The sequence below is a fragment of the Acinonyx jubatus genome, chromosome E3 (genome assembly GCF_027475565.1).
Source record: "Acinonyx jubatus isolate Ajub_Pintada_27869175 chromosome E3, VMU_Ajub_asm_v1.0, whole genome shotgun sequence".
In the NCBI taxonomy this organism is placed as follows: Eukaryota; Metazoa; Chordata; class Mammalia; order Carnivora; family Felidae; genus Acinonyx; species Acinonyx jubatus.
This window is the reverse complement of record NC_069398.1, coordinates 26289928-26425507: the sequence shown is the minus strand read 5'-3', so window position 1 is coordinate 26425507 and position 135580 is coordinate 26289928. Positions and strand designations below refer to the sequence as shown.

The 135580-nt window shown below is 53.3% G+C and overlaps 8 protein-coding genes, 3 long non-coding RNA genes, 1 other non-coding gene and 1 pseudogene across 29 annotated transcripts in view; 7 read left to right on the top strand and 6 right to left on the bottom strand.

Moving 5' to 3' along the window:
• Positions 1–2162, bottom strand: part of BCL7B (BAF chromatin remodeling complex subunit BCL7B) — a 16941-nt gene extending 14779 nt beyond the window's left edge. Inside the window, exon 1 of one of the 3 annotated variants that reach the window (XM_027041957.2) lies at positions 1929–2162. In XM_027041957.2, coding sequence (XP_026897758.1) covers positions 1929–2020 — 92 coding nt within the window. In that variant the 5' untranslated portion in view covers positions 2021–2162. Of the gene's footprint in view, positions 1–1388; positions 1721–1928 lie in introns of those variants that run through there. The other 2 variants (XM_053213226.1, XM_015075016.3) reach the window with 2 other exon arrangements.
• LOC113594480 (uncharacterized) lies at positions 2019–7740 on the top strand (annotated as a pseudogene).
• Positions 7741–15657: 7917 nt separating this feature from the next.
• On the bottom strand, positions 15658–28930 carry TBL2 (transducin beta like 2). 2 transcript variants are annotated; one of them, XM_027041955.2, is made up of 7 exons: positions 28655–28930; positions 26817–26947; positions 26397–26581; positions 25774–25925; positions 25307–25433; positions 24867–25019; positions 15658–19126 (listed from the first exon to the last, which is right to left on the bottom strand). In XM_027041955.2, exons 1-7 carry the CDS (start codon positions 28785–28787, stop codon positions 18817–18819), a joined length of 1191 nt encoding a protein of 396 aa, XP_026897756.1. In that variant the 5' UTR covers positions 28788–28930; the 3' UTR covers positions 15658–18816. The 2 variants fall into 2 exon arrangements, with proteins under 2 accessions (XP_026897756.1, XP_026897755.1); XM_027041954.2 differs by lacking the exon at positions 15658–19126 and adding an exon at positions 21109–24635 and having other exon boundaries at positions 28655–28908.
• A 170-nt stretch (positions 28931–29100) lies between these two features.
• LOC128313621 (uncharacterized) lies at positions 29101–33371 on the top strand. The gene is made up of 3 exons (XR_008294575.1): positions 29101–29374; positions 29812–30081; positions 30494–33371. It is a non-coding gene; the product is annotated as an uncharacterized LOC128313621 (long non-coding RNA).
• A 1118-nt stretch (positions 33372–34489) lies between these two features.
• On the bottom strand, positions 34490–67156 carry MLXIPL (MLX interacting protein like). Of its 7 annotated transcripts, none has more exons than XM_053213219.1 (19): positions 66454–67156; positions 66107–66201; positions 65888–65958; positions 48905–49011; positions 44756–44838; positions 44512–44601; positions 44186–44230; positions 43536–43737; positions 43331–43411; positions 39625–39794; positions 37827–38373; positions 37532–37599; positions 37307–37454; positions 37030–37145; positions 36818–36937; positions 36526–36653; positions 36299–36422; positions 35595–35724; positions 34490–35266 (listed from the first exon to the last, which is right to left on the bottom strand). In XM_053213219.1, the coding sequence occupies exons 3-19, from the start codon at positions 65911–65913 to the stop codon at positions 35148–35150; spliced, it is 2304 nt and encodes a 767-aa protein (XP_053069194.1). In that variant the 5' UTR covers positions 65914–65958; positions 66107–66201; positions 66454–67156; the 3' UTR covers positions 34490–35147. The 7 variants fall into 7 exon arrangements, with proteins under 7 accessions (XP_053069194.1, XP_026897752.1, XP_053069193.1 ...); XM_027041951.2 differs by having other exon boundaries at positions 65888–66042; positions 66131–66201; XM_053213218.1 differs by lacking the exons at positions 65888–65958; positions 66107–66201; positions 66454–67156 and adding an exon at positions 52707–53456 and having other exon boundaries at positions 34490–34951.
• Positions 36526–47752, top strand: LOC128313622 (uncharacterized). Its single transcript, XR_008294577.1, has 3 exons — positions 36526–39184; positions 43522–44367; positions 47432–47752. It is a non-coding gene; the product is annotated as an uncharacterized LOC128313622 (long non-coding RNA).
• A 10964-nt stretch (positions 67157–78120) lies between the features above and the next one.
• On the top strand, positions 78121–82103 carry VPS37D (VPS37D subunit of ESCRT-I). Of its 2 annotated transcripts, XM_027041945.2 has the most exons (4): positions 78126–78363; positions 79704–79875; positions 80346–80428; positions 81021–82103. In XM_027041945.2, exons 1-4 carry the CDS (start codon positions 78226–78228, stop codon positions 81381–81383), a joined length of 756 nt encoding a protein of 251 aa, XP_026897746.1. In that variant the 5' UTR covers positions 78126–78225; the 3' UTR covers positions 81384–82103. The 2 variants fall into 2 exon arrangements, with proteins under 2 accessions (XP_053069200.1, XP_026897746.1); XM_053213225.1 differs by lacking the exon at positions 80346–80428 and having other exon boundaries at positions 78121–78363.
• A 4718-nt stretch (positions 82104–86821) lies between these two features.
• On the bottom strand, positions 86822–89707 carry DNAJC30 (DnaJ heat shock protein family (Hsp40) member C30). The gene has a single exon (XM_027041946.2). It carries the CDS (start codon positions 89668–89670, stop codon positions 88990–88992), a length of 681 nt encoding a protein of 226 aa, XP_026897747.1. The 5' UTR covers positions 89671–89707; the 3' UTR covers positions 86822–88989.
• An 89-nt stretch (positions 89708–89796) lies between these two features.
• BUD23 (BUD23 rRNA methyltransferase and ribosome maturation factor) lies at positions 89797–101482 on the top strand. Of its 4 annotated transcripts, XR_008294573.1 has the most exons (13): positions 89797–89925; positions 90023–90060; positions 91375–91470; positions 91563–91645; positions 91744–91840; positions 94466–94562; positions 95626–95676; positions 96347–96432; positions 96627–96672; positions 96840–96898; positions 100259–100368; positions 101005–101094; positions 101228–101275. XR_008294573.1 is itself a non-coding variant. In XM_015075017.3 (12 exons), exons 1-12 carry the CDS (start codon positions 89878–89880, stop codon positions 101280–101282), a joined length of 846 nt encoding a protein of 281 aa, XP_014930503.1. In that variant the 5' UTR covers positions 89797–89877; the 3' UTR covers positions 101283–101482. The 4 variants fall into 4 exon arrangements, 3 of the variants coding, with proteins under 3 accessions (XP_014930503.1, XP_014930505.1, XP_026897744.1); XM_015075017.3 differs by lacking the exon at positions 100259–100368 and having other exon boundaries at positions 101228–101482; XM_015075019.3 differs by lacking the exons at positions 101005–101094; positions 101228–101275 and adding an exon at positions 100457–100998.
• On the top strand, positions 100413–100543 carry LOC113594612 (small Cajal body-specific RNA 20). The gene has a single exon (XR_003415015.1). It is a non-coding gene; the product is annotated as a small Cajal body-specific RNA 20 (non-coding RNA).
• A 720-nt stretch (positions 101483–102202) lies between the features above and the next one.
• On the bottom strand, positions 102203–119358 carry STX1A (syntaxin 1A). 5 transcript variants are annotated; one of them, XM_027041941.2, is made up of 10 exons: positions 119243–119340; positions 111025–111102; positions 110557–110656; positions 107781–107855; positions 106986–107059; positions 106778–106886; positions 106603–106676; positions 105698–105835; positions 103895–104005; positions 102203–103642 (listed from the first exon to the last, which is right to left on the bottom strand). In XM_027041941.2, exons 1-10 carry the CDS (start codon positions 119270–119272, stop codon positions 103565–103567), a joined length of 867 nt encoding a protein of 288 aa, XP_026897742.1. In that variant the 5' UTR covers positions 119273–119340; the 3' UTR covers positions 102203–103564. The 5 variants fall into 5 exon arrangements, 4 of the variants coding, with proteins under 4 accessions (XP_026897742.1, XP_053069198.1, XP_026897741.1 ...); XM_027041940.2 differs by lacking the exons at positions 102203–103642; positions 103895–104005 and adding an exon at positions 105091–105543 and having other exon boundaries at positions 119243–119358; XM_053213223.1 differs by lacking the exons at positions 111025–111102; positions 119243–119340 and having other exon boundaries at positions 108243–111016.
• A 10919-nt stretch (positions 119359–130277) lies between these two features.
• LOC128313620 (uncharacterized) lies at positions 130278–131491 on the top strand. The gene is made up of 4 exons (XR_008294574.1): positions 130278–130409; positions 130738–130832; positions 131068–131188; positions 131272–131491. It is a non-coding gene; the product is annotated as an uncharacterized LOC128313620 (long non-coding RNA).
• On the bottom strand, positions 131438–133769 carry ABHD11 (abhydrolase domain containing 11). The gene is made up of 6 exons (XM_015075022.3): positions 133556–133769; positions 133267–133402; positions 132579–132752; positions 132236–132406; positions 131932–132113; positions 131438–131721 (listed from the first exon to the last, which is right to left on the bottom strand). Exons 1-6 carry the CDS (start codon positions 133672–133674, stop codon positions 131589–131591), a joined length of 915 nt encoding a protein of 304 aa, XP_014930508.2. The 5' UTR covers positions 133675–133769; the 3' UTR covers positions 131438–131588.
• Between the last annotated feature and the right edge of the window lie 1811 nt (positions 133770–135580).

Below are 135580 nucleotides of genomic sequence, written 5' to 3'. Positions count from 1 at the left end.
ATATAGGAAATATCTTACAATTCAACCTAATACAATTGAGGAAAGTACTATGAAAGGGACCTGATTTAGACTGGGGATTTTGAAAGGTGTCCCTTGAGAAAGCAATTAAAAAAAATTTTTTTTAATGTTTATTTATTTTTGAAAGAGAGAGACAGAGTGTGAGTTGGGGAGGGGCAGAGAGAGGGGGAGACACAGAATCCAAAGAGGGCTCTAGGCTCTGAGCCGCCAGCACAGAGCCTGACAAGGGGCTTGAACCCATGAGCCATGAGATCATGACCTGAGCCGAAGTCAGATGCTTAACTGACTGAGCCACCCAGGTGCCCCGAGAAAGCAATTTTTGAGCAGATCTAGTAGTTAACTAGGCAAGGAGGAAGAGAGGGTAGAGAAGGATGCCTGGCAGGACATGGCTCCAGCTGAAAGATGGCCATCAACCCCCAGGAAAAGAGGGCAGTTTGAACCAGGTGGGTAAGGTAGGAAGGATCATCTTTGATCTTTGGTCTTTAACCTAAGAGCAAGAAGGGTTCACTGAAGCGTTGTTTCTTAAGCGGGGGAGTGCTATGATAATATTTACACTGGAAAGAAAGTGAAATCACTCTGACTGCAATGTGATGAATGGACTGAGTAATGAGGAAGAGTTGAAGCAAGGAGACCATAGAAGCTAAGAGTTCCAGGTGAGAGGATGGTCATCTGGCCTAAACTGCAGGTAGGAACAGAAACAGCCAGAAGACAAAGATGTGCCGATTCTTAGGTTTCACCAAAAAGCCCTAGGATTAGATTTGGAGGGGAAAAGAAATCATTGTTTAACTAGTATGTATGAGTCCCAACTACAATAAAGACTTTACATATAAAGAGATAAGGAACTTAAACTTGAGTAGAAATGAATAAACACGCAAAAGAAAAAAAAATTCCAAGGTAACAACGCCTCTAAAAGGGGGTGGAGGACGAAGGGCTGGAAGTCTCCCGCTGAGGGAGTTAACCCCTACTTGGGCTTTAAAAGTATTACTAGTCGTCAGCTAGAGAAAAGGGCTCATGAACTTGGTGCAACAGTTGTCTGTTAAAGTTTAATGTGAAAATACATCAAAGTTCCTAATACAAAATAGGCGGTTTGGGGTGCTTGAGTGCTCGGTTGAGCCACCGACTGTTGATTTCGGATCAGATCATGATCCCCCTGTCTGGCTCTGCGCTGAGTGTGTAGACTGCTTGGGATTCTGTCTACCCCTCTGTCCTTCTCCCCCACTGGCTAGCTCTCTCTAAAAAAAACAAAAACAAAAAAACAAAATAGGCGGTCAACCGGCCCTGCAATGAACATTACACCAGCCGTTTCCAAATAAGGGTGGGGTCTCAACTGCTTAACCAACAGCTGGCAGCACCAAGAAAAAAACGCCTACCCAGTTGGCTGCGTGTGGACCGGTATCAGGAGAAAGAGAGGGAGTTTGATTCCGATGACCACGCCTGTTCTCATGACAGGTAGGTTCAGCGTGAGCTCTTACCAAACTTACAGCGAGTTACTACGTAGAGCGCTCGGTCTGGCCGGCGGGGACCCCCCAGGGATTGTTAGAGATATTATTTGGGGCAGTTAAAAACTCAAAAGGCTCCTGAAGCAGGCGGGCGCAGGGACAGAACAGCGGAGCCCGGCGTCCAAAAGCGGTCCCGCGGCCCCAGCGCGGCCGGAAGTCGGCAGACCCTCTGGGAGACGCGCGACCCTTGGGCAGGTGGGCGGGCCCCGCGAGCCGGGCGACCCGCTGATTGGTGGCAGCCGCGCGCCCTCTGACCTCACGCCGACGCGAGCTGCACCCTCCTCCCGCCTTCTCCCGCTCCCCCCTCCCCCCAAGCGCCTGCCGGTCGGCTCCCACCCTGCCAGCTAGTACCGCGCTCCTCTGGGCCAGGGCCGGCGACTACCACCGGCACTCTCTGCCCCAGCCCCTCACCATTTCCGCACTTTCTCGATGGCCGCCATCACCTTCTTGATGTCGTCCTTGGCCCGACTGCGGGTCTCGGCCCGGACCGACCGGCCCGACATGGCGGCAGCGGGAGCGGCGGGGGCTGGGGCACTGCTCCCAAGACACGGGGAATCGCGCGCCTCACGCGCCGCCGCCCGCCCGCCGCAGCAGCGTCACAGCGGCAGTCTCCCCCTCCGTGCGCGCGTGCGCGAGGAAGCGCGCGCACCCACCCGCCTCTTGGGGCTCAAGGCCTCAGCGCGCCTGCGCGCCCCGCCCCGGGCGTCCCTCCCTAGGCGCCCCGGGAGTCCCCTCGGCCCCCACGCAGGCCGGGGTGCGCGGCGGCCAGGCGGCACGTGCTGTTGGCAAGGCGAGGTGCGAGGCGCTACCGGTGGGGTCCCTGGCTCTCAAGTGGTTTGGATGTCGGCACCTTTGCCCTCTGGCCCGGGTTGCTGCCATTACCTATGCTTTATGCACTTGACCCTGACGGGTGCGGGGTCCTGTTACCTCTCCAGTGCCCTCGCTTTCCAGTTATACTGCGGTGCTCTAACCACAGAATTTCACACCTTTCTTCAGGATGCCTTCTGACTTTTGCACACACCTGTTCCCTACTTGGAAGTTTCTCATTGCTTTACCTGATTAACTGACTACTTGTTTAACCTCCAGCTCAAACTCAGGGAAACCTTCCCCGATATTCTCGGGTTTCACCTAGCATGCCACATCACTGCCTTATTTAATTCTGCAATCATTAACTGAATGGTGCCTGCCTTGTACAGGGCTCTGTGCTCAGTGCAGAGAACGAAAATCTGGGGTTTTGCCTTCAAAGAGCTTCCAGTTTAGAAAAACCCGTAGACCGGAAAGCAGTCATTTCAAATGTCATTTTATAAATGAGAGGCTTAAGGAAGTTCAAGATGCTATAACAGCCCTAATCTACAGGAAGGGTGTCCAGAGGCTTCTGGGAAACTATAACCCTGAAGCTGACCTCTGAAAATAGGGTACATGCAATTGCTCGGAGGCCTGTGTCCACAGACATTGTAGAACATGTTCAATAAGTGTTCGGGTGAATGTTTAGTTTTGAGTATAGCTCCCTTGCTCTCCCTACCCCACCCCCCAACAGGCATTTATTGATGCCTGCAGTATTAATGGGAGGGTCCTATAGTAGCTGCCTCAGGAGACATGAAGGAAGCAGGTGACAGTTTGCGTTGATTGGTTGGTAATGGCTACTTCTCTCACCGCTAAAGAAACTTCCTTCTGTGTGCCCCAGAGAAATGCCTCGCTAACTCTGAACTTGACACAGCCTGACTATGTTCAGCCTTTCGTGATCAACTAACGTCATGGCTTGATAAGCATATGCTGTCTTGCTAATGAGAAGCCCACGAATAACGGCTGCCTGACTGAGGAGTGGAAGAGCTAAAGCAGCATGTGAAGGGAAGGGATGATTCTAGAACTAGTGGAATGAAAGGTGGCACATCTGTTTCTCAAGCCCAAATGATCCAAAATAATTCAATGTAAGTGCTGCCTGAGCACCTGTTATATGTCCTATGGCATATAGGACACTGTGATGCCAAGATGAGTAAGACACACGCCCTGCCCTTGAGGTGAGGATGAGGAAAGTGGTAAGAAAATAAAACAAGGCAGAGCGTGGCAAGTGCCGTGAAAGAGGCCAGCTCCCTAGAATTCTCCAATCCCGTTCGGAGGTCCCCCTGGTCTAAACACACAGCGCAACTCCTGACAGTCATGTCTAACTTCTCTTTCAGCCTTGTCCAAGTCCTGGCCAGTCTTCCAGCTGACGTTTCTCACCTATTGCTTCTCTCCACCCCAAGGCTGCTACTCCTTCTAGCAGCTCTAGCCTTCTGTGCCCATCTCTTCTCCAGCCCGCCCTGCCAGTCAGCCACCTTCCTCAGGCCATCCCCTGCTCTGAAGACCCAGTGAGCTCCCTTTTCCTGCCCACATTTGTGCCCCTAGCCCTACATTCCCCCACCTCATCTCCACTGGGACTCTTCCTGCATAAGAGAATGATTAAAGTGAGTACCTACCAACTACTCCCCACAGGCCACACAAATGCCCTCTGTTGACATCCTTTTCTAAAAAAAAAAAAAAAAAAAAAAAAAATCACACATTGACATTTTTTAGGTGCAAGCCCTGTGCCAGCTGCTGAGGAGGATGCAGCGATGAGTCAGCCCAGCCCAGACCTCTGCCTTGGGCAACTTGCATTCAAGACAGTGACTTCCTCTCTCAGAGTAAAAGCCACTATGGTGGCCTGCAATGCCCCATCTGTCCCCAGACCTCCTCTCACTAACTCTCTGACTTCCTCTCCTGTAACTCTACCCTTTGCTGTCTCTGCTCCAACGACACTGGCCTTCTTTGCTCATCTGAAAACATCCAGCAAAGTTCCTGCCTCAGGGCCTTTGCACTGCAGGTCCCTTTACCTGAAACACCCATACCATATATATTTCATGGCTCATTCTCCCACATCCTTCAGTTCTTTACTCAAATGTTATCTTCTCAATGCAGCCTTTCTTAGCCACCTGTGGAAGAATGCAGTATCCATCCCCCGGCACACTCTGTATCCCCCTTCCACGATTGATTTTTCTCCAGAGCATGCATCACCACCTGAAACACTATTTTACTTGTCTATCTTGCTTATTATCTATCCTTCCTTTCAGTAGTTCTGTGAGGGTAGCAACATGGTCTGTTTTGTTATGTTCACTGATTACCCCTAGTAGCATCTAAAACAAGAGACTGAGGGCACTTGGCGGACTCAGTCGGTACGGCATGCGAGTCTTGATCTTGAGGTCATGAGTTCGAGCCCCATGTTGGGTGTAGAGATTACTTAAAAATAAAATCTTTTTTTTTTTAATTTTTTTAACGTTTATTTATTTTTGAGACAGAGAGAAACAGAGCATGAACGGGGGAGGGTCAGAGAGAGGGAGACACAGAATCGGAAACAGGCTCCAGGCTCCGAGCTGTCAGCACAGAGCCCGACGCGGGGCTCGAACTCACGGGCCGTGAGATTGTGACCTGAGCCGAAGTTGGCCGCTCAACCAACTGAGCCACCCAGGCGCCCCTAAAATCTTTTTTTTTTAAATAATAAAATAAAATGAAACAGAGCCTGGGACTCAGTAGGTGCTCATTACATATTTGTTGAATGAATACCCCACCTCAATGCATCCTCTTCATGAAGGCTTCCCCAGGTCACTCTGAGTAGGAGGAAGGATGCTTCCCTTCCCTGAATCCCCACAGGACCCTGAATACAGTCTTCATTACACTCAGCAGCAGGGATTTCCAGGACAGGCAAGAGAAGCCACCCTGAGGACCACAGGACACTGTGTGTACGTCATCCCTCATATGTTCCCAAAGATCCTATGCTTAACCACAATTTGAAGTTCTTGTTCATTTGGCCTTTATTTACTTTTTAAACACTTATTCATTTTTGAGAGACAGGGAGCAAGAGAAAGAGAGAGAGCAGGGGAGGGGCAGAGAGAGAGAGGCAGACACAGAATCCGAAGCAGGCTCCAGGCTCTGAGCTGTCAGCACAGTCTGACACGGGACTCGAACTCATGAACCGTGAGATCATGACCTGAACCGAAGTCAGATGCTTAGCTGACTGAGCCACCCAGGTGCCCCTCATTTGCTCTTCATTATCTGCTATCCCCTGGAGCATCAGCCCTGTGAGGGTGGGGACCCCGTGCTCAAGTCCACCATCACATCCCTACTGCCTAGCACGACACTTACGACAGGAGAGGTACTTACTAAAGAGTGATGGAGAATGAATGAATGAATGAATGAATGAATGAATGAATGAATGCCATTCTTTCCCAGCAGACTCTCTTCAGGGCCCACCATCCACCATGTTCTCCCTCTCTGCCCTGTCCACGTGACCTGTAGAGCACCCCACTTTCCCTGTCAGAGTGACATAGCCCCACCGCAGCACTCCGGCTCCCTCAACCAGCACACGTACCTATGGCCCAGCACACTCGCGACGACTGTGGCTCTTCTAAAATCCTTTATGTGGCTCCCCATTGCCTCAGTGCAAACTTACACTGTGGCATTACTCAGGTCCCCTGATATGACCTTGGTCACAGGGAAACAAGAATGCTAGGAGAGAGAAGCTGGGGTCAGAATCCCAGCTCAGCCACACACTTGTGTCATGGCTTTGCCATAGTCACCTAACCACTCTGAATCCCAGTTTCATCTGGGTTTTTGTTTTACTTTTCTGTGAAGTGAGTTCGCTAACGACGGCTCTGTACCTCACAGGGTTGTACTGAGGATCTGGTGAGGTGGGAGAGTGGATGAACTTGGGAAAGTACAAAGTGCCTTGCAGGCAGAAATGCTTTTCAGTTTCCAGTGCCACTGCTCTGCCTGTACTTAGTTCCAGCTAAACAAGACGGGTTCCCCGTTCCCTGCACAGACATCGCACATTCCCAGCTCTGTGCGATGACTCACACTGCCTCTCCCCTGAGCAAGGCCGTTCTCTCTCTCTCTCTCTCTCTGAACCTGCTTACCGCCCTCTTTTTGAAATGCCCACCTCTCAAGACTCACCTCCTCCACTGCGGTCCGCGAAGCATGTAATCCCACCCTTGCTCGGACCCCCAGGGCACTGGGTTCACATCTGTCGGCCCCCTCCTTTTATTTTACCTTCTGGAAAGCTGAGATCCTCACCAGGCTGCTTCAGTGGAGGACAGGGCCTGAGGAACCTGGTGATGCCCATGGTTCCAGGCTAGAACCCTGAGTGCCCATCTCCCATGCCGGTATCTGCAAGAACCTGTTTGAAGACAGGCCTCGAAGAGGAAGAGCCTGAACTATGCTGGAGTTCTCCCTTCCCCCCATCTTGGGTTGTGTTAAAAGCCCTGTTGAGAGAGAAGACAGAGGACCAGGATCAGGGTGGTCTTTCTGTGAAAGGCACTTTGCAGCTGTACTCCCCTACAAAGCCACAGAGGCCCAAGAACCAGTCCTGAGGCATAAGGGAAACTTACGAGTGCTTGTGAAGGACTCCCCATGCCTTTGTAAGCTGGGACAGTGAACTGGAATTCCTTGAGAGGTTGTATGGGCTAAACATGGAAGGTTCAAGAAGGACTTTGAAATATGCAGAGGCGTTGGGTCCCTCATGCATTGCTAATGAGCAGTGCCAGGAAGTGAGAAACAAGAGTACAGCCAGCAGTGAGGAGCTTCGCACCGTGGGAGCGCTCCCCTTTCTCTCTCCCGGCCATCCTGGTGGTGGCTCTGGGTTGGGGCCGGCCGCACCTAAGGCAGGAAGCCGGTGGCTGCAAAGGAGATGAAAAAGTCGCTGGAGTCAATCAGCTCTAGGCTCCAGCTTGTTATGGAAAGTGGAATGTACTTGCCAGGGTACGAGCTGACTGAAAATGATCAGACGTGGTGAAGTGGAACTGGTCACCCTCGCCAACAACTGCCCAGCCTTGAGGAAACCTGAAAGAGAACACTGTGCCATGTTGGCCAAAACGACGGCGGCAACAATGCTGAGCTGGGCACGGCTTGTGGGAGATACGAGAGTTTGCACGCTGGCTATCACTGATCCAGGTGATTCTGACATCATCAGAAGCATGCCAGAAGAGACTGGTGAAAAGTCAATCACACAAAATTTCTCTTTAATAAAACTGGCCAGGGCGCCTGGGTGGCTCAGTGGTTACGCGCCTGACTCTTGGTTTCGGCTCAGGTCACAATCTGGCGGTTTGTGGGCTTGAGCCCCACGTCGGGCTCTGCGTCAACACTGCAGAGCCTGCTTGGGATTTTCTCTCGCCCTCTCTGCCCCTTCCCTGCTTGTGTGTATGCATGTGAGCTCTCTCTCTCTCTCTCTCTCAAAATAAACAGATATTTAAAAAAAAAAAAAAAAACTGGCCAGAGCCCATTAAAAAAAAAAACAGAAAAGAAAAAAGAATACAGCCAGTGAGGGCTAGACAGAGGCAGAGAGGGTCCAGTGCTGCCCCCAACTGTGATGACTACTCCTCCCCTTCCCCCCCCCCAAGAAACTTGTTAAAATGCAGATCCCTGGACCCTGTCCCCAAGGTTTTAATCTCCGTAGTTCTGTGATACAGCTTGGGCACATGTATTTTATTCTCATTATATTTATCTTAATATATAACACATCCACCTGCTGGAAAATTAAAAGGTTACAATGATGTTAGTAATTTTGAAGCTGGGTGATGGGTACGTGGGGTTCGTGATCCTGTTCTCCCTCTTTTCATTATACTCTGAAACTGTCTATAAAAAAACATTTTTGTAAAGATATGCAGTGAAGTTCAAAGATTAAAACAATAAAGCAGTCCCTCCCTTTCCTACAGTCACCTTGTGGTCACCCTGTTCCTCACTGCCTCACCTTCCAGAGACAGTCTACACCCATGGTCTCAACCTGGATGCACCTGGGAAGTTTCAACGTGTATTGAAGCCTACTCTCCACACACATACACACCCCAGTCCCCACCCCCCCCTGCAGAGATACTGATTTAAGAGTCTGCAGCCTGGACATTGGAGCTTGTTTGGTAAGCTTTCCAGATCCCTCTAAAGTATGGCCAAGATTGAGAGCTACTGGTCCACACAGTTATGAACACACATACAAAAGTACATATTCTTTTGTTTTTCCACACAAATTATAGCACACTCTATGCATTATATTCTACTTTGATTTGATTTTACCTAATATACCATTGTATTTGTTTTCTGTTGCAGTGGTGGCAAATGACAACAAACTTACTGGCTTAAGTAGCGTAAGTGTATCGTCTTTTCTTTTTCCCCCATGATAAGTGTATTTGTTAATCCCCATCATCTACTTCACCCATCCCCTACCAACCTCCCTTCTGGTAACCAGCAGTCTGTCCCCCCATAGTTAAGAATCTGTTTCTTGGTTTGTCTCTCTTTTCCCTTTGTTCATTTGCTTTCTTAAATTCCACATATGAGTAAAATCATTTGGTATTTGTCTTTCTCTGATGGAGTTATTTTGCTTACCATTATACTCTAGCTCCATCCATGTCATTACAAATGGCAAGACTTCTTTCTTTTTTATAGCTGAATAATATTCCATTATATATATGATATATATCATATATATGTATGATATATATATGTGTGTACGTGTATGATATATACATATACATATATAGCATCTTCTTTATCCATTCATCAATCAGTGGACACTTGGGCTTCTTCCATATCTTGGCTATATGTAAATAATGATGCTATAAACATCAAGGTGCATGTGTCCCTTTGAATTAGTGTTTTTGTATTGTTTGGGTAAATACCCAGTTGTGTGATTACTGGATCGTAGGGTAGTTCTATTTTTCATTTTTTGAGGAACATCTGTATTATTTTCCAGAATGGCTGCACCAGTTTCTATTCCCACCAACAATGTGCAAGGGTTCCTTTTTCTCCACATCCTTGCCAACACCTGTTGTTTCTTGTGTTGTTGATTTTAGCCATTCTGACAAGTGTGAGGTGACATCTCATTGTAGTTTTGACTTACATTTCCCTGATGATGAGTGATGTTGGACATCTGTATGTCTTCTTTGGAGAAATGTCTGCTCACGTCTCCTGCCTATTTTAAAATTGGATTACTTGGTTATTTGGTGTTAAGCTGTCAAAGTTCTTTATGCATTTTGGATACTAACCCTTTATCAGATATGTCATTTGCAAATATTTTCTCCCATTCAGTAGGTTGTCTTTTAGTTTTGTTGTTTCCTTTGTTGTGCAGAAGCTTCTTATTTTGATGTAGTCCCAATAGTTTATTTTTGCTTTTATTTCCTTTGCCTAAGGAGACATACCTAGAAAAATGTTGCTGTAGCTTATGTCAGAGAGATCACAGCCTGTGCTCTCTTCAAGGATTTTTTTTTTTTTTGGAAAATTGTTTAAAGTTTATTGATTTGTTGTGTGAGAGACACAGCAGGGGCTGGGGGGCAGAGAGGGAGAGAATCCCAAGCAGGCTCCACCCTGTCAGCACAGAACCTGACATGGGGCTCCAACCCATGAATCGTGAGATCATGACCCAAGCCTAAATCAAGAGTTGGATGCTTAACCAACTGAGCCATCCAGGCATGCCTCTCTTCAAGGATTTTTATAGTTTCAGGTCTCAATCCAGTTTGAGTTTACTTTTGTTTGATTTTTTAAATGTTTATTTATTATTTTGAGAGACAGAGAGAGACAGAGTATGAGCAGGGGAGGGGCAGAGAGAGAGGAAGACACAGAATCTGAAGCAGGCTCCAGGTTCTGAGCTGTCAGCACAGAGCCTAAAGAAGGGCTGGAACTCACAAACTGTGAGATCATGACCTGAGCCAAAGTCAGAGACTTAACTGACTGAGCCACCCAGGTGCCCCAATTCTGAGTTTATTTTTGGTGTAAGAAAGTGGTCCAATTTCATTCTTTTTCGTGTAGCTGTCTAGTTTTTCCAACACTATTTGTTGAAGAGATTGTCTTTTTCCTACTGCATATTCTTGACTCTTTTGTTGAAGATTAATTGACCATATAATTGTGGGTTTGTTTCTGGACTTTCTATCTTGTTCCATTGATCTATGTGTCCATTTCTGTGCCAATACCATACTGTTTTCATTACTGCAGCTTTGTAGTATAACTTGAAATTTGGAATTGTGATACCTCCAGCTTCATTTCTTTTTCAAGATTGTTTGGCTATTTGGAGTCTCTTGTGGTACCATACAAATTGTACGATTATTCTAGTTCTGTGAAAAACGCTGTCGGTATTTTGATAGGAATTACATTAAATCTGTAGATTTCTTTAAAAAAAATTTTAATGTTTATTTATATTTGAGAGAGAGAGAGAGTGTGAGCTGGGGAAGGGCAGAGAGAGAGGGAGACACAGAACCCAAGGCAGGCTCCAGGCTCTGAGCTGTCAGCACAGAGACCAACACAGGGCTCAAATTTGTGAACTGTGAGATCATGATCTGAGCCAAAGTCAGACACTTAAAGGAGTGAGCCATCCAGGCACCCCTAAATCTGTACATTTCTTTAGGTAGATGTACATTTTAACAATATTTGTTCTTCCAATACATGAGTATGGAATATCTTTCCATTTTTTTAATGTTTATTTATTTTTGAGAGAGAGAGAGAGAGCAGGGGAGGGGCAGAGAGAGAAGGAGACAGAATTTGAAGCAGGCTCCTGGCTCTGAGCTGTCAGCACAGCTGACAACGCCTGGTCTGAACCCATGAACAGCAAGATCATGACCTGAGCCAAAGTCGGACGCTTACCTAACTGAGTCACCCAGGTGCCCCTATCTTTCCATTTTTTTGTGTGTGTTATCTTCAATTTCTTTCATCAGTGTTTTATAATTTTCAGAGTACAGGTCTTTAACCTTCTTGGTTAAGTTTATTTCTATGTGTGTGATTATTTTCAGTGCAATTGTAAATGGGATTTCTTTCTTAATTTCCCTTTCTATTGCTTATTAGTGTATAGAAATGCAATGGAATTCTGTACACTGATTTTGTATCCTGTGACCTTACTGAATTCATTTATCAGTTCTAATAGTTGTTGTTTTTTTTTTTCTTGGAGTCAAGTTTTCTACATATAGTATCATATCATCTGCAAACAGTGAAGTTTTGCTTCTTCCTTGCCCATTTGGATGCTTTTTATTTCTTTTTCTTGTCTGATTGCTGTGGCTAGGACTTCCAGTACTATGTTGAATGAAAGTGGTGAGAGTGGACATCCCTGTCTTATTCCTGATCTTAGGGGGATAGCTCTCAGGTTTTCACCATTGAGTATGATGTCCTCTGTGGGTTTTTCATATGTGGCCTTTATTATGTTGAGGTGTTCCCTTTAATTTTTTTTTTAACGTTTATTTATTTTTGAGACAGAGAGAGACAGAGCATGAACGGGGGAGGGTGAGAGAGAGGGAGACACAGAATCTGAAACAGGCTCCAGGCTCTGAGCTGTCAGCACAGAGCCCGACGTGGGGCTCGAACTCATGGACCGCGAGATCATGACCTGAGCTGAAGTCAGCCGCTCAACCAATTGAGCCACCCAGGTGCCCCAAGGTATGTTCCCTTTAGACCTGCTTTGCTGAAGGCTTTTATCATAAATGGATGTTATACTTTGTCAAATGCTTTTTCTGCATATATTTAAATTATCATATGGTGTCTATCCTTTCTCTTGTTGTGATGTATCACATTGGTTGATTTGCAAATATTGAACTACCCTTGCACTCTGGGAATAAATCCCACTTAATCATGGTGAATGATTTTTTTTAATGTATTGTTCAATTTGGTTTGCTAACGTTTTGTTGAGGATTTTTGCATCTATGTCCATCAGAAATATTGGCCTACTGTTTTCTTTTCCTTTTTTGTAGTGTGTTTATCTGGTTTTGGTATGAGGGTAGTGTAGGCATCCCAGAATAACTTTGGAAGCTTTCCTTTTCCATTTTTTGGAATACTTTGAGAAGAATAGGTATTAACTCTTTAAATGTTTGGTAGAATTCATCTGGGAAGCCATCTGGTCTTGGACTTTTACTTGTTGAGAATTTTTTGATTAGCGATTCAATTTCATTGCAGGTAATTGGTCTGTTCAAATTTTCTGTTTCTTCCTCATTCAATTTTGGTAGGTTATATGTTTCTAGAAATTTATCCATTTCTTCCAGGTGGTCCAATTTTCTGGCATATAATTTTTCATAATATTCTCTTATAATCCTTTGTATTTATATGGTCTCAGTTGTTATTTCTCCTCTTTCATTTCTGATTTTGTTTATTTGAGTCCTCTCTCTTGCTTCTCTTTTTGTATTTGTTTTTCTTTTCTTTTTTTTTTTTTTTTTTTGATGAGTCTGGCTACAGGTTTACAATTTTGTTGATCTTTTCAAAGAACCAGCTCCTAGTTTCATTGATCTGTTCTGGTGGTTTTTTTTTTTTTTTATTTGTAATTACTTTATTTCTGCTATAATCTTTATTATAATTTCCTTCCTTCTACTGTTTTTTTTTTTCTTCTTCTTCTTTTTATAGCTCCTTTAAGTGTAATGTTAGGTTGGTATTTTTCTTGCTTCTTGAGGCAGACCTGTATTGCTATAAACTTCCCTCCTAGAATAGCTTTTGTTGCATCCCAAAGATTTTTGGACCATTATGTTTTCATTTTCATTTGTCTCCATGTATTTTTTAAAATCCCCCCCCCTTTTTTTTTGTTTGTTTGTTTGACCCATTCATTGTTTAGCAGCAATTATTTAACCTCTATATATTTATGCTCTTTCCAGATTTTTTTCTTGCAGTTGATTTCTGGTTTCATAGCATTGTGGTCAGGAAAAATTCATGGAATTACTTTGATCTTGAATTTGTTGAGACTTGTTTTGTGGCCTCATATGTTACCTATTCTGGAGAATGTTTCATGTGGATTTGAAAAGAATGTATATTTTGCTGTTTTAGGATGGAATGTTCTGAATATATCCATTAAATCCATCTGGTCCAATGTGTCATTCAAAGCCACTGTTTCTGTTTGGATGATTTGTCTATCGAGATAAGTGGGTTGTGAAAGTCCCACAAGTGTATTGTCTTGTAGAATCAGAAGTCTCACATGGATCTCACTAGCCTATTAAAGTACATTCCTTCCTACAGGCTCTGAAGGAGAATCTGTTTCCTTTCTTTTTCCAGCTTCTAGAAGCTGCCCACTTTCCTTGGTTCATGGCTCTTTCCTCCATCTTCAAAACCCAGCAGTATCAGGTTGAGTCCTTCCCTTGCTGCTGTCTCTCTGATTTTCTCTTCTGCTGATTTTCTCTTCTGTTGTATCCCTGTGTTACATTGAGCCCACCCAGATAATCCAGGATAATCTCCCTATTTTAAAGCCAGTTGATTAGCAATCTGTAATTCCACCTGCTACTTTAATTCCCCTTTGGCATGTGTCCCTACAAAATTCTTATGCTAAAGTCCTCCACCTCCCCACTCTCCTGATGGTGTTGGGAGGTAGGGCCTTTGGGAGGTGATTAGGTCCTAAGAGTAGACCCCTCATGAATGATATTTGTGCCCCTATAAAAGAGAACTCAGGGGCACCTGGGTGGCTCAGTCAGTTAAGTGTCCAACTCATGATTTCATGGTTCATGAGACTGAACCCCACATCGGGCTCCACGCTGACCATGCGGAGCCTGCATGGGATTCTCTCTCTCCCTCTCTTTCTGCCCCTCCCTCTCTCTCTCTCAAAATAAATAAATAAACTTTTTTAAAAAAGGACCTCAGAGAGCTCCTTTGCTCACTTTCTGCCATGTGAGGACACAAGATGATGGTCATTTATAAAACAGCAGGCATGTTCTCACCAGACATCAAATCTGCCAGCACCTTGATCATGCTTAGACATCCCATCCTCCAGAACTATAAGAAAAAATTTCTGTTGTTTAAGCCACCTAGCTTATGGTGCTTTGTTATAGCAGCCCAAACTAAGACAGCATGTAACCTAGCAAATTCACAGGTTCCAGGGATTAGGATGTGGGCATCTTTGAGGAGGCCATTATTCTATCACAGCATAGAGATTCGTCCATATCAGAGGCAAATGTACTTTTTAAAAGGTGATCGTATGTGTAGCCCAGTTTAGAAGTCAAATTGGGGCCCAGTTCAGAAAGAACATGCAAGGTTGAGTAGTAAGCTCTAACCTGTATGTGTATGTATGTATGTATGTATATACTATATACACACAATATAGATATAGATATAGATATATAGATATAGATATATAGGTATAGATTTTGTATAAAATCTATTTATTTATTTATTTATTTATTTTTATTTAAATATTCTCCTTACCTTAAACATAAGCAAACAAAAATACTCTTTGGGATTTTAACCTAGGCATGTACAGCCAGGCCTGCCTTCTCCCCACAGCCACAGGAACGAAACATCTTGTGTACTTCACACACAGCCCGTAGAAGTCTCAGCAACTATGTATGGAAGGAATGAAAGAAGAAAAAAAAAGAGGGAAGGAGCTCTCCTTACCACCCTCCTGATCCTGGGTCTGCCCGGTTTTCCACCTGCCTCTCTGAGTGGGCCTGTTCTGTTTTCTTCTCCAGCCTCTGTTGCGACTTCCACTCACCTGTAGAGATAGGACACACCCTCAGGCAGGGCAGTGGCATAAGGAATAATGGAGGTATTTCTGGAGCCACAAAGAAACCCCAAATATTATAACAAAAGTTGCCCCTATTGCTCTAATCACTTAGAAAATTACAAGGGCATGGGAGCTGTGAGCCACGAGCCATGATCGAAGACCGAAATATGTATCTCTTATTACGAATCGTATCACAGGAGTAACTGAAGAGATATTCTGGTTGCTCTGTCTTTTAATAATAACGTAGTGTGAAAATAAATAAAGGAAACATCATTAAAAATGGAGCCGGGGCAGGGGGTGCCTAGGTGGCTCAGTTCAGTTGGGTGTCCAACTTCGGCTCAAGTCATGATCTCACAGTTCGTGGGTTCGAGCCCCACATCAGGCTCTGTGCTGACAGCTCAGAGCCTGGAGCCTGCTTGAGATTCTGTGTCTCCCTCTCTCTTTCTGCCTCTCTCCCACTTGCTCTATCTCTCTCTCTCAAAAATAAAAACATTAAAAAAAAAAGGGAGGAAGTTTACTTTACATAGCCCAGCAGGAAGGCAGCTCTCTTTGCCCAGCCCAGCCAATGTACTCAGCCAATGAGAAGCTGTCACTCTCAACTTTTTCTTTCCTCCGTAAATGTAAGGCCCTCTTCATTCTGTACTAAGTGTACTAATCAGGACAGGCTAGCTGTTGTAACAAACAACCCCGCACATTCCATGCCTTTAACACAACACAAATTTATTTCTTTTTCATGGTCACAGTACAATGCTGGGGTCAGGGAGAATCTGCTCCACAGAGTCGTTCAGGGGCCCAGTTTCCCTCCATCTACCGACTCATCCATCTACATCCTCGGCAGTCTCCACTGAATCCTCTGCTCCCGTGGAGCAGAAAAGGGAAGCGAGAACACGGAGAACCACAGGAGGGCTTCTAGAGACAGTCCCAGACTCAACAGATCACTCTGCACACATTCTAGGACTCATCACACGGCATCACCTAATTGCAAGAGAGGCTGGGAAGTGCCTAACCTTGTATCCAAGAGAAAGAGAAGAATGTGGCAATCTCTGCCATAGTGGGCAAACTTGGGGTGTGGCACATCAAGAAATTCACCTTTGCCCTGGGCTTCAGATCACAAAAGGCTTATGAGGTATGCAGGGCAGAGGCCACGTTGTTAGGGTGAACTACGCACTCAGGGACCAGAGACCAGTCATCGTCACCTGTCATCAACATCTCTTTCACTTCGGGTTTGTTGTGATGGTCGCTGTTTTCCCTGCCTCTGGGCTCCCAAAACCACTGAAACATGCCTGGACCATCAAATCCACTGGCTACATGGGGACAGTTTGTGTACATGTCTATGTCCCTACCTAAAAATTGTTTTGCAACCTGTAAATGCCAAGGCAGAGGACTTGGCATTCATTTAAGATCTGCTAAATTAGCTGGATCTGAAAGACATGATAGAAGATGAGAAGGGGGACCTTTTAGTGGACAGAGGGAAAAGCGATCATGCTGTCCAGCAAGCAGCAAGGAATGGGTTGCTGAATCCTGCAACATCACGGCGGCCTCTGGATGTTTTGTCACTGATGCGGAATGAGCCCCCCCCAGCCTTGCTCCCATCAGCTGATTCCCCAGAATCAGTAGGAGATGATGGTTCTGGGTTCCAGGGATTCCAGAAAGTCTTAGAGCAGGGGAGCAAGCAGGTATGAGGGGTCTGGTGGATTGCAGCTACCCGCACCCCACCCTTACTGCATGGGGGTGAAGGCTTCTTGGTAGCTAGTAGCTTGTGCCTTGAGTTCAAATTGTCTGCACGTGATGGAGGTGAACTGAAGTCCTGGTAGATGCTTAGGGTGGCTATAGCCTCCAAACCCCAGGGTTTGACCTTCTGGTGCTAGAGCTTTAGTGATCTCCTCACTCAGGAGTCATTAGTCCCTGGAAGAATCACACTCCAGTGTGTGAACTCACAAGATGTCATCCCAGCAAGTAATGGAATGCTTTCCATTGGCAATGCAGTTGCATGGTGGATGGGGTAAGCGGAGGCCATAGTGAGCTCATTAACTGTTGAGCAATAAGTCTATGTGTTCATCGTGTTGGCCAACTAATATGAAGTGCCAACTGTGTGCTCACTTGCATGGGTACGCTAAGAATAGAAAGAGGTGCAAGATAGACTCCTAAAACTATAAAGTCCCCGTCCTCAAGGAACTTGCGTCTGGATGGCAAGATCAGAGACAGTGGGGTAACATTAAGAACAAGCTTGAACCCTACACTCCGTCCCGGGGTTGAATTCTTACTTGCCATTTAACCTCAACAAACCTCAGTTTTTCCATCTGCGACATGGGGATAATTGCTACCTCACAAGAGCTTCTCTGAAATGAATGAGAAAATGTTGTGAGAGTTTACTGTGAATACTTTCAATGTATCACATGATGGCCTTACTGGTTTTGTAAAAGAAATGCACACTCATTGTAGAAAACAGACCACACGGAACCAAAACTTTATGCACCTTTTTCCAAGACCTTACTCTCTGAAACATGACTTTGCTGGAGCAGCTGTAATTATGAAAACACATCCATGCAGAAGACACTACTCAAAGCTTCAAGTATCACAAAAAGTTCAGCAAAGCAGCTGGTTTCCTCGATGCTCCCGAGGCACTGGTTGCAGGCAGTGGGAAGGCCCCACTGCCCCCGGGAAAGTGCTCAGGATGAGGGTGGGGCTGGGGCCAAGGAGAGGGAGCGAGGAGTCCCTGGGATGTGACAGCCAGCCATCCCATGGATGGATGAGAACTCCGCCTTAACCTCTCCCTGTATTATGTGCTGTAAAAACCTACAAGACACGTCTGTTCCTGACCCTCCCAGGTTCTTGGGAGTTTAAAGGATGTGCCCCAAACCACAGGCTGGTTAAAGGCTTCGGGATCCGTGGGTCCTGCTGGAAAGGCCACTTCTGAAGGGAGGTGTCCAGAATGAGCACCCAGGTGGGCACTCAGGGATCTTGAGGCACTGGGGCAATTGGGGAAGGTTCCAGGGAGGTCGAAGATCTTTTATTCAACTGACTGGCTCTCCCTTGGGCTCAGAGCACAGATAAATAACAACACAATGTGGGGCAGGGATGAAGGAATGTGAAGGTTTGTGAAAACAATGAGGAGCCATTCAAGTTAGTCTGAGGTAATGAGAGGAAAGCAGTTTCCAAAGACAAACTCCTGAGCCAGCTAAGGTGATGGCCTGTGTGGTCAGCTGGAGGATTTCTGGTGCCAAGCAGCGAAAGGATAGCCGGAGAGGGCCCCTGGATGACCACTGGGCACAAGCAAGAGAACACTCACCTGTAGGGACAGGACACACCCTGGGCAAGGCAGTCCTGTATGAAGAACATTCTAAATGAAGGCAGGATAGCACAGTGCAGTGCTTCCCAAACTTTAGTATCCGAATCACCTGGGAGCTAATAAAGAACGCAGAGGCCCAGGCCTGGTGAAGCAGGATAGGACACAGGCCTTTGTTGTTATATCCCAGCCTCCGGTGATTCTGACACCTGCCGCAGCTTGAGAACCTTTCAGAACATGAGCTCTGGACCCAGACTCCGTGGGTTTGAATCCCAGCTCGGCCATGTGTCTCCTCAGCGACTCTGGCAATGCTATAGATTCACCGTTTGTGATCTGGAACTTCTAACAGTACCTATCTCAGAACTGCTGGGAGGGAGGAATGAGTTGTTAGCAGCACAGCCACTGGAACGGTGTCTGGACCATAAGATGTACTCTGGGAATGGTAGTCACTATTCTCCAGCCTGTGTCATCTGTGGCAGAAAGCTGCCATTAGAGAGGAAAATTAAAGGAATTGCAGGGTAAGAGAGGATATTCAGTACATTTAACTGAGATTTTTACAAAAACAGAAAACCCTACTCAGCTAGCATATGTGACCAGCCAGTGAGCAGCTTGAGACGTCTGAGTGAGAAGCTGAGCGCCCAGGTTGCCATGACAGCAGCCAACAACAGGAGGAGGAAAAGCTCTCTCGGTTTATTAGAGAAAGCTGGGGTGCTCAGCTCCCCACATGGCTTCCTTCCTGTTGGCTCAACCCTGGGACGTGATGGAGGAAATGATCGAGGTGGAAGAGGCTCCCACACGGGTACCCCGCCTGCAGCTGCTCTCTGGGATACTTGGAAGAACTTAAAGGGGAGACTGGAGAGCCAGTCATCAGGCCACAGGTACCTGTTAAGAAAATGTACAGGGTTGCTTCCACATATCCAGAACTTCTAGAAGTACTCTGAGACATACTCGGCTGAACCCCCTGGGAACACACAATAAACCCATCTCCTTTCTGATGGGTTAAGGAGAGCTTAGGTGGGTGAACTTGAAACCGTAGGCAAAAAACCAAGCGTGGGTAACAGCGTTAGGTGTGGGCGAAGAGGATGCCTTCTGGGGAACCTGTTGTGGCCTCCTCCTGCTGTGCCCCTGCCCACGGGGCACAGGTTTGTGGGGCCAGGGAAACGTAGACACCCAGCGCTTCTGTCCTCACTTCACGCATCAGACAGTTGAGGTTAGACCTTAGACCTTGGAATCCCTGTCCAAAGTGACCCAAGCCCGCTTCTGATGCCTACAGGAGCCTCTCTCCAGGTCCATTTTCACAAAGGCAGTGCTGCCCCATGGTGCACACCCTAGGGCCCAAGTCCTGGGTGGCCAAGGGATGGTGGTGTGCAGCGACAGGGCACTTGGGAGGCGTGGTGCTGGGGTTCCCTCGCAATGTGGCAAAGAACCAGGTGGGAAGAGGAGAGGCCTGGACCACTGGATGGCCAGCTGTGACACCACACTGTGGCAGAGACTGGACTCTGAGAACTCCAAATTCAAACTTGGCCTTCCAGTATGTTATGTCAAGGTAGGAGGGTGGAACTGATTTGGGCTCAGCTTGATTTACAACTTTTAAACATTAAGACCTGGCATGTGGGTCTCCATTTGCATTCTTGCCTCTGACTTCACAAATGTTGGGAGGGGGTGCACCTGATGGCTAAAGACATGTACTTTAGTACCAGATAGGCCAAAACTGAAACATCTGAGTGTGCCATTTATTATGTGCCTCGGGCAATTTACTTCAACACTCTAATAATACTGATGCTAAGGCTCGTTCGGTTCCAAGGAGTATCCCAATTCAAATGGACTTGTAAGTAAGGGATTTGTTGGTTCCTACAACTGACAAGTCCAGTAGTAGAAACCTCAGGTGTGTCTGGATCCGGCAGTCTCACCAGCAACCTCAGCACATGGTCTCCACATCTTTGGCCCTGCTTTCCTGTGCTAGCTTCCTTCTTGGGCAGGACTACGCACATGGTCATAAGCTTACATCCTACTTACGAAGCAATCCCTGCAGAAAATGAAAGGTATCACTTTTCTAAAGATCTGGCAAAATCCAGGGATCTGATGATTGGTTATATGCCCACCATAGAGGGTCTGTGTCTATCCCCTACAAATCATGTGGATTAAGAGTCAGGGAAGTCGTTTTCACCAAATAAAAACTAAGATGCGGTTACCAGGAGAATAACTGAGGCAAAAACGAGTGGTTTGATGGGGGAATAAATGCTTAGCGCTCAACGTGAGCCACTACTGATGTGATGGAGAAAAGGCAAATAGACTCAAACCTAGGTATGCATACAGAATGGAAAGCAAGTGGAAACCGTGTTCGTTTTCCAACTGCCCCGAATTCTGGAATGAGTTGGCAGCTTGAAGAAATGAAGCCTTGGAAATGCACTCACAATCTCAGAAGACACACTACGGTCGTATGTATGAATCACGCTTTCGGCTGCTGTGGCTGATTCTGCAAACACCAACCTGTGCCCATCAGTGCGCCTCAGCCTCAAAACTTGGGTATGACACCAAGCCTTGTTTGCCAAGAAGACTGTTACTGGAATTGTGTAGAGAAGCACATGAATCCCCAAATTATTAAGTTTCTAGATACGCGGCCAATTTGGGGCAACGTTCAGTCTCTCTAACGCTGAGATAACCTACTATCACTGAGGACTCATCACAACAGTGTCTGCTTTCTACTCGCCTCCTGTCATCTCCAGCTACAGAACAATCTTAAATATTGAGGATCCTTCTTACCTTGATAGAAATTGACCAAGACTATTCATAGATCTCTAAATGTGCACTTTTGTGGTTTACACTTTTTTTCTATTTTTGATGATTGATAAAAATAGGCTATATACATTTTAAATATTTCCCCAGTTTTTTATTTTGAAAAATTGCAAACCCACAGAAGTTCAAATAGTACTAAAATATTAACGCCGCCTTCACACACACACACATTTTTGATCAAAAAAAACCACGGCGGCCTCTGCTCTATGTTAATATCCAGATACCTTCTCCATGCTTACGAGAGAAGCAGCCTCATGTTTAGTGAGAGGAGCAGTGTCCTCAGGAAGCCTCAGTGTTCTTTTTTGTAGGGCTTCACTGATCTCATTAGAAACTCACAGCCCTGCAAGGCCCTTTGCACAGGATTTATTCCCATTTTACAGATGAGGAAACAAACTCAGACAGGCCAAGTGATCTATCTGCTCAAGGTTTGTCAGTAAGTGACCCAGACGAACCTGGAACCAAAGACTTCTGACTTCAGTAACTCAACATATTCCGGTCACTTCTCTCCTGGATATACAGTGAGAGTAAAGCCGGAGCCAAACAGATATGCAAAGAAGTGTTTTAGCTTCATTCTTCCGACCGTCTGAGAGCAAATATTCACCAGGACCCATGTGCACAGCATTATCAATCAGAAGTCTTATCAGGAGCATAAAACTGCAATGGAAATTGAGAGCAGAAGGGTGCACACAGAGGGTATAGAAAGATCTGTTAACTGCCCCCAATTCGACTTCAGTATTTACCGAGCGCTTACTCTGTTCCCGGTATTGTGCTTGGGATACCGAGCAAACAAGATAGACAAAGATTCTGCCCTTGTGGAGCTCACATGCCCGTGGGCTAATGAACAATCCAGAAGCTGCCAATGAGAGATTGGTGGGCTGCATCTGGCCCACATTAGTGTTTTGTCTGGTCCACACTGTTTCATTTTTGTCTTTTTATAATAAGTCGCCAACTTCTAGCTTCTCTGAAACAGGCAACTTCTGTGGGATTCCCGAATAAGAAGTAGCAGCCAGGACACGTGTCTTCTGGAGATCACTTCAGTTCCCAGGATCTCCCACTGTCTTACACCCAGGCAACTGTGGCCCAATTCATGCATTTGCGTTTCCTACTCGACATCCTAAAGCATTTCAGCTGAAACCCCTGAAGCAAACAAATATTCAAAGGAGATCATTTCAGATCAGATAGTCATACAAAAGAAATAAAATGAGCTAACGTGACAGGAGTGACAGGATTGGTGGGAAGGGCTACTTCAGACTGGGTGGCCAGGGAGGGGCTCTCCGAAGTGTAAGTGAAACAGAGCACTGCATTACCAACAGGAAAAATGCTTCGAAGCAGAGGGAACAGCACGGGCACAGGTTCCACTTGGGGCAGGAAATAACTTGGCCTGGTCAAGTAACAGCAGCAAGTTTGGGGTGGTTGGGAGAGGGGTTAAGAGGTTCACAGAGGAAGGAAGAAGCCAGATTACACAGGACCTTAAAGGCCATGATGAGAATCTTGGATTTTATTCCAGGTGCGATAGGAAGCCTTTGGAAGGCTTTTGCTTGGGAACAATGTGATCTGGTTTCAAAGATCACTCTGGGATGCAGGGAAGTGATGTAAACGAGGCAAGAGAAGAAGCAGGGAGACCAACGAGAAGGCTGGATTATCGTAGTCCAGCAGGTGACAGTGGCTAGAACCAGGATGGTTAACAGAAAAGATGGAGAAAAGCAGATTCAGGATATAATCTGGAGTAGAACCAAAAGAATTTTCTGATGGAGTGGATGGCAATAGTGCCAGTGGGCCGGAAGGATTAACGAAAAGGGAGTAACGAGAGAGAACTCCAAGGTTGTGCCTTGTTCAGAGGGATGTCTAGGGGAGGCCCCCATCGCAGGGACCGAGGGCAAGACGGGGATTTCGGATGAATAAATTTTGCCAAGACGCAAGTCGTCCTAGAGCCTCGTTTCCCTTCTCCCACACCCCAGCATTCTCAAATCCAAAAAGCTGAACTTGTAAATGCCTCACCTCTTACCAACTCTATCCCTTCAACTTCAGACCCACCGCCTCCGTCTGGATCCAATTCTGTCTCTTGCCGGGACTTTCCCAACAGCCTTCTACAAATATGAATTAACCAGCAAAAAGCACTTACTACCCACGCATACCTCTCTCCCACTAGCCATCCTTGATGGCAGAGATGACACCCTATTCGTATTCATCCCCGGTGCTAGTGCTGTGCTGGGCCCACAGTGGGCACTCAAATATTTGATGAACTGAAAAGAGGTCTCCTCAGATAGAATACAACCTCCTTGCAGAGAGGAGTCCTATCTTGGAATTCTAGCATTCCTCTACACAACTTAAAGAACCAGCGGCCAAATGTATAATCAGGTTCCAGAAACTTCGCCTTCCCAAGGGGACGGGTTTCTTTCTTTTTCATTTAGTTTCAAAGTATCGAGTCCCATATTTACCTGGTAGTTAAGAAACAAGATTGGCCAACAGACAACGTATATTATGACTCTTTTCCAGTTTTCTTCCAAATCTAGGGACTTTATACGTGCATATGTTAACAACATCTTTGTAAGGAGGCCAAGAGAGAGGATTATTCTCCATTTTACAGGAAAAAAAACTGAGGCACCAAATGAAATCCCTAAATTCCTTTTTGATGGAATTCGGAGCTTCGCCTGGATTAAGACTGGTCCTTCCCTGACACGATCCCACAGTTCTGTAATTGGAGGGTATCCCAGGCTCCCACCCCTGCAAAACTGCTGGTTAGTACTCAGGGGTTCCCTAGGTTTTGCCTCCACAACTGCAAACTCCTTTGGGTACCAGGGTGTGTTGCCCCAAGGTCAAAGGCCATGTCCTCTCTCTCCAACTGTCCATTTCCCTCAGCACCTGGTGAAGACAGATTCCATCCCTTGGGCCCAGGAGAAAGAGAAGCACCTTGGTCATTAGACCAGGAAGTCAAGTAAGGCCAGGAGTCACAACCGGCAAGAAGAGAGAGATCAAAATAGGCAAGAAGAGTTTCAATGGGGAAAAGGAGAGAGGAGCCACCACTAAAAATCCAAATACTCCTTTCAAGAGGCTTCCAGCTGAGGAGTACCTGGGAGGAGGAAGTGGCAGCCGTGGCGCAGGCCAGATCCTTCCTGCCACACCCACCCAGAGTCATTTCTTCAAGGCGCCCAGGCTTCTCAGAGCCTCCTGGGCCTGGGTCAGCTGCTGCTGCAGCCTCTGGCGGGTGCTCTCGTTGGAGGCCCGCTTCAGGAGGCCCTGCATTTCTTCTACCACCGCCCGATGGCCAGGGGTGTTATGGAAAAGCCGCACTGCCCGGTCCCCACAGGAGGCCAGAAGCCGGCCAGTGATGTCAAAGGACAAGTCAGTGATACACTCCCCATGGACCTGCTCAAAGCACTCCTCCTTCTCACCCCGCCGGGTGTTGTAGAGATGAATACTGCTGCCACTGGCCAAGGCCAAGACCTGGGCGTCAGGGGAGAGAGCCAGGCGGCACGGCATGGTGCTCGCCTCTTCAAAGCAGCCTGTCCTCAGCAAGTAGGGATCCTGCTGCTTCTTGTACTCCACATCTGTGTCCCACAGTTTCCACGTCCCGTCCTTGGAGACCGAGGCCATCCTGCAGCATGGAAAATCACAGCTCGAGCCCCAATGCACCCTGGAGGGGAGGGCACTGGGACAGCATTAGGGGCTCCAGCTAGGAAGCCAAGTGCACGGCTAGGTCTACTTCCTGCTGAGGGCCGGGCACTCTACCCACTTCAGAGCTGCTGCAGAGATAGGCAAAAAAAAGGCCCTGGTTGCCAACAGGGGCTGGGAGCCGCTGGTAAGACATCAGAGAGGATTCACTCACCTGCGGGAGTCATTGGAGAAAGCGAAGAAGTGGACGGCGGCCGAGTGACCCTTCAGTTCAAAGGCTCGCACAACCTCCTGGAAGTCCCCTTTTTTCCCAAAGCAGACTTCCCAAACTTTGACATCCGGGGTGAAGCCACACGAGGCCACAAACCTGTCACACAACCAGATTCCTTTACAACTTCATCTTGAGGGCATTTCATTTCTGCCAACCTGCTAAACCTCATTCCTGAGAAAGTGCATCATCTTCTACCTCAATAACACTGTGCTTTTAAAAATATGACCTCGGTCCATCCTCATGGCCAGGCTAGAGGATACATGGTACCCCCACTGCGCGTGATTCCATACGGTCTGCTCCTTCCACTATCTGAAGCGGGCTCTCTGCTCTGTTCCTGGCCATGCCTTCTGCCCATCCCAGATGCCAAGTCCCTCCCTCCTCACCTGCTACAAGGGGATATAGCAGCATGGGTGTTGTTCATCTGGTTAGTGTTGATGGTAGACAGCACATGACCTTTCAGATTCCAGATGAGGATAGTTGTGTCACTGGAAGCAGTCATGATGAACTTCCCTGAGAGGGCAGGAGGGTGACATGAGCCAAGGTCAAGGCCCTGACCACGTGTCATCCTCTATGCAGACACTTACGAAGGTCTCCGCTGTCCCAAGTATCCATGCTCCCCTCCTGGACCAAGGGTCACCACAGACTAGGATTTTGCTGAACGCTGTGGGTCTTACCTGCCTCCCCTGGGGACCTGCTGTGGCTCCCAGGACACCAGGGGAACCCAGAGCCAGAGTCCCTTTGTCAAAACTAGGGCTGAGCATAACTCTCGGGCAGCATTAACTCATTCGGCCAATAACTGGGGCTGTTCCCTCTAGTCTTAGGTAAGCTCCATCCTCTGCAAGCCTCTTACCTGTGTCGGCAATGCCGATGTTGACGACGGGTGCCTTGTGCTTTTTGGGAAAGTCCTCTGGGGTGGCCGTGAAGGTATAGCCTCCATCCTCTCGCTTGGTCATCTTGAAGACACGAAGGGTGTCTCCGTTGGCCAGCCAGACGATGAAGGCTCTAGAGACAGGTAGCAGACAAGGCACTCACTTGTTTGGACATGGAGGCCTGTGTGTGCCAGTTCCTATGCTAGGCTCTGAGGAAAATCCTGGGCCTTCCTTCGTACCCCAGTCCGGCCCTGCAACTTAACCCCTTGGCTCAAAACCTCTTACTACTCCTCAGAAGGTAGGCCTCTCCCAGCTTTGGCTCTTTCAGCTTCTCTAGGGTTTGGAAAACCATGACAGCTCCCAAGACGAATCTGGAGCCAGGCTTTGGTACTTCCCAAGTAGGAACACACCTTCCCCTCTCTGCTTCCTTGCTGTGTAAAATGCACAGACCTCCAGGGAGCCCCGGGCGGTGCTCAAGCTGTCCAGTTCTCTTTCTGCCACCCCCAGGGAGACCCAGGGTCCCCCCTCACCATCCCAAGTCACGTATGGGAAGGACAGAAGCCTGGGCTTCTGCAGGCACAGCTGAGGTTCCGTCTTGTCGCACCTGCAGTCAGGGCTGAAGCGCACCAGGGTGGCGTGGTCCAGCTCCACGTTGGCTCTCATGCTGCGGTGCTCCCGCTGCAGGAAGTCCTTGGTGCTCCAGATGCGGACGGTGCGATCATCTGCACAGGTGGCCAGGTACTTGCCATTGCTGCTAAAGTCCATGCAAGATATGTTCCCACTGTGGCTCTAAGGGAAGGGTTGCAGGAAGTATGAACAGGGACCCCTTGGGTAGACGGAGTCTGTTGCCTGGATTAATAGCAAGCTGCTGATGGGGTATGATGAGAGGGGACAGGATGGGGCAGCCCCCACTGATTTTGGTCAGAGGCAGCAGGGTCTGTCGTGTGCACAGAACACTAAAAAGGAGAAGTCTGCGGGGGTGTGAGTCTTTGTATATGTGTGCTGAGCATGGGTACCCATGTACCTTCAGTGCTGCAGCCAGGAGGCGGTGAGTAAAGTTGTGTTGTTGTGGCTTCTCCTTGCGAACTCGCTGATGCTGTTTCTGCTTCTTGGATCTCAAGGACTTGTCAAGTGGAAGTCCATTTGCCTTCTGGCCTGTGAGGAAGGGCCGTGTCATCTATCCATCCGCTCACTAAGCATTTCTGACTGCCTATAATTGGCCAGGAATTGAGGGAGCATCAAGAGATGACCAGATAGGCCCCGGGCTCAAGGAGAGAGAGTGATGGGAGTAAAAACAGGGTTTTGGAATCAGACTGGGTTTGGATTGTAGCTCTACCACGAGGGCTCTTGAGGAGACTGCTTGCTGTCAGTCCACATAGCACCTCAATGCAAGTTAGAAAAGGAGCCCTCTGCAAGAACAGCTCAGTGGGTACACAGCACAGCCAACAAAGGGCAGATCCTTGGCCACACATCCCTAGGTAGGAAATAATGTGCACAACCAAACCTGGTGGTCCTGGGCTTGGGCAAGTTATTTAATTGCTCTGGGCTTCGGTTTCCTTAAAGAGAAGTTGTGAGAAGTGGACAATATATACAAAAAAGAGAAGCAGAGTACCCAAGACGAGTATTAAAGGCTCAGAGGACTCCTAGAAGGAACTCAAGGATGAGAGGTAGTCAGTACCTGTTGAGGGAGTACCTGTCCTGTGCCAGAAATGGTGCCAGTCACTTTTGTATAAAATAGCTAATTTAGGGGCAGCTGGGTGGCTCAGTCGGTTGAGCACTCAACTCTTGAGATGAGCTCAGGTCATATGATCTTGCGGTTTGTGAGTTCGAGCCCCCGCAGAGGCCCCCGCGTCTGGGTCCGAGACGACAGTGGGAAGCCTGCTTAGGATTCTCTCTCTCTGCTCTTCCCCTGCTGGAGCGCTCTCTCTCTCAAAATAAACTTAAAAAAAAAAAAAAAAAAAAAAAAGCTAATCTAATTGAGAATCAGATCAGTTGCAAAGTGGGCATGTGTTAGATTACTGCAGATGCTCCTTAATTCGTACAGAAAAAAAAACTCCCGAGGCTCCTATACAGAGACCACCACGACCCGCCCTCTCCAGCCTTGTCCCGCAAGCGTCCTCCTCCCCCCTGAAGGGCATACCAAATGCCGTTTCAGAACTCCTTATCTTCATGCATGTAACCTTTGCCAGCAGTATTCTTCCTCCCTCCTTGGCCAAACTCTGACCGTGTATCCTTCAAGACCCCACACCACGTGTTTCCTACTCTCAGCGAAGATTTTCTTGACCCCTCCCCACCGAAAAAGCAGGGCTGACCACTCCCACCCTTGGGTTTCCTGGTGCTAGGACTGACCTCTTCTGTGACACCTATTACAGTGTATTTTTCACTTACATTTTCGGATGTTCTTCTCCCTTACGCGGCGAAAGTCCCGACACCTACTGCGATAGTACGTATATACTTCAATAAACGTTGCTCATGTCGGGGAATGAGTCGGAGTACTTACAAATGGTGCCCGTCTACCCTCACCCCTCCCTATTTTCCTAAAATAACGAACAAGCAGCGCGCTCGAGAGAGTTTACAGGGTCTCTCGCGGCAACCCCGGGGAGACGCTGGGGCTCAGCGGGACAGCGCCTCGTCCTCGGCCACCGAGAAAGTGGCAGCGCCGGACCCACGCTGTAACTAATCCTCCCGAAGGGGCGCGACCAGCCCGGCGAACCGGCACCTCGTCTCGAGAAGAGAAACTCATTTAACAAAAGGAGAAACTGAGGCCCACGGGGTCCCCCCCCCCAAACCGCAGGTCGGACCAGTGGGAGGCCAGGAACATGGTCCTCGTGGGTCGCCCCCACCCGCCCCTGCCCCACTAACCGGCGGATCGGCTGCTCGTCTCCTCCTCCGCGCGCAGCCACCACCCCCGCGCTACCGCCGCCGTCGCCATCAAGGCCAGCAGTCCGAGCAACAGCGACAGGCCCATCAGCTCCGGCAACTGCGGCAGCTCCATGACTGCACTGCCGCTGCCACCTCAGCCTCTAACTACGCGGGCGTCTGCACGCCTCCGCGGGACCGCGCACGCACACAGGACGGGGCCTGGTCGTTGGCGCGTCCCGAGGGGCGGGGTCTGGCCGTTGGGCAAATTGCGGGGCGGGGCTTGACCTTCAGAGCGTCCAAAAGGGCGGGACCTGGCTGACGGAGTGTCTTGCGGGCGGGGCTTGACCGTTGGTGAGACTCGCGGGGCGGGGCTGGACCGTTGGCGCGTCCAGAGGGGCGGGGCCTGGCTGCCGATGCGCCTCGCGGGCGGGGCTTAACCGTTGGTGCGTCTCGCGGGGCGGGGCCTGACTGTTGGAGCGACCCGCTGTGCAGGGCCCACCCATGGATCGTGCCGAGGGGCGGGGCGGGGCCTGGCCCTTGTGGGGTCTGGTTTTTGAGGTTGTGCTGTCCCCCAAGCTGGGGGGCGAATTCTGCAGGCTCCGCTGAGTCCTCTCCTTGAGTAATTTACTGATAATTGTTTATTAAAGGCGTTATTCCAGCCATCACCACAGTGGATCCTTTCAAGGAGCCAAGGCAGGAATTATTACTCCCATTTAACAGGTCTTAACATCAGAGGAAATTTAGATGGGCTTTTGGTATTAATGGAGGAGAGAAAGGGTAGCCCTAGAATTGAAGCATGGAATAATAGCCTCAGCAAAGACCCGGGAGGGGATGCTCTGGGAAGGCAAGGGCATGAGCAAAAAAAGTAAGTAGTAGATAAGAATGGAAAGATCTGGAGAGCCTTGAGAGCCAGCTGAATCCAACCAGCAGAAAGGAGCCTCTGCTGGTTATTTCAGGGCGAGTTAGGGCAAAACTGGTGTCTCTTGAAATTCTCTGGGAAGATCAGTTGTGTGCCAAAACCAAAGACAGAAGGAAAATCAGGAGGTGTTTGCAAGGATCCAAGAAGGAGATAATAAGGGCCTGGACTTAGGTGGGCTGGGAAGTGGAAAGGAACTTGAAAAGATTTTTAACAAGATATTTGTATTTTGAGATTATAGATTCACAAGGAGTTGGAAAAAACGGAACAGGAAGTTTCCACGAACGTTCACCCAGTTTCCCCCAATGGTAACATCTTACATAAATAGTGTGATATCAAAACCAGGAAATTGGCCTGGATACAATCTACAGAGTTCATTCAGCTCTAACCAAAAAGGAGATATTCTGAAAGACTAATTGATAGTATTTTAATTAGACCTGCTTGGACAGAAAGGAAATGTCCCCAGAACAGGGAACAGTGCTCCATGGGTCTCCCAGCCCTACAACCCAGAGTAAGTACCAGGGTCAGGGATTCCAGATGCAAAGTTTCCATGCCCAACAGGGAACCTCTCCTGAAGTGCAGGCTCTCAGGCCTTTAGAAGGACCCTCTAAGGAGAGAGGATGCTGCAGAGACTAGAGGACAGACAGATGCACCCATAACCTCGGTTGAGGACATAGATCCAGTCAGAGAACAAACAGAGGGTGGCCTCATTTCCTTCCCTTTTGTCCTTGGAGGTGTGTGGCGGGGGGGGGGGGGGGATTGGCATGGACTCAGCTGTGGGCAGTGGTGGAAGCAGGGGGAGGGAAGGGGTCCAGAACATCCTGGGGCTTTTCCTCTTTAATTTGCTACTGAGAACTGTAGCACCAGCCATGAACCACTTTCTCCATCACCTAGAGACAAAGCTGTACTTTTTTTTCCTTTAGGTTATTTACTTTTTTATTTAAGCAGTCTCTACACCCAACATGGGGCTCAAACTCATGACCCCCGAGATCAAGAATTGCATGCTCCACTGACTTAGCCAGCCAGGTGCTCCGACAAAGCTGTACTTTTAGAAGAACTTCCTTTACTCACCTGGGTGGCTTAGAACTTCGGCTCGGGTCATGACCTCATGGTTCGTGAGTTCAAACCCCACATCGGCATGGCTGCTGTCCACGTGGACCCCGCTTTGGATCCTCTGACCCCTCTCTGCCCCTCTCTGCTTGTGTGTGCTTTCTCTCTCTCTGTCCCTCAAAATTAGTAAACATTTTTAAAAAAAGTTCCTTCACCAAGCATTTTGCATGTGACATTGATTGATCCGGGAGTTTTGGATTTCATTTAATCTCACATTCCCATCCCACAGATTAGGAAATTGATGCTCTAGGAGGTGCTCATTAGGTGACTTTCCAGGGATCACACAGGGGAAGAGTGACATGGGAACCCATGCAGATGTGTGACTCCAATCTGTTGATGTGGGGGAAAAGGAGAAGAAAGAGTAGGATTCTGTGTACAGCTCAGTCAAGGCTACAAGATTCTTTCACATCAAGAATTTGGTTGATTTTTATAGTGGCCTTTAAGGCAAGTGATGCTATGAAATTAAGCAAATGGAAAGAAAAAAACAACTAGGCTCAGATCAAGTGATTTACCCAAGGTCAACAAGGAAGCAAGAGAAAGAGCTCATTGGGGTGGGTAGTAAACTGAGATGGGCTACACGCATACTCCTCCCACCTTGCCACTGGCCTCGCCACTGCCACTCGCCACACCACTCGCCACTCGGTGGGTGGTGATCTGGCCTGGCTCTTACCTCTGGTGTCACAGGGCTCAGCTGGAAGCCAAAGTCAACTTGTGGAAGGACAATGACACAAAGCAGGATTTGGGAAGGCTGGGCAGGTCAGGGAGGGAGCTGTACCGATGAGTTTGGAGGGGCAGTGAGACTTGGCTATACCTTTGGCGGGGTGGGCATTCAGACGGGAGGTGGAAGGGAGTGGCTCTGGCAGCCCATCTGGGTGAGTGTTGCTGATGGCACCAGAGGAATGTGAAGGGAGGGAGGCTGTGGAGAGAAATGAGGCCAGAGAGGTAGCAAGGCCCGTTCACAAAGCACCTTGACCATGGGCCCAGAAACCATAGTGGAAACACAACTTCACAATCTGCAACTGAAGACCCACCTTGTATTGATTGGAGGCCTTCCTACCTGTCCTCTGTGTTAGGCAAAACAATAAATTTCTTCCTTTGTTTAAGTAGCGGTTCTTGGAGTATGGACCCTGGACCAGCACCATTAGACACGCAGATTCTTAGACCCCACCCCAGACCTGCAGACTCAGAAACTCTGAACCACCCATTTAACTAACTTGAGTTCCAGGCATATGTTATTTGCAGCTCAAAGCCTCGATTACAGTGGTTCTCGCATATTGGAATCACCTTAAAAAAATGCTAGTGTCTAAACTTCCACCCTGAGGGCTTCTGATTGAATTGGTCTGGACTGGACCCGGCTGTGAAGATTTTTTAAAGCCCTTCCAAGCTATTCAAATGCATGCTTAAGCTCGAGAAGTAGCTCCCAGGGATCCAGCAGGCCAGTACAAGACTGTGTAGGAGGGGATGCTCTGTTGGACCAGGGTGGCGGCTGTGGGGATGGAGGTCAACTGGCCAGCCCTTGGTAACGGATGGCTGTTTTCAGCTTGGACAAATGTCTGGGTGGTGGCACCCTTCCTGGGGATGGGGAACACGAAAAGGACCATGTTTGAGATGGAAGACTGTGGGCTGCAGTCTCAGAAATGATGAGTTCTGTTCCTTGAAGCTAAAGGGAGCTGTGAAACATTCAGAGGGAGGGGGCAGGGTGGCAGTTGGATATGTGCTTGAGTAGCTCCAGGGGCAGAGCAGGACAGATGCAGAATAGTGGGTCCTCGGCAGAGAGGGCAAAGGGAATGGTATTACCTAACGCTTGCCACCAAGTGAGAAGTGAGCCAGGAAGGGACTGGCCAGGAGGAAAAGCCTCCCACAGCAGGCACTGGGAAGGCACCGTCAGGCAGGTGGGAGAGCCTGGAGAGAATTCAAGAGTCACAGGGAAAAAGGGGTTCAAGAATGAGGTCCAGGGGCCCAGGGGCGGTGGGGGAGTATTGAGGGAAAAAGAGCACTGCAAAGTGGTTGTTGGATTTGGCAACAAGGGAGTCATGTGACCTCAGTGAGAGTGAGTCAGGGCAGGGGTGAGGCTGGGGTGGAAGCTGGCGGAAGGAGACCAAAGACAGGGGGTGAGTGGGAGGGGAGGAGAGAGGGAGAGCAAGTGTAGATAACTTTCTCAAAGGAAAGTGGCATCTATTGGGGGGACACAGGGTCAGAAGGAAGTCTTACAGGGACCTTCCTGGAAGGGTGTGAGCGGTGAAAACAGAGCACACTGCTAGGATTTTACCTCTCAGCCACTTCAAACCTTGGTCTGTGGCAACAAATAGCACTCAATGCCTGGTACCTGCAAAGTAAAGAGAGGTGACTAGGGGCACCTGGGTGGCTGAGTTGGACTGAGTGTCAGACTTTGGCTCAGGTCATGGTCTCACGGTTTATGGGTTTGATCCCTGCATCGGGCTCTCTGCTATCAGTGCGGGGCCTGCTTTGAATCCTCTGTCCCCATCTCTTTCTCAAAAATAAACACTAAAAAATAATTAGGGGCGCCTAGGTGGCTCAGTCAGTTAAGCATCTGACTTCCGCTCTGGTCATGATTTTGCGGTCTGTGGGTTTAAGCCCCGTGTCAGGCTCTGTGCTGAGAGCTCAGAGCCTGGAGCCTGCTTCAGAGTCTGTGTCTCCCTGTCTCTCTGCCCCTCCCCGACTCATACTCTGTCTCTCAAAATTGAATAAATGTTAAAAAAAAATTTTTTTTAAAGAGAGATGGCTAAAAGCAGAGACTAGGGTCAGACGGTGTGAGTGGGCATCTCACTAACCATACGATGTCGGGCTAGTTAACCTCTCTGTGCCTCAATGTTTCATCTGTAAAATGGGGGTGCTAATAGTAACTATTATGATAACTCTTACGTAGTGTTACATATGCCAGTCACTGCTGTAAGTGCCTTGTACATATTTACTTTGAGATCCTCACAGCTGGCCCATAGAGGTAGGTGTTAATATGTAATAAGTGAGTTAATATATATAAAATGCTTAAAATAGTTGGCACGTAGTAAATGCTAGAGGAGTGTGCAGTTAGTATTGTCATCGCTATTATGATTCCACATAAATGAGGGAAAGTCAAAGGCCACAGAAGACCGTTTGCTGTTTATATCCTGCAAGCATCTGCAGAAGTTGAGATGTGAGAAGATTCAGACTCCCCCGCCTTGAGTCAGCTTCATGAGGAGAGGGATCCAGTGGTGAACAGAATCCCAGCACCAAGACCATCATCTAGGCCATAGTGGGCCCTCAGAAAGGATCTGTTAAATGGCTCCATAGAAGAATCAATGAAATATGGGGACCATTCACCCCAACTCCCCATCTAAAGTATCAGTTCCTTCTAAGACATCCCAACCAAGTGTGTGTCTGCTCTCTACTTGCACATCACTACCCCCAGGGGCAACACATTCTCCTTCCGGATGGCTCCCTGTGATTTCCACTCATGGGCTCGGCTCTGCCCTCTTCCAACTTGGAAGGTGGTAAGCCTTTCTGAACCTTCTCCTGGCCATGGAGTGAGGATTTCCAGGACGAGTGTCTGTCATCTCTGATCTGACCTGGATGACAGCAACAGCCTAAAACTGGCCTCCTTGCTCCTTGCCCTTGCCCCATGGTGGCCTCTTCCTGACTCCGCACCCAGAGAGATCCTGTGAAGACCTTATACCTGATCTTGTCAAACCTCTACTCCAAACCCTCCAGTGGCTTCCAGCTCAGAGGAAAAGCTAAGGTGCTTTGAAGGCCACCTCCCGTTGCCAATTGGCTCTGTCTATCCGTCCCAGTGAGACACACTGACAGTCCCCAACAGTTTTTGTTTTTATTGGTTGAAAATTCTTTACAAAATCCACACACACGCATCCACATGCACACAAGATGCCTGCCCTGGTCTGGCCACCTCCTGCCCTGCTCTCTCCTGGGATCAGACCTTCCTGGCCTCACCCAGGTTTGCCATCCTGCAGCACCCTACCCCCCACTGGGCTACCAGCGGAGGAGCAGAGAATGGGACGCTCCTTTTCTGTCTCTCTGATCAGAAACAGAGGCCTGTGCCCTATTTGGGGGGGGGGTACAGGGAGGGATGGCGGGGAAACAGGATCATCCCCCTTCCTCCTACAAGCTCCCTGAGTTGTCAGCTTAGGCCCCAAATATCACAGTTGCTAAGGACTTGGGAGCATCTTCTGGTTGAAGCTTCTCCATCCCCATTTTTCAGACTGGAAAGTGAAGGTCCCAAGAGAGAGTATGAATCCTCCAGGTCACAGTGTTAGTCTCTGGTGGGGCAGGGAATGGAACGCCGTTCTTCCTGGCTTCCAGGAGGTGGAAGAGATTTGGGCCCTGCTAGACCCTCAGGAAAGGGGACAGCCAGGGCAAGGGGCAGGAGGGGAGTGCCCAGAAGTTGTCCCTGGAGCCCAGGCCCAAGGGAAGCAGCCCCTGGGCAGCTGAGTAAGTGGCAGTGTCTGGCCAGCACTATAAAGGTTTGCCAAGGGTGCCCTCTGTGACTGCCCGTGTAGCTTGCTCAGGTATACAGCCTGGATCTGTGAGGATACTGGTAGATGTACTCAGCTGGCGGAGAGAGTTCAAGACAGCTGGGGAAAGAGAGTGAGAGTGAGAGAGAGAGAGAGAGAGAGAGAGAGAGAGAGAGAGAAAGGGAAAGATACCTTCTGGGTCAGGGCCCTACCCTTGGATGTTGAGGACAAAGGGATAGTGGGGAGATACTAGGTGGCAAGACTGTCAGCCCCTCGTAGGACCTCTGTCTGCAGGTGTCCTGGTAGCCAGTGGACTATCCAGGGTACATAGTGGGATGGCCCAAACTCTAGGCTATTTTGAAGTCGGGCTGGACCTACAGTCTGAGCAGGTGGAACCCTCTGCCCGGAGGCCTGGACATTCTGGTGGGCAGGCAGGTGGCTCACGTACTTGGCCGGAGAGCAGGCAGGGAGCAGTACTGGTCCAGCCAAGCCAGTGAGGTCTGACGGAGGCTCTGCAAGCTTGCTGTGGACACCATCCCATTGAAGGACTCGAACAGAGGCCGAATGAGGATGCTGAACTGGGCCCAGGTCAAGGATCAGGCCTGTTGTCCACCGAGTACCCTCACCCAGCTCACGTGTAGCTCTGACATCTGGGCCAAACAAGGGGAAGGGCCTGGCCACTGTGGCACCTTGAACCTCGAGGCCTCCCGCTATAGCTACCATCCAATTCTGCCCGGCTCCTCTATGCCCTTCCTCTAGCTGGACTATCCCCCCTCCCTGGGCTTCCTGCCCAGGCTCAGCCAAGAACTTGACCAGGTAAGGGAGTGAGAGATTCCATGTCTTCTTTAGGACCGACCCCACTCACATCACCCAGACTTTAGGCTCTTCCAAACTGCCCTCGGAACATTCTGCAGGCAGGGCTGTGTTCCCCTCACCCAGGGGCTCCTCCCTCGGTTGCCCTCTGCTCCCAGCTAATCACTGGACACTCCTGCTGGCCAAGATGCCAAGGGCCTGGAAAGAGGGAGCGGAACCGGGGCCCTTTCCCCTGGGAGCAGCTCTGGGACCCTGCCTGGCCTGTGGCGCTGAGCCTGCAGTCAGACACAGCTTGGTCCGGCTGCGGCGCTCACCGTACCGCTGGCCAAGTAAGGATACCACCCAGAACTTCCAGTTGTGCAGTGTCCGGGTGCGGACATAGTCGTTGAACATGTCTCGCATCTGGTCGAAACGCTGGTGCGTGATGGGCACCCCGGTAGCAGGCAGCTGCTGCTGGCACAGGCTGGGGGGTACAGGGGGCTGGTCAGGGCTTGGGAGTCCTGCCCCTTTTCCCCCCACGGCGCACGCCTGCGCACGCGCATACGCACCCCCCCGCCTACACCTACTTAATGGCAGCATTGAGCTCCTCGATCTGATCCCGTAGTTGCTGGGCCTCCTCCTGCATGGCCGCCCGCTCCTGCTGCAGCATGGCGATGTACTCGGCCGTCTTCTGCAGTGTGGTTGCTTTGCTCACCTGCAGGCATCCCCAGTGAGGCTCAGGTGCTGGAGGTGGCCCCACTCTGAGGCCCACTGAGGAGGAAACTGGGTGTCTGGGGGGCCCTGGGGCTTGGTCCTGGTCAGGGGGTCTACGAAGGAGCCCTGTGGTTCCGGGGGTGCCGGCCCAGGCTGGAGGCTCACCTTGAGGCTGGGCTGGGCGCTGAGTGTGCTCACCAGCCCGTGCAGGGTGTCAAACCCCAGCTTGATATTGAAGCGCCTCTTCTGCTCTGCAGAGATGTGTGTGATGCGCCGGTTCTCAGTCTTGGGGAGGCAGACAGGGGGGTGAGCCTAGGAAGGAGCATGGAAGGGCCTGGGGGTAGCAAACAGATCTTGGGGTGAGGGAATGGTGCCACCTTGTTGTTGTCTGGACGACCCCGGCTTAGGATGGGTTGAGGGGGAGAGACGCAGACACTCAGGGTCCCCGGGCCTGGAATGGAGTTGAGTTCCCCAGACAGCCTCCGCTCACCACCTGTGGCGGGGAAAGACAGACCCCCAGACAGACCGACACGGGAGAGGGGTCCCATTGCCCCTTCCCTCTCATCCTGGCCTCAGATGTGGGCGCTCCTTCTTCCTTTCCCTTTCTCCATCCCCTAGGGACCCCCCTCCCGGATCCCTGCAAGCCCTCTTTACCGCTGTGTGCTGGGGGCGAGAGCCGCTCCGCTTTGGGGACAATCAGGGGCCTGGGAGGTGCCAGTGTGGTTGGGCCTGGAGGGGGCCGGGGTGGTGTGGGGGCCGGGGTCGGGGGTAGGAAGGTGCAGGGGAATTCAGGGGCCGTCTCCTGCAGGGGTGGAGAAGGGCAGAGAGTTGGGGTGAAGCCCTGGGCTCACCCTCACCTCCCAGTGCCTGCCATCTTACCGGGGACCCTGAGGGCCGGAGGAGGGTGCTGGATACGAGTGGTGGTTCCAGGGCTTGCTCAGGCTTGGCTGTGCACAGGCAGAACTGTGAGGGACACTGGGGACAGCCCTAGCCCCGTCATCTCCCAAGACCCCATCCCTCCCCTCCAGATAGCTCACTCCCCTTTCGGGTTTGGGGCCCATGTCCCTAATTCCTCGCCACCTCCCCCACAGCTGAGCCCACCCCTTACCACTTCACCCTCTGCTCCCACAGGCTTCCCACTTCCCCTCTGAGGACAGTGCTCTTCCCATCTCACCTGCTGTGAGCAGCTGTGTGAGGCAGGGGTTGTTGCCCCCTGCTGGGGTAGTGGGGTTGGCGGTGGCAGGGGCCAAGGTTGGGGGGCTGGGCTTCTCCCCTCTAGGGGATGGGGCGGGGGGCTTGCCTCTGGACCTCATGCCTTGGGGCACTGTGAAGTGAGGCCCAAATTGGGGCTCCAGATACCCTGAGGGTAGAAGGTCTATGGGGAAGGGAGCAGGGGCAGGGCCTGGACCAGGCTGGGGGGTAGGTGGGAAGGCAGTGGGAGCCGGCAGTGGGGACACTCCTGGGGCAGGAGGGACAGTAGAGAAGGGGAATCTAGGAGAGAAGAGAGGCTCTTCCTGCAGCAAAGCAGGGGGAGGAGCCATGGGAGGGAAGGCGGGTGGGGGACAGGGCTCTAGACCAGGCTCCTTGGGAAGGGCAGGGTATTGGAAGAGGGGTGGGGGTGCTGGAGGGGGTGGGAGCTTGGGCTTGGGGTCTTCAGGAAGGAGGAAATCAGAGTTCAGGAAGGCACTGGAGTCCAGGGTGCCAGGGCAGCTGCTCCGAGCCTGGTTGGGGGACAGAGAGAGAGCAGGGGAGAAAGCTGGCCTTTGCAGCCACCCAGGCAGGCTCTTGCCCTGGCTGAGGTCTGGACTGGGCACTGGGAGAGAGAGGAGAAATGATCGCTGTTGTCCCCCCACCTACACACACCAAAGGAAATTGTAACCTAATGAGGGGAGGGAGTGGAACACAATTAGGCACACATTAGGTGTAAGAAAGAGCATCAATCTTCCTGCCCATCTTTTCATTCACCAAATAATGATTCCATCCTACCACCAATCCATTCGTTCTCCATTCCCCTATTTGGCCTCTCACCTGTGAGCTAACTCATCTATCTCTCCACCAACCTGTGAGGTATAAACCCATTCACCAATCCATCCAACCCATTCATCCACCAACCCATCCAGACATAATCCGTCCACCTATCCACCATGTGTTCATTGACCAGCCACTTATCCAGCCACCACCCTATTCATCTACAAGTCCATCCACCAGCACATGCATCCAACCAACCACTCGCTTACCCATGTAAGCATCCACCCCCATCTACAACCCGTGTATCCATTCACCAACACACCCATCCATTCACACATTCACTCATTCACTTAGTGGCTCAACCATTGGGCAACCATTGACCCTATGCTTCTTGAACTGTGGTAGGTATGGAAGATGCAGCGGTGAGCAAGGCCTAGCTCTTCCAGTAAGGAGCTCACGGTCTGGTTGAGGAGAGAGACCTCTCAGCAATGAACTACACTAGTGCCGGAACAGTCTGATGACAGAGGGACCTGGCAGCAGAGCGGCAACCACCGAATTGAGCCTGTGAGTTCCGTATCCAAAATGGCAGGTTCACTGTTTCCTAAATGCTCACACTGACCTTTTTGTCTCCGCGTGCTCTCCTCCCATCTGGCTTGCCCTTTACTGGCCTCTTCTGGCCAAACCCAACACATTCACTAAGCCCAGAACCTCGCCTCCTCCAGGAAGCCTTCCCCAAGCACCCCAGTCCTTCGTGGTACCCTGCTCCATGCTCCCCTGCCCTCAGCCTCCCTCCCAGAACCACCTGGTCTATCTCTGCTTCACAACGGTTTCCTCCTCAGCTGAACTGCGCCCGCTCAGAGGGCAGAGATGGGGTCTCTCTCCCCCCCTCCAGTCCCTCTCAGTTGACCAAGCGCAGGAATGGGCACCCAGGAAGTGCCCTGAATATCTCCTGGACATGGGCAGGTGAGCGAGGCACGGCTGAATGGCGTGGGGTGGGAGCTCACCTGCAGGCGGTTATTCCCTGAGAGGTGGGTCATGCCTGACGAGGCAGGGGGCACCTCTGAGCCCAGGATCGAACTGCCGAAGAAAGGGTCAGCCATGGTGCCAAAACTGGGGGGCTCCGGGAAATGTGAGGGCGTGGGTGTCTGTGGGGGGCGGTAGCTGGTGAAGAAATCTGTAATTCAACATACAGGGTGGTGGCAGTTAAGGATAGGGCCAGGCGTGGCTGGAGGCAGTGGGAGGAGAGTGGGCCTCGTGCCCTGTCCCCAAGCTGGGCTGGCCTGGCTGGCGGTGAGGTGGGGGTAGGCGGGGGAGGGGGGGCTTCCACAGGAGATTGTGAAATTGAGAGTTTCTGTCTCACTCAGGGGAAGCAGCAACAGAGGTTCGGTTGGGATGGGCCTGCGTGGAGGACAGCAGAGGCCGTGTGGGGGCGTGAGCAGGACCCCCGGGAAACAGCCCTCCCACCGAGCCCCACACTCGGCTCATGAGGCCCCCTTCCCTGTCCCAGGCCTGGGCACTCCCCTCTTCTGCTCCTGTTACCAGCCCTGCTGGGGCCAGAGAAAGGGGAGGGGTAATAGAGAGTGCCCTGAAGGGACAGGGGTGGGGTGCAAAGGGGCAGAGGTCCTGGGTAGGGAAGAGCCCCGGGGTGATAGGAGTTCAAGGGGTGAGATAGAGGTGAGAGGGGTCAGGAGGTCAGTGGGTCTGCGAAGTTGGCTTGTGGGAAGGTCAAGTGGGGCCTCAAAAGTAGAGCCCAGGAGTGGGGTGGAAGGGCTAAGGGGGTCATAGCAGGGGTCAGAGGGTGGGCTCAGAGTGGGGGCAGGAGTTGGGGGGGGCACTGGAAAGCCTGGAAGAGCTGGCGGGAAGGGTCAGCCAGATTGTCTGAGGTGCGGGTTGTGTAAGCCCCAGGCTATTCTGGTTTTGGGAAGCAGCTGCCTGCGGCCTGACCACATCCCGGGCCTGGGCGCCGCCCGCCCACCCGCTCCCTTCCGGGCACCTTTCTCTGACCCTGACCAGTCTTTGGCCTGCAGCAGCTCCCAAGACCTCCTGGTCTTGTCCCACCCAGCTCCGCTGGCCTTGGATGGGCCCTGGCTCCCCAGGCAGGGGAGCTGGTCAGGCCTCCTCCCAAGAGAAGGAGACTCAGGAGTGGGACAGATAAGACCATGCCAAATCTGGAGCCTGCTGTGTGTTGAACTTGTATGTGCATCTTTTTTTTTTTTTTTTATCGTTTCCTTTTTTTTAAAGTTTTTAAAACTTATTTTGAGAGAGACAAAGATAGCATGAGTGGGGGAGGGGCAGAGAGAGAGGGTGAGAGAGAGAATCCCAAGCAGGCTCTGTGCTGCCAGCACAGAGCCCGACGCAGGGCTCGAACTCACGAAACCGCGAGATCATGACCCGACCCGAAACCAAGAGTCGGACGCTTAACCAACTGAGCCACCTAGGTGCCCCTAAACTTGTCTGCACGTCTTACGTGACTCTGGTGCCCACCTGTCACTGGAAGGTGGCTCTACATGTAGCATCTGTCTGTCTCCCTGTGTGTGCGTGTAGCTCTGTCTGAGCCTGTGTGCCTGCCTTGATGTGAGGTGCTTGGCATGTGCATGTCTGCTCTGTGCCTGGTGTGTGTGTGTGTCTTTCCTTGGCCACCTGATCAGAAAGGATATTTTTGTCCTACCGTCTCCATTTAACCAAGGGACTGAGTGGCAGAGAATGAGTGGTCACCGATCCTATATCCCCCAGCCCCCACGGACTGTGGGCCTCACCACTAGGCCCCCTGAGGCCCGGGCTCTAGAACTAGCCACATACTGGGCCTGCTTCTTGCTCACTGCTGCTGCCTGCCCCCCGGTGCTCAGAAGGGTTCATGCAGTAAGGAGCCCAGCTCGCCACTGAGTCACCACCAACCCCCAGCCATAGTTTACCCTCAGTTGCCCCTCTCCGCTTCCTAGCCCTGGCCAGCCACCCACGGAGCCCTAGTCTCCCCCATCCCAAGCTTCTACCCCCACCATCGATGTGCATCCGCTCCCTGAGACCCTCTCCTGCTCCAAGCCCCCTCCCCTTCCTTGAGCACTCCTCACCAAGCCCCCTCCCTCCATAGAGTTCCGGCCTCTTCACTGGGATTCCTCTCAAGCGAGGAGCTCTTGGGGGACAATCAAAGCACCAGCCCCGGTGTCCCTGGTGGTCCCTACCCTCCCTGTAATGGAGCACGAGAGGGAGCCACACTAACCACCTCCTCTGCATGACCCACACCCCCTATCGTAGGTTGCCCATGCTCACCCCCACCCAGGCAGCCACCCTGGGTTGAGAGAAGCGGCTTCTCAGCCTCAGTTTTGGCCCTGGAGCCTGGGGTCCAGGAAGTTTCCTACCTGTGGCAGGGGTGTGTGTGCCCAGACAGGACCGCTGCCCTCCCAGGCTGGTCTGCTCTCAGGGCACTGCCATCAACACTTCTGCCCCCACAGCCCCCACCCTGTCCAGGGCTGAGGCAGGGGTGGGGGTGGTTCCTCATTCCCTAGTTCCCTCCCCACCTCTTGACTGACAGGCCCAGGACCCTGTGAAAAAGGAGTGGAGGGGTCATTGCCACTAAACCTGTATCCCAGAACCCCCCTTTCTCGCCCCGGAGCCTTGGCTAAGGCAAGCCAAGTCTCTATGGCTACCTGACCCCTAGCATGGCTCCAGAATCCCCTAAATGTTTGATTATCGGGGACAGTCTCCAAGATCTATAGCTAAGTAAAAGAAATGATGTAGGAAGAGTGTGTTGTGAAAACAAAAAGAGACATTTGTCCACAGCTGCTATACAGACATGGGTATCTCTGGGAGGACACAAAAACCATTGACCCAGTGGCCCTGGGGTCAGGAGAGGGAGGCACAGAAACATGTTACTTAAAAAGTGCTTGGGGTGCCTGGGTGGCTCACTCAGTTAAGCGTCTGACTTCTGCTCAGGTCATGGTCTCGCAGTTCATGGGTTGGAGCCCCACATTGGGCTCACTGTTGACAGCACAGAGCCCGCTTCAGATCCTCTCTCTCCCTCTCTCTCTGCCCCTTCTTCATGTGCTCATTTCTCTCTCTCTCAAAAATAAGTAAACATTACAATTTTTAAGTGCTTTACAAGATACAATTCCTGGGATTTTCTTTTTCTTTTCCTTTTTTTTTTTTTTAAGTTGATTTATTTTGAGGGAGAAAGAGAGTACAAGCAGGGTAGAGGCAGAGAGAGAGGGAGAGAAAGAATCCCAAGCAGACTCTGAACTGTCAGTACAGAGCCTGATGAGGGGCTTGAACCCATAAACCACAGGATCATGACCTGAGCCGAAACCAAGAGTCAATGCTCAACCGACTGAGCCACCAAGGTGCCCCAATAAATAGTTTTTAAAGGGAATTAAATAAATAATAAACAGACCCAAACAAATGAAAGTCCCTTTCTCTCCTGAGAGTCCCAGCATCCATTGCTTCCTGGGAGCCCAAAGAGCCCAGAGCCTGAAGCTTCAATGCCCCTGAGCCTTGACTGCTGCTCAGTATCCAGTCTGGCCCTGCTCTCACCTAAGGCCAAGTCATTTGCATCCCAAGTCCTGACAAAGGGAGACCAGGAAGATCCCTCAGAAATCACTCAGATCATCCACCCTCCCACAGGGGCCTGAGGTCTGGTGGTCATGCTGGGACTTTCCTCACACTGACCCAGCCACGGGCCCCGCCTCCCCCTGCCCCCAGGACCGGGCGCTGCTTCACCTGAGATCTCCATGAAGTCATCCAGGCTGGGCTGCAGGGGTGTCAGGTCCGGCTGGATCATGTCAGCATTGCCCACATAAGCTGGAGGGGGCAGTGGTGACGTCAGGAGCGGCAGGCCGGGTGGACTGGGGGCCACCCACCCCTGGCCATCCTCCCTTGGCTGCCGGATTTTCACAGGCCTCCCTTTGCAGGTGCAGGCCCTTACCATCCTCGGGGCGCAGCTGCAGGGGCGTGGAGCTGGGCTGAGTCATGGTGAAGAGCGTGTCGGAGATGTCGGACAAAAAGCAGTCCAGGTCCAGAAGCTGCCGCCCGCCAGGCTCCTCCTCTGGGCCCCCGAGCAGCACGGGCACCACGCTGGAGAAGAGGTGCTCGCACCATCGCTCCGGTGGTTGCCAACCCCCTTCCGCCTAGGGAGACAGAACCTTCAGCAGCCACGAGAGAGGGACCCCGGGGTCTCCCGCTGCCCTTGGCCCTTTCATATGGCCCCCACCTGGGGGATGAAGTGGTCAGTACATGGCCCTCCTCACCTCTCTCTCTGGAGGATCCAGTTTGCCTACTGGAAGGCTTATGGTCACCCCATTGGCCTTTAACAACTGTCTCCACGAGCTAGACCTGGATGGCCTGCTGAACAGATAAGGGGCCTCTTCCTGTCCCCTATACTTTTTCTGCCTGGAACCTCAGTTCTTAGGGACTTCGTTCCCCGATGCCTCCCACCACCTCGCTCAAGGACTTCCCACCCCTCAGGAGGAGAAGGGCTCAATCAACCAGAGGACGGCGGCCACGCCCACTGCTCCCATCGGGTCCCGCCCTCATCTCCTAGAAGCTGTCAATTCTCTGGGTCCAGGGAGCACCCACCTGCTTTGGGGTCAGGAGATCCCCTTCCCTGCTGCACTTACGGAGCTGCAGGAACACACGGAGGTGGACAATGGATCCCTTGTCCCTCTTCCATCACTTCCCGCCAAGGCCTCCCCTACTCACAAGCTCCCCCAGATGAGAGGGATGCCGATTTCCCCTCTGGAGCTCCTCCGCGCTGGGAGGTAAGGAGGCTGCGAGGGGACCCTCGGCCACACGGTGGCGCTGTCAGCCTGGGTCTTAATGGGAGGCAGGGTCGAGGGGCGTCTCGCCCCGGGCTCTTTCAAGAGAGGCAGTGGTCAGCAACCCCCCCGGGGCCCCCCACTGACCCGCTTCTTGTAGTAGATGCGCCACTTGTGGTACTCGCGCATCACCACCTCGATGCGCCGCTTCCAGTAATTGCCCTCTAGGACCACGGCCTGGAGAGGGCCCGGGAGGGGGCTCAGTGAGACGGGCAGCACGGACCCCACCCCTCACCCGATCCCCATCGGGGCCAGCCCCTCCTGCCCGGCACTAGGAGGCACCGGGCTTGGTAGGGAAGCAGGCAGGCGGGAGGTCCTGCGTCTCAGCTACCTCTGGTTTTCGGTGCTCATCAGCCTCAGGCCCCTGCAGGGGGGTCACGAAGCCACACACGGGGCTCTTCCTCCGCTCCACATCTGAGAGAAGGGGGCCAGGTCAGGAGGGTACCCAGCTCCATCACTTCCCACTCCAAGGGGACTGGGACTCAAGTGCCACGCTAGGAAATCCTGCTTAGACTAAGTACCACCTCCTCCAGAAGTCTTTCTGCCTGCTCCAGCCCTCCCAGAGCTCCCTCTTCTATGGGACGCCGTGAAAGGAACCTCCCACACCTCCTCTGCCCCCCTCGGCAGCCCAGCAGGTGTGCAGGCAATGGTTGCTGAATGGGATTGTGTGATCACAGGAAATGAGCTGCTCCAACATCAGACCCTCAGACCAGCAGGCCAGGGCCTGGAGCCCTTGGTCCCCTGCCTCAGGCACTGCCCAAGCTGATGCCAGATAACCACCCCTTGTCTCTTCAGGCCACCTAGCTGAGCCCTTTTGCCACCTCCTCCACTCCCTTCCCTATCTCCAATCCTGGTCTCTCCCCAGGTTCCTCCTTTTGGGCCCATAAACACATTCCAAGCTCCCCTTTTCCTGCCAAACTTTCCCTTCCTTTGCTTCCCCAACAAGCTAATCTTCTTCCCTTTCACCCCTTTGTTTTGCTCCTTGTTCTGGAAGGTTTGCCACCACTACCTGCACTCCACGCCTCCTGGTCTCCTCTTCACTTCCTGTAACTCAGTACCTGCCCCCAGTGCTCTGTCAAGGCCCTTGTCTGCCCCCCCCCCCCCAAGGGCCCATCCTCTGGGCCTCAGCGGTGGAGCACCCCCTCCTCCCTCGACAAGGGAACCTTCCCTTGGTTCTCCTGTTTCCCTGACCATTTTCACTGGTCCTTCTTTGAGGCCCGCCCCCCAACCTCTCTCATCCTGCCTCTTTCCAGGCTTATTTTCCAGCTGCCCACAGAATCTCCATCAGGATGTACCAAATTAAAATTAAAAAAAAAAAAAAAAAAAAAAAAGGATGTCCCAAAACTTGAAACATCCCTCCCAAGCCTGTGCCTCTGGGCGGCCACTGCTGCCTCCAGTCACAGGAACTCCCCACTGGCCCCAGCATTCCTATCTAAGTCACTCCGGAGGATGTGTGGCATTTCTTCCACTGTCCCCTCCCCTCCATATTCAATGCCACCCTGGCCTGATGTCATTTCTCACCCGGACCTCCCTGACTCCAGCCTCACCCTCTCCAGCCCATCTTCCTGTCATGGCCTGGAAGTGCAGAAACCCTCCATGGTTCCCTAGACCTCCAGGATAAAGTCCACACCTCTTACCTTGGCTTCCAAACCCTCCATGACTGGCCTGTCAGCTTCATCCCCCTTTTCACCTCCTTCATAGGCCCCACCTTGAAGCCAAACGGCTTTTCCCCACCACAGCTCACCTTCCGGTGTTATTCTACACCGCCCTTCCCTTCCCTCCTCTGCCTCACCCACACCTGCCCACCCATCAGGATTGCCCAGGGCCACCCCTCTTCCAGGAAGCTTCCCTCCTCTGAAACCCCATGGTCTTATCTGCCTCGCTCTCCACTTGGCCTTGGCCATTTCTCTGCATGCTGACCTCCCTGCCGGGAGTAAAAGCAGGAGCTGTTGCCCTTTAGACTGAAATCCCTGAATCTGGAGCAGAGTTTGGCACACAGTAGGGCTTCCAAACCTTGGGCTCCCCAAGCAGTGACTTTCTCCGCCTTAGCCCTCAGCAGACTTCCTCTCAGACAATTGACAGTCAAGGGGGACCACCTGAATGTGACACTTATTGGGGCCTTCAGCATCATTTACGAAGTTCTGTCCTAAAGGACATTCTCCCAAATGATCCCCATGAGAATGGGAGAGGGAGTTTGTCCTGGTACCTGAGCGTGGCTGGGAAGACAAAGGGATAGGCCCTCAGGTGTAGGGACTCCCTGGGGTTAGAGCAAGGAGGGTCTCAGAGAGTGGCTGTCCTGGCTTCCCAGATGAGGAGATGGGCACTAGGAAAGAATAAGTTTGTCCAGGGTCCCCAGAGGGTCAGGTCTGAGCAGGCCTGGCTGGGCTTTTCCTCCCCCACCTTGGGGACCCTGTGCTCCAGACAGAAGGGCAGTGACCATGTGGCTCCTGGATCTGGGGTAGGCTTTATTCAACACCAATAAGTTCACCCATTCAGGCAACCACCTGGCCCCTTGCACCTAAGCTGTGACAGATACTGGGACAAGGAATCGGTGGATAAATCGGGGCGCTCAAGCTTAGTTGGAGAGATAAGGAAAGCACACACAGAACACAAGCTAAAGCAAGGTGGGGAGCCTGCCATGAGAGGTGCATAGTGCCCTGGGTGCTCAGAGGACACCAGGATTTGGGGGTGTGAGAAAGGAGGGGATCTTGGAGGCCAGGAGCCTGCAGAGGGGTGGCAGGTTCGAGGGGATGAGCCAGGCAGTCCTCTAGCTGGCCCCACCCCTCTCCCTTTCCTGAAGCCCACCTTCAAACCCTCAGTGCTCAGGGAGAAGGCGCGTGCTGACATTTGTTACATGCCTGCCGCGTGTTGTTACTATCATCACAAAAATATCATCACCTTCGGGGAGCCCTTGTGCGTGTCAGGCCCTGTGCTGAGATATGAATGATCTCCCTGAAGACTCACAGCAAACCTCAGAGCGGGACCTACTGTTATTCCCACTCTGCAGATGAGTGAGCTCCAGCTAAGGAGGCTACGGACTCTCCCAAGGTCACACAGCTGGGGCATCCTAGAACTTGACTCAACCCGCCTCTGTCTGACACAGAACGTGGGGTGCTTCCAGCAACTCGTGCAATAGCTGGAGACCAGGGTCTGCCTGTCTGGGTGAGGGCCCTGGGTGGCACCAGAAATGTCTTCTGCAGAGAGAAGGATCTGCATCCCATCCAGCTTTGTGGGGAAGAGTGGAGAGCGCAGAGGTGTGTGGAGGGGTGGGCAGTGACTCCCTCTGGCCTATCAGCTTCCTGGTCTGAGTAGGGCCCATCCTATGTGTTGTCAGGTGAGGACTGGAAGCCAGCCAGCTCGGAGCAGTAGAAGGAGCACTGGGTTCAGAGTAGGAGAGCCCTGGACTCCCAGCTAATCACAGTTCTGCTTCTTTTATGCTCCATGACCCTGAACAGGTTACTGGCCTTCTGGGCCTTACTTGCTCATCCATAAAATGGGAGTGATAATATCTATCTGCCAAGGTTGCTAGGAAGCCTCAAGTAAGATGATTTAGGGAGCACTGGGCACATAGATAAATAGAAACCAGAAAACCCTCCCTCTCTCTGCTTGGATGGAATCCAACGGAGCCAGGACAGAGAATACTGAGTATGGTCCCTCCTGGGCTGTGTGTTCCCAGCTCAGGGAAGCTTTTGATCAAGTGGGACTTGGTTGACCTGGACAAGGTCCCAATCCAGGGCCGACTGGTCTGAGGCCGCTCAGCCTCTGCTGCTGGGCCGTGGTGGGCGGGCGGGTCTCATATCCCCAAATGAATGACCGTGACCTCCTCAAGGGCATCTCAGATTCAGCCATCACTTATTTAGCATCAGTTCTGTGCCAGGCCCATTCATACTTGTTATCACCATGCCAACCAGGAAAAGTAGGACTATTGGTCTTATTTTATAGATAAGGAAACAGATTCAGAGAGGTTAGTCACACGGCCTGCAGTCACACAGCCGGCAAGGGCAGAGACTGGGGAGGAAAGCAGCTCTGGGTAACTCCCAAGTCCGAAGCCCCCCTCCACTGTACCACATGGCCTCTCTGGCCCCTTGTCCCCAGTCTCCATGGGGGCACCTGATGGGGGTTCAGTGAGGACTTTCGTGAAAGGCTGGTGGAGACCCAGGCAGGATCCTTAGCTTCCCCATTGGCCATGTGATGCCATTGGCCTAGCCAGCATCTAGCACCTCTTTCCACCCTGGCATCTGGAGCACTGACTATGCTGACGGAATGCAGAAAGGGTCTTGAACTGCCCTCCAAATCTCTGCCCACCTTAGGATTCCAAGGGGTGACCCCCGCTGTGCCTAGCATCCCAGGGCAGAGTACCCTTTGGGACACGTCCCCCGAGACTCTGGGGGTCAGATGCTGGTGCTGGCCCTAAGGGGGTTTCCTGGGCACCTCCCACATGCAGCCCCCCTTGCTGGCGAGGCCCATGGTGCCCACTCACATTGGATATACCAGGCCCTCCAGATGGCGTTGTTGAGACGGATCTTGTCCCGGCAGAGCAGCTTGAGGCCTTTGAAGTTCTTCCACTTGGGAGACACCAGCTTGCCACTGTCAGAGGGAGAGGGCTGGGTCAGGCGGTTGGACAAGGGGCAGCTCAGGGAGGCCTCCTGCAGGGCTGGCTCCCCACTCTTCCCATGCGCTGGTTACTCATCCATGCTGGGCAAGCTGAGGACTCCCCTGCAACGCCATAAATCCTGCCCCTCACTCTGCCTGAAATCCCTACCCTGAGAGTCAGGCCTTTAAAAAACCCTCCCAGGTCCCTGCTCCAGGCTGAGCTGCTCGTTAACCTACCACCAGAACTAAAACCAGGCTGAAACCTGTTTGTCAGCTCCTTCCTCAGGACAATAATACCATGGCCTCATGGGCATCCTTTTCTTAGGCTGGCTAGGGAGGGTTCTCAGAGCCATTTCTTACAGAGGGAAACTGAGTGCCTGGGAGGGAAAGGGACATGCCTAAGGTCACATGGTGGAGACTGATTCAGGCCCTGTGGCCTTTTCTCCACCAGTTTCACTGGCCCTCTTCGGCCTCCTCCGGGGATGGGTAAGGTGTGCCTGGGTGAGGAGAGAATCTCTTTACTACCAGTGGCTTCCAAGCAGCCAGCCGTTGCCTTTTCCCGGCCCTTCTGGCGTCTGCCCACTCCAGGATCCCAGGATGGCAATCTGGACTGAGCTGGATGGGGTGCACCCCTTCTTAGGGGCGTGTGCAAAACAACAGCCATCAGGCCCCAAAGGAAGGCAGCTGGGATGGTGGAGTGGTGGGCAGTGGGGAGGCAGCACCCTTACCCCAGCCCTCACCCTGACCCTAATCCTAGCAGTCAATGAAATCCACTCTCGCAATGACTCTCCAGGTCAAGAAGTGCTAGGCACAGGCCAGTCTGCTACCGCTAAGGATCTGACCTAGGAGGTCAAGATGCTCAGAGTCTAGACCCCCCACTGATCCCTCCCTCCTCCCTCCCTCCTCGTGGTCCACAAGCCAGGGCTGTATACGAGTCCCCTCTGGCCCATCTCCTCCAACCCTTGCTCACATGGAAGGCTGAGGCCTGGGGGGACACCAGGCCTACCTTCTCCCAAGGCTTCTCCCTCATCGTGGGGGTGACGGGTGGGTGGGTGGCAATCTGACTCCTACAGCCCCTGAAACGCATGGGTCACCAGGTCTCTTCTCCTCTCCGGTCTCCAAGCTCCTGTGTTTGTTTTGGGGTATGGAGTGGGAAGAGCTGCCACCCCAGGGTACCACAGGCCTCATTACCCAAATAGAGTACATAGCCCATGCCTGCTGGCTGGCCCTCTCCCTCCTAAGTTAGATAAACACCATCTGTCTCGAAGGGAGACTTGGGTGGGGTGCACTGATACCTCCTGGGCCAGCTTCTTTGGCACCTGGGGGGACTCCTGAGTTTGTTGCTTCTGCCTGTATCCCAGCAACCTCCCCACCCACTCTGATCACTCAGTGTCCCACGCCCAGCCTGCCCCCTCTCCCTCCCTGTCCTTGCCAAGGTTCTGGGGTTTGTGGCCAGGAAGGGCTCAGGGAGATGAGACAGTGACAACATACAAGCCCAGAAGGAAAGGATTTGGTCTGTGCTGGGCTTGTTGGCTGGGAGGGGAGGAGAGGGGCTCAGGGCAGAGGAAAAAGCCCATGACCAGGGCTCAAAGGCTTCTTCTGACCAATAGAAAATCTGGGAATCTCAGGGATGGGTAGGAGAAAACCTAGAACTCAGTTCAGCACCGCTCCCCCTTCATGAGTCCAAACTCCCTTATAGGAACTCCCTGAGAGTCTCTCTGACAGGGTCCTGCCTCGGGTCTACATGCCCGGGGCCATTTTTCCACAGCTAGCCAGCTCTGGCCACAAACAAGTGTTTTCTTGGAACTTCCAGACCCTGTCTCCCTGGGGCTTCCACCCACAGAACCACGGAATATGCACCTCCTCCTAGGAGAGAAGTCCTCCCTCTGCCCACAATGCCCTGCTGAGGATGAAAGCTGGCCAGGCACCCACAGGCTGTCCTCTGGGCCAAGCACCTGGGGACCCCTTGCCTTGCTGTCCCTTGCCATCCAGTTACTCTCTCAGGGCATCCTGGCTTCTCTAGTCCACTCCTCTCCGGGGGACCCCTATAATTAGGGGTATTCAAGGGCTAAAACACTGTCCCAGTTTGAGCCTCAGATTTTTTTCTCTACCAAACGGGAAGCCAAAGGCTCCTGTAGTACTGAGTCACCTCCATCCATGGCTCTTAGGCCCCCACAGAGACCAAATATGCTGGGTATTTAGGGGAAAAGAACAGCCCTCTCCTCCCCAGCTGCCCTGGGTCACATCAGATTCTAGTCCAGCCTCTTAGTGGGAGCAGTTTTTGGAGTGTGCTCTGCTCCTGACCTTGCCCCCTCCCCTGAACCTCCTTTTTTGGTCACCCATGGTCTGTGGGGTGTAGTATGAAGGAGGAAGCTGAAGTTGGGAGCAGGTGAGAAACGTGGGGGGCCGGGAGAACCTGGGGGGTGCCCACATCCGGTGTACCAGGACCTTAGATGCTCTGTCCCAGTCTGTCCCGTGATGTCCCTGGAGGCGGGGGAAGGGAAGAAAGGGACGGGAATTTGAACTTTCCACATCGGTCCGGCGCCCTGGACGATCAGGTTGCAACATGACCTGGGCCCGGGGCCAGAGCATATGGGCCAAGGTTACACCGCCTGCAGCCAATGGGGTCGTGGCTGGGCTGCCGCGATTGGGGGTGGGCAACACCCGCGCAACCCCCACCCCAGCTCCGGCTCCAGATCAGAGAGCCTCAAGGGCCGTTCTGTATCCCGCCGTTCTCAGAAGGGGAGGAGGCGCCTCTGAGGAAGAGGAATATTTGCACAGAGAAAAGATCAAGGCTGGCCGATCCCCCTTTCACCTCTACAGTTTTCGGTTGATAATTTATCCTGGCCCCTCAGCTCCTGGGAACTTTGCTCCAGGGCACCGGGCCAGACCCCGGGTTCGCGCCCTCTCCTGGGACGCAGGCAGGCGTGGAAGCCCGGGCCAGGCGCGGTCCGCGAGCTCTGCGACGCGCGTAGCAGGGGTCCCAGGCAGCGTTAGGCGCTCAGCCTCGCGCTGCGACCCGGGTAGGCGAACCCAGGCCTCCCGGGGAACCAGCAGCACCCCCTGCCGGGCGCCCGCTGGGAAACTCTGCCAGCTGGGCCCCCCGGAGCACCCTTCTCCCTCCACCCTCGACCTAACAGGTCAAGAACAGGTGTCCCGGCAATTGGGAAGTACAGGGTGGACAAGAGACTGGGTTTCAAAAGACGTTGGCTATGAATCGGGACAATCATGGGCGTGAGGAGTTTCGCCAGGGTGCAGGAATGGAGTGTGTCTGGGCCCGGGTACTGGGGAGGGAGCGGAGGGCCGAGGTGGTCTGGTGGAGTGGCCCCCAGAGTGGAGGGTGGGAATGGCTTAGGGTCCTGGGAGCTCGAGGGATGCCCTGGAATTTATTTGGGGGCAGAAGAGTCAGGACGGGGAGAGGGGCCTTGGTGGGTCGAGGTGGAGGTCGAGGTGGAGGACAGGAGGTCCGCACCCTGGGGAGGGAGTGAAAGTGGTGAGCCATGGGAATCTGGAGGCAGGGCCGGGGCCAGAGGACGCTCGGAGTTGGGGGAGAAGGGTGTCCAGGATGTGGTCGGACTCTCCGAGAGCATCCAGGGACCAAAGTTTGGGGCCGGGTGGGGTGTCCGGGGCCCCAGCGCGTGGTGCCGCCACGGAGGGCCGAGGCTGCCGGGCCCCGGAGCCGCCCTCACCTGTAGGCCAGGCTCATGCACTCGAAGAGGCGGGTGAGTGTGGGGTCGATGCTGCGCGGCCCGAAGTCGGCGGGCCCCATGGGCCCCTCCTGGTCGCGCCGCCGGGTCAGCGAGTCGCTGTGCGGCGACGACACCATGAAGTGACCGCTGTGGATGACCTGCGAGCGGAGCAGCCCGCCCGCGCTGCGCCGGTTACTCGGGTCCTCCGAATCTGTGTCTGAGTCCGAGTCTTGGCTGGGGACGACCCGCGGGCAGGACAAGCCGGCGGCCAGACCCGCCAACGCCCGGGCCATGGCTTTCGTCGCCGCCGCCTCGCCCGGGCTCCGTGGAGCAGCTGGCGCGGCCAGTGTGGCCAGATTGGCCTCATTAACATAACCCCGCCCCTCCGCAGCCATAGGCCGTTCCAGGGGGGCGGGGCCTTGGGGACAGCGCGCGGGAGCAGGCGGGACTGGGTTTAAATTAGCATAATCAATATGCGCGCTAAAAATAAATTAATTAGCATGATCAATATGCTAAGCAAGAGCGCGGGCGGAGCTACTGCGGGTCTGGAGTTTGGAAGAGGAAGAGGTCCCTATTTCCCCTCCTGCCCCTCCTTATGCGGTTCCCCTATGTCACCCAAAAGGGGTCTCAAGAAGAGTTGACGAGTAGAGCACCAGGTTGGCTCAATCCGTTGAACAACCTATTCTTGATCTCCGCTCAGCTCATGATCTTGGCTTGGGTCATGATCTCATGGTTCAGAGTTCAAGCCCCACGTCGGGCTCTGCACTGACAGTGAGGAGCCTGCTAGGAATTCTCTCTCCCTCTCTCTCTGTGCTCCTACCCCATTCGTGTTTGTGCGCGCACTCTCTCTCTCAAGAAAGAAAGAAAGGGAAAGAAAGAAAAAGAAAGAAAGAAAAAAGTTTGACTGTTAATCATTCACACCTGAGCCAGAAAGTGCCTCAGTGCCCGGGATTCCTTGCTTCCAGTGCCCTCCTGTGAAGTCCCTCAGCTAACTACACCCCTTCCTCCCTGCCATCTCTGGTGTCCAGGCTCACATTCACCCTCTCTCAGTCCTGCACACAGCTGGAAGCACGCACCTGTCAGAGTCTTGTGTGGCCTGGCCCACAGGAAGGTCCCAGCACCCCCCAGTTGCCATTATGATCATCACTACACCTGCACAGAGGCCCCGAGGTTTACATGAGTGTGAATCCATGAGTGGTGACAGGTGATGACTGGCAAGGTGGAGCCTTGGTCGCCTTCCCCTGGACATCCCCCAGGCAAGCCATCTGCTCTGGAGCTTTGGGTCCTCCCTCTCAGCGGCCCTGGGGTCCAGCTCACGTACCTGTTTCTGAAGTCTCTCCTCTCACCCTGAGAACTGGGCTGTTTGGTCTAGAGCACTCACACTGTCACCTAGCTGGCATCTTTAACAATCCTCAGAGGTGGGATTCTTGTCCCACTTCAGCGCATGTCACCAGCGTCCACAGGAGTGGAAACACCCGAATATCTACACAGGGCCCAAAATGGAACCTGGTCTAGAATTCCAGACTTCCCACCCAGGGTTATCTCTGGTGGGGGAAGGGAGGGCTAGAGGCCAAAGCTAACCTCCCTTGGTTTTGTGGACAGTGTGGCCTATGTGTAGTCACAGGAGAGAAAGCGGGGGCTGGAAGCTTGCAGAAGGTTCTCTCAGAGTGTTTTCTTCCCTCCCCTGGTAGGGTCACACAGCTCCTGAAATCAAATGGCAGTGACTCGAGGGCCCCTGTAATCACCTGAGATGCTGAAATGACTGCCCAAGGCTGCTCACAGTCCTGCCTCTCCACCCACCCTCCCCATGTCCCTTGGCCAGGTACCCTCTGTCCCTGCCAAACAGTCACTTCTCAGTCCCTGGAGCCCCAAGTGCTGCTCTCTGCAGGGGTGCATTCTCTCTGCTCATCTGATGGCCAAATTCTGGGGCCTCAGGTACCCACCTCAGCCTGCCTCCTCTGGAGAGAGAGCCATTCCTAAGTGGTCCTTTTGGGATCCTTGGCACGGAGACCGACAGGGTCACTACCTATCCTTTATGTGCCCGTCTGGCTCTGCCCCTGGCCTATGGGCCCTGAGATAGGACTGTTCCTCGGGTGTCTGAACCCCCACACTGAGCATGCAGGGCTTGGGAATGCTTGGAGAAGGGCATGACACTAAGAGGACCCTGGCGGCCACTTTGGGGAGCAGGGGTGGGAAGCAGGGCCACTTCTCTGTTGGAGCCTCCTAGTTTCAAGGACCCCGCCTTAGGCAGAGGTCTGAATTGATCCTTGCTCTGCTGCTAATTCCATGAATGCCCCTGGGCAAATCTCTGTCTTACTGGGACTCTGTCTCTCAGTCTCTCGCTCTGTCTCTGTCAACTCAGGAAGTGGAATTCAGAGCTTTCTTAGGATTCTGTAACCGTTAACACCTTGGGTTCTAAGTCTGTCCTATCAGCATCCTACCTCACCCCACCACGCTCCCGCTGGCCTCCTGTCCCCAGGAGAAAAATCTCAGAATGGCCTCCTGGGGTTCGAGAGACTTTTCTCATGAGTTGAGACTCAGCAGGGTGAATTATCTGTCTCACCCCATTCCCCTCTCTTTCCCCAGCCATCAGCTGGCCCTCTGCACCCTGTTCTTGCCCTCCTCGGGGCCTGATAATACCTTTGGCGGGCTAAGGACTGAAAAAGACAATCCCTCTCTGTGTAATTCAAAACAGAACAACAATACATTGTACAATAAACACAAGGAAGTTCATAAGTTCCAATTTCTTCCACGAGGACCTCTTCAATTGGAAAAAAAAAAATCCATTACTAAATTTTTTTTTCAAAAAAAAAAAAAAAAAAAAAAAAAGGAAAGAAAAAGAAAAAAGAAAACGTTTCAATGCTCCAAGCTTGCTGAGGCCTGGAATGCATGCTTCATCTGCCTTGTCCAGCCTCCCCCAATCATCATTCCTAACCATACTGAAGTAGGTAATATTACCTCCATTTTACAGTTGAAGAAACAGGTCAGGGAGTGAGGCACTTGCTCAAGGTCCTGCCGTGAGGAAGGGCAGAGCCAGGTCTGACTCTGAAGTCCAGCCTCCTTCACTTATGAGGCTGCCACTTGTCTCCTCTTAAATATGATTCTAGCCACGGTCAACTGGAGAAGTCAAACCAGCTGGTGGCATGGGGGCCCTGGCATGCCTGGGCTTCGGCACAGCTGGTTCAGGGTGCCCTTGCCCGGATGACAGTGCAGGCTTGTGGGAGCTGGCCTGGGCTCACCCTTCTCCTCCCTTTCCCATCTGGCCCCCGTTACCCACGGCCCCGGGCTTACAGCCTCTGTCTACAGCCAAGTCTCTTTCACAGGCCACGGAGGTGCAGGACCGGGTGTGAAACCCTGGCTGTCCCTGCCGTCGTGCTTGACATCACACCCGCCCTGTGTCCCAGCCTTCGCTCTCAGGATCCCCTCCTTTCCCTCCTCATCTGGAAAGCTCACCCAAACTAGAAGTGCCGCCTCCACCTCCAACATCTTCCCGGAGTTCCTACAACCCTTGTTCCAATACAACTTTTAACTGCGTTCTGCTCTGCGTTCCCAGTGAGGGGTGCACATCCCTCCGTATCCCACTAGATGGCGAACTGCCTGAAAGCGAGAATCCCATCCTCTCCATAGACCATTTTTCTCGAAGTGCGAACGGGGCAGATGGGTTTTTGTTGAATGAATTGAGTTTATACTGTATCTGTCTACTACGTGTGTTCTATCTGTCCATCCATCTACACACACACGCACAGACACACACAGATGACACTCACTAAGTGTGTATTATGTGCCTATCCTAGTGCTAGTATTTCACTTTTGCGAAAGTTAAAAAATACAGAGGGGCACTTGGGTGGCTCCGTCAGCTGAGCATCTGATTCTCGGTTTCCGCTCAGGTCACGATCTCACGGTTTCGAGCCCCGTGTCTGGCTCTGCACTGGCAGTGTGGAGCCTGCTTGGGATTCTCTCTCCCTCTCTCTCTGCCCCTCCCCTGCTGGTGCTGTCTCGATCTCTCTCAAAATAAGTAAGCTTAAAAAATACAGAAATGCAAAGATTTGGCTCTTGTAATATCCATAGTGATGGAAAGTAGATTAGCAGCTGCTAGGGGTTGGGAATAGTTGGGTGTGGGGAATTAGAATAACTGCTAATTGGTATTGGGTTTCACCTTGGGATGGTGAAAATGTTCTAGAATGAGATAGTTGGGGATAGTTGTGCAGCTTTGTGAATACGCTGAATGACACTGAAAAAGGGTGAATTTTATAGTAAGTGTATTATATCTCAGTAAAATCAGGCACTTTTATATATCGTTCCGTTTCCTGGTAGTCCTCTCCACTGTGCACGTGTGTGGATGTGTTACATTTTACCGAGGGGAAACTGAGGCTCTGGGAGGTGATTCAGAGTACTGTTGTGAGAGTGAACCATAAATGGCTAATGTTGGTGGCGCCTAACCTAACCCATCTGTAGAATGTTCATGACAGCTCCGTGATTTTCAACTCGTCTTGTAGACAAAGGAACAGGCTTTGCCGAAGGTCAAAAGGTACAAGGAGAGCTGAGATTCACACGCAGGCAATCTGATGCCAGCCTGCCCCCAAGAACCTACATTCTCAAATTAGAAGGACGAGCGATCGCTCGGGAGGACGTGGTACCAGCAGAATTTCATCCATGCCGCTGCCAGGGTAACTTGGCCCAATCACTTCAGAAAACTATTTGTCAGTACCTACTAGGGCTGAACATCCACCTCCCTTATAACCCAGCAATTCCACAGAAACGGGTGTGTATGTGCAACAAATACATACACACAACTATTCACTCAGCATTATTCCTATAATGCAGCCAGGCGCTGCCTCCTCACACTACAGAATATTAACACAGTAACGGGAATGAACACCGTATAACCAAATGCAACCATATGGGTACATCTCACCGACAATATGGTGAACAAAAGAAGCCTGACACAGGAGGGTATGTGCTGTAAGCCTTCATTTATATAAGGCTCCAAAACAAGCTAATCTGTGGTTTTGGAGTCAGGGTAGTGTTTAGCTTTGAGGTGAGAGAAGGGATCAAGAAGGGGCTTCCTGGAATGCTGCTAACATTTTGTCTCAGTATCTGGGTTCAGGTTACATGGGTGCATTTGCTGGAAATACTCATCAAGCTGGATACTTACGATGTGTGTACTCTAACATAGGTATGTTAGATTTAAAAGGGTTTTTTTTTAACGTTTATTTTGAGAGAGAAGTGGGGAAGGGGCAGAAAGAGAGAGAGGGAGACCAGAATCCGAAGCAGGCTCCAGGCTCTGAGCTGTCAACACAGAGCCCAATATGGGACTGGAACTCATGGACCACGAGGTCATGACCTGAGCCGAAGTCGGACACTTAACTGACTGAACCACCCAGGCACTCTGATTTAAAAGTTTTTGAAAAGAGAGCCACCTGAGCGGCTCAGTCAGTAGGGTGCCCAACTTCGGCTTAGGTCATGATCTCAAGGTTCATCAGTTCAAGCCCCACATTGGGCTTGCTGCTGTCAGAGCAGACCCTGCTTCAGATCTACTGTCTCCCTCTCTGTCTACCCCTCCCCCTCCCCTGCTTACGTTCTCTCTCTCTCTCAAAAATTGATATTAAAAAAAAAAAGCTTTTGAAAAGAGAAACAAAGTTTGCGCGTGCGCGCGCGCGCACACACACACACACACACACACACACACAAAATCAGCCACTCCACCCCAAGTCACCTTGGATGCTCTTACCTGAAGCCTCCCTCAGCTGGAGGTGAACTGGGCATTTAGGTGGGGGGAGGAGGGAGGTGGCACATCAGGCCAGAAGAGGATATGGGGGCATCATTGAGTGGGTTGAAGAAGCAGGGGATGCAGGGGTGGACAAGAATGAGAAAGAGGAGTCTTAGCTATGCCTCTAACTGGCAGCAAGATGGGAAGACAGTTTCCCCTGTTGGAGTCTCAGTTTCTGCATCTGTGAAATGGGGGACCAAATCATGAAGGAAAAGTCGATAAATGTGACTACATTAAAGTGAGCAAGTTGGACCAGATTCGTTTTCACATCAGAAGCACCCAAGTGTTCTACCAAAAAATATAGGTCTCAACCCAAAGGGAGTGAAAAAAGTCACTTCCCTTTGCAATAAGCACGTCTCACGTTTCTAGACTTTCTGCTTCTATATTTATATTTAGGAATACTATAAGTGTATTGTTTATACATTTTTAAATTATGAAAATACCAAATAAAAATACATTCTATGTCGACTGCCCCTGGTCCCACTGAGAAGTCCTGCTCTTTGTGCTCTGAGATTGTGAGAAGGGAGGAGGAAAGGCAGGGGAGGAAGAACAACAGAGTAGAGATGGAGTGAGCACCCAGCTACTTCCCCTCATCTATTCAACTGTATCTATCTGCACATCTAGTCATTTACCTATCCATCCATGCATCCATCCATCCGTGCATCCATCCATCCATCCCAATCTGCCCACTTATCTGTCCATTCATCACCTCTCAACCCATCCATTCATCTCTTCTTGCATCCATCTATTTATCCATTCATATCTTCCCAATCTGTCCATCTGTCCATTTTCCTTCCATTTATACATCTACCTAACCTTCCATCTCTTCATCCCTTTCTCCACCCAAATACCCCTTCAGCTGCCCATCCAGCACACGTATTAACTGCCTCCTTGTATCAGGCCCTTAGTTAAGCCCGGGGTAGTGGGGCGTGGGGAGGGTAGAGATTTGAACCCAAGGCTGATACCATGTCTGGCAGCTTGCAATGGGTTCCTGCCCCAGGCTGGGCTGTGCTGGGGTGTGGGGTGTGGAGAGCCCAGGAGAGGAAAACAAGCAACTGGAGAAAGACCAGCAGACACGGTGGGAGCTAGGATCCAGAGCCTGTCCCAGACTGAGGAAGGACAGGAAAAGGAGGAGAGTGGCTCGGAAGGTCAACCTGGGCTTCCCCAGATGGTCCTAGAAAAACCAGCCCAGGCCCCTGGGATCTGGGGGAACATGCAGTGAGGCTAGTTTCAGGCCCAGCCCACTTCAATACCTCTCCATCTTCTTCCCTCCTCTTCTTCTGTGCCCCCTTTCTTCCCATCATCCAACTTCCCAAGGCCAGGGCCTTGGTCCATCCATCTGTAATTCCAAAGCCTGCCCAAAGTTTAGCCAACAAAACCACCAGTCTCTGCCTGGCCATTGGCAGGAACCACAGAACTTTTAGAATCTTCTCTTGTCCCCTTGAGGAACCTAGATGAACAGGCTTGTCATGTTTGATTACTTGTCATCTATGAGTGAACAGGCTCAGAGAAGTTAACTTACTTGCTTGAGGTCACAGAGCAAGTAATTTAAGGCTCTAATTCCTCACCCTGTACTTTTTTACTAGCATGGTTAAAATAGTAGTGAGGAGAAGGGAGCCGTTTCCATAGGGCCCTGGGGTGCAGCCCATGGTGGGGCTGGGGGTGTGGGTAGGTGGTGGGCAGGGATAGCTGGGAAGGCGGAAAACAGTGGCATCACCAGTGGGGTTATCTATCTGGAAACTTCCCCTTCTCCAACACTTTGGCTGCTTCGTGGGCAGTCTTAAAACCCCATCCCAGGCCAGGAAGAGGCAGAAATGATGTGGGTGGGGCAAAACATCTTTTCTCTACTCTGCTGTAAACAGGTAACATGGGATTATATTTTTGGATGACCATTTGGCAAAATCTGTTACACCAAAAGCATTTATACTCTTTGGCTCATCAAGTTCAACTACAGAAATCTATCCTATAAAAATGTTTCCCTGGGGCACCTGGCTGGCTCAGTCGGTGGAGCATGTGACTCTTGATCTTGAGGTTGTGAATTCAGGCCCCACGTTACTTAAAATAAAGATTACTTAAAAATAAAACCTTTAAAAAAATAAAAATAAAACTTTAAAACTCAAAGTAAAAATTGGGGCTCCTGGGTGGCTCAGTCAGTTAAGCGTCCAGCTTTGGCTCAGGTCATGTCTCATGGTTTGTGAGTTCGAGCCCCACATCAGGCTGTCTGCTGTCAGCACAGAGCCCTCTTTGGATCCTCTGACCCCCTCTCTCTGCCCCTCCCCGTCTGGTGCTCTCTCTCTCTGCCTCTCAAAAATAAACATTTGAAAAAATAAAAATAAAAATGTGTCCCTAATGTACAAAGATGTATAAGGATGTTCCTCACAGCACTGTTTATAATTCTGACAAACAGGAGAATGGTTGAATAACTTTTGACAGATCTCTACAGTGGAAAACCATATAGCTGTTAACAACTTTGTCTATAAAATGGGGATAAACAGAGTACCCACCTCTCACAGTTTTTATGAGGATTAAGTGAATCAATACCTTCAAAGTGCTCAGGTGGTAAAGACATGCTATCATTATCATAAGTGTAGAAATAGTAAAAGGTAGCTAAGGTGCAATGCTGATGTTAGAAGAAAGTTGCAAAAACAATGTGTGAAGTGTGATCTCACTCAAGTAGAAATAAATAATGGTGAACATTCATATATGGAAAGAGGAGAAAAGTCTGGACACACAGCCAACAAACTATGGCATTATGATGGTCTTTATGGGATATGGGAAACAGACATTCATTCACTTGTAAATTTCCATAAATGCTAAAATTGTATAAGGCCTGTATATTACTTTTGAAACCAGAAAAAAAATCCTTCAGTAAAGTAAAGAAAATAAGAGGAGATAGGGCAGTAGATGATGGCTGCTTTCTTCTTGAGGACACCAAAGTCCACAGATCAAAGATGTCCAAACAAAGGAAAGGGTCCCTGATTGGCTGACCGGACCCTGGGGAAGGGAAAGGTTCAGCCTTCTGCCCCATCTTGTCTGAACGCTCCTTCTCAATCCACAGAGCCCAAGGGCGCCATGGGGGACATTTTCTCTTTAGGGCACAGAGCCCAGTAGGTTGGCTCATCAGGTACCTGTGAGTCATCTCAGGCAAACCATTCACCCTCTCTGGGATTCAACTGCCCTCCCTGTAGCACGGGAAGCAGTGTAGCCTGTAGGTAGGTTGTGACCAGCCAGGGTGGAGAATGTGCTATACGGTAGTGCAGTGTCACAGCAGTGGAGGGATGGGGAGTCAGCCAGGAGATGAGGTTTTGCCAAGAAGAGCCATCCTACCAAGAGTCTGTCAGGTTGCAAAAATGTCACTGGTCACCATTTACCAGTAGACAATTTTTACTCGTGACACCTCTGACACCAAATGCATGATGTCTTTTCCAACACCATTTCTCCAATTCCCTGACACTGGCTGAGTCCTACAATTCAGTTCCCTTCTGACACTATCTCCCGGGAGTTAGCATCCAACCCCACAAGTTAAGGGGTCAGTCCCCTTAAGACTGTCTCCATTTCAGATACCAACCACAAGTCGGGGTTAACACTTGTACTTCTGACCGACCAGCTATAAATCAGGGGAATCTCAGCACGCCTTGTTCAGGTTTTTCCAGTTTGCTAGAAAGGCTCACAGAACTCAGGAAAGCACTTTGCTTACATTTTACCATTTTATCATAAAGGATACAACCCAGGAAAGCCAAATGTGGAAGACAGGCACGGGGCAAGGTATGGAGGGCGGGGGCACATGGGGTTTCCATGCCCTCTCCAGGTGCACCACCCTCCCAGCACCTCGATGTGTTCACCAACCCCTTCATTGAGGAATTTTTAATGGAAATTCATTAGACAGGCATGATTTTGGTTATTGGGGAGTGAACTCAGTCTCCAGCCCCATTCCCCTCCTGAGAGATGGGGGGGGCTGAAAGTTCCAACTCTCTAATCCCACCTTGATCTCCCTGGTGACCAACTTCCATCCTGAAACTATTAGGGGCCACCAGGCACCAGGCATCTCATTAGCATACAAAAGACACTCATAGCTCTGGAGATTCCAAGGGTTTTAGGAGCTGTGTGCCAGAAACACAGGAGAAGGACTAAACATACACTGCTCAGGACTCACATCTGCTACTTGGAAGTTTGGCACATCCGAATTGGAATAAGATGTAGAAATCAGCAAGGGCAACGGGCTCATGTGACTTGGAGGGGCTCCTGTGACTTGGAGGGGCTCCTTTGGAGCAGCGGCTTGCGTCAGGCTATCCGGTGCATGTCACATTAGTGACCGAGCCAGGTCTCCTGCCTCCCAGCTCCGACCCCTCCACACTGAACTTCTGGAGTTCCAGAAGAAGTAGAACAGGTAACACTGTGTTAGTCTACCCATTCTACAGATGAGAAAACAGAGGGCTGGAGAGCAGGTGCACCTTGCAGTACAGTCTCCTTCTTTGTACCTGTGGCATTTCTGGCCACCCCAGTGTGCCAGGGTGGGTCTGTGCCTCGTTGTTCAGAGTCAGCTCCAAGAGAGTAGAATGGGGAGTGCCTTGGAGGGGAGGGGATTATCATCAAGGCTAGAGCCCCCCTGGTCCCACAGACCCCTCAGCATCCAGGTCAGATGATGCCCCTGCCATCCAGGGCTCCCTGGCACAGAGGCATGGGGGCAGGGTGTGGACTGTGGTGCTCAAATTTGCCCCTGTGTGTGACCCTGGGCTCCTCTCTGAGTGTGCTCCATACAAGGAAAGAGTGGTATCATGGGCTTTGAGCACTGGTTTCTCACTTTAAAATGGGTGTGAAGGGGGTGCCTGGGTAGCTCAGTTGGTTAAGTGTCTGACTCTTGATCTTGGCTTAGGTAAAGATCTTACAGGTTCATGAGTTTGAGCCCTACATAGGACTCTGCCCTGATAGCACAGAGCTTGCTTGGGATTCTCTCTTCCTTTCTCTCTGCCCCTCCTCCACTCACGCTCTCTGTCTCTCGATCTCAAAAACAAGTAAATAAACATTTAAAATGGGTGTGGGAAATTGATGTTAAATTCATCTTACGGGGTTGTTGGCAGAATCAAATGAAATATGTAAGAGCCAGTGGTAGGCACACGAGTGTGAATTTCCTTTCTCCTTCCCTCTTTTCCTCTCCCACCCCTGTCCTTCCTTTTTTCTTTCCTTCCTAACCAATACCTCTGAGTACGGTGTTAGAGAAAGAACCAGATGCTATGGGACAGGCCATGGGGGGACAGCCTCCACCAGGGGACTTGAGGATGGAAAATGGCTTCTCAAACCAGCCATGGGAAGGGACAGTCAGGGTCTGCCCTGCCCAGAATCCCCAGGCCTCCCACTGCTAAGGAGCTCAGGGAGTCACATGGGCCCCATGAGGGCGTCGGGTCCCTGGACTGACACAGAAAGGGGTCCTAGGGAGGCATACCTCTCATCCAGAGTCACGTGGCTGATGGGGCTGTGTGGGACAAGAGCTGACGTGACTCCCAGAGCTACCCAGCACTAGGGAGACCTGGGGATTCTGGGCAGGATGGGGCAGACTGTCACAGGCCGGCTTACATGCCAGCCAGCCTGCCCCCACATCTTGGAGCCAGCTGGAGGGATGCGTCACCTATTTATCAGTGCCAGACCCTGCCCTGGGAATGTTTGGTTTCCTCCTGCCCTGTTGGGGACCCCCTACACAAGATCAGCTTAGCCCACCTCTAAGAGAAAAGGCAAATGTGAGCTGCCTTGCTCCTGAAGCTCAAGGGCAGGAAAGTCCAGCGGGGAGGTGGGGAGCGGGGTGCAGACCATGTGGACACCCACGAGCATCCACGAGTACACCCCCTGATGTGTGCTGCTCCCCGGATGCAACACACATGCTTGCCCACAGCTGCTCTCGACGGTGTCAGCATCAGTGTCAACGGAGTCACAGGGTGAGGCCCAGAAGGTGACAGGGGACGAGGCAGAGGTAACAGTGGGAGCAGAAATCAGGGCTTTGGAATCAGGGTGGCTTGTTTTGAAGCCCAGCCCCGTCATTTCCAGGCTGTGTGACCTTAAGCCGGTGCTTTGACTTCTCTGTTTCCTCATCTATAAAGTGGGCACGATATCCTTTCCCTCTCAGGTTATCAGGAAGAAGGAAACAGTGACAGAAAATCCCTGCACGGTGCCTGGCACGTAGTAGGTGTCCAGCAAATTTCAGTCCCTCCTTCCCCCTTCCGAGCGACCCTGGGCCTGAGGGAGCCCCCCTTTCCTTCCTCCCCTGCCTCACATCTGAGCCCAAACCCCTTTGTCAGCCCTGAACAGGGAGTGAGAATTGTGCTGATGAAGGCCTCTCTCAGCCCAGTCTCCACCTGCCTTTGCCCCTCACAGAGCCAGCAGCAGAGTCAAGGGCAGCCTCAGAGGGAGGCTCCAGGTACGGCTTCTGCCCAAAGGGAAGAAGTGGGCTCTGGGGCAGGTGTAGTCCACAGGAGCCTCAAGAGCACAGCCCCTCTCCCTCCATCCCTCCCTGCAGTTCCTCAAAGCCCATTGCGCCCTCTACCTCAGTTTACAAACATCACCTCCACCAGTGCTACTCACACATAGGCCGGCCGATTTCATTGACGACATTCCAAGAACCCAGGTGCGTCCCTGGCCCTGGCCCCCTCACCTGGGCCCAGGTTGAGTCCTGATCCCACCCTGAGCCCTGAGCACGATTCCAAACTGAGCCCTGGCCTGGGGTAGATCGTGTCCTTCCTGGGTGCAACCAGAAGGATGGCCCTCTCAAGAGAGGGAGGATCCTGGTTGTCACAGCACAGGGCTCCTCAGTGGGAATCTTCCCTCTCCTCCAGGAGCTAGCCCTGCCCTGGGGCTAAGGAGCTGAGCCTCCCTGCCCATGTTCCCAGGCCTGAGATCCCCAGGCCCCAGTTGTCCTCCCCCTGGATCTGCCGGTCTGGGCAGGAGATGGGCAGGCCACATGCAGAGAACAGAAGGAAACTCACCTGGACAAGATGGAGGCCTGGGCCAGGTCCCTGGCCCCACCCAACACCTGATCCAGCTGACCCTGGGACATCATCCTCCTTGCGAAGGACCACAAGGACCTTGCTTGGAGTGGGCCTCCCTGTCCTCCAAAGCATCCTGGTGTCCCATTTAATCCTGTCCCTATCTCCCCTCCAGCATCCCAGGAACAAGCCTCCCCATGTCACAGAGGGAGAGCCAGGCCCAGAGAAAGGAAGTAATGGACCCAACGTCACACAGCCAGACACAGACAAGAACTCAAAGCTCCTAAACCCAACCCAGGCCTGACCCTGGCTTCTTTGCCCACCAGGGTGACCTCAGGAGACACGGAGGTGGGGGTAGGGTGGCTGGGAGGCCGAAGGGAGCCCTGGCCTTCCTGGGCCAGACCAGAAGGAGTGCCCTTTGCCATGTCCCTAGCCCCTGCCTGTTGGCTAGAAGTCTGGTGGCCATGAATCCACGTGGCTTCCCTGCCCCACGGGAACATATGGCTTCTCCCTGCCCAGCCAGGGGGAGCTCTGAGTCCTTGCTGCTGTGATCCTAGGGCCCACCTGGAACCGGCTTCTCTCCTGGCACCCACACCTGTCTTGGGCAGAGGGTGTAACAGAGAAGGCCCTCCCTCCTGCCTCCCCGGCCCCACAGCCACCTCTATGGAGAGTCCCCAGAGCACCGTTCAATCCTTCCCCAGCTGGTGGGAGCCCAGGAGGCGGTGGGAACCCGTGTGCACTTCACCCTCTGCTCCTGGAAGAACAGGCAGGATGAATGCTCAGATTCTTGATCCTAAGCCCTCTCTGGGGTCTGAGCTTGCCTCCTTCTCCTGGCAGCTGAGCCAGGGCAAGTACACAAGGGTATTGACCCCACCAGCCCAGCAGAGCTGAACCGGTGGCCCGCCCCCATTGAACAGGTGCGGGGACTGAGGTCCAGCCTAGGGGAGGATCTGACCCCCCTTGGGCTATGCACCTGCACCCACCGGATCACCTCCACACCCCTCACCTGGATTCCGAGGGATCTGCGGGTAGGGTGGGCCACGCCCGCAGGGTCTCCTCCTCCGGCGGCGTCTGGGGAGCGGGAGCCTTAGGGGCGCACGCAGGATGCTCCTGGGCCGCCGCCGACAGCAGCCGCCGCGTCTTCTCTGCACCGGCGGCAGAGGGCTCTGTGCGCTACGCCCTGGGCCCGGCTTTTAGCAGCGGGTGTGGACGCGGGCACTGCTCGGCCCCCGCCCGTTCGGGGTGTCCTTTGCCCCTTGTTCCGGTGCCTCCTTCTCTCCTTAGCACGTGGGTGGCAGCCGCTCACCCGTCTGGCGGCCTGTGGCACAGCCATGGGGCCTGGGCCACGGGCCCAGGCGCCTGCCAATCCCCGTCTGGGACCTACTCGTGCCCGCTCACCTTTAACCCCTCTCTCCCAGAGGGCTTGGTGCCAGGCTCCCAAACCGCTGGCTGGGTTTGAGAAGGAGGAGCCACAGGTATGGGACCATGGCCCAGGTGGACAGAGGCAGAGCCTGGGACGCTGCAGTCACCTCCCTGAGCCCCAGCCCCTCTGGGAACCTCATCCTGGCTCCTGAATGCCCTGTCTCTGTTGAGCTCCCATCTGGCTCACTGAACCCCCTTCATTCCCGCTCCTGGTTCTACCAGCCTTATCCTGAGTCCACTGGGCTTCTAAGCCCACTCACCCACTTCCTCACCTGGACCTCACCGAGCCCCCCCCACCCCTTCCCTGGGCTCTCTTCTCCTCCCTGAGCAGCCCGCCCCCTACTCTTTCTCTCTCTCTCTCTCTCTCTCTCTCTCTCTCACACACACACACACACACACACACACACACCCCTCCACCCTCACGGAGCCCTTGGCCCTTCCAGAATGCCTATCCCCTCCTGACCTCTCTCTCCTCCCTGTGCCTGTTTTCTCCTGTGTAAGATAGGAAGCAGGGCAAGGGGATGGCGATGGTCTTGGGCCTTCACATCAGAGAAAGGTAGAAGAAAGAAGTTCCTTGAAGGAATCCAATCCTGGAAGGCTTCCTGAAGGAGGAAGATGTTCATGGTTACTTTGAAGCTAAGAAAGAAAGGAGATGATTTCGACAGTTTCTGTTGAGGGGCTACTCTCCTTTAATGGAAGCTGGGGAGGCATGGGCGGGGGGGGGCCTCCTTATTTAAGAACGTCTCCTGAAGATCAACAGAAAGTATCTCCCTCTTCATATGAAAATTCTCTAGAACGAGGGCAGGGTTTCATTTCAACTCAACAAATCATTACCATTTCTGGCTAATGTTTGCCCAGCATTGACTACTTACCAGGGTCCCGCCTACACCTCTTAAGCCCTTTATGTGGGTTAACTCATAGAATCCCTTCAATGGCCAGAAGGGGTGGGTGTCTTCTCCCGGTTTTACAGATGAGGGAACAGAGGTGCAGGGAGGTTCAGATCGGTGGTAGGTGGCAGAACTGGAGTCTGAGCCCAGGTGCCCCGACTCTGCACCTGCTGTGTAATAAATAGATCCTTTGCTGGAAAGAGGACATAAATGTTGTTCCTGCTCTCAGGGGACCCCTAAGGCTAACAGGTGGGGAATAGATGGGTCTTTAATAACAGGTCAAGTTGGCATGAGGAAGGAATGCTGGGAAGGAAAGGCTGATTCCACCTTTGGAGGAGGGGGTGTGTTCTAGGTCAAGAAGGACGGGTCAGTTCTTCTACAGCTTTAGGAGAAGGCGTGTGGTGGGGGGGGGGGGGGAAGGCATCCACGGTGGAGGGACACCTTGTCCAAAAGCAGGAGAGATGTGGAAATGCAGCATAAGGTTGGGGAATTGTCAGGCATCTGGCTCGACTGGAAAAGGGTCTCTGGGTCGAGTACGAGATTGGGGAAAAGAAGGAGGGAGAGAATCATGGAGGAACACAGATGTCACACAAAGAAATGAAGACCAGCTGAGAGAGAGTAGGGAGCCATGGAAGGATGGTGAGCAAAGGCAGAAGGTGGGGGGGCTTTACTGGGGCTGCAGCTAGAAGGAAGCACTGGGAGGGGGAGGAGACTGGAGGCTTCGTGGGGGTGGGTGCCTTAGCCCAGGGGTGGCAGCCCTGCCTGAGCTGGGCCCGAACATGTGACCCGCCAGGGGAGGTGGATGGCGGACTCACCAGACTGAAGGGACAGGTTGTCACCGTGATTTCTGCGTGTGCTTCTCCAGAGGGCTTGGGCTCTCCTTCAACTCTGGAACCAGCCCCCGAGCAGGACCTGAAACAAAAGAGCATGTTTGTAAGTGTCGTCAGAATTGCACCAAGAAGATCTGGGAACAGCTGGAAGATTTCCTGGTTTGAGCCTCGCTGGCCGGCAGGATGCCGACCCCCTAAACCAAATAAGGGGGTGCAGTGGAGACTGACCGGGCAGAATGGGAAGATACTGCTTTGAAAGGTCGCCAGGGGGTGACGTCCACTAGGCTGTTGTCTTCAGGATGGCAGGTCATGTCTGCGCCTCCCACGAGGCAGATGGGGATCTCTGAGGACACTGCCTGTTTCTTCAGCCTGTATTGCTGCCTCCTGTGGGCCTTATCCTGAGCCGGGGGGAGCATCATCAAAATGCAGGAGGGCGTCCTGTGCAGCCCTAAGAAGAGATGGCTGAAGTCAGAGCCTTCACTTTCTTTCTTTTCTTTCTTTTAATGCTCATCTATTTATTTAAAAAAATTTTAATGTTTAACTTTTGAGAGAGAGGGGGAGACAGAGCGTGAGCAGGGGAGGGGCAGAGAGAGAGGGAGACACAGAATCCAAAGCAGGCTCCAGGCTCTGAGCTGTCAGCACAGAGCCTGACACGGGGCTCCAGCTCACAGACCGCAAGATCATGACCTGAGCCGAAGTTGGACACTCAGCCAACCGAGCCACCCAGGCGCCCCAGAGCCTTCATGTTCAAAACACCTACAAATAGTATATTGTCTAGATGCACGTGTGTATACAGAAAGTATTTTTTAGCAGAGCGAAGGGACTACCGCTTGTTAGAATGGGTAAAGTGGAAAAGGCTGAGCTTATAAAGCGTTGGTAAGGATGTGGATCAAGTAAGCCTCACACACTGCTGGTGGGGATGATGAAACAGTTTGGAAGACTGGGGTTTTCTTAAAATGTTAAATGGGTGCCACCTATCTGACCCGGCCACATCACTCCTAGGTATTTAGGTAAGAGAAATAAAGGAATAGGTCCATACACAGACTTGTACACAAATGTTCATAGCAGCTTTGCTTGTAAAAGTCTCACACTGGAAACAGCCCACATGTCCATCAACAGATGGATAAACAAATTGTGATATATCCACATGGTGAAATACCATCCTGCAATAAGAAGGAACAAACTGCAACAGATAAATGCAACAGAGTGGATGAATATCAAAACAGCTATTATGAGTGAAAGAAGCCACACACCAAAAAAAAAAAAAAAAATAGCATACACCGTACGATGCCATTTATATAAAATTCTGGAAGATGGGGACTAATCAGTAGTGTCAGGGATCTGGTCAGTAACCAGATCAGGGGTTATCTGGCTGAGGGGTAGGGGAGAGGCTGGAGGGAGAAATCACAGAAGAGCATAAATGATCTTTTAGGGGGGTTGGATGTGTTCATTGCCGTGATTTTTTTTTAAGTTTATTTTTGAGAGAGAGAGACCACAAACGGAGGAGAGGGGTAGAGAGAAAGAGAAAGAGAATCTCAAGCAGGGTCCATGTTCAGCGCAGAGCCTGACTCAAGGCTCAATCCCACGGCCATGGGATCATGACCTGAGCTGAAATCAAGAGTTGGACGCTCAATCGACCGAGCCACCCAGGCGCCCCCATTGCTTTGATTTTGAGGGTAGTTTCACAAGCCAAAACTCATCAAATTGTACACTTTAAAATACGTGCAGCTTGGGGTGCCTGGGTGGCTGGGTTGGTTAAGCGTCCAACTTTGGCTCAGGTCATGATCTTGCATTTCTGGAGTTCAAGCCCTGCATTGGGCTCCTCTCTGACAGTGTGGAGCCTGCTTGGGCTTCTCTCTCTCCCTCTCTCTGCTCTTCCCTCGCTTGCACACTCTCTCTCTCTCTCTCTCTCTCTCTCTGATAAATAAACTTTAAAAAAATATATGCAGCTTATTTTGCAGAAGTTACACCTCAGTAAAGTTATTTTTTTTTCATGTTTATTTATTTTTGAGAGAGAGACAGAATGTGAGCAGGGGAGGGGCAGAGAGAGAGGCAGACAGAGAATCTGAAACAGGCTCCAGGCTCTGAGCTATCAGCCCAGAGCCTGACGCGGGGCTCGAACTCACGGACCGCGAGATCGTGACCTGAGCCGAAGTCGGACGCCCAACCGACTGAGCCACCCAGGCGCCCCATATATGAAGAACTCTTACAACTGCAAAATAAAAAGGCAAATACCCAAGTAAAAAATTAGCGAAGGATCTGAAGAGACATTTCTCTAATGAAGACATAAAAGTGACCAATAGTGGGGCACCTGGCTGGTTTAGTCAGAAGAGCACAATGACCCTTGAACTCAGGGTTGTGAGTTTAAATCCCATGTTGGGGGTAGAAATTTCTTAAATAAAGAAATAAGCTTTTTTATTTTATTTTGTTAACATTTTTTTAATGTTCATTTTTGAGAGAGAGCGAGAGGAGGAGGGGCAGAGAGAGAGAGGGAGATACAAATCCAAAGCAGGCTCTAGGCTCTGAGTTGTCAGCACAGAGCTGGACACGGGGGTCGAACCCACGAACATGAGATCACCATTTGAGCCGAAGTCAGACGCTTCACCGACTGAGCCACCCAGGCGCCCCAAGAAATAAACTTTTTAAAAAAATGACCAACAGTACATGAAAAGATGCTCAACATTATTAGCCATCAGAGAAATGCAAATCAAAATCGTGAGATTCCACTTTACATCCACTAGGATATTTATTTATGTATGTATGTATGTATGTATGTATGTATGTATGTATTTATTTATTTATTTATAAGTAGGCTTCATGCCCAGCGCGGAGCCCCACACGGGGCCTGAACTCAGGACTCTGAGATCAAGACCTGAGTTGAGACCAAGAGTTGGAGGCTGAACCCACTGAGCCACCCAGACGCCCCAGAAGAGTTGTGACAAGAAAGATGGATAATAACAGTATCGGTGAAGACATCAGACCCTGCCTACATGGCTAGTGCAAGTGTAGGGAGGTGCAGCTGCTTTGGGAAATGGTCTGGCCTTCCCTCAGAAAGGTTAGACATGAAGTTATCATGTACCCACTCATTGGTACATAACCCAGAGGAAAAAAAAACCCAGGTCACAAAAACACTTGTGCGAATGTTCGTAGCAGCATTGTTCATAAGAGCCCAAAAGTGAAAACGACCCCAATGTTCATCGACTGATGAATGGAGAAACAAGTTGACACCACATGTACAGTGGAATATTATTCAGCCTTAAAAAGGATGAAAATCCTGTCACGTGCTACAACATGGATGCATCTTGGAGAGATTCCGCTCGGTGACATCAACTAGTCACGAAAGGACAAATACTGTCTGATTCCACTTGTACGAGGTTCCGAGAGTAGTCAGATTCATGGAGACAGAAAGTAGAACAGTAGGGTAGGTATCAGGATCCGACCTAAGGGGGAAATAGTATTCAATGGATATACAGTTTCAATTTGGGAAGATCAACACGTTCTGGAGATGGATGGTTGTGATGGTCCCTGAGCAGTGTGAATGTGTTTAGTGTCACAAAGTGTGTACCTAAAAATGATTAAGATGGGGGGTGCCCTGGATGGCTCATTCGGTTGAGCGTAGGACTTCAGCTCAGCTCATGACCTCATAATCTCATGGTTCATGGGTTCGAGCCCCGCATCGGGCTCACTGTTGTCAGCACAGAGCCCGCTTAGGATCCTCTGTCCTTCTCTCCGTCTCTGCCCTTCCCCCGCTTGTGCTCTCTGTCTCAAAAATAAAAAAAGAAAACATTAAAAAGAAAAAAAGAAAACATTATGTGAAATGAAAGAAGTCAGACACAGAACACCACATCTTATAGGATTCCATTAGTATGAAATGTCCGGAATTGGCAAATCTATAGAATAAGTAGACTAGTGATTGCCTCATGCTGGGGCTGGTGGTGAGGCCAGGATTGGGGCAGGAATGGGGAGTGACTGCTAATGGGTACAAAGTTTCTTTTTGCCGTGTTGGAAATGTTCTAAAATTGTACCGAAGGTTGTACAACCCTGAATGTACCCCAAAGCACTGAATTGTAGAATTTAAATTGTTGAATTATACTGCATATGAATTATATCTCAATAGAGCTGTTTTTTTTAAGGGGTAACGATTGGATTTTTGGAGAATAATGAATTTATTTTTTTTAATGTTTACTTATCCTTAAGAGAAAGAGAGAGCTTTCTTTACTACTTTTCTACTTTAAGAGAAAGTAGAGAGAGCGGGGGACAGAGGATCTAAAGCAGGCTCTGTCCTGACAGCAGAGAGCCTGATACGGGGCTTGAACTCATGAACCATGAGACTGTGACCTGAGCCGAAGTTGGACGCTTAACCAACAGAGCCCCCCAGGCGCGCCTGGAGAATAATGAATTTAAAAATTGAACCAGGGAGAAGATGAAGGGTCCCCTTTGTAGGGTCAGCCCCTGGACGTCCCAGGCAGATAGTAGGTGCTCCATAAATTAAAACCAAGGGAGCATTTCCAGAAAGAGAAACACATCGCGGCTGCTGTTTTTGGAGCACTGACCGGATGTCAGGCTTCATGCGAGACACTTACATCAAGTCACACCCTTCAACTACCCATTTTACAGATACTATAACTGAGGCTCAAGGAATTAAGGAATTTACTCTTGGTCACACAGGAAGTAGCAGAACTCAGAAAGGGATCCAGGTCAGTCTGACTCCAAAGGTAAAGTCTAAAAATAGACCTTAAAAATTATTAATTTTATATCAAAGTTTTCAGACTTACTAAAAACATAAAGAATAATACTGTGCATACCTGTGTACCACGACCAGCTTAAGAAATCAAACGATCAGGGTGCCTGGGTGGCTCAGTCGGTTAAGCGTCCAACTTCTGCTCAGGTCATGATCTCACCGTTTGTGGGTTCGAGCCCCGCATCAGGCTCTCTGCTGTCAGCACAGAGCCCACTTCAGGTCCTCTGCTCCACTCTCTCTGCCCCTCCCCTCCTTGTTCTCTCTCTCACTTTCAATTAAAAAAGAAAGAAAGAAAAAGAAAGAAAGAAAGAAAGAAAGAAAGAAAGAAAGAAAGAAAGAAAGAAAAGAAAGAAAGAAAGAAAGAAAAAGAAATCGAACTATCTATCAATGCCATTGAACTTCCCTTGGTCCCTCCCTGACTGCAACCTTTTTCTGCCAGACAGCCATGCTCCAGAATTTGGTATTTATTGTTCCCATGCTTTTCCTTTGTACATATCTCCAAGCATTATGAAGTTTAATTCTGTTTCTTTTCTTTAAATTTTTTAAAATGTTTGTTCATTGTTGAGAGACAGAGAGTGAGTGGGGGAGGGGCAGACACACACACACACACACACACACACACACACACACACACACAGAATCCAAAGCAGGCTCCAGGCTCCGAGCTGTCGGCACAGAGCCCGACACGGGGCTCGAGCCCACGAACGGTGAGATCATGATGTGAGCCGAAGTCGGACGCTTGACCGACTGAGCCACCCAGGCGCCCCATACTTTTGCCTGTTTCTAAACTTTGTGTAAACAGCATTACACTTGATGAACTCTTCCCAGGTTGCCTTTTCTCAATTAGTGCTGTTTGTGGGATTCACCCAAAGGGTCGTGGGCACTACGAGTTGCTCCTGTATTTGGTGTCTAGGGCAAAGGGGTGCCTGTACAAAGGCTCACCAGTTCCTTTGCCGTTCTTCTGGGGTTCGACATCTGGGTTGTTTCCAGTTTTCCGTTCTTACAAGTTAGGGCCACTGTGAACATTCCCGTTCCCCAAATTCTTAGGAGTTTGCTTTAGTTTCCTTTCACAGCTACAACAAATTACCTAATTAATGCCTCGAAACAACACGATATTATCTTACGGTTCTGGACTCACGAGTCCAAAATGGGTTTCACTGGGCTGAAGTCAAGGTGTCAGCTGGGTCATGCTCCCTCCAGAGTCTGGAGAAGAAGATGCGTTTCCTTTCCTTTTCCAGCTTCTAGAGGCTTCCATTCTGTATCTCATGGCTTCTTCCTTCGTCTTCAAAACCAGTGATGCAGTGTCTTCAGATTCCTCTCTGACTCTGGCCCTCTGTTTCCGTTACCAGCTCCTCTAATTCTCACCCCCCACCCCCGCCTCCCCTCTATAAAGGACCTTTGTGATTACATTGGCCCACCCCCCGTCTCAAGATCCTTAATTTAATCACACCTGCAAAGTCCCTTTTGCCTTGTGAGGTAACATATTCAGTTTCTAGGGTTTAGGCTGTGGACATCTTTGGGGGGCACTACGCTGTCCAACATGGCAGGGACGTGATACGGGGATCTTTGAATGACGAGCTTGCCAGAATGCTCTTGGAACCAATAATTCTCTCTCCTGCTGGCAGGACACGAGCATTCCTGTTGCTTCCCATCCTCACCAACGCTTGACGTTATCTGACGTTTCAATTTTTGTCGCCCAATGGCTATGGAATGTCTGGGGTCTGACTGCAATGTGGTCAAGAAAGAGATCGTGGTCAATGGTGGTGAATGTGAAAAAGAACAGCCCTGGCTCAGACCAGTGACTTCCAAGTGGTGAGAAGGGGGTGAGGTCAGACTGAGTCGAGGAATTAGGAGGGTGAGGAAATGGACGCAGGGAGTGAAGTGTGGAGGGGACGTCTTAGTCTGCTTGGGGTGCCAAAAAAGGTGTCACAGACCAAGTGGCTTCAACAATAGACTTTTATTTCTCGTAATTCTGGAGTCTGGGAAGTCCAAGATCAAAGTAAGTACCACAGATCGGGCTTCTGGGGAGAGCCCTCTTCCTGGCTTGCTGAAGGCCACCTTCCTGCTGGGTCCTCACATGGTGGACAGAGAAAGAACTCTAGTCTCTCCTCCCCTTCTTGTAAGGACACTAATTCCATCATGGGGACCCCAATCTCATGTCCTAGTCTAAACCTAATCATCCCCAGAGGCCCCCCCTCCAAATACCATCACACTGGGGGTTAGGGCTTTGACATATGAATTTTAGGGCGGGGCGGGGGGACACAAGTATTCAGTCTATCATAAGTTACTTCAAAATATTGGGGGCGATGGGGCGCCTGGGTGGCAGGGTCGGTTGAGCGTCTGACTTCGGCTCGGGTCACCATCCATGAGTTCGAGCCCTGCATCGGGCTTTGTACTGACAGCTCAGAGCCTGGAGCCTGCTTTGGATTTTGTGTCTCCCTCTCTCTCTGTCTTTCCTCCGCTTGCACTCTGTCTCTATCTCTCTCTCTCTTAAATAAATAAATAAATAAATAAATGTTTAAAAAAAGAGAGAGAGAGAGAGAACAAAATATTGGGGGTGCTAGTGAAAGTAAGGTGCCAGTCTAAAGACAGAGATTAAAGATGTAGGAGACAGAGACAGAAAGAGAGACATAACTACTCGATTGGATCAGGGCATCTGAGAGGAGGCAGGTGAAGGTGAGACCCATAGCAAAGGTACCTGGGTTGGCTTTAGAACCAGAGGGACTGCTCTTCCCGGAGGCAGGAGAGAAAACCCAAAGAGGCGAGGCAGAAAGTGGCGGAAGCTTCTCCAGGTGACAGGCAGCAGAGTGACCTCCCCTCTCCCCCCTCCCCTGCCGAGAGAGGGAGGAGTAGGTATGAGGGTCCGAGGAGTGTGGGGAGGGTTTACGGGAGGCAGGAGGCGCTGCTGTGGGGCATTCAACAGAGGGACTGGTGAACAAAGGGGGGTGGGCAAGAAAGGGTGGGGAATGGAGCGGGGTAGGTGTCTCCCATCAGCTCTTACCAGCGCCTCCCAGAGTGCAGAGGTCCTGCAGCCCGGCGTAGGAGGGCCCAAAGGAGGGCCAGCTAGGGGGGTATCTAGGAGAACCACGGAAGCTTAATGGAAATGGTGGGTCCTGAGGAGGCAGGCCAGAACCAGGGAGATCATAGCCAGGAAACTGGCAGGTGTAGAGGTGCTCCTGATCATGGCCAGGACCAGGATGGAGGGACAGCAGGGATGGGACAGGGGGAGCGCAGAAGAGAGGGGCACGCGTCCCAGGCTGGGGAGGTAGAGAGGGCTTCCTGGAGGTGGTGATGTTCCAGCTGAGTCTTGAAGGGGAAAACCAAATTCAGTTATCATTAAAATGTGGAAGAAATATTGTCGTCGTGGTCTGTCAATAAGCCTGTCCTGCCCAGCTCCATCAGTTTTCTCTCTGCTTCTCAGATATCTCTACCATGTAGGGATATGTGCTCTGGCTGGATTGGGAGAGTCCTTGGCTTATGGGCTTCCCTTTGGTTTCATTATTTTCCCTATGAAAATAGGGAGCTTCAGAACTCCTATTCATCCCTCAAAAACCCTGCTCAAACATCACCTCTTCTGGTGTCCTCTCCTTCCTCCCCGCCCCCCGCCACTGTGAGGTTTTCTGATTGTCCTGGTCCCACCTCTGTGCTTTCTTAGTGTGATGAGGTGGAATAAGCTTGCTCATTGCTGTTTTATTTTTTTTAATGTTCATTTACTTATTTAGAGAGAGGGAGGGAGAGAGAGAGAGAGAGAGAGAGAGAGAGGAAGAGAGGAAGAATCCCAAGCAGGCTCCGTGCCATCAGCACAGAGCTCTAAGCGGGGCTCAAACCCATGAACCGTGAGATCATGACCTGAGTCAAAATCAGGAGGACGCTTAACCAACTGAGCCGCCCAGCCGCCCCTGCGGTTTGGTTTTAGACAAGTGACTTACTCTCTGTTTTCTGACAATGGCACTGGGCAAAACCTATTCCTGAAGATAAGGTCCATGACATCCTCTGGCATCACATGGGAATCACAAAGGAAGACATCATGTGGTTGATACCTGCCATTAAAGGAAGCTGAGAATGTGACTCTGCCTTAATCCGTGAGCTCTCTGAGGGCAGAGACCAGGCCCTCACAGAGCTTAGCCCAGTGCCCAGCACGGAGAGGCACCATGTGCTCTGTGCATACTATACTGCACAGACAGGAAGAAAGGAGAATGTCTGTCATTTACCTGTAATGTGACTTTGGGGAGATTACATCATCTGTGTGCATCTGTTTCCTCATCTCTAATATAACCATCACTCACATTAGGTATTCACTTCCTACAGATAAGACACTCAGCATTCACTAGCTCTAATCTTCACGTGGTGTATCGTCACCCCATTTTACAGAAGAGAAAACTAAGTCTTGGGGAGGTAAAGGACTTGCCCAAGTTAGCAACAGGGCAGAAGCTCCTGGCGCCCAGCCAAACTCAGCAAATTGTGAGGATCCAAGGGAGAAATGTGAAATAGCCCTGCAAACTGTAAACGTCTGGGGTGGGAGAGTCCGCGCCAGGGGGAGGGGGGGATTGGGGGAGCGTGGTGAATGCCGGCCGGAGCAGGGGTGCGGGGAGAGAAGCCTCGGGTACCCGCCTGGCGGCAGGAGGATGGGTTTGCCGGGAGATCGCGGGTGCGGGAGGCGAGGCTCTGCCCCGGCAGCCAGGGGTGCGGCCCGCCCCCTCCCGCCCCCTCCCGCCCCACCCCCAGCCCCAGCGCCGCGGCCCCTTTAAGAGCGGGCGGGGCGCCCTCTGGCGGCTGAGCGGCGCGCCCGGCCGGAGCCAGAGCCGGATCCCGGAGCCGGAGCGGAGCGGAGCGGAGCCGGGGAGGAGCGGGCCGAGCGGGCCGAGCCAGCAGCCGAGCTGGGGGCGCGGGCGGGCGGCATGTACCGGGCCCGGGCGGCGCGGGCGGGGCCGGAGCCCGGCAGCCCGGGGCGCTTTGGGATCCTCAGCACCGGGCAGCTCCGGGACCTGCTTCAGGATGAGCCCAAGCTGGACCGGATCGTGCGGCTCAGCAGGAAGGTAGCGCGGGGGGCGCGGGCGGGGGGCGCGGGGGACGGGCCGCGGCCTGCCGGACCTACCGACCGACCAAAGGGCCGCGCGGGCCGGGCCGCGGGGCCGCGGGAACCTGGCACGTCCGAGTGGGCCCCGCGGAGTCGCCCCCGGGGGAGGGGGCGCCCGGAGCCGGCCTGGGGCGGGTGGGGCGCCGGAGACCCAGGGAGGCGCCCGTGCACCCCCGGGATGGCCGCGAGGCGTGTCCTCCAGCGGATGCTCCGGGGAGGTGTGTTCCGGGGCCAGGAGGCGGCTGTGTTGTGGGGGGCCCTGTCTCGCACACCCACGTTCAGTAGGGCCAAAAAGGGGAGGCGCCTTCTAGAGGGAGAACTAGGGGCCTGTTGGACACCTGGGGGGACCCCTGGGAGGGCGTCCGCATTCTAGGGGTGCAAGAGGGGGCTTTGTGCCTTCCGCTGGGGAGGGGTACTGGAAGCTGAGGCGTGTGTTCCATAGGCCACCATAAGAGAAAGTTGTATATTTCACAGGCGATAGGCCCGGGCTGCTTGTCTGTGGGGGGCAGAAAGGGAAAGTGTATGTTGGAGGGAGGCAGACAGGAGGGGCATGTGCATCCTATAGGGGACAGATGGAGGGTAGTGCGTTCTCCAGGGGCAGGGAGGGGGGCTTGGCCCTCCGAGAAACAGAAGGAAAAAGCATCCTCCAGAGCCAGGAGAGAAAGGGGGTCTGCTTTCCTCAAGAGAAGGAAAGCTGGGAGCAGGTGCTGGGGATCAGGGAGGAAAAGGGGGTGTGTATTCCTTGGGGTGTGGGGATTCCACTGGAGGGCAGAAGGAGGGGTGCGAAGGAAAGAGAGGGTGGCTTGAGCGGGGTATCATGCAGGGACAGGGCCAAGACATCCCTCTGGAGAGTAAGAGCAGGGGGGAGTGTTTTCGGCACAAACACCTGAGGAGGAAGCAGACAAAGGCCTGGAATAAGAGGAAAGCTGCCCATGCATGGAAAATGGGACAGAGGAGGGCGGGGGACTCCTTAGGGACCTGAGCAGACATATTAATTGAAAAATTAAAAATTAACTAACATTTGTGGAGGCGGTCATCGTTTTCCTCACTTGGTCTCACAACAACCCCACAAGGTAGATGTTTTTAGCTTACTTTGTGTGAGAGGAAACTGAGGCCCAGAGAGGGACCTCAAGGCAAAGCTCCGTCCAGGCCTCTCCCAGTCCCTCCACCTGTTAGTCCGCCATCCTGAAGGCTGGGGCGCCTTCGGCTTGGCCCTTGGGCCCTGTTACCCCCGGGGTGGCAGGAGGTGGACGTGGGCAGATTCCCTGAGCGGGCCTCTTGGTTCTTCTGTGCCGGCAGTTCCAGGGCCTGCAGCTGGAGCGCGAGGCATGCCTGGCCTCCAACCACGCGCTAGCCAAGGAGAACCTGGCATTGCGGCCCCGCCTGGAGATGGGCCGGGCTGCCCTCGCCATCAAGTACCAGGAGCTTCGAGAGGTGGCCGAGAGCTGTGCGGACAAGCTGCAGCGACTGGGTGAGGGACATCTGGGAGAACTGGCTGTGGCGGGGGGCAGCTGGCCATCCGGCTGGTTGGCCTTGGGGAGGTGCTAGGCTCTGAAGGGCAGGACGTGGGCAGACCTCTTCCCTGGGCGAGGCTTAGGGGTCCTCCTCCTGGAAGACTGAGTTGGGGAAGTGAGCAGTAAATGAGTAGAACTGGGGGCCCTGAGTAGGGGAAGGAAAGTGGCCTGGGGTGCTTCAGGGGACACAGCCCCTGCTTCCTCTTTTGCACTAGGACGGGGACAGAACCCTGGGAGGGGGGGAGGTTCACAAACTGATCCCATGGGCAGTGCACAGATAAGGACACTGAGGCTCCAGCGAGAGGCATAGAGTCACACACAGGGTCAGTGAGTGTCAGGATCGGGCCCTGGGGCTCTGGCCTGTCTGTCCTAGGCCACGGGTCCCGAAGGCAGGAGCTATTTACTGTGGTCCCTCTGTGGCCTTCAGAGGAGAGCATGCATCGCTGGAGCCCCCACTGCGCACTGGGCTGGCTGCAGGCAGAGCTGGAAGAAGCTGAGCAGGAAGCTGAGGTGAGGGGAGGGGCCGCTGCGCCTGGGGACAGGGTGGGAGACCCAAACTATCATCACCCCCCCCCCCTTCATTCTTACATGGTAGGGCTGAGAGCCCCTCCTCCAGGAAGCCCACCTGGAGTGCCTGGCCCTGAGGAGAGCCCCGCTACGCTGCTGTCCGCATTGGACGGCAAGGCTCATTCTCACCACCTGTGACTGTTTCAGTGTAGGACAGTGTAGACTGGGTCCCCCGAGGAGCTGGGACAGACTTCTCCAAGCTTGCCGGGTTGGGAGCGCAGTGCTGAGTTGAAGGAGGTAGGGGAGGAGGGGCCTTGGCCCTGGACTTGAGAGACACCTAAGTTTAAGTGTGTCCCCATCTCTTGATTCTGCCTCGTCTTCCGCCCAGTAGGTCTGGTGACAGTGAGGAAACCAAGGCTTGAGAGTAGAGGACATGTGTCCGCTGTCCCTCAGCTAGCCCCAGGCAGGCCCAGGCCACACCTCGGGCGCCTCATCTCCCAGCTGCGGGGTGGTGGCCCCTGGGAGAGATTGGGGGGGGGAGGGAGGGCGGTCTCCGGGGTGCGCTTCTCACACGGGCTCGGCCCTCCCACCCCAGGAGCAGATGGAGCAGCTGCTGCTGGGGGAGCAGAGCCTGGAGGCCTTCCTGCCCGCCTTCCAGCGCGGCCGCGCCCTGGCCCACCTGCGGCGGACCCAGGCGGAGAAGCTGCAGGAGCTGCTGCGGCGCCGGGAGCGGTCTGCCCAGCCAGCCCCCACCGCTGCCGCGGACCCCCCCAGACCCTTCCCCGCCGCGGCCGTCCCGCCCACCGGGGCCGCCCGGGGGCCGCCGGCAGTGCCCCGGAGCCTGCCCCCCTTGGACTCCCGCCCCGTGCCCCTCCTGAAGGGCTCCCCCGGGTGCCCCCTGGGCCCGGCCCCTCTGCTGAGCCCTCGGCCCTCGCAGCCGGAGCCCCCCCACCGGTAGGATCCGGCGTACGGCCCCCCGGTGGGGGGCCCAGAGAAACTTGATCTGTGGCTCCTCCTCCTCCCCCACTGCCTGGGTGGGGGGAGGGGCAGGCCCCTCCCCCTGGCCTCAGGCAGTCCCCGGCCCTGGAGGCTGAGCTGGGGAGGAGGGTCACCTGGAAGTTGCCCAGAGAGCGGGCCGGAGGTGGGGTGGGCAGGGTGTCTCTGGCGCTGAGGAAACTCTGCCTTTTTTTCTTCCCCGGCTGGGGCCTCCCGGGTAATGGGCCAGCCCCAGTAAAAGGACTTTCTGCCTGGGCGCCTGGAAAGGTGCCTGCTTCCCCCCCGGGGACCCTGCCCAGGGGGCCGAAGCACCCTACCACTCCACTGGGCTGGCACAGCGGGCGCGGGAGCGCCTTCCATCGCGTCCTGCTCCTACCTTTCCCCAGTTCTGGGGCCCACAGCCTAGGAGCCAGGTGGTCGGACCCCAGCTGCGGGGCCGGGGACACCATGGCCCTGGGGCTATTCTGTGCCCCACTCATGCTCCGGTCGCTGGGGCAAGGTAGGCCAGGGGCTCCTGACCTGCACAGATGAGAGTGGGCCATCCCCAGGAAAGACCATTCTGTATTTTTCTGTCCCCGTCTCCTTAGAATGGAACCTTTTTGAGGGCAGGTCCTTGTCTTTGTATGTTCTGTCCCCAGCCCCACCTCCCAGGGGCCGTCAATAAATGTGATGATGAGGATGACGATGCTGCCCGACTCCTCTCTGCTCCCTCAACCAGCCACTCTGCCTCTGCCGTTGCAGCCTCCACACCGGAGTTCCTGTGCTTCCTCCTCTTGAGATGCCCTCCTTTCCTTTCTGCCTGTCCAAAGCCTAGCTCCTTCAGGTCCAGCACTGCTGCTGCCTCTTCCGTGAAGCCTTCTCTGATTACTGACTGGGAGTCTTTCCTAACTCTTAACTTCCCAGCACTTCTGGCCAGAAGCACACTCTGTTCCACCTCTGTTCTCCCAACCGCCTCACCTGTATGCACCTTCTCCTGGGCTGCCTGTAAGCCCAGTCAGGTGCCTGCTCCTGCTCTGGCCTGCCAGATGACCACCTCCGCTGAGGAATGGAGGGCTTCTATAAGGCTGAAGGTATTGGTCTTCAGCCAGGATGAATACTAGGTGACCAGCTTGGCTGATGAGTGTGGGACAAGAAGTTAGGAGAGCAGAAACAGGCTGTGGATCAGCTTAGGTCAAGTCTAATGAGATGAAGTTTGGCAGGGAGGCATGGAAGGTCCTGCAAACAAGAGGGGGCAGAGGGCTGTAGAAGCGAGTGTGATCTTGGTCCATGTTAATAGGGATAGAACCGTCTAGAAAGAGTAAAGTATTGGGTTGGCTCTGCTTTTCACCGAAGTTTTACACTGTAAGAGGGACCGACCCACCAAACTACCGCCTTTGGTCTCCTCAGAATGTCCCTAGTGTGTATGATGAGAAAGAGGATTGGGACTAAATCCCATGATGAGTAGTTGAGGCATCTGGCTACAAGTGAGACAGTTAGCCTCTGAATCTCCAAGGGCTAGAGATGTAGAGCTGGAGGTCAGAGTCAAGACCAATGGTGGAAACCACAGGAAGAATGAGGACCAACCACAAAGATGTGTGAGCAGTACCCCAGTGACTGCTTGATGGGAGTTTTAGAGATGTAAGCAATGGCTGGAGGGACTGGCTCATTTGAGCCTTCCAGAGCCCTTCAAGTGCAGGCAGGCAGAGGTATCCCTGCCAGGGGCCCAGCCAAAGCACACACAGATAGTGCCCACTTGAGAAGCTCTACCCCACACTGGCCTTGGTTCCCCTACTGTCCTTGCTGCCAGCACTTGAACTGCTGGGGGCTGAGGGACACTGGAACCACCAGGTACCTGCCTGAGATGACAGAAGACTGAACAACTTTGGAAGACCTCCCACATTCTCAGCACAGCCTAGGGCAAGGTGGGCCCCCCTCGTCTTGGCTTTCCATCCCTGGTCCAGTTTCCAGGGTTGTTCGTTTGCAACCAAAAGGAGAAAAGGAGCTAAGATTGGGCATGCCTGAATCCTCCTCCACTATTGTGAATTGGGGAGAAGCCTCTAGAAGGCACAGGCTAATGTCCGCAGCCTAGTAGCTCAGCCTCCCCTCCCCAGGGCTGGTAAGTAGAAACAGGAATGACCCAAGGGAGGATCTGAGAGGGGAAGAGTGTTAACAAGGGAACTAGATGATGTCTTTCAAAAGTCTTACACGCCCCTTACCTCCCTCAGAGGGTTCAAACTCAGTTTTAGAAGGGGTACGGAACGAGGTTCTTTGGTGTTCAGCTCCAGCATAAAAGACTTGAGGCAGGTGGGTACGGATACTGACAGAGTAGAGTGGGCTCAGTTCTGGGCCATGGTAAAGTCTTGGATGGTAAATTAAACTTCATTAAGCCCCCTGCTTGAAAGTACATGGAATGTTCTGGAAGGCTCTGGAAGGTTCCAGGTGGTCTGTGCACTCTCTGCTGCCAGACAACTTTTGGAACTTCCTGTTGTGGGGTTCCCGGCACCCAGGGAATGTTCCTGGCTGCTGCACTCCTCTTTGAGAGAGTACGAACTTGAGAATCTAAATCAAGGGGCCCATGAGAAAGGTCTCAGCTACTACAGACCACCAGTGCTTTCACAAACCAAAAAGAAAAAATTGTCCAAAGAACAAAACTTTTATCTCTTTTTGATAAAAACAGTTTCCAGGGGTACCTGGGTGGCTCAGTCGGTTAAGTGTCTGATACTTGACTTTGGCTCAGGTCATGATCTGATGGTTCATGAATTCAAGCCCTGTGCGGAACTTGCTTGGAGTTTTCTCTCTTCTCTCAAAATAAACTTAAACACACACACACACACACACACACACACAGACACACACACAACACAAGAGTTCCCACCATTTAAGAAATCCTGTTATGTGCATACCCTTGTTTGGGAATCACTAGCTTTTGAGTATTTTCCTAAGCTTCCCTCCTTCTCAAATATAAAACATAATACCATTTTTTGAGCCAATCAAGGCTTACTGAACTGAGCAGGCCTGAACCAGAGTGGGCTCAAATCTTTACCACTGAATTATGGTGTGGTCACTGCAAAGCCACGGCTGAGAACTTGCCCCTGACCTCTAAGTCTAGAGAGAATCAAATGGTTTTTAAGAGACCAAGTTGGACTCGCTGCTGGTTTATCCCAACTTATATACAAGGATTTTATACAAAAGATTGAGTGCGAGTGCAGGAATTGATGTTACTGTACCAAAGGACCTCTGGCTTTGTCTAGGACCTTGGCCATTGCTGTAGACTTCTCAAAAGATCCTTCTTGTCCCACAATGAAAATAAGGTTTACACTCTGCCTCCCCACTTAAGTGTGAGCTCTCAAAACAACATATGATGTAGCCCAGGGATCTGCAAACTCAAATGTCTGCCAGGGCTAGGAAGGTCACAGAGGTGCAAAGCAGTCCATTTCCACAAAGAAATACAGCCTCCCTCATTTTTTTTGGAAATGCATGGTTCTTTTTCTTTTTCTCCATCTCGACAGACATGGAATATAGACACTTCTCTATTATGAGCAAAATGTCCAAGTGTGTAGATCAAGGCCTTTTACATTTCCTGTCTGCTGGTGGGAACACAGTGAAATGGGGGGCTCTGTCCTGTCTCAAAGGCAAATGTTACAGTTTCTCCCACGTGGTGGTACACTCGGGTATGCGTGTGAGGGCAATGGCAGCACGTTTTCTCATTTTTTTGAGACAAGTCAGAATTCTTGTACAGTCTCCCAAGATTTGAAAGTTGGCTAAAGTTTTTTTAAGACACTGTGCCAACCACAGCCAAACACTGTGTGCAGGTTGGCTATGTGGCCTGTGACCCACAAATCTCAGCCTCTCCTTGGTCCTCCTGAAACAGGCTTTCTCTTGTTTAGTAGCAGCCCCCTCCCAGGACTGAGGGTGTGAACGCTGAAGGGGCCAAAGCACGATGGAAAGGCAAACACACCTCAAGTCTGGTTAGAGGACCCCAGGTTTGGACAGGCTTAAGAGATGGTGGTGAGATGGTTAGATCGTGAGTGACGCTATGACCTCATAGCAGATGGTGAAGATGAGTTCTCTGCACCTGCTTCTTGGGCACAACAGCACCGAGTATTCTCAGTATTTGCAAGTTCAGAGGACCAGACTCAGGTCACTCTCATCCTCAGAGGGACCCTCAACTGCTTTGCACAAACCCTATGGCCACCGAGGCCACAAGCTGGGCCTGAGAACCAAGGCACTGAGCACAGGTAAGGCGGGCCTCCTCCTATGATCCTGATCATAGGCAGGTGACAGTGTGTGACCTTGTCACCAGCTGAGGAACTGAGAGGAGGCAAAGACCAGGATAGAGCGCACTTATCTAGTGTACTGAATTCGAGACAGTGGACTGAAGTAACACCACCACTTACCAGCTGTCCTGTTTCAGCCTTTCTTCCTGGGATCTGGTGACCTTCCAGGAAGGTCCGAGATACACACCCCTTCCCCCATCCCCACCGTCATTTGCCCAAAAGGGAGTATGATGGCCGCTCACTTGGGTTCCATCCTTGGCACCTCAGCTGTTGGCTGTAAGGACTATATACTCGTGTATAAAAATGACCAGAGAGGCCACACACCGGCCTAAGGTAGGCTCTTCTTCCTCATCTTGGCTCACGCTGGGATCACTATGGAAGGCAAGGTGTGCCGAGTGAACGAAATGCCAGAACTTCAGAGGGGAAGCAAGGAATCCTGCTCCCTCAGCACTGGGATCTGTAACAGATCATTTCACCCAGCAATAAACAAAATGCGACAAAGGGAAAAGTTTGGCTCAGGAGAAACGAAGTCCTGATCCAGTCCAAAGACGGTATACAACATACAGTTGCCTCCACACCCTGACTCCTGGCTTGTCGGCCGGGTCTCCCCATTTAGGCCTTGTGTGTGCTGCTCGCTCAGCCTGATACTGTACTCGCAACCCCATCCCCACCCCAGGGAACACAGCCCAAGGCAGGCTGGGCTGCTCTGGTCCACCTCCCGTCCTAGGTCCAAACCTTCAAGGGAGTTTTGTTTTAGTTTGTGATCAAAAGGAGAAAAGGGTCTCAAGTTGAGCGTGTCCGAGCCTTCTTCCATTATTAGGAATTGGGGAGCAGTCCCTAGAAGGCAGGGGATAACGTCCACGGCCTGGTTCAGTCTCTCCTCTCCAGAGCAGGTAAAAAACTGAGAAAAGAACGACCTATGACGATCCTCGGGCGTGGGGGATAGGTGGGAAGGGGTCTGAGGGTCCTTCAAAAATCCTCCTACACATCTCCCCTTCCATAAAGAGCCCAAACTCCATTTTAGGGAGAGTACAGAGTAGGAACTTAAGTGTTCAGCTTGGGGCTAAGAAAAACCTGAGGTAGGCAAGAAGGCACTGTTAAATATAGTGTGAGCCTGGTCCTACGCCTAAGGAGAGGCTTACAGTTGGATGATTAACAAACTTTATTGACTACCCTGCTCAGAGTTGCATGGAATGTTCCAGAAGTTCCACAGGTCTGCCCCTTCCTCCAGTCTTCTGTAACTTTCTATGCTTCTCCATGTTCTGGAGCCCCAGGGAATGTTCACCGAGAGAAAACAAACTTGAGGTCTACGTTAAGGAGCCCATGAGAAAGGGCCCAGCAATTTACAGACCACGGGTGCTTTTATAAACCAACCCAAAACAACCCCAATCCTTTTTGATAGAAACTTTGATAGAACCTTGCCCCAAATAATGCCAACAGCTTGGCTGAGAATCACTAGTTTCTGTGCATTTTGCTAAGCTTAACACTACTTGTTGTTTGGATTTCGAAAAGAACTTGTTTTCCAAATATGAAACATAATAACATTAAATGTTCTTTTCAAAAGTACATACACCCCTCCCCCCAAACCAAGGCTAGCTGAGCTCACCAAGCCTGAATCCAAGCAGGCTCAAATCCTTACCACTGAATCGTACAGTCACTGCAGCCCCTGACCTCCAAGGCTGGAGGGAATCAAATGGTTTCCAAGACACCAGTTTGAACTAGCTGTGGGCTTATCCTAATTACAAGGATTTCACATGAAAGACTGAATGCAGGATTTCTTACTCATATACCCAAGCACCTCTGGCTTTGTTTAGAACCTACGCTCACTTCTGTCCTCACCCTTGTGGTAGATCTCTCTTGTAAAGGCTTCCCCAGCTCGCAGCTTTACACTTAGGCCCCATGCATTAATGCTTAAGCACCTAAAATCTTACAGCCAATACATGTACCACGCGCAGGGACTCAGAGTTGACAGCCTGACTTCTACAGCTCTTGCCAAGCGATGACCAACTGCTTAGAAAGAGAGAGAGGAGTGCCTGGGTGGCTCAGTGGGTTAACCGTCTGACTCCTGACTTTGGCTAAGATCATGATTTCACAGTCCTGGGATGGAGCCCCACATTGGGCTCCGGGCTGAACATGGAGCCTGCTTAAGATTTTCTCTCCCTCTCTCTCTGCCCCTCTCCCCGGCTCACACATGTGCTCTTAAAATAAATATTAAAAAAACAAAACAAAACAGAGAGAGAGAGAGAGGGACAGAGAGAAAGCCTCAGCCAGCTCTGAATAAAGAAATTTGTTTCCACCACAAGCCTCTTGTCCCTTGTACTACCATATACCCTAAACTCAAGCAGCCAGGTTTCAAGGACTTGGCTTGTGGGGCTAAACAAGAGGGCAGGCCACATTCAAGCGACTCAGCGTCCCAGCTGGCCGCTCTATCTCTGGGAGGGGATGGGCTGCACAGTTAGCAATGGGGCTGGCTGGCAAAGGAATGACCAAGAGACAGGCATACTGACTGTCCCAAGGATAAACCTAACTCTATCACATCATGTTTTAATCAATGAGCCCATTAGAACTGTAGATAATAAAGTGTGACAGGCCTCAAGAGAGCAAATGATTTGTTCCTCTGCTGTCATGCCCACAGAGTAATTTCTCCAAGGTCATACACATTAGATAAGTGTGGGCACAGGAACACTCAATTCCTTATGCTCCATGACCTTGCTCCCCCACTCCCACATGCCATCAACAGAAAAGGGAGTGGGGTCTGGGGCTGATCATACAAGAATGGCAAGGTTTCCAAAGATCACAGTCTTACGTCAGGTCTCACCTGTGGCTGGGGAACTCACAGAAAGACAAGGTTCGTACAACCCCACAATTTTTCTTTTGGCAGCCAACAATTGGTCACATTGCACGGTTCAAGGTTACACAGGAGCCCCACGGTACAAGCGCGGGGCAGGAGCAGACAACTGTTGCTCAGAGCTTTACAATAAAGCCCGAGCAAGTGTTCCAGAAGCTGACATCAGGAAGGCAACCTCTGGAAGCAGGCACCCAAGGGACTCCAGAAAACCCTTCACTCTCGGGCTTTTGGGACTCTTCTTCTTGGGGCCTCTTTCTTGGGCATCGAGAAGCCTTCTTTTCTGGACCGTAGGGGAGGGAAGCGTACGTGAACGGCTAAGCTGGGCGGGCGGGGAACAGGAGGGGGAGAGCAGTTTCTCCGGACCCCCGCAGAGGTAGACTATGGAAGGCAAAGGGTTCAAGAACACCGGAAAGGCCATTTTCTCGGGGCTGGCGGGGGGCTGCTCCCTTTCTTCCTCTCTCCTTTTAAAAACGAAAGCCCATGATGATGAAGACCGTGAGGAGAAGGAAGACAAAGGTCGCGTCTCGGGTATCGTCCCAGTGGAAGCCCTTCTTGGCCCGGTCCTCCTGCTGTTTGCGTAGGGCCTCTCGCCGGGCCCTGAGGCGCCGTTCACGCTCCAGCTGTTCTCCGTAGTGAGCTTGGTAGAAGGCGTCAAAGTCGAACATGGTGCGGTTGCCGCCCGCGGTGGCCTGACCGCGGCCGTGGGCCTGAGACGCAGGGGGCGGGGGGCGGGGCGAGCCGGTGTCGCGGACCGGCGCCTTGGGGGGCCGCACGCCAGGTCCGCGCAGGTCCTCGTCGCTGAGCAGGCCGCGGTCATACTTGCGACGCAGCGTGGCACTGCCCAGCACCACGTAGGCCTGGGAGATGCGCGTGAAGCGCTCGGCAGCCTCGGCGCTCCCCGAGTTGCGGTCCGGGTGGTAGAGGAAGCTCTGCCGGTAGTAGGCCGCCTTGATTTGCGCCTGCGTGGCTGTGGTGGGCACGCCGAGCAGTTCATAGAGCGCCGTGCGCGAGTATGGGCCGTCGCCCTGGGAATAAGTCCTCCCTTCTAGGCTCAGGCCGGAACCCGGGCTCTGTGGAGCGCCCCGGGCCAGCCACAACCCCCACAGCAACCGCCGTGGCCACCTCAGATCGCGCTTGGTTGCCATCTTGAACGGGCCATGCGGGCGGTGCGAGACTAACTGGCCAATGGGAAGCGCGCGTTGTTCGCAGCGCGTCGGCCCTCTAGCCAATCGAGTAAAAAGGGAGGCGGGGAGAAAGGTGGAGCATGCGTATTTTTGGGCGGGAGCGGGGCCGAAGACATAAAAGCCGGGTTCCCGGAACACTAGCGTGAGTCTCGCGGCTGAGGCGTGAGGATGGCGTTCCGTGGGAAGAGACCGGAGCACGGCGGGCCCCCGGAGCTGGTGAGGCTTGCGGCTCGCGCGCGTTCTTCTCTCCTCCATTTAAGGCTCTCGCGTCTTGATTCCTTCTATACTACCCTTCTCTTTTTCTTTCCCGCAGTTTTATGACAAGAATGAAGCCCGGAAATACGTGCGCAAGTAAGGGGAGCCTAGATGTTGCGCGGCGTCGGGGTTCGGGGGCCGGCAAGTTACCCTGGTAGCTGGCGCTACTTGGAAAGCACGCAAGAGTTTGGGGTGTTGGGGAAGGAAGGGACCCAGATTGATCCTATTTTTTACGGTGGGAAAGTCAACTTTTGAGTAAATCTCGGAACCCTCTGGGCCTCGGTGAACTTAGCATTAAAATGGAGGTGAATCATGCGTACTTTCTCTAGTGGGTTCTCAAAGTTTCATGTGACAGCTTGTTTGAAGCATGCGGTAAAATCGGCAGGGGCGGTGGATACGTGTAGGGGCGTCACTGCTGTTGAGGGGGAGGAATTAGTATTCCCAGAATGCTGTGTGCCCCTGTTTGCATTATCATTAAGGTCTTATGACAAGTGGTGTAGAATCTGAATTTCAGGGGGGGAGTTAACTTGTGTTAACCATAGAGTCATTTAACAGGTGAAGGCTAGAACAGGGACTTCCAAGCCAGCTCTCTCTCTGATACCACTACTCTAGAGATAACTGTTCTCCACTTTTCCATTCAAATTAGAGTCCAAGACCAAGGCCAGCAGAAATCTCTGATCCGGTTGTCATTATGTAGCAACATAAGCTTTTTTCCCAGCTGCAGAATTCAGTGCGATTCTTCCTCTTGATCTTGGGAAAGGCAGAGAACACCAAAGATCCGTTTTGTTAAGAGGCAGTATTCTCTTGAAGTAATGTTTGGTCGGAATGACTTACTGTGAAGAAAATGTTAACATTTTGCCTATTGACTGTTGATGATGTGTTGAAATGCTATTTGGAGCATATCGGGTTAAGATATATTACCAGGATTATTGGGTTGGGTAAACTATTACAGTTAATTTTAGTATTTCATTTTAATCATGGCATAAGAAAGTCCCACGTGGCTTGCATTATATTTCTCATGGGTAGCAACTGCTATGGATTTTTGTGGTACCTTGTTGAGCTTTATACAGGAGAGTAACTATGGTGGGTAATTTTTCCAGAAAACGTGTTTTTAAGTAATAAACATATCAGAACCACACGGAGTTGAAAATAGGCAATAGTTAGTCATTAGCTAAGCGATTTATTCCCTTCACATCAGTTTTGCAGCTGGCAAAGTTGTAATTTGTGTCGCAAAATAACTTGTTGCTGTATTACATGGACTTTGGGGGTCGCTCTTAAATAGGTGTAGTTGGGTATGGTGACTGGGACGGTACCTCAGGGTGATTGTGCCTTGTTCTCTTTCTCTTCTTTTGCTCTGAGCAATGTTTTAGCCCAGAACTCCTTTATTACTTGTGTTTTCTGCCTTCCCAGCTCACGGATGATTGATGTCCAGACCAAGATGGCTGGGCGCGCATTGGAGCTCCTTTGTCTGCCCGAGGGTCAGCCCTGTTACCTGTTGGATATTGGGTGAGATCCTGGGGCCTAGTTCAGCTTGTCCAGGTGGAGGAGTGTCTTTCCTGCTCACACTATTGAGTTCCTGTTTTTATTGTGTCTTCCAGATGTGGTTCTGGGCTGAGTGGAGATTATCTCTCGGATGAGGGGCACTATTGGGTGGGCATCGACATCAGCCCTGCCATGCTGGGTAAGTATGTGCTACTTAGCATTGGAGCAGACTACGCTTCATGAGTACGGAGCAGCTACGCGTCGTCTGTTTTCCTGACGTATTATCGTCCAATGTAGATGCGGCCTTGGACCGAGACACTGAGGGAGACTTGCTTCTGGGGGACATGGGCCAGGGCATTCCCTTCAAACCAGGCACCTTTGATGGTTGTATCAGGTAAGAGTCTTCAGTTCCTGCTTTTAGTCCTGCAGGTCAGTGCTTCCTAAACTGGTTGTGCAGAGTTACACAGGAGACTTAGAAATACACATCCCTGGTTAGAGCAGTGTCCCCAATTACGCATTTTTTGTATTTTGAAACTGTCTACTCCTTTGATCATCTTGCGCTGCCAGGTTCAGGTACCACTGGTATAGATTATAGATTCTCTGTGCTTTGTTGGAGGGTGGTGGAGAGGTGGCTTCTTACACCTCTAGGAGCCATCTTGTGGGCCCCAGCAGCCATCTTGTTTCCTTCTTTTTGACTAACTGTAATGGAGAGTGGTCCGGGATTTGCCAGTTTCTTCAGTGGCTTAGTCCTTTTTGGACTTTGTCTGGGTTAAGTTTTGAGCCTTTACGTAGTACTTCGATAACAGATCTTAGAACGTTGAAGTGACTGTTAGAAACATGAAGTTGTTCTTTGTGTCCTGTGGTAAATTGTTGATTATTTGGTGTATTCTCTGTTCTCTTTGTTGATGGGGTGGAGGGTAGGGGATAGGGGAAGAAGTCAGCTTTAATCCTGTGATTGTGGGTTGAGCATTACGGATCTGGGTAAGCAGTAAAAATGTAGATTTGAAGATTTTCTTCTAGGGTAAGGGATTAGTTTACATCTGGGAACAAGAGTGGGGGAAATCATTTCAAGGAAAGCAATTGCTTTTTAGTAACGGTTGAGTGAGATTGTTCTAAGCTGCAGCAAACCAAAGGCCGGTGGTATGGTCTGTATGTTTTAGGAGTAAGTAGTCACTTTTTATTTGTTTTTGAGAGGAGAGAGAGTATGGCAAACTTACTTTTTTTTTTTTTTTTTTAAGCATTTGTTATATGTAAGACATGGTACAAGGTGCTGCGAGGTTTGTGGAAATACAACACAGTCCTTTCTTTTAATTTAAAAAATTTTTTTTTTAATGTTTATTTATTTTTGAGACAGACAGAGTGCAAGTGGGGGAGGGGCAGAGAGAGAGGGAGACACAGAATCAGAAGCAGGCTCCAGGCTCTGAGCTGTCAGCACAGAGCCCGATGCGGGGCTCAAACCCATGAACCGTGAGATCATGACCCGAGCCGAAGTCGGATGCTCAACCGACTGAGCCACCCAGGTGCCCCCCTTTCTTTTAATTTTTAACTCTTCGTGGTGTGTCAGGTGCTATAAGACATGGGCCATACAGCTAAACATGAAGTTGAGTGTGGGCTGTGACCAGAGTTGTGGGACCCACCAGAGCGGTGAAGAAAAGCTAGAGAGCACGGGGAAGCCTTGAGGAGGAGGAGGGGCTGGGTTGTGCCTTGAAGGCTCAGAGGAACTTGGATAGTCCTGGGACTGGGGATGGGGCTCTGAGGGAAGGAACAGTGTGAACAAAGGCACAGAAGTGCCCAGGGAAAGGAACCTGATAGATTGTGGGAAAGACCAGAGCTGTTTTTTTAAGTTTGTTTATTGAGAGAGAGAGCGTGCATGCAGGTGCATGCAAGGAAAAGAGGGACAGAGAGAGGGAGAGAGAGAATCCCACGTAGGCTCCTCCAAGCTGTCAGCACAGAGCCCGACTCAGGGGCCGATCTCAAGAGTTGGACACTTAACCTACTGAGCCACCCAGGCACCTCAAGAATGAGAGCTTTTTAAATTCCATGCTGAGAAGTTTGAGCTTTATTCAGTAATTGATGGGAAGCTAGGGAGTAACCAGATCAGAGCTGTATTTTGGGAAGATTATTGAGAGGAGAGGGGCATCTGGGTGGCTTGGTTGGTTGAGGGGCCGACTCTTGGTTTCGGCTTAGGTCGTGATACCATGGTTGTGGGGCTAACCCCCGTGTCGGGCTCTGTGCTGAGCATTGAGCCTACTTAAGATTCATTCTCTCTCTCTCTCTCTCTCTCTCTCTCTCTCTCTCTCTCTCTCTCTGTTGCTCTCTCTGCCCCTATTCCCCTGCTAGCTTGCATGTGCTCCCCCACTCCTTCAAATTAAAAAAAAAAAGGAAAAGAAAGGAGAGATTAGTTAGGTTGTTGAAGCAACCTGGAGGTGGTGATGAGTGCTGACCAGGAGAGTGGTAGAGGAAGGTAAAACCTGGGAGAGGCAGTTGGACAGACAAGTGGGGTTTGGGCTTCCATTCATGTGTGTACACAGCAGTGAAGGGGGAAGCACCTGAGTGGAGTACATAATAGTTGCTTGAGGGTTTTAAATCTGGGGATGGTGAAGACACAGGTACAGTTGAAGGAACCGATTGAAGAGGAGAATAAGTGAATGAGTGCCTTTGTGTACATACTATAAAGGGGTTTTCCCTTGATTAGAGGAAGGGAATGAAGGGGTAGGTGGCAGAGAGCCTTGACACACTGAGTAATTTTAAATTTGAGATGCATGGAGAAACAAGGTTGAGAAAATACTGGTTTAGATTGGCTACAAGGAAGCTGATGCCAACCTTCTCTCTACTCTCCTCCATCCGGTATTCTAGAATGGTGACCTGGAGTGGATCTGCACAGGCCCAGAAAGAGAGTTATAGGCAGGAGGGTTTCACCTGGGGCTCAAGGATTGTGTGTGGTGTTAGAGTCTTGAAGAGGCTGGAGAGAGCAGTGCATGTTGGTACTTGTCCTGACTGGGGTCCTTTCCTTTCTCAGCATTTCTGCTGTCCAGTGGCTCTGTAATGCAAATAAGAAGTCTGACATCCCTGCCAAGCGCCTATACTGCTTTTTTTCTTCTCTTTACTCTGTGCTGGTGAGTATGAGATCGTCTCCCAGTCTGGGCTGGCCACTTCTCCCTTCTACAGGCAGTAACGGAGTAGGAAGTTTCCCAGGGGAAAGCCATTCAAATGGTACTGCATGGGGTGGCAGGACCTTATCATGGTTCTCCTGTCTTGGCCTAAAGAGAGAGCTTGGTGGTCTGACACTCCCTAATGAAATGGCAGAAGATGGTGGTGTCTGAGACTGATCACAGTTCCTGTGTCTGGCTGCACTAAATTTTAATCGGAAGTTGGTGTGGGGGCACGGACTCCACGGAGTGAGGACAGAGACCTCATGTCCAGGGCATGCAGAGTGCTTACATCCTGTGACTCCCACCCTCCCTCTCCCCTACTGCTGATGCTCAGATGGGGTGCAGGAGGGTTATTTATCACAGACAGAGCCTTCAATAGCTTTTTATTTTTGTAACTGATGGTGTTGATTTCAGTTGTTTAATAGGATCAATTGATAGTTTGAGATTTTAAGTCCTAAAAATGAGTTCTTTTCCTTTTTGGAACAGGCCAGGTATATCTGGGTTCTTCTTAATCACCTCGCTTCATCCCTGGTTTTCCTAGAATGGGTTGTTTCTTGTGGATGGCTGGCTGTCCTTGTGTGTTATGTGGTTTCTGTTGCACACACACACACTGGGGTTAATCTGAGGTTCTAAAGGCCTTTGTGTTTGCCTTTCTGTGGAAATGGTTTTCCCTTCTATGTTCAGCCAGCTCCCTGTTACAGTCAGGATTCTGCCCAAGTGTTCCTCAGAGAGAGGCCTTCCTTGAGCCAAAAGTAAACCCAGTAGTCTCCTGTCACTTACCATTCCTTTGTCCTGATTTGGTTTTCTTCTTGGCACTAAGTCACCACCATGTATTAGCTGCCTTTCTCACTGCAACGGGCCTTCAAGAGTTCAGGCGCTCTCTTTGTTCACGGCTACATCCCCAGCCCTGAGAACAGGGTCACGTGCACGGTGGGATTTCAGATATTTAGTGAACGAGGAAGAGAGAAGTGTTGGGCCCTGAGCCCGTGGTATGTTTGTAGGAGAGTGATGTTTCTGTTGCTTATAGGTCCGTGGAGCCCGGGCTGTCCTGCAGCTGTATCCTGAGAACTCTGAGCAGGTGAGCGCCTTGGCTACTGGAGGTGCAGGGGAGGGGGAGAGACCCAGAACAGGTAAGCTGTCCTGTGCCTCCCTCACCTGCCCTCTTGCTGTTGGGAGGTGACGAAACAAGGAAATTGTTGCTGACTGGTGGGAAAAGTAGGGAGTGAGTACCTGAGGGAGAGGTTTCTGCGGGGTAGGATAGGACCTGTGTGTTCTCTCGGCTGATCTGTGGTATTACAATTATGAGGATGTGTCTGATTTCTGTAACCAAATGAATGGCAGTGGGGGGAGGATTTGATAGGATGGCAACAGCTGTCTGTTCTGTGGCGGGTCACGCCATGGGGATGAGGAGATATAGGTGCAGACCCTGATAGACCAGTGGTGAGCTGTCCCTGGCCCCTAACTTGAAGGAGTTTGTTTCCTGAATGGTGGCCTTTCATTCCTGAGATGGGAGCAGGGAGACGGGTCCCTGGGCTAGAAAAGTGAGAACCAGGGGAGTTGCTGTTCCAGCCTGCACTTTCCTGTGTATATGCTTTTTGGGGACTCAGAATTGGGAAGTTTGATGAAGACCTTCAGCTCTCCTGGGTAGGGTCCACCCTGGGGGGCAGACTGGCTTCTCGAAAGGAGTAGAGCGGAAGCTGTCTGCTCCCCCAGTCTCCCTGCCTGACTCGCTGCCGTTTTCTTCTCAGTTGGAGCTGATCACGATCCAGGCCACCAAGGCTGGCTTCACTGGTGGCGTGGTGGTGGATTTCCCCAATAGCGCCAAGGCAAAGAAGTGAGTGCTGGGGGCTAGTGTATTGTCCGCGTTGAGCGGAGAGGGTGTTGGGGTGATGAGTGGGCCAGAGGAGTGCTCGGCTGGGTCACCGGGGCTTACACATTCTGCACCTGTTCCTGGGAAGGAGTGTGGAGACTTGTAACTGTGAGTGGCTTTATGAGCCCAGCCCTCACTCTGTACTTTTCTGGTTTCAGGTTCTACCTCTGTTTGTTTTCTGGGCCTTCGACCTTTCTGCCAAAGGTGAGGGATCCAGAGTTTGCAGGCTTGTGTCCTTTAGATTCCCTTCTTGTGGGGCTGGGCCTGGTACCTGTTGGAAGGACTCAGGCCTGGGTGGCCTGACCTTCTGGGTTGGGGCAGGTGGGTTGAGAGATCTCCAGGTTGATCTAAGAGAACGCTGGTCCCCGCAGGCCCTGACCGAAACTACTGATGAAGAGGAGGCCACGGAGTCTGCGTTCACGAGTGAGAGGTAAGCAGTTGTCACCCCTGCCTGGAGTGCGGGGGCTTGCTTCTGCCGGGGTCGTCCTACGTGGCTCTCTGCTTGCACCAGGTCTCTTAGGTTCAAGTGTGGCAGTGACACCAGGGTGGTAACAGTGGGGAACCCTGTGGGCCTGTGCCCGCTCCTGCCTCAGGCTGGGCAGCAGGCGCCCTTCTGGATGTCTGTGGACAGCCACGCAACCATCTTTCATTCCTCTCTCTGCCTTCCCTATTGCCAGGACTGCCGGCTTGTCTCCTCCCTCCTCGAGGCTGCCTCCGCCACCTGCATCCTGGCCTCTGTCCCCTCTTGGCTCTCCCTCCCCGCTCCTATGTCCTCATGTTTACTCTCCTGGGTCATTCCCTCAGTTTGCAGAGACCCTGTTTCTTCTGTCTTCTCCCTAAGCGCCCTAACTCCCCCCGCTGCGCCCCCTCGTGCATGGGCTTCCCTCTGGGTCACATCTCACATGTGCTGCTTGCTCCACCACACCATTCTCTCACTCCTCTCTGCTCCCACCTCTGTCTCCTCGTGGGTTGCTTTTCTCAAGGCCACGCCAGCCTCTGTCTTCCCAAATCTGTGGCTGCTTCTCAGTCCGCTTTCTCTCTTGTCCTCCTCTTAACCTGCCTGTTCCTCGGGCACTGACGACAGCCAGCCACTCCCTCGATGCTTTTCCCAGTTCGGCCTCCTGCCTGCCATCCTGGTTTTGTCCTCAGCTTGCTGGCTGTTCTTTCTCCGAGCACTCTGGGGCCCAGCCCGGACCCTTTCTCTCTCTGCTGCCTTAATCACCAACTCCAGGTTTGTTGCTTTGGGTTTATGCCTATGGTCTCAACCTCACCTCCATTTTCCTAACTGCCTCCTAAGTGTCCATACCTAGGCTTCCCACAAGTATTGGGAACAAAACCCAGCTCTTGTTTTTCACACCAAGACTGCCTTCCTCTGTCCTTCCCCACACAGTCATTCTTGTCTTTCTTACCTCACATCTGGCCAGTCCTCTGTGTCTGTCCGGGTGACAGCCAGTCCCCTCCCCTGGTCTGAACCCCCACCGACCTTGCCTGGAGTGTGGAAGTTGCGGCACTGGCCTCCTTCCACTTTGCCTCTTGGAATTGATTTTCTGCACAGCAGCAAGGTGAACTCTTTCTTTTTCCTTTAATTTTTGAGAAAGGGAAATCACACGTTGCCATTTATCTGTTCCAGTATCCTTGGTGAGTTCTCCTTACCCTTTATTTTCCTTACCACCTTTCACTGTTCTGAATCCTGTGTGTTTGTTTGCTTGCTGGCTCCCCAGCCAAAAGGAGGACTTGGGCTCTGCTGGTGTGTCCCTGATCCCAGAGTAGGGTCTTATTGTTAGTGAAAGGTTTCCGGTGTTTGCTGACTGGATAATTGATGGTAAGGCAGTGAAGGAGGTTATTTCTTAGTTCTGGTTGATGTGAGTGAGAAGCCTGAAGACTTTTAAGACGTTTAAGGGGAAAAATGCGCAGAGAATAGGTCAGGAAGGCCACGGGTGGTGAAGATCACAAGTGTGTTCCTTGTGTCCACTACAGAGTGGAGCCCCCTGACCTCCCCACGGTCATCTCTGTTAGCTTCCTCAGCCCGTGTTCCCCGTGGGGATTTGCGGGCGGGGGGGGGCTCTCCTAGATGTTTTCTGCTCTAAGGCGCCCACCACTTGCTCCCAGCGAGTGGCGCCCTCTCCCACCTCACAGAGGATGTGCACGTGGTTCAGCCCCCTCCACCCACCATAGAATCCCTCTTGTCCTCACACCGGGGTCTACAGACGACATGTGCTAACTGTAAACTTAGGTAAGCGTCCGTTTCTCGGCTGTTCAGCGAGGGGATAATGCCAGCACCCGGGCAGCGTGTGGAGGAGCAGAACGCGTGTGTGTGGGCAGACCCGGCACAGTGCCCGGCACGGGCCTGTCTCCTGGCTCTGTGGGCACTCGCTCTGTGGGTCCTCGGCTTGGGGGGTGGGGGGGCAGGGGGCTGTGGTCCTTTGGGAGGATGATCTGGCCTTCTCGTGTTCTTGTCCTTTTGTCTAATCATTCTTGTCAGTCTCTCTGACTCTCTCTGATGACTCGGTCCACCTGTGGCATTTGCCACTCCTGCCCAACTTACTTCTTGGCACCTTTGGTCTGGGGTCCTCACTCACTGCCCCCCCCTGCTGCTCTTATCTGCCCCCATGACTCTTTCCCATCATTACTTCTATGGCTCCCAGCTTGCCACCCAGCTTGTCCTTCCTTACAGACCCTTGATCATTAGTCCTGTACTTCCAGCCCCCTGTTGGCAGCTGCCTCCTGCTTTGCACTTGGTGCCTCAGACTCCTGCCCCCTGGTTGTGGGCATTCTTAATGTTTCTTTCATGCACCACTGCCTGTACGTGCTGAAGTGTCTAGATCACATTGTCTCACTTCTTTGTTGTGAAACCTCATTGGCCGCCCACTGCTTACTGAACGGAGAGCACACTCCTTGCCTGTATTCACACCTCTGTGAACTGGCCCAGCCAAGTGAGATTCTGAGATTTTTTTCTTTTTAAAATTTTTTCATGTGTTTTTACTCAGTTTTGAGAGAAAGCATGAACAGTGGAGGGGCACAGAGAGAGGGGGACAAAGGATCCAAAGTAGGCTCTGCACTGACAGCAGCCAGCCTAATGTGGGGCTCAAACTCACAAACCGCAAGATGATGACCTGAGCTGAAGTCAGACACTGAAGCGACTGAGCCACCCAGGCGCCCTTACCTTTCTATTTTAGAGGAAGGGAGAGAGCGTGTGAGCAGGGGAGAGGGGCAGAGGGGAGAGAGAGATTCTTAAGCAGGATTCATGCTGAGTTCAGAGCCTGACATGGAGCTTGATCCCACGAACCACGAGATCATGACTTGAACCAAAATCAAGTCAGATGCTCAACTGACTGAGCCCCTGAGTTTTTCGTTTTTAATGATTCTGACTTTTATTCTTAGGTCAGAACAGATGAGAAGTAGCTGCAAACATGGTCTGTGCTGGAATCCGGCCTGCACTGGCCCTCATGCAAGGAGGGAACTTGTGCTTTGGACCCTCAGGATCTCACTTGGACCCCTCCCCTTCTCTCGCCTGGCACACGGGACTCTTGTTCCCTAACTCTCCCTCGGTCCTTTCAGTGCCGCACCCTTGCGTGGTTCTTCTGGTCTTGCTGCCACCCCACCTTCGGCCTGCAGAAATGCCCGCTTATCTCAGCAGCCTTCTTGTTTTTCGCAGACTCTGCTTTTCCTTTCCGTGTCATTCCCTCAGTAGCTGCTGGGTCTCTGCACTCGCTTTGCCTGGTGTGGCTGGTCCCTGCCCTGGCCCAGTCGTGGGCTCTTCAAGGGCAAGCCTGGTTCGTATCTGCCGTAGGACATCCATGGGTCCGGCGCTCAGGTGCTCAGGAAATGGTTGTTACTCAAATGGCGAGCGGCCCTCCGTGGCAGGAATTATGCTGGAAATCGTTTGAGCCCAGCTGCCAGGTGGGGATGTGGTTTAGGGACAAAAGGTTTCTCCCTGTTCCCAGGGCCTCTCTCCCATGGGGCTGTGAGGGGTCCCTTTTCTCCTCAGCCAGGGCTGGAGGCCAACATCAGTGCTTGAGGATCCTTGTCGCGGCTGCCGTGAGCTGACAGCCTTGTTTTCCTGCCTCAGACATCTGTCGTTGCTGGGAACCCCCACTTGGTCTATGCCAGGCACGCCGACCCCGCAGCCGGACTAGGGTCCGAAGTCGGCAGCACTGGGCATCGGGCCTCTGGCTGTTCTTGGCAGTGCCAGGCTGTCAAGGGCTGACCCCGGCCCATGTTGCCCTAAAAGTAGCTCGGCCCCCTGCCTGCCCGACAGGCAGCATCTAACAAGGGAACACACCTAAACAGGTGGTCACTGCCACAAAGATGCCCGTGAGGGAGTGGGGCCTCTCACCTCCCGCTCTTCTACCAGACAACTGCTTTGGCCCCAGGGGATATCACTGGGGGAGGAGAGGTGTCCAGAAGCAGGGACTTCTGTGGCAGGGGCATCGGAGGCCGCCTGCCTCGAGGAGGACCACTATTTTTCCCTGTGTGGACTAGCTTGAGTGCCACGTGGGTTCCACCCGTGCCCTCAGAGCTGTGTTTCCCGCATAGGATCCAGCGCAGGATGGCGAGGCGCGGGGTGGTGAGGAAGAGCCGTGAGTGGGTGCTGGAGAAGAAGGAGCGCCGCAGGCGGCAGGGCAAGTGAGTACCTGGGCTGGGGATGGGGGGAGGGCGTGGTCTGTGGCCACCAAGGGATCGCCTGCACTTGAAAGTGTCCCTGAGGTAGGTCCTTTGTTCTTTTTTCTGAGACCGCCCCCTTGTCTCCTTGCCACAGGGAGGTCAGACCCGACACCCAGTACACCGGCCGCAAGCGCAAGCCCCGCTTCTAAGCCGTTCGCTCCACGTAACCGGGCAGCTCGGGTCTGCACGGTTGCAAGCGGGCAGTTTTCTCTGTCGAAGTGCCTACTTGCATCCGCTGACAAAACATTGTTTTAGAAATGTTTTCAAGTTCTAACCGTTTTTCTTTACTAACAAAAGTTCTAAAAGCATCTTATTTTGTTCTAAAAGCAATAAACCACTTTCTGTGGAACTGTGGCTCTGGCATTTTCTAGCTCTGGGATCCTGAACAAATCTCGAGTTTCTCCGAGTACTTGATTCCCCTGATCCAAAAGAGGCTCGAAGAACTTGTTGAGTGTATGAAAAGCACCCTATTTTAACCTACAAGGAACACAAGTAGATTGAATTTTGGTCTGTTTTAGCACTAGGCAAATTTGGGAAAAATGGGTGGGGTCAAACTATCCGTGGGACCCACTGTTCTGAGGCCACCGCCCAGCCTCTGGTTGTCCCCCAGTCTGAAGGTGGCATCCAGCCAGGGCCTGGGCTGACCTTTGGCCCTGAGCTACACCAACTGCTGATTGGCCCGCACTTGGTTGCCTTTGGGTGTGTCTCCTGTCCGATTACTAGTGGTCAGGAGAGCAGGCAAGCCTGCCCTGGGGTGCGGGGGAGAGGGGGACTGTAGCAGCAGGCTAAGCAAGTGGGGATCCAGGTCTCATTTGTGGCTACTGGGAAAGCGGAAGGAGGGGTAGATCTGAGCCCTCAGCACGGAAGGGGCGGGGCATCAGGCTTTAAGCAGGAGTAGAAACGTTCAGACTGGGGTGGAGGGGCCGGAGGATCTGGAGGTTGAAGGCCGAGGTGGGAGGCGGGATCCTCTGCCTCTGAACCCCTTCTTCCGGTTAGTGCTGGGCACATTTACCCCCAAGTTCTAAGGCTGTGACCTCATGACAGTAAGAAACTTAGGGCAGAGACACGGTACAGATACAAATGTTTATTCTACGTAAAAATTTCACAAAAGGGGCAGCTGGTTGTACCAAGACCTTTGGTGAAGGGGTGGAGGAAGGGAAGTTGCTGTTAAAGAAGGCAGCACGGACAGTGGTCACAGTCACTGGGCAGGAGCAGAGCTGAGGGAAGGCGGGGCACGGATGCGGCCCCATCCCCTACTGCATGCACTCGCATGCACACTCCCTGCCTGTCAACGAGGAAGAGGGGGGCTTGGGTGGGGGCACGTTTCTGACTTGAGAAGCCCCGAGATGGGGAGGAGGGAGGTACTCCTCCCTGGCTGGCTGCTGAATACTGCATCCTAGACAGCAGACACCCACGTGGCACATCACTGGGGAACAGCAAGGGCAGGACGCGATTGCAGGCCTGAAGGGACACCTGACTTCCCAGAGCACGAGAGAGCAGGAACCACTGTCCCAAACATGCAACACAATGGCTTGAGGACCTGGCTGAGGCCTGCCGGGGAGAGTGGCTGGCCCAGGGTGCAGGCTTCGGCTTATGGCAGAGAACTGACGGGCCCGATCTGCCTCCCTGGCCGGAAGGGTGGCTGGAAACCAGGCACCGGACAGTCTCTTGTGGAGTGTTACCTGGGGTCAGGCACAGCCCAAAGGGGTCGCTCCTGGGGTTGCAGGATTGCGGGAAGGGAGGATGAGGCAGCCAAGACCCTCTGGACTCTGCCCCTAGGCAGGGGAGGGAGCCTGGTCTCGACACAGCCAGAAGCCACCTGGCCACAGCACCCTGAGCCTCCCTGGCAGTGATCAGCTGTTAGAGGCTCAGAGCTGGGCTGTCTCTCAGGGCCACCCCTCCCCTAACCTGAAAAGCAGCACCATGTGGCCAGCTGGTCCCCACCCCTCAGGGGGCTCGGCTTAGGGGGACAGCTGGAGAGGACAGAGGTCAGGGCAGATGGGCCAGTCAGGAGGAGGCAAGGTTGGGGTCCAGAGCGAGCCTCGGTCCCAGGAGAGGGCAGACCCCAGGCTGGAGTGGAATTCGTGAAGGCAGGGGAAGGGGGAGGGGGGAATATGGCTACCCTGGGTGGCACTACCTGGGAAGGGTGAGGCGGCCTGGGCCAGGGCCTGAGTCTGTGCCTTGCTGACCTGCCCCACCCCACTGGCTGTTTCCCAGCCCGGCTCCCCGCTGGCTCCCCGTACAGACACACACACACACACGGTCACAGAGATCATGCACACGACGGCTCGGGGTGGGGATGGAGGGCCCTGCGGCAGAGAAAGGAGCAGTACGGGGCGGGGAGGAAGGGGCTCCGAGCCAGAAGGCAGCAGCAGCCAAGGGGCCTCCTGAGGGCAGACCATCCCGAGCGGGGTGGCGGGTGGGGTGGTTTCTATCCGAAGATGCCTCCGAAGGTGGAGGCGATGACGATGCCCAGGACCACGCAGCAGATGATGATCATGATCTTCTTCTGCACCGGAGAGGCACAAAGGAGCAGCCTCAGACGAGGGAGGGAGGCCAAGGGCTTGGGTCAGAGCTCTGAGGGGGGTGGCGATGAGGGCTGGGGAAGGTGCAGCCCAGAGGCGGTGACACCAAGAGCTGAAGGCCTCAGGATGGGAGGCTCTGCTCAGCTCCGAGGTGGGGGCAAGCGGTCAAGGCAGAGTGGGGAAGGATCTACGGTGGTCCCGGGGCCCTCATGGGAGGGGGCGGGGAGGCTACTGACCCGGCGTGCTTTGCTCTGGTACTTGACGGCCTTCTTGGTGTCAGACACCGCTCTCTCCACGTAGTCCACCGAATGTTCCACGTTGTACTCAATCCTGTCAATCATCTCCCCCTGCAGGGCCAGGGCACTCAAGCTCCAGCAGGGCCCCCCTCAGGGCAGGACTTTGGGGCGGCACCCTGAAGTCAGAGAAAGGAAAGTGGGGGTGTGAGGATGGGGTACAGCCTCTCACCTGTGCCCCTCAGGCCAGGCACCCCGGGGCAGCTCCCTCCTCTCCCTGCAGAGCAGTCATCCTGGGGGAGGGAACTGGCCATGCGGTCTCAGCCAAGGGCATGGGGCCCATGCAGAGGGTGCCGAGCTGGGGCCTGGAGCGCGGCAGAGGGAGGCCGGGACGGGAGCAGGCGGTCTGGACGGTGTCCCACTCCGTCCTCCGCAGGCACAGTGGTTCTATCCAGCTGTCTTCAGTCCTCAACATTCAAGACTCCTCGCCCCCTCCTATAGCCCTTCTGGGCCCCGTAATCCGGTCCCACGCAGCCCCCTGGAGACCACAGCGCTGCCTGAGACCCCCAGCAGCAGCTTTGTGACACACGACTGCTCTCTCCGAGTCCACTGCTCCCACTGGCGTCCATACAGCTACGGTCTCTCAGCCACCGGTGGCAGCAGCCTCCTCGTGGCCTCCCTGCTTCCTAACTCTGCCCACACCATGCCCACACTGAAGACCCTCCATCTAGAAGAGAATCCAGGCGTCCAGCACCACCTTCTGCCTCTTCCCTGCCTGCCGCCCCTGAGCTCCAACTGCACGGCCTCCTCCTCCGAGAGCCCGGCTCTTGCCAGTCTCAGGACAGTTCTGCTGCTGGTCCCTCTGCCTGGGCCAGCTCTTCACTGTGACCCCGGGAAGTCTTCAGAGCTCAAATGCCACCTCCACAGAGAAGTCTTCCCTGACCACCCCGTCCAAAGTGGCCACCTCAGGGACTCTATTACCGTTACCCCACGCATGGCCCTCAGACTGGCAGCATCGGCATCGCCCTTGAAACTGTTAGAAATGCAAATTCCGGGGCACCTGGGGGGCTCAGTCGTTAGAGCGGCCAACCCTTGATTTCGGCTCAGGTCACGATCTCCCAGTGAGATCGAGCCCCATGTCGGGCTCTGTGCCGACAGCATGGAGCCTGCTCGAGATTCTCTCTCTCCCTCTTAAAATTAACTTGAAAAAAAAAAGCAAACTTACAGGCTCCCACCTTGACCTACCAATCTCTGGGAACGGGAACCAGGAAACTTACAAGCCCTCCAAGTGACTCTCGGGCACTTTCAAGTTGGAGAATCACCGCTCATTCACACTGCCTCCTAACATCTGAGCACCTGGCACAACTGGAGAACATTCCATCTGTCGTATACTTATGCTGCCCTTTCACCCAACAGACATTAGCTCCGGGAAGCAGGCCCTCAGCTGTCCTGGTCACTGCTATACTTCCAGTTCCTTGAAAAGTGGCCGTCCTCTGTGCCCATGTGACAAACAGCTGGTGAATACGATGGGACAAGGCTGGGTAGAGGGCCATGCAGGGCCTGGGGTCCTGGAGGGCCAAGCAGAGCCATGCAGCACTGGGTCCCGGTAGCAGAGCCATGCAGAGGACAGGGTCCTTTAGGTGGGCATGGCCCTGGAGGCAGTTTCAACAGCAGGCGGTTAGTTACCTGGAGACTCGGTCCCTCCCGGGCAGGGCAGCGTGTCAGGCAGAAAGGGTCGGGGTTAGTGCAGCCCTGGGTGCTGCTGTGGGCTGGGGGGCGGAGGGCAGTGGGGCCCTTGGTACTCACCTGGCTCTCCACAAGCATGGCCATGTCCATGAACATGTCGTGCAGCTCACGGATGCTGTTCTCCAGCTTGATGATCTCACTGTGCCGCGTCTCGATCTCGCTCAGAGCCTGCTTTGAGATGCTGGAGTCCATGATGATCTAGGGGGTGGGAGCAGTGGGCTGGGACCCAGGGGCCTGCTGAAGGGGGCAGGGATGGGGACCGGGGCCAGGACAGCAGGCCAAGGGCAAAGGCAGCTGGGATGGGCAGTGGCTCCCTCCTCAGCCACAGCATTCTCCCACTTCCTGCTTGGTTCTTACTAGCCGTTACCTGACTTCTCTGAGATGGATTTCTCCTCCTTAATACGGGGCTAATAACACTCCCCGCCTGTGCCTGCCACACGGTAACTAAGTGGTAGTTCTTGTCACCAGTCTTGTACAGCCCAAGTTGACTGTCCCAAGGACCCAGGCCTTGAACTGCTTTTCTCTCTTCCCCTCTCCTTCTGTTCTGCCTCCCAGAGAGGGTAACTGCCTCTCCCTTCTCTCCTCCTGGAACCCACGTTCCCAAGCCGCCTTCCACCCCGTGGGCCACCTTCTTCAGAAAGCCCCCCTGCTCAAGCTTCACCTGAATGGAGAGACGGCCAAGGGCACCGTGTTCCCCAGGAAAGGAAAAAGGCCCAGAGGATAGTGGAAGGCACCCCTAGCTGGCAAATGGACAGGAGAAGCAAGGAAGTGGACCTAACTGGGAGGACCCGGGAGACATGGGTCTTAATTCTACCTCCGCCACTAACATTTATGTGGCCTCAGCCTGGTCCCTTTTTCTCTCTGGGACTCCGCCTTCTCTGAGGCTCAAAAGGCGGCTGTGTCCAAATACTGCCCTGTCCCAGCACACCTGGGGGCCCGGTGGGAGGGGTGTGGTGCCCACTCACCCCGGAGGCAAAGATGGCCGGGTTTCCGCTCTCCAGCATGTCCTCCAGCTCCTCACTGGTCGTGGTCCGGCCAGCTGCGAAGAGGGGTCACACCGAGTCCTGCACACCCCGCAGATGGGCGGCGGCCCTGGCCCCGGCCCCGCCCCCAAGCCCCGGCCCCGCCCCGCCAGCTCACTGATCTCCAGCTGCCTCTGGATGCGGCCCTTGCAGCGCTCGCGGTAGTCGGACTGCGTGGCGTTGTACTCGGACATGACCTCCACGAACTTGCGGGACAGCGTGGAGTGCTGGGGATCCGAGGTGAGGGTGCAGGTGTCAGGCCCGGCGCCACCCAACACCAGAGCCTCAAGCGCCCGCCTGCCCACCCTGAGGCCTGCCTGCGGCACCTGTGTCTTTCGGATCCTCAGGTCTGCGGATGAGCGGTTGAGGCCTTCCTCCTGCTCGATGCTCTGCTCAATGCCTGGGGGAACGAATGGCTGCTGAGCCATAGCCTGTCTCCCTCGCCACTGCCCATCCCCCTGACCCACATGCCCAGGATCTGGCTCAGGACCTCCTCCCCTAGAGAGGATCTCCTGTGGTCTGTAAGTGGGGTCACACGGGAAGCAGAGGAGGAGAGAGCGCGGGACTGATGGGGTTGGGGGGTAAAAAGGGCCCATTCGCATGATGCACACTTCGGTGTGTGCATACATGCGGCCCATTTGTGAGGCCTCAAGTGCACGCCACACTATGGGTGTGAATGCCCACTATGCGCTAGGCCTGGTGGCTCAGGCCCACCCTGCCTCCTGTGCACCCAACAAGGGGCCATGCCCAGAGTGGGGAGGGCCTGGTGGCCACAACCTGCAGAGCACACGGCCCCCAGTCCTGTGCATTTGTGGGGTGGGCACATCTGTGGCGCTGGCCACTCCCTGAACCCTCTTTAGCTGCAGTGGGGGACAATGCTCAGAGGGGAGCACTCCCTCAGTGAAGCCTCAGGCCCCTGCGTCCCCAGGCCCAGCCCAGGGCCTGGCACAAACTAGCCTTGCCAGGCAGCAATTGAGGGAATGGGCGCATGATGGCACCCTCATAAAGGAAAGCAAGACCCAATGTACCCTTCAGAGTTAGTGAACCCCCACGGCTACACACAGGAAGCGGGTCCAGAGGGCCCCTCCACCTCCCAGGCAAGGCCTGGAGCCCAGACTCACTCTTTAACTTGGAGCGAACTTTGTTTGCTGTCTTCTTGATGTCAGACATGAGCTCTTCCAGTTCCTCCTTCGTCTCTGGGGAGGCAGAAGGGGTACAGGGTAGACACCTGGGGTTCCCCTGCCGCCTGCCGTTCAAGCGCAGCCTCTGGCCCAGGGGGCCCGGGGGGTGGGGGGGCTCTGGGCAGAGCCTGGGTCCTGGGTCTTCCCCCTTCCCCCGGCTAAGGCTCTGCCTGCCCCTCCGATCCTGGGCAGGGGCCACACCAGCTATCGCCTAGCTCCCTCTGTGCTGCCTTCCGAGGAGCCTCCCTTCCTCCTTTGCTGGCTCTCCCACCCCCTGCAGATAACAGATGGGTCTAAATTTAAGGCAGAAATAATTGTGGAGCAGCTGGCAATGCTGGAGTTGGCGCTGGGGGACATTTACTTGATGCCTGCCTGAGTCGAAGGTGGGGGGAGCGGGCTCACCTAGCGCTACCTGGTAGCTCTGGCGCAGGGGGGAAGCATCCAGCCAAGGGGGTGACAGAGCCAGGGGCCAGAGAGGCCGAAGCAAGCAGCTTGGGTGGGGTGGACCTTGTTCTGCTAGAGTCCCCCCTTCCCAGGTGCTGAGCCCGGCGGGTAGACGGGGGCGTGAGGCACCTGGCCTGGATGGGAGCTGGCGGAGAAGCGCCTCAAAGAGGTGGGCCTCGGCCCACAGTTGGCCGTGAAGCAGCAGGCGGCTGGGCCTAAGAGGGGGAAGTTGGGGGAAGGCCATGACCTAGTGTTTCTCGGGCCCTTGTTCCAACTGGAACCATCTCTCTAAAGCTGGTAGAGGCCATAGGGGTACTCAGCTTGCTCAACCCCCAGCAAAGGGCTGGCTGGCCAAGGGGGGCCAGGGGGCTGCTCTCCCGTGGGGTGATGCAGCAACGGCTCCGGACAGCGCCCCAGCCTCAGGGCGACCCCAGGGCTCTACTTCCTGGAGAAACCAGGACTGAGCTCTTGGCTGAGCCTTCTTATCCACCGTCTGTTTTCCTCTGGGGCTGGGGCCTCTCCTGTAAGGGGTTGGGAGGGGCTTATAGAGGTTGATGGGGGGGTGCCTACCAAGTGGATCATGAGGTGGGGGGCTTCGAGGAGCGGAGGAGGGCGCCTCGTTCGTTCAAACAAAGGAAACTTAGTTACCAGCTGCTCTGACGTCTCAGCCGCTTTTGCTCAGACCCAAAATAGCCCGGCCCGGATGGCCGCGCCCAGGGGAGACCGAGCAAGCCTCGGCCTGGGCAAGCCCCCCGCTCACTGCCATCTTTCCCAGTCACTCCTTGTTAACGGCGCCCTCTGCCCTAGAAGGAGTCCCCTCCCCACGAGGAACGGCCCGTGAGCCCACATCAGTGACCGCTGGCTGGTCCTGACTGCTCAGCTCACGGTGGCAATTCCTAGCGGGTTGCTACTGACTGTAGGACTCGGGGAGACCTTGTGTGGAAGGTGGCACAGGGGAGCCAAGAGAAACGGACTGGCATCTCCGTTGCCCCACACTCTCCCCGTCTTCCAGCGGGTGACAGGCCAATGCCCCAGCTCTTTCAAGTACTCTGTTCTCACAGGCAGCCCCCTCTCTCATCAGGAGGGGCCCACACGGGGGCACACACGGACTCAGACACACATGCGCACTAAAACCCACCATGTCACAGCTGCCTTCCCAGATAAACTGCTGGGGAGAGGGCCAATGCATGACGGCCACACCGAATGTGTGCCCTGCCCCGGGTGACCCCTCTCTCCTTCCCACCCATTCCCAGCACAGTCTCCTGGCTCCCAGCGGACTCATTTTGCTTCCCAAGGGCCTGGCACTGGTCTCACGTTCAAGCACTCTTTGGGGCTGTGGAGAGATGTCTTCTGGGCGCTTGAGGACACCAGTGGAACCAGGGCTGAGGGCCTATGGATGGAGACGCACTGCTGTCGAGGACACAGAAACCCAGTCCTGAGCACTTCACCTGGCCCACCCAGGGATGGGAGCCTCCCCTTTGCATTCTTGGGGCCCCGTGGGCTGGTGCCTCCCAAAAGGGCTGGAGAGGTGAGGGAGGAGATGAGCAGACAGAAGCTGTGTGCATATATGCACAGTCAACTGTCCAGGTCGCGGGCCGGGACCCCAGCCCTGTCGCGGACTCCCTGGGGCCGAGGGGAAGGAATCTGGGGCCCGCATGCCGCCAGCCCCACACAGGGCAGTGCAGCGATCAGCACCTCCCCAGCAACTGTGACGGCAGGGTCAGGAGGACCTGTCTGGGGACAGAGCGGAATGCAGACACACAGAGGCTCCTTGTGCAGAGGGAGAAAGGTGACTTCCTGGAATCCTGATAATGCCCAGCCCCGGGGTACCAGTGGCTGCCAGCTCTTTCCGGAAGCTCCTCCCGCTCGGCCGGCTTGCCCTCCCACGGCGCTGAGCCTCGGCATTGCCATCTGCTCCCCCGGGAGGCTCGGGAAGGGGAGGGGCTGGGTGGGGAGGCTTCCTTTGGAGCTGGGCAGCACCCACCTACCCAGCTTACCTGGAGAGGGTGGGGCTGGCGCCCGATGCCACCCAGGCCCCAGGATGGCCGCCCCACTCCGCACAAGTCCGCGTGGGACCCGGGCGCTGAACCCCGCCCCACGCCTGGGCCAACTGTGTTTCCCGAAGCTTTCCACAGGGGCCCTCCCCATCCCGGCCACGCCAAGGTACCCCTCTGCCGACCAACGGTGAGGGTGCTGGGGTTCCAGGAGCCCCTCCCGGGCAGCAGCGCCTTCCTGGAGGCCCCAAACCCGCCCCTCAGTCCTCCACACTCACTCTCGTCAGGGTTGGGGGAGGCCAGGATGGCACTGTGCTTCCGCTTCACCTCCTCCACGTTCTCCGAGATCTTGTCAATGAAGCCACGGATCTCCTCCACCTGCGCACCAGGGCCAGGAAGGCAGGGGGAGATCCAGGGAGGGGGCTCGTGGGCCCGGGCTGGCCCAGACTGGGGCTGGCGGTCAGGTTCAGGGAGAGGCTGGACCAGGCTTCGGGAGGCGGGGCAGGGGGGAGGGGGGCAGTGGGGGCAGGGACTCTAACTATCCTTCTAGAACGGGATAGGGAGGAGTGGGCGAGTCCAATCCTAAACTCTGCTCCCCTCTGAGCTTCAGTCTATTCTCCCTCAGAATGGCTCTGTTATTTGGTGTAAGGGCCCTGGGCCTGACTCAGAGGACGGATGTGGGCCCCTCCCGCCCCGAGCTCTGCCTTGGAGGTCTGCCCAAGGAGGTGGGGTGTGCTGGCTCCCACCTGTTCAAAGAACTCATCCATGAAGCCATCTCGGTCCACGGTGACAGTGACATCGTCATCATCATCGCTGTCCTTGGCCTGCACAGGGGTGTGGACACGTGAGCGGACCTGTGGTGGGCCCACTGGGGCCCGCTGGACCTGGGGCCACAAACTGCCCCGCATCTATACTCAGCAGCTCAGCTCCAGGGCCCTGACCACTGCCCTCCGTCATCTTGGCAGGGACGAGGTCCAGCTGTGCCCTCGGCTCCCGGCCACAGTGAGGACCTGGAGGACCCCGGGGGACCCAGCATAAGGAGAGAGGCCTGGCCTGTCGAATTGGTGACCGGACTGGGTCTCCACCTCTAGACCAGGGATTCCTTCCTTTACCCAGCTGCCTGCCCCTTCCCCACAGGACTGGGGTCCTCCCAGTATGCCCCTCACCCTAGGGCACAGCTGGGAAGGCTGGGTCCCCTGGCCAGTGGCCCCAACTCACAGACCTGGCCTGAGACAGGCTGCCTGGAAGCCATTCTTCTCTCCTTTCTGGGCCTGAAGGTTTTAATTAAGATGGGGCCCAAAGTTCCCAAGTTCCCTTTCTTAGGGGCACCCGGGAAGGGGAGGCCCATGTGCCAACAACACCTGCCTCTAAAAAGGTAGGATGACTCAGAAAGAGGCCGTCCCACAGCCCCTCAGGCAGGCCTGAGAGACACTGCCTGCACGGGGCTCTGTGAACTCTGTTCTCTCCTTGTCATTCTTTTTTTCCTTTTAATTAAAAAAAAAATTTTTTTTAATGTTTATTTATTTTTGAGAGAGAGGGAGAGTGCCAGCGGAGGAGGGACAGAGGGAAAGGGAGATAGAGGGTCCAAAGTGGGCTCCACACTGATAGCAAAGAGACTGGCACGGAGCTCAAACCCATGAACTGTGAGATCGTGACCTGAGCTGAAGTTAGACGCTTAACCGACTGAGCCACCCAGGCGCCCCTCTTCTTGTCATTCTTGACATCAGACCTCGATCCTCTTTCCCTCCAGGCTCAGAGGTGGGCCTGGCAGGACCAGTCATGTCACTTGGCTCAGGGGCTGCCCTAGGCCCCAGCTACAGGTGCAGCCGCACCCCACCACCCTGAGAGCAGCTGTATAAAAGCCCCCCACCCTGGGGGGCGGGGTAATTACACCTCTGACTTCCCAGTGCACTGGCCGTGCTCATTACTGTCCGCCTTAGGCACCTGCAGTCGCCAGGGGTAGCACACTCTGTTGGCAAGGGCAAGTCCGTCTCCACAGCCAAAGCCAGGATACCCAGGGCAGGACTGGCCTCGCCCTGGACTGGGGATCTCAGGCTTGGTCACATCTCATATCTTAGCACCCCACAGGGCAGGCATGAGCCGGCTCAGCACTGGCGTTCACCTCAATCTCTCTTACATCAGGGTCAGAGCCAAGGATAGGGGCAGGTGGAGGTCGAGGGTCGGTAAAGCTGAGGGACCCAGAGGGCTGGGCCCAGCTAGCCTGCTGGGGAGGGACCCAGGTTCTACACCCAGCAGGGGCTGACTGAGGGACCTACCCTCTGGGTCTGTCTGCTCCTGTTTGCAGTGGGGACAGCGATGCCTGGCCGCAGGGACAGAGGGCAGAGAAAGGGTGGGAAAGCACAGCATGTTCTGTAAAGGGCTGTGCCCCTGGGGCTCTCGGGGTCCTACTGCCCCACCGGAGTGGGACCAACCAGGAGACGGGGTTGGTTGGGAGCTTCCTGGAGGCGGCTCTGACAGGCCCCTCTCATCAAGAGATCACACCTCCTCCCCCAGCAGCTAAAATAAATCCTCGCTCCCACAAGTGTCTGTGGCTGCTACCAGGTGGCCCCCTCCCCCCAACCGAGCCCACCTATAGACAAAGAAAATCTAGGAGCCATTTCTACACTTTTGGGCCTTGCCAGGCCCAGGAGCTAAGCTGGAAGAGCACTCCCTAGGGAAACCGAGGCAGAGTGCAGTCTGGAGGAGCCCAGGTCCCCCTTCAGGGCAGGCTGCCAGCTTGGGAGGTGGCCCTAGGAGTGCCTGCCATTCAGCACCCTGCCCTGTCTTTTTGGTGTCTAGAGAAGGACAAGGGTGGACAGGAAAGGACTGAGGAGAATTTTCCAGCTCCCCTCCCAGAAAGAGTAATGACTGGCGGGGGGCCAAAGACAAGGGCATCAGAGTTTCCAAGGATGAGAGTCGCTGCCAGAGACCCCTGGGATCTGGGCTGATGGCTCTCCCGGGCCTCAGCTTGCCCATCTGTAAAATGAGGATGTATCTTCTCCATGCATCCAGGAGCTTTGACCTGCTCCCTCCACAGCCTCCCCAGAAGACTGAAGAAGCCTGGCCTCAGGTAGTTTCTCCAGCACAGGGTTGGCAGGAAAGATGCCCACGCTCTCCTCCAGGCCCTGTGTCAATGAGGGCAGAGCTGAGGAAGGGGATACCTGGGGCCAGGGCCTGGTGGGGGCGCCCAGGCTGGGGTCTGTCCTGAAGGTGGCGTTCAGATTAGCCCCAAAGCTGGTTGGAGGGTTTAGGGCCTGACTTTACAGCCTTGGTCACACCAGTGGTGGCTCCGAGCAAAACCCTGAGGGGATTCTCCATGGGGACCCCTTCCTTACCAAGTCTCAGCACTTCCTCCTCTCGGGACTTTTCGCCCACCACCCTTCATCACCTCACTGCTGCAGCCTAAAACTGGACCCAGCACGCCCCACCTATAACCATTTCCCTGCTTCGATGACCCACCCAACTGTCTTCCCTTTCCCCATGCAATTCCCTCTGCCTGGAATGCCGATTCCATGAAGCTGGCATTCATTCCCCTCATCCTTGGATGCTGCCTCCTTCCAGAAGCCTTCCCCAGCTCCCCAGGGTCACTATGTTGTTCCTCTGCTTCCCCCTGCACTATTCCCTTCTCTACTGGAACCACAACCACAGACTCTCAGGCCCTGAGGGACCTGAAAAATCACCTTGGCCTCAGCTTCCAGACTCAGCTTGCACACCTCCTGTGATGGTGAGCTTACTACCTTTCCTGGGCAGCTCTGCCCATCTTGGGCTGCCCCAATTGTCCCTTTCCTGTACAGTTTGGCGCTAGGCCATAAAGAACCTGTTGGTGCCCTCTCCTTGGGCTGGACTTGCTAGAGATCTAAAGACAGCATCAGCATCTTCTCTGGGTTTTTCTACTCATGTTGGCTATTCCCTTCCCCTCAGATCCTTCCTAGGGCCCGAAGTTGCAGTCCTTGCCCCAGACTTACTTGGTTCAGCCTCTATCTTCTCCTGCAGTACATGATACAGACTGAATTTGCTGCTGATTGTGGTCTGAATGGTACCAAAGAGCTGACCCATCCCCTCCCTCTTTTTATGTGGTCTACCTCTGTTAATGCAACCAGAAATCAGTACGATATATGATATATGATCGTATCAGTGATCATATAGCACTTCCTGCCCAGGAAAACCCCAAGCCCTTCCCCACCACTGTCTACTTGGTTGGATTTTGGGCTCAAGTGAAGGACTTTTTTTTCTGTTTCATTTATTCATTTGTTCAGATCCTTATTCTACTTTTTGAGAATCCGATGGCTCATGATTTTGCTGCCCCCCCGCAACCTCATCCACATCTAGGCTGGTGCCCTGTGGCACCTTTCTAGAGACATCCTCCAGGTTAACTAAGACTGAGGTCAGGTCTCATGGGACACTGAGTAAATGACAAGCCCCAAACCCAGACATGCTCCTGACCCAAAAGGAAGTAGGAAGTAGGCTGGTGTGCTATCTCCTAGTGTCTGGGGATGGTCAGGGCAGACATCACCTACATGCACACAGGGGCCACCCAGATAGTTTTAAATCATGAGGGCCCCAGCTCCCTTAGAAATCTGCTAGCCTTCTGCGAATGACAGTCACAGCTCCAGAAAGAGGGCTGGACTAGACTGGAGACTTGAGGGTCCCCAGTGGCAGTTGGAGGTGGCAGCTGGAGCCTGGAGTGGTCACAAGCTGGAAGCTGCAAACATCTTTAGAAAAAACCCACCCAGGCATCCTGTGATGTACCCTACCTGCCATCTGGCCCAAACGAGGTTCCACCTCTTTCTCCTGAGCCCCCATTCCCGAGGACCCTCAAATCAGAAACCGGGGTACATTCACATTCTTCCTTTTCTTCTCACATCCAACCAGTATTTTACTTGTCATGATGTTTTTTTGTTCATCCGTCCATGGTTCTCAACCCTGTTCCAGGACCATAATTCCTTGGGGGCTTAAAAAACCCCCACCAGCTTCCAGGACTCTATCCTAGAGAGACTGAATTGGACTTTCAGGGGGTGGGGCTGGGGAGGCTGTTTTTAAAAAGCTCCGCGCCCCCCCCCCCCCCCAGGGGTTGAGAACCACTGGTCTGGTCTTACTCCTCTCCATAGGCTCTGGCCCAAGCAATCAGGAATGAAAGCCGCACTTGGGAGAAGCCTCAACCTTCTAGTGGAGGCCAGACAGCCCTGGTGGTCTCTCCTGGCAGAGGCTCCAGGATTCCAGGATACCTTCCTGGAAACAAAAGTGATTCTTCCAAGAGCCTCGGAGGCCAGGCAGCCTCCAGGCCTGTCCCCAGGGATGGAGAGTGGGAGGCCAGCCAGCTGGGCTGATTCATTCCTCCTGAGCAGGAGTTGCTGTTGTCTGCCTCGAGGACTATATTCCCCCCCTCCTTTTTAATGACGAATCAAAGTCAATACCACCAGAGCGGACAGACCCAGAGCTGAGTCAGGGGTATGCGAGGCCAAGCTGCATCCCCAGTAAAGAAGGGCTCCCCGCATCTGATCCCTTCCCCCTCTCTGCATCCTGTATGTGCCCTTCACCAGATCCCTGCCCCTTAGCAGGCCCCCAGGGCAGCTCCAGGAGGCAGCCTCAGCCCCAGGAGATGAGCTGGCCTCTGCCCGGCACCCTCCAACACATGGTGTGACCTTAGATAACACCCTGGCCCCTTCCAGACCTCAGCTTTCCAATCTGTGAAAGGGGAGGTTGGACTAGACAGTCCCTGGAGGTCATTCCGGCTGCACCCCAGATGAAAATGTGCCCAAATTCGCTGCACCCCAAGGAGGTCAGAGGAGGGAAGGAGGCCTACTCTTACATTCCCATTTCTTCCACTCTGCAAGGCGGATCCCACTCGCTCCACTGTATGGGTGAAATGGGCACAGAGAGGTTAAGGCAAGAACCTGCCTGGTGTTGCCTAGGGCACCCTGTCTCTTCCCGGCAATGAGAGAGAAAAGGGGGACTGGGGGACAGAGGGGCCCACGGGGTTTTCCCTTCCGGGCCTGCCCCTGCTGCTCCAGTGAGCAGGCGTCAGACCACCCACCACTCTCGGTTGGGCATCCCAACCTCTCTGCCTTTACTCATGCGGGTCTCTCCTTTTGGACCACCTTTCCTCCCCCCATGTAAATCCAACTCCTCTTTCTGGGCCACCCCAAGTTCTCTTCTCCCAGGGTCTGGCTGCCCCAACACTCCCTCCTCTCCATCCTCTGGCTTCCGCAGCAGGCCTCCTGTGTCGCACACGACTCGGGACAAAGATAAACACCGTCCTGGGCTCGGGGAGGGGTAGGTCTGAGAACTTCTGGTTCTCAGAAAGAAAACCAGAGAGGCCTCTGAATTGGGGGAAGGAGGCAGCTGCGTGCCAGATGCGGCTGCCCAGGGACACTTTGCCCCAAGTCTCTCTGGCTGTGTGCCCCTGGGCTAGTCTTTGCCCCTCTTAGGCCCTTGGGTTGCCCTTTTGATCTCTGAGGGCCCCCAGTGATCCCTTCGTCTGTCTGCACAACTAGAGAATCAGCCTTATGAGTGATGGGAGAGGCTGGAGGGCTGGGCCTGGCCTGCAGAGCGCTGAGGAAATGCGCCAGCTCCTTCCCCAAGTGTGACTTTTATAAATAAGCTCCCTTTGCCTTCCTTCCAAATGTGGTGGCGTTGGGTGGGGAAGGAGGAGGGGGGAGAAGGGAGGGAGGGTTGGTGGTGGTGCAAGTCACTGTCCCGAGCACCACCTCTGTCCAGCCCAGCCAGTACCGGCCTCTTGGGTCCTGGGGATTCTAATCTGAAAATTCTGGCTCCTGGGGTTCAAGGTCTCCCCGAAATACGGAGGCGACTCAGGAGACCTGTGACTACCCCTTGCCCTGAGAAACTGGGTTCTAGGTGTCTCATCTCCGCTATATAGCTGGGAACTCAAGGCCCGGAGGGGGACTTGTGGGAAATGATAGCCCCCCACAGACTACCTGTTCCACCCCACACAGTGTGGGCTCCTGGAGGTTGCAAGAAACGCCCAATGGGCAGGGCCACCCAGCAGTGGATACAGCAAACCTCCATGGGTTCTGCCTGCCTGAGGGGTGGGGTCTAGAGAGGAAGCCCCCCTCAATTCACAGAGAAGCCAGGCCTCACCCTCTAGGGGACCACGCTGGCTAGTGTTTATGTGTATGTGGGGGGGGAGGGGGGGTGAGGGGTCACAGAGACGCATACCGGAGCCAAACACCTGGGTTCAACCTCCCTACAACCCTAGCTCTCCTGGTGGTTCCCTGCCCAGCCAGGCCTAAGTCTATCTTCGGGACTAGGCTCTCTTGTGTCTCAGTTTCCCCTTTATCAGAGGGGATGAAGGCTGATGAGCCACAGATCCTGTCACATGGAAAGGACTGCGTTTCCCTGACCACTTGGTTCCCACATATACTGTCGTCTGACCCACCAGGCACCCAAACATCAGCAAATGCACCACGTGGACATACATCGCCAAGATAACATTCTTTCTGACTCAACGTAGCACAGGAAGCTTGAGGGCAACCGCAAGGGCTGGCGGGGGAAGTGTTTAGACATCATATATGACATGAGGGACCATCTTCTTCCTTTGAAACCTCGTGGGGTTTACCCTAGGGGCCGGGCACTTGGCCAGGAATAAAAGGTCTGATGGGAGGGTGGGGCCGGTAGCCAGAGCCAGGGGGAGATAGAGGCAGGATGGTACAGGTCGCAGCTCCGCGCTGCCCAGGACACAAGACTGGTATAATGGGGGAGATGGGGCACAAACGCGGGGAGCCTCTGGACAGAGAGGTCAGGCCATGAGATCAAAAGCCCAAAGCACACTTGAAACTTTCCCTATGAGAGGACCTATGTCTCTGGCTCCAGGTGGGGCAGCAGGGGGAGGGCTCTGAGGGGCCACCGAGCTAGCGGGCCCCCCCACCCTAGATCAGTGGTACGGGAAGGGCACCTGCCAGCCAGCAGGGTGGTCAACTAGGGGATCAGACAAGGGTCAGCCTGGTCTAGAGTCCTCATGTCCCCCTCCCCACAGGCAGGCTTCACTTCCTTCACTGCTTCCGCGGGGCCCCCAGGCTTGCCATCTCTAAGGGCAAAGGTGAGAATGCCCTGGTAAACGTCAGCGGCCACAGGAGGCTGGGGAGGGGGCTGCATGAGAAACAGGCGGCAGGGCTCTGGGTCAGGGCTGGGAAAGGGTGGGCTCTGGTCAGAACCTTTGCGCATCCTCTTACTCCCCACGAACCCCGCCCCGGGAGCCACACCCCGGGGGCCCCGAGACACAGGTGGAACAATAGATAGGTTCAGGTTGGAACCAGACCAGGAACCCGGGAAGGGTCTGAAAACACCACCAGGGTCGGGGTTGCTCGGGGGCTAGGAAGGTGGACCGGAGGATGGGGGGCGAATCTGACCCCTCTGGGACCTGGGCGGGCAGCAGTCCCCGAGCGTGACCGGGATGGGGAGCCACAGGTGATGGGAGCTACAGGTGACAGGGGCGGCCCGCGGGACAGCGCCCGCCCGAAGAGCCCAGCCCCACCCGGCGGCCCGGTTTCCGCAGCGCCCCGCAGCTGGGCTCTGAGCAGGGGACCGCCCCCGGCCCCTTCCCGCTGCGGTCCCGCCGTCTGTCTCTACCAGTGCGGGGACAGAGACGGGACCTGCTTCGCGCGGGCTACGGGAGAGGTCAGCCCTCTGTCCCACCACCGGTATCCGATAATAGCCCTCCGACCCCTCAAAACAAGGGGGCGCCGAAAAGTTTATCCAGGATCCCGGGCTCCGGCCGCCAGCCCGCGGGCCCATGGCGCCGAGCTCACGCGAGCCCGTGACCCCGAGTGGGTCCGAGGGGCGGGACCCGGAGGGGGGTCGCGGTCCTCGGCTCCGCACCGCTCCTTCCCGCCCGGTCGAGGACGCAGGGGCTGTCACCGGGTGGCCGCCGAGGCCGGGCGGGGAGCGGGCGGCGCGCCGGGCGCGGGCGGCGAGCGGCGAGCGGCGACGCGCTGGGGCCGGACTCACCGTGCGGAGCTCCTGGGTTCGGTCCTTCATGCTCCCGGGAGTGGCAGCGACGCCGGCTGCAGCCGTGTGAGCCCCGCATGCGCGGCGGCCGCCCGGCGGCTGCGCAGCGCCAGCCCGGCCCCGCCCCGGCCCCCGGGACCCTGGCCCAGCCCCCAGCCCGGCCCCGCCCAGCCGCCGGTCCACGCCCAGCGCAGTGGGGTCGAAACCCTGGGACTTCTTGCGCCTGTGTTCCCCACCCCGCGTGATCCCTGCCTGGGATGGGGCTCCAGAGCCCCTGCTCCCTCCCCTACCCCAACCCTCTCGGCGCTCAGCCGCTCAGCAGCCCAGCCGTCGTTCTGGACCCTGGATCTTCACCCCCAGAGCTCCTCACCTCCTTGGGGATTTGCTGGAGGTTGGAACCCCCTCGATTTTATGGCCTTGGAACTTCTAGCACTCCCCTCCGAAAACCTCCTCCACCAAAAGCCTCCTCCAGAGTTCCAGCCTCTGAGCCCCTACCCTTCCCACTTTCCCCCAACACTTCATCCAGACTCAGGCTCTGGCCCCTCTTTCCCTGGGATTTCTCAGTTCACTGGTCTGATGCAGGGTGACCACTTCTTTTCCTTTAGTTTCCGCCCCCAGCAGGACGCAGGAACCCTTCTGTCTTTGGGGAAAGGAAATCTAAGTTAAAGCCTGCTCCTCCCCCCCCCCCCCCCCCCCCGCCTCGAGATTCTATTTCCTATATACCAGTGGGGGGGGGGGGGCATTTAAGCCTGGGGCCCGGCTCACTCTGACACTAATGGAAAGATCTTAGCTGTATGTAGAGGGGTAGTGGATGGGGGCTAGTCAGTAGCAGATGCTCCTTTTCTGGTCCTTGCCAGCATCTTGTTGAGACAGCAGCCATATAACACCCTCCCTCCAGCTGTCCCCTCTGTGCCCTGGCCCAGACCTTCTTGACCTCAAGCCAAACAGTCCCTCTTCCTTTCCCCAGGGCTGCCAAGGTGTTGCTCTGGAGCTGGGCCAGCCCCCTGCTGCCCTGTGTGTCTGGTCCTGGCGCCTCTCCCAGACTGTGGGCACAGGTTAGCTGGCTGGCAGACAGGCTACAGACACCGTTCCAGCCATCTCTCCTTCCCTGGAAACCTGGCCCGAGACTAGCTTAGACGCAGCCTGGCATGAGAGGCGGCCACACCCTTCCCAGTTGTCCAGACCTCAGCCTTGGGCGCCCCACAGAGCAAGCATTGGTGGTGCCCCCCCATTCAACGGGACTCACCTGCTACAGGCACTTGCCCAGGGTTACAGGGAACCAGTGGCAGGGAAGGCGCTACCTGGCTCCTGGTCCAGAGTGCTTTCCTGTGTGCTGGGTGAACTGGTGGACTGGGTCGTGGGTGCACCCCCAGAGCCCAGTGTCTGGCCCCGTGGAGAGAGGGCAGGAGGGGGAGACACAGCTTATGTCCTCAGAGAGCCCCAGTGTCACGCTGAGCATCACTTACTGAGGTGCATTTTAAATGGCAGCATGAAAGGGGCACCTGGGTGGCTCAGTTGGTTAAGCATCGGACTTTGGCTCAGGTCATGATCTCACGGTTTGTGAGTTCGAGCTCCACGTCAAGCTCTGTGCTGACAGTTCAGAGCCTGGAGCCTACTTCAAATTCTGTGTCTCCCTCTCTCTCTCTCTTCCCCTCCCCTGCTTGCGCTCTGTCTCTCTCTCTCTCTCTCTTAAAAAGAAATAAACATTAAAAAAAAAATTAAATGGCAGCATGAAAAATGAATAAAGAATGGATGTGTGCCCTTCACCTTAAACTCTGCCTTTTGGATATCGGTCTTACGCTCATTTGATCGTTGATTCATTTATCAAACATTACCCAGGATGCCATGCTCCAGCCACTGCTTTGCGCTTAAGATGTAATGTAGTGGGAGAGACAGACAATGGTTTCAGTATGTGAGGGGCCCAGGGTGGCTTCCCAGAGGCAGTGACATTGGAGCTGGGTGTTGGAGGAATAGGATTGTTGCAGGGAGAGGTGCAGGCATTCAGGACAGGAGTGTGTCCAGAGACACTGGGGTGAGGCTGGGGAGTGTTCGGAGAACGCGAGGAGCCTGCTTTGGCTCTCAGGTGAGAGGGTGTGCATGAGTAAGAGGTGAGGCCAGTGAGGGAGGCCTTGAATGTTGAACTTTATTGTGCAGACAAGAGTGAGGCGATCAAGGGTCTGACTTTCACTCCGTTAATCAAAATTAACTGAACATCTACTATGGACTGACTGTGCTAGATCTTGGAGACGTGGCAGAAAACAAAACAGACAAAATCCTTGCCCTCAGGCAGTCCTTGTCTAGGAGAGGAAAGAGATGAGAAACAAACCAGTAACATCCATGGTGGCGATAATGTACCATGGAGAAGACAAAGTAGGGAAGTAGGGGGAGGGGGTGCTGGGTTTGAGGTGAGTTTCCAATTTTATCGATCTATCCATGTATTTCTTTATTTTTAATGTTTATTTATTTTGAGAGGGAGAGAGAGAGAGAGCAGGGCAGGGGCAGAGAGAGAGGAAGAGAGAATCCCAAGCAGGCTCCCTGCTGTCAGTGCAGAGGCCGACACGGGGCTCAATTCCACAAACCGTGAGACCATGACCTGAGCCGAAACCAAGGGTCAAACGCTTAATGGACTGAGCCACCCAGGGACCCCTACTTTATTTATTTTATTTTTATGTAACCTCCATACCCAACGTGGGGCTCAAACTCACATCAGGAGTTGCACACTCCGCCAACTGAGCCGGCCAGGCACTCTCGGTTTCCAATTTTAAATTTGATGGTCAAGGACGGCCTTGCTGAGAAGGTGGCATTTGGGAAAATATCTGAAGGAGGGGCGGGAGTGAGCCATATAGGTCTCTGGGGGAAGAGCATTCTGGGAAGAGGGTCCAGTGTAATGACCATGAGCACGGAGCATGCCCAGCATGTCAGAGAAATAGTAAGGAGGTGTGGATGCCTGGAGGAAGATCTCAGAGGAGGAGAAGTCAGAGAAGTCAAGAGGAGGAGGCTTGTAAGTGACCACTTCCTGTGGCTTTTACTCTGACCCGGACGGGAACCACAGGAGCAGATAAGGGACATGAGGAGAGCCATGATCCGTCTCTGGCTTTAACAGAATTGCTCCGTTTGCTGGGTGGAAAATACCCATCTTCTTTGGCTTAGTGTAGTAACGTCACAATAAACCCACTGTAAATCAAAAATACCGTAAGTGGAAAAATGCATGTAATATACCTAACCTACCGAACATCATAGCTTAGCCTGGCCAACCTTAAACGTGCTCAGAACACTTACACGAGCCGGCAGTCGGGCAAATCTAACACGAAGCCTATTTTATAATAAAGTGTTGACTGTGTCAGGGGATCTACTGAATGCTGTACAGACAGTGAGAAGCAGAATGGCTGTCTGGGCACAGGAAGGTTGTCTGTGCATAGGTTGTTCACCCTCCTGATTGCGTGGCTGGTGGGGTGCCGTGGCTGCCAGGACCCAGCATCACGAGAGAGGATCGCGCCTCAAATCGCCAGCCTGGGAAAAGATCCAAATTCGAAATCTGAAGTATGGTTTCCACTGAACGCATATCACTTTCACACCATCGGAGAGTCGAAAAATCATAAACTGAACCATCCTAAGTCTGTGCCTGTAGACTGTGAAGGGGTTTGGAGAGGAAGCAGGGACGTCATTTAGGAAGTGATCGCAGTCATGTAGGTGGCTGGGCCAAAGGTATCCGGGTGACGGGGGTGACAAGTGGTCTTATTCTGCATATATTTTAAGGGTAGAGCCTATGGAGAGAGAGAGAGAGAGGGATCCAGGATGACTGGAGTCAAGGTTTTTGGCCCGAACACCTGGAAAGGTGGTGTGACCTCTTGTAAAGGTGGGGAAAGAAGTGGAGGAGGGGTAGGTTGGGGGCGGGGCTAAATCAGGATTTGGGGTTTGGATCTGTTAATTTTGAGTTGCTCATTGGACACCCCCACGAGGAGGACAAGTGGGCCATTGCCCACGTGATCTGGATTTCCTGGGAGAAGTCCAAGCTGAGAGCGTTCTTGACGCATGGGCAGGGCTTGTAGGAGCATGGAAGACGGCTGGAAGTGGTGGCTAGGAGAAACCTTGACCGTCTGAACAACAGCAGGGCCTGTTGGCCTGGAGAGAAGAGTCAAAGGCATTCAAGAGACTTATTTTTTTTTTAATGTTTATTTATTTTTGAGAGAGAGGAGGAGAGCGCAAGTGGGGGAGGGGCAGAGAGAGAGGGAGACAGAGGATCCGAAGCGAGCTCCGCACTGACAGCAGAGAGCCCAATGTGGGGCTCGAACCCACAAATTGTGAGATCATAACCTGAGTTGAAGTCAGAAACTTAACCGACTGAGGCACCCAGGGGCCCCAAGAGAGTTATTTAAGTTTTTAAAGTTTTTCTTGTTTGTTTGTTTGTTTGTTTGTTTAGAGAGAGAGGGTGCTTGCACGCGAGCGCAGGAAGGGGCAGAGAGAGAAGGAGAGAGAGAATCCCAAGCAGGCTTTGCGATGACAGCACAGAGTCAGACTCGGGGCTCCATCCCATGACCTGAGCTGAAATTAACAGTCAGACGCTCAACCAACTGAGCCACCCAGGCGCCCCTTCAAGAGACTTATTTAATGTAACTATACTTTATTTCAATTATGAAAAGAATGTGTTTTTTGTAAAACACTAAAACAATCAGGGGCACCTGGCTGGCTCAGTCGGTAGAGCACGTGACTCTTGATCTTGGGGTTGTGAGTTCGAGCCCCACGCTGGATGTAGAGATTACTTTAAAAAATAAAATATTTTAAAAAAAACATTAAAACTATGAGAGATATCATGAACGAGAAGCAACAGGTGCTGATGACTGAGCTCGTGCCGATGAGAGCAGAACTGGCTCCTGGAGGAGGAGCGGATCCAGGGGGCGGGGTAGGGCGGGGGTTCAGACCAGACATGGGTAAGCATTTAAGGTGCCCACTCCAACATCCGGGGACACATGCAGATAGTCGATGAAGAGTCCATGTGGAACACCAGCTGGAGACTAAGGAGGCAGGAGTCGGCTGGCTTGGGGTAGAGATGTGGGACACAGTGCCTCCGTGTGTCTGTGCGTGTCTATGGAATAAGAAACAGGAGCTGAATTTGGAACTGGAATGTTCCCTGACAGGTGAGGGATGGGCAGAGACAGGGGAGCCAGAAACATGGCAGGGACTGAAATAGAAACTGCTGCACAAGATGCCATGGGTCCCCAGAGCAGCCAACTCCCTGGGGTCAGGGACAACTTCCCAGACGTGGGGCATTTGAATTGGGGCTTAACAGGATGAGTAGGAGGTGGCCAGGTGGAGAATGGGGGAGAGGCATTCTGGGCCAAGGACAGGGATAGTGAGAGCAGGGCTTATTCCCTGTGGGAACCAGGCAGTCCCCATAACACATCACTCCCACCCCATTCCTTAATGTGGATGGATAATTGATGGTCATTCTGTCCAGACCAATGCGTGTAAAGCCCTTTTCCACTTTAGTCAAAGAAGCATCTCTGTGGCATTCTGCACCCTACTTGTTCAGGGCAGTGAGTTTCTCTATTGCCCTTGGGGGAAGAATCCTGATACCCCGATATAGATTTCTATTTTCTTTGTAGTCCACCCCTGTGTCACCTGTTGGAGGCCACCTTCCCTTGATGAAGTCACGATGCCCACTGGGCACGCTCCTCTCAGAACTTTGCACTTGGCTTAGTTCCCCAGGCCTGGGACACCCTCCTCCTTTTTTCCTTCCTCCTCCCCGTGCACCTGGCCCTTGACTTTCACTCTTTCCCTCCTAGATAACACCTTCTCTAAGAATTTGTCCTGACTGCCCAAGAATGAGGGCTGGGCTCCTGTGTGGTCCCCCAAAGACCTGTATTTATCCTGATTGTAGCAGTTATTGCCCTGTGTGTGGCTATGGTCTGTGTCAGGTGTCTGTTCCTTCATTAGATGGGGACATAGAAGGGGAAGGAACCAGTTCACATTCTTGTGGACTCCTGGAGGCTGGCACCAAAAGTGTGTTCGTGGAATGAGTGATACATGTTTGCACGCTTGAATGAGCGGTGTTCCTATAAAGGAGCACCGAGGGAAAGGCTGGGCATTTGGGGGTTCCCCAAACCCCTGGGGGCAGTTTAGAGTTTCCATCCCACAGGCTGGGCAGGGTGGGGTTGGGCCCCTTGCCCGCCAGATCCTTGTGATTGGGAACTGCTGCCACCTGCTGGGCAAGGCTGGTGCTGCTTTACTACCACCATTGCGGCTTGAGCACCTGTGTGCCCAGGTTGGGGTGATGACAGTCACCACCTGTCCTCCAGAAGCTCTCGGGCTGGTGGGAGAGACACTTTGAAAGTGACAAGACAATAATGTGGAAGTGCAGGGGCTGGAGGGGGATGAGGAGGCCGCTGGTGTAGAATTCAGAAGCAGAACCGTCCTGGGGCAGAGCCCATGACAGGTGCAGAGCAGGAAGGGGCAGCTGACCTGGAGGGAGCATAGGGAGCGTGTTGTTGTTGTTGCTGTTGTTGTTGTTGTTTTGTTGTTGATGTTCTCCCTTTGTTGCTTTGTTTTCGCTTAATGGCAGACTTTCTCTCCTTTCCTGGGAAATCTGGCCCTGGTCCATTACGGTGCAAGCATTGGCCATTGTTCAAGGTACCTTATTTAACCTTTACTGTGACCCTATCAGAGAGGTCCTCCATTTATTCCATTTCGCAGATGAGGACGATGAGGCGCAGGGAGGTAAGCCCAAACAAGATCACAAAGTTTGGGTGACATGGCTTGTCAGCCCTTTAGATACCAGCTGTTTTGACCATACAGCCCAGCCCCCTGGCCAGCTGGCAGTCTCCTTCCCATTTCCATCCTCCAGCACCCCAGCCCACCGTCGACTATTTTCCAGCTCAGCCCCAAGCCCTGAGCTCAGCACTCCTGGGGAAGCAGGGGAGGAGGGAGATTGGGTGATGGGCAGCTGGGGAATGGGTCCCACTGCTCAGCGTGTGATTTGAGGTAGGGCTTTGCGATGGGATTCATTATACGCCTGAATATAAGGTTGTTCCCTCCTTTTCCCAATGAGAATATTTAAAAGAACTTTGGCCCAATATTCTAGTTTAAACATTTAGGGGATGCATATGAAATAAATGACTTCCTGGTTATACTTAGCGAAAATATTTAAAGTGTAACTATCTTAAAATCACATATTTAAAAAAAATTTTTTTTAAGTTTACTTATTTATTTTGAGACAGAGAGAGCATGAGCGAAGGAGGGGCAGAGGGAGAGGGAGAGAGAGAATCCCAAGCAACCTCCACACTGTCATCACAGAGCCCAATGGGGGCTCCATCCCATAAACGGTGAGATCACGACCTGAGTTGTAATCAAGAATCGGACGCTCAACTGACTGAGCCACCCAAGCACCCCCAAATCACACATATATTTTTTAAGGATTATGCTTTTTTTTTCATTTTTATTTATTTGAGAGAGAGAGAGTATGTGTGAGTGGGGAGAGGGGCTCGCTATGTATGAGCCTGACGTGGGGCTCCATCTCATGACCCTGGAATCCTGACCTGAGCTGAAATCAAGAGTCAGACACTCAACCGACTGAGCCACACAGGTGCCCCTTAAATCACGTATTTTAAAGAATAACTTAAATGGGGCTGGGGCAGGGAGGTACTTTGAGATTATGACACATCCTTTCCTTTACTCCACTTTCAGCCATTGGCTTCGGCACCCACCGATGTTTCTTGCCCGAGTTAGTTATTACTACAATGATCTGTAAATGGTGATTTTCTTTTCTTTTTCTTTTCCTTTTCCCTTTCCTTTCCTTTCTTTTCTTTTTCTTTTCTTTCTTCCTTCCTTCCTTTCTCTCTCTCTCTCTCTCTCTCTCTTTCTTTCTAAGATTTCTTGGGGCGCTTGGGGGGCTCAGTCGGTTAAGCGTCATACTTCGGCTCAGGTCATGATCTTGTGGTTCATGGCGTGGGGCTCCTTGCTGACAGCTGCTTCAGATTCTGATCTCCCTCTCTCTCTGCCCCTCCCTCACCCATGCTGTCTCTGTCTCTCTCAAAATAAATAAACTTTAAAAAGAAAAAGTTTACCCTTAGACCTAAATTCCAGGCCACAGGCATAGGCTCATCCTAGTTTCCCCCCATTCCATATTTTACCTCCTTTCTCCAATTGTCTTCAATACACTTCAAAATCTGGCCAGTGTCCCTGTGTGCAGCTAATCCCCTTAAACAACTGGGCTTCCCTGGACTTGGATGCTCTTCTCCTGTGCGCTTGGCTCCTGTGGGGCTACCTCCCCAACCCTCAACTCCAATGCCATCCTCGTGCATGGCTCCTGGCTGCCCCTGGGCTACCAAAAGTGTCTAAGAGCTTTATAGTTATTCCTTTATTCATTCATTCCACAAATACTTACTGAGAACCTACTATGTTCTAGGCATGTTTCCAGGGGGTGGACATAAAATAGGAAGACAGACAAAACTCCCTGACCTCACGGAGCTCACATTCTAGTGAAGGCAGACGGACAATAAGCAGGTGAATGGGTACACCGCATGGTAAGGAGCGCTGTGGAGAAAAAGAAAAGCAGGGCAAGAGAACAAGAAGGCCCCAGAAACTGCTATTTTAATTTTCTTATTCACTTATTTTTTTTAATGTTTATTTATTTTTGAGAGAGACGGCGTGTACACGCGAGCAGGGGAGGGGCAGAGAGAGAGGGAGAGACATAATCCCGAACAGGCTCCATCCACACTGACAGCACAGAGCCTGACACGGGGCTTCGCTGCACGAACTGTGAGATGATGGCCTGAGCCGAAACTGAGAGTGAGACGCTTAACCCACTGAGCCACCCAGGCGCCCTGCAAATTGCTGTTTTATATTATCCTGTGCTACCATAAGGAGATCTCAAATATTAACCTATCACTCGGATGAAAAAACCACCCTCGCAATTTGGAATAATGTTTGCAGCAAGTGTCATTCGTGCATTCAAAAAGCTCTGTGTTTCCAAGCACAAGTGAGGATGATATGTTCGAGAAAACCGTGTTAGGGAACTCAGAGGAGATGCTCAGGATCATGTGATGTGACAGAGAGAAGCAGAGAGGCAAGTGAAGAGTTTGAATCAATGTTCACAAACCACAAGAGTGGGAAAATGATCGTTGTGGACTAAAGTTATTCTTGATTTTTTTTAATGTTTATTTTTGAGAGAGAGACAGAGCACAAGCAGGGAAGGGGCAGAGAGAGAGAGAGGGAGACACAGAATCTGGAGCAGGCTCCAGGCTCTGAGCTGTCAGCACAGAGCCCGACGTGGGGCTGGAACTCCTGAACCGGGAGATCATGACCTGAGCCAAAGTGGGACACTTAACCCACTAAGCCACCCAGGCACCCCAAGAAATCTTAAAAAAAAAAAAAAAGGAAGAAAAGAAAATTACCATTTGCAGATCATTGTAGTAATAATTAATTCGGGCAAGAAACATCGGTGGGTGCTGAACCCAATGGCTGAAAGTGGGGTAAAGGAAAGGATGTGTCATAATCTCAAAGTACCTCCCTGCCCCAGTGCTTATTAATCATGGTCAACTGATCAGCATTGATCCCACCAGTCATGGTTCCAAATGATATTGGATTCATGAAAACACAGCATCCTTTCTGTGATATCTCTGTCCCATTATGGTAACAGTGGTCTAATCATAAGGAAGGCACGGACAAACCCATATTGAGGGACAGTCTATAAAATAACTTCTCTGAAATCTTCAAAATGTCAAGGCCATGACATTCAAAGAAAGGCTGCAAATCGTTTTAGACCGAGGGTGACCAGAGAGATGTGACGACTAGGTACAATGTTTGATACCCTATTAGATTTTTTTTTTTTTTTTTACCCTAAAAGGTTTTTTTTTTTTTGGACACTGAAGGGCAGTTTTGAAATTGTTTCCAAATAAAAAGTTAAAAGAAATGCCTTTCTCCTGGTTGACTCCTGCTGGCCTGCAGGATTCATTTTGAAGAAGCTTCTGCAGAATTTCCTGTGACCTCCTTTGTGCTCCCACTGTTCCTGGACCCCCTGACACTCTTTTCTGATTATATCTATGCTTCATCTCTGCTGGCCTTGGAGGTTCCTGAGACCAGGTCTCTGGGTCCTGTCTGGATCATGGCACACAGACCAACCTCTCAAAACACACTGAACCAATCTCCTCAACAAAAAGGGTGTGTTTGGGAGTACATCTGAACCCCACTTCTCCACCTGGGACTCAACCAAAGAAATTGTTGGTCTGGCTGTTGGAGGTGCACCTGACTCAGTGGCACCCATGAACAACCAGAAATCATGTCTGCAGGGGGGGTTCCTGGAGGAAATATATTTAATTTTTTTAAATTAATTAAAGTTTGCTTGAGAGAGAGAGAGAGAGCGCGCGTGCTTGAGTGGGAGGGAGAGGAAGTGATGTGGGGCTTGAACCCATGAACTGAGATCCTGACCTGAGCCGAAATCAAAAGGCTGACGCTTAACCGGCTGAGCCACCCAGGTGCCCCCTGGAGGAAATATTTATCATGCAGGACAGAGTTGAGGATCTAATCCCCTAGACATGACCTCGCTGAAGAGGCTTCTCAATGGGGAACACTCTCTCTCACGTCTGATGTCACTTGTGTGCTCAATGAGGGCACGGAGGGAGGCGGGGGCTGCCTGGATAACCCCAGCACAGCGGATCCCACCGCGCTCCAGGATTAGAATGTTGGGAATATACCGGAGGAACAGCGAGCAGTATTATTGCCAGGAAGTATGGACATCCAAAGATGTTAGGACCCTGCCAGGAATGGTTAAACATTTTTCCTCCTGTTTGCTGCGGAGCTAAGATGGGTTATAGGTGGTTATAGATGCCATTCAAAGGATCAAGATGCCAACCTTTCAGGATGGGGGGCCTGGTGTACCTGTGCCTGTCAGCATTGAAGCCGTCCTGGCTGTCTGTCCCTCAGACGTGGTTTGAGCGCCCCCTTGGGGTGAGGGACATGTGTGACTGCGGGAAGGGGCTGAGGAAGGTCTGGGCCTGGTGGGAGGGTTCCAGGATCCAGGAGGGGAGGCAGGGGCCTGCCAGCAGGGGGCGGGGCCTGACTGGGAGGGCCTAGCCCGGAAGGGAGGGCAAAGGGCCATGTTGTCCGCGTGCCCCACCCCACTGACAAGAGTCCCAGTTACCAGGCCACCCTCTCTGTCTGGGGCCCTAGAGGGGTAAGTGTCCTTCTGAACCCACCTTGTCTCTTTCCTATGCAATGGGTGAGAACTTCTTTCTTCCTTGAGGGTCCAAACACCCTGTCCCCTGTTTAGCCCTGTGCCAGACAGAGGCCACACCTGCCACCCCCTCAGCGTGGCACGGTCCCCCTGCTCGACTTTCAGAGGTCCATGAGATGGGTACTGGGGGGCGGGAATGAAACTTTCCAGACCCCTCACCTCCTGACACTGGCATCAGAGCCCAGGCAAGGGCAGAAGGGTCTCGGGTGGGACACCTCATCCAGACAAGCTCCAGATCCCTGCTCCCTTCTCTGTCACTCTACAACAGAGCCCAGAATCGTGAGTCGCTGTAGCACTGGGGGACACCCAGACAGAGCCTTCGCTGGACCAAGTCCTCCAGGAGCGGGATGAAGCCATTGCCAAGTGAGAGGCAGATGCTTGGGGGGGGGGGGGGGGGGGGAGGGCAGTGGGTGGCTCGCCCTCAGGGCTCTGTCCTGCTAGAGGAGAGGGTGTGAGAAGTCAGGCATTCCTGGAAGGAAAGCCACATGCATACTCGCCTCGTCACAAGGCAGGGGCTGTGGCCACACTTGCCCACCCTCAGGGCCCAGAAGCAGATCTGTAGGGTTCAAGCTCAAGCTGTTCTCCCTGCCGCCTGCAGGAAGCAGGCAGTGGAGGCTGAGCTGGACACATGCAAAGCCAAGTTGCGAGCTGTGGAGGCCCAGCTGCTGGAGGTCCTGGAGGAGAAACTGAGGCTGAGGCAGGAGGTGGAGGCCTGGGAGGTAGGGTGGGAATGCCAGCCGGGCCTGGGAGGCATGGGGAAGAGGCACAGGGTCGGCCCTGAACCTGCTCTCCTGCCCCCCAGGAAGACATGCGGCTACTGGTGAGACAGCAGGTCGAGAGTCAGCTGCAGAGAGAGTCCAGGGGCCCTCAGGGAGCCCCGGTGACCCCCAGAACTGCCAGGGCTCCCTGGGTCCGATTCCTCCTGGGTCAGTGGGGACGCTGGCGGTGACAGAGCTCAGCCCGGGGGCTTGGGAGCAGTGTCTTTATTCATTAAAACTTGAGGTCTGACCCTTTGCACCCTCGTGATCTCTCAGTGCCTGAGTCCTTTTGTGCGGAAACGTGGAACAGGCTGCAGGGCCTTGAAGCCTGGGGCTTCCTGCCTCGTCTTGCCAGCAACTCTTAGGCTAGGAAGCCTCGGATGGCAGCCATGAAGTCCTGTGGGCAGTCAGCATGGATCCAGTGGCCAGCATTGGGCACAGTCTGCATCTGGGCTTGAGGGAAGAGCCGCCTGATCTCAGAATGGTGGCTGGGACTGTCCGTCGAAGAGGAGGCCGCCCAGATGGGGGGGAGAGAGAAGTGGAGGCAAAGCAGGGAGGAGAGAGCCACACGAACACACATGCCAGTGGTATTTGAGAACTCTCAGGCACCCCCTGCCCGCACCGAAGCCCTCCCCAAGGCAGGATCCCCAGGCTGGGGCCTGGGTAAGTGGGGCATGCCCCTCCCACCACCCAGTCTGGCTTACTGCACATATTGAGAGTTTCCACCCAGGAGGAAGAGGGTTGGCCCAGGGTAAGACTCTTGTCGTGGTGGGAAAGCCAAGATCTTGTCCACGTGCTGGGCCAATGCTTCCAAGTTCACCCTCCAGACGAAGCGCCCATCCACCTCCACCAGGTTGGTGAGCAGGAACTGACGCACGGCCGTGTCCTGTAGGGGTCCAGTAGTTGGGTGTGGGGGGCGGGGGAACCTCCGTGTGAGGCCTGGGGCGCTGACCCTCTTCCCTGGACAGGTCCCAGCCCACAACACCAGCCGGGACATGAATACATTACTTGGATAACAGTGCTGAGCTGCTGATCGGCCAGTTTTCGGGCAGAGGAGCGAGACATGTCATCTGGGACGTCTACAGCCCTCATGGCTGCCATGTAGGATGGGAAGTCTGAGTTGGATGTGGTCTCCACTGGGCTGATGTCCACAGCAATCAGGCGTTCCACCAGCTCTGGCTGGGTGAAAGAACCAAACTTGGGACCAGCCTTAGGGCAGACACAGTGGGTCTCAGGCATAGTTGCCAGATCCTGAATTTGGCCGTCCAAGGCTCAGTTGAGTCCCAGGTCGCCTGCTGGGCACTCATGGTCTACACTGGATGGGAAGAAGCCCTGTATAGGGACAGCTCACCCTCTGGAGTGCCAGCAGCATGGCTGTCCTGCCTCCCATGCTGTGGCCAACGAGGACACAGGGCACTAGGCCCAGCTGGGTCAGGAGATCCTGCACGTCTTGGCTCATGGCCTCGTAGCTCATGTCTGGGCTGTGGGGGCTCTCACCATGGTTCCGAGCATCCACTGTTAGCACCTGCGGAGCGGAGTGAGGGTGGGAAGAGCTGGCATCCACATTCAGGGCATAGAGAAGGCACGGCATTCCTGAAGGCTGAGGGGATGGGGAGCGGGTAGGGAGCCTGGGGAAAGATATTGAAGTGGAAAACAGTTGGAGCACAGAAGGATGGGCTGCTGTAAAAGGTGGTAAGCCCCATCAACCCTGGTGAACAAACAGGGCTGGTCCCCTTACCAGGGAGGTGTTAGCACTTAGGCACTGGACAGCGAGCCTAGCTTGAAGATCTATTAACACGAATGAAGGACTGGATGGATGCAGGCACGACGGAATGAATGGGTCCACATAGGGCCACGGTGTGCCATGTGGCCTGCATCCTTAGAAGGTCAACCTCTTCATTTCTGCTTAGAGAGACCGGCCACTCCTCGCCGGGTGTCCAGTAGTGAGGGCGGAAAAGCGGGGCGCGCCTTGGCCATCTCCCTAGCCCCGCCCAGCCAGGTCCCACCTCCCGGGAACCCCGCCTCTCCCGGAAGCTCACCCTCCGGCCAGTCTGCTGGGCCAGGGCCTTAGCAATGGAGTTGAAGTTGGTTTTGGAGCCGAAGAGCCCGTGCAGAAACACGAGGGCCGGGCGGGCCGCCTCTCCGTCCAGAAGTTTGTAGGAAAGCAGCACCGACCTGGAGGAGGAGCAAGGATGGAGGAGGGGTCTAAGCTGGCTCGGGAAGGGGTTTAGGGGAGCGGCCTGGGGGGCGGGCGTAAGCGGAGGAGGCGGAGCCGAACTGAACGAGGAGGAGCGATGGACGGCCTCCCACATGGCGCCCTTGACTGACCTCCTCTCGGTGCCGCTTCGGCCACTGCTGCTGGGTGCGAAGGGCACCCTGGAGGCGCTGAGACTGGAGGGGCCGAGCCCCCTAAGGGGGAGCCTCCAGGCGCGGGCCCAGCGGAGCATGCCCGGGAACAGCTACCAGGCGCGCGGCTCTTCCTATTCCCTGGCTCCGCCTCCCGCCTTCGCACAGAGCCCTGTCCAGTTCCGACTGCAGCTCCGCCTTCCATCCCGCCCACTACCGCGGAGTTCCCCGCCCCCTTTTTCGTTTCCTTACGTAATCCCAGAGTGCCGTCTGTTCCCGCAGCTCCTCCTCTTGCGTCATTACGTAATCCCCTCAGCCACCGCGCCGGCGGGCCAGAGAGCCGCCCTCGCCACGCCCCAGGCGGAGCCACCGTATGCCTTGGTCACGCCCCTCAAGAAGCACCGCCCAACGCCCTCCCGCCCCAGGCGCCGAGTCCTCGCGGAGAGTCAGGGTCCTGTGGCGTGGGAGTCCAAAGCCCGCCGTTTGGAATGTCCTGGATTTGGGGCGGGAGCCCTGGGCGGCCGCGGGACGGGTCCTCGGCAAGCCGAGGAGCTCCTGCCTTTGGCCAGCGCGCGTCCACACCTGGCCTGCTCCTCTGCCCTCACGCCCCGCCTTGGGTGGGTGCCATGCTTTCTGTGCCGCAGGCGGGCGCGGAGAGACGCCAAAAGTGGCTCCCGTCGTCGAGGCGCCAGCTTGGAGGCGTCATGCTCCACAGCTGGGGGCCCAGGCAGGCCGGGTGGTGCACCCCTTTCCCATCCCGAAGTCCTGGACTCTAGAAAGAGCTAGGGGAAACTCTAGAGAGCTCATCTCCATCCATCCTCCATGCCCACCCTTTAGAGATGGGGAAACTGGGGCAAATGGCTTGTACAAGAGGCAGAACCAGAACCGCTGTCTGGTCTGCCATTCTATCTATCTACCTATCTATCTATCTATCTATCTGCCATTCTTGATGCGAATCAAGGTGGGAAGCCAGGTGTTTGTACTGGAGGGTGTTTGCTTCGTTGAGCTGAAATGGGTCAGACCTCACGCCTCTTTACCAGCAGAGAAATAAACGATTCTCCCACCCTTGAACTCAGCACATCCCGCACATTAAAGCCTCCCTTTGGAAGCCTGACTGGCTGCCATCTTCTCTCCCCAGTCTGGGGCAGTGGTGGCAGTGGTGCTATGGTCTCAGGTCTCAGCCCGCTGCTCCTTTTACAGCATTCTTCTGCTCAGAAACCTTTAGGGACTCCCCACCCTTAAACTTGAGAGTTGAAACAGCATCCCTAGCGTCCCCCAGTCTGATCCTACCTGCTTTTCCACCCATGCTTCCTATTCTCTTACTCCCCAATCAGAGATCTACATTGCACACCTTCCTTTTGGTCTTTATCCTGAAGACTCCCTCTGCTGAGATGGGTGGCTGCCTTCTAGATAGCTAGTGGCCCAAGTCCTGTACAACTGTAAATGTCCAGGATAACTGCCACCTCCTCAAAAGCCTTCCCAGATTTCCCCGGTTGACCCTAATCTCTTCTATCCTATGTTCTCAAAGCATTTGTCAGTCTACCATATGGTATTCTAGAACTGGCTTTCTCTGTGTCCCCATAGGCTGGGAGTTCTGGAGGACCAGAGTCCTGTGTTGTTTATCTGGTGCAAAGTGCAATTGTAATCATTTTACCAAATGATCGTGAAGAGATTCAGGGCACTAGCTGAGGCTTAGGTGAAGGTTCACCTGGTGGCTGGGTCAGTGCCCCTTCCAGAGATGACATCTGGTCCAGCCAGGACTCTCACTCTTTAGGGCAGGCCTGATGGGAGTCAGGACCAGTAGGAGCATCTTTTTTTTTTTTTTTTTTTTAATTTTTAAAAAATCTTTACTTGTTTTTGAGAGAGACACAGAGTGTGAGTGGGGCAGAGAGAGAGGGAGACACAGAATCTGAAGCAGGTCCCAGGCTCTGAGCTGTCCCCACAGAGCCTGATGCAGAGCTCGAACCCATGAATGGTGAGATAATGACCCGAGCTGAAATCTGATGC

Excerpts from the sequence above, each read along its gene's own strand:
- TBL2 (XM_027041954.2), bottom strand. The coding sequence starts at position 28,787 with ATGGAGCTGCCGCAGTTGCCGGAGCTGATGGGCCTGTCGCTGTTGCTC. Across the intron at positions 26,948-28,654 it reads GACGAGCAGCCGATCCGCCG|GCCAGAAGGCAAATGGACTT; the intron begins GTTAGTGGGGCA and ends CCTTCCTCACAG. Across the intron at positions 25,020-25,306 it reads GCTATATCCCCTTGTAGCAG|GTTTGTGGCCTCGTGTGGCT; the intron begins GTGAGGAGGGAG and ends GTTGTGTGACAG.
- MLXIPL (XM_027041947.2), bottom strand. The coding sequence starts at position 53,101 with ATGGCTGCGGAGGGGCGGGGTTATGTTAATGAGGCCAATCTGGCCACA. Across the intron at positions 44,231-44,511 it reads GCATCTACTACAAGAAGCGG|CTCCGTAAGTGCAGCAGGGA; the intron begins GTCAGTGGGGGG and ends GTGTTCCTGCAG. Across the intron at positions 36,654-36,817 it reads GCGCCCAGCCCAGCCTCAAG|GTGAGCAAAGCAACCACACT; the intron begins GTGAGCCTCCAG and ends GGATGCCTGCAG.
- VPS37D (XM_027041945.2), top strand. The coding sequence starts at position 78,226 with ATGTACCGGGCCCGGGCGGCGCGGGCGGGGCCGGAGCCCGGCAGCCCG. Across the intron at positions 79,876-80,345 it reads GGACAAGCTGCAGCGACTGG|AGGAGAGCATGCATCGCTGG; the intron begins GTGAGGGACATC and ends TGTGGCCTTCAG. Across the intron at positions 80,429-81,020 it reads AAGCTGAGCAGGAAGCTGAG|GAGCAGATGGAGCAGCTGCT; the intron begins GTGAGGGGAGGG and ends CTCCCACCCCAG.
- DNAJC30 (XM_027041946.2), bottom strand. The coding sequence starts at position 89,670 with ATGGCAACCAAGCGCGATCTGAGGTGGCCACGGCGGTTGCTGTGGGGG.
- BUD23 (XM_015075017.3), top strand. The coding sequence starts at position 89,878 with ATGGCGTTCCGTGGGAAGAGACCGGAGCACGGCGGGCCCCCGGAGCTG. Across the intron at positions 91,841-94,465 it reads ACCTTTGATGGTTGTATCAG|CATTTCTGCTGTCCAGTGGC; the intron begins GTAAGAGTCTTC and ends TTCCTTTCTCAG. Across the intron at positions 95,677-96,346 it reads ATCCTGAGAACTCTGAGCAG|TTGGAGCTGATCACGATCCA; the intron begins GTGAGCGCCTTG and ends TTTTCTTCTCAG.
- STX1A (XM_053213222.1), bottom strand. The coding sequence starts at position 108,528 with ATGGCCTTCCCCCAACTTCCCCCTCTTAGGCCCAGCCGCCTGCTGCTT. Across the intron at positions 105,836-106,602 it reads CGGCCATCTTTGCCTCCGGG|ATCATCATGGACTCCAGCAT; the intron begins GTGAGTGGGCAC and ends CCCACCCCCTAG. Across the intron at positions 105,544-105,697 it reads CCATGCTTGTGGAGAGCCAG|GGCCATGCCCACCTAAAGGA; the intron begins GTGAGTACCAAG and ends AACTGCCTCCAG.
- ABHD11 (XM_015075022.3), bottom strand. The coding sequence starts at position 133,674 with ATGCTCCGCTGGGCCCGCGCCTGGAGGCTCCCCCTTAGGGGGCTCGGC. Across the intron at positions 132,753-133,266 it reads CCCAGCAGACTGGCCGGAGG|GTGCTAACAGTGGATGCTCG; the intron begins GTGAGCTTCCGG and ends TCCGCTCCGCAG. Across the intron at positions 132,114-132,235 it reads AGCTCAGCACTGTTATCCAA|GACACGGCCGTGCGTCAGTT; the intron begins GTAATGTATTCA and ends GGACCCCTACAG.